General features: G+C 35.5%; 2 protein-coding genes across 4 annotated transcripts; both read right to left on the bottom strand.

Annotated features, from left to right (window-relative positions):
* Positions 1-5,604: 5,604 nt before the first annotated feature.
* LOC101426140 (double-headed protease inhibitor, submandibular gland-like) lies at positions 5,605-10,591 on the bottom strand. Its single transcript, XM_004447102.5, has 6 exons — positions 10,467-10,591; positions 9,897-9,910; positions 9,167-9,288; positions 7,663-7,705; positions 6,280-6,386; positions 5,605-5,799 (listed from the first exon to the last, which is right to left on the bottom strand). Exons 1-6 carry the CDS (start codon positions 10,531-10,533, stop codon positions 5,754-5,756), a joined length of 399 nt encoding a protein of 132 aa, XP_004447159.2. The 5' UTR covers positions 10,534-10,591; the 3' UTR covers positions 5,605-5,753.
* Positions 10,592-22,721: 12,130 nt separating this feature from the next.
* SPINK5 (serine peptidase inhibitor Kazal type 5) lies at positions 22,722-94,892 on the bottom strand. Of its 3 annotated transcripts, XM_071210583.1 has the most exons (32): positions 94,779-94,892; positions 93,538-93,563; positions 89,076-89,203; positions 86,392-86,464; positions 71,601-71,728; positions 69,706-69,769; positions 69,183-69,310; positions 67,617-67,683; positions 64,338-64,465; positions 61,592-61,679; positions 59,860-59,987; positions 57,590-57,671; positions 55,523-55,650; positions 54,804-54,876; positions 54,329-54,456; positions 51,329-51,377; positions 49,725-49,852; positions 48,888-48,951; positions 46,477-46,604; positions 44,786-44,882; positions 43,267-43,394; positions 39,398-39,467; positions 38,249-38,376; positions 38,006-38,084; positions 35,357-35,484; positions 34,505-34,577; positions 33,499-33,626; positions 32,615-32,711; positions 28,140-28,270; positions 25,655-25,745; positions 23,007-23,023; positions 22,722-22,836 (listed from the first exon to the last, which is right to left on the bottom strand). In XM_071210583.1, coding segments are annotated over exons 1-32 (2,961 nt in total). In that variant the 5' UTR covers positions 94,834-94,892; the 3' UTR covers positions 22,722-22,835. The 3 variants fall into 3 exon arrangements, with proteins under 3 accessions (XP_071066684.1, XP_012378794.1, XP_071066685.1); XM_012523340.4 differs by having other exon boundaries at positions 22,722-23,023; XM_071210584.1 differs by lacking the exon at positions 23,007-23,023.
* Between the last annotated feature and the right edge of the window lie 47,778 nt (positions 94,893-142,670).

Genomic DNA, 142,670 nt, shown 5'->3' with positions numbered 1-142,670 from the left:
TCTATGTGAACAAATGCCTAAAGAAATGGCTATCAATCCTTCTGGGGAATAATGTATAAATCTTATTGCCTATTTTTTTCTGTGGTGTTGCACAGTTTTTCTTTGGGTGGTATGGCCCCTCATTCAATTGGTGAGTTCCAAGTCTAAAACCTGACTCAGGTCTGGAAACTGATGAAGGGAATATGCCATTTTATTGAAAGATGGCCCTCAGCTTCCTGATTATCTCTCCTTGATTTCTTCTTCTTGTACTGATTGAGGAGTACCCTCTTGGTTGCGATGATGGTTAGTATTATGTGTTAACTGGGGTAAGCTATAATAATCAGTTATTTAATCAAACACCAATCTAGATGTTGCTATGGAGATATTTTGTAAATATCTATAATCAATTGTCTTTAAATTATGCTAAAAAATGTGCATGGATCTCATCCAGTCTGTTGAAGGCTATCAGTTTACAGGGTAGCTATGAAAAACATTACACACCGGTTGCCTTAACAACAGGAATGCATTGTCTCACAGTTTCAGAGGCTGGAAATCCACAGTCAAAGCATCAGCAAGGCTGTGTTTTCTCCCTGAAGCCTGTCATGTTCTGGTGCTGGCTTGCTTCATCCTTGTGTGTCCTTGGCTTGTATCTCTGTCTCTTGTCACATGACAACATCTTCAGTTTCCTCCTGTGTTTCTCTGATTCCTGCACCTTAATTTCCTCTTACGAGGTCTCTAATAATACAGATTGAAGTCTTCCTGGATTTAGAAGATCTTTTTCACAGATAAGTCTACACCTTCACTGATAATATGAGGGTCCAACAGTGAGCCCCTGACACTAATGACTATGCTTGTGAGCTGATATGCCTGAAATAAGAACAAGGCCTAGAGCAGCATTGTGCCTGGGAATTTCCTCCTGACAGCCTTCATGTTACTCAAATGTGGCCAGTCTCGAAGCCAAACTCAGCATGTAAATGCAATGCCTTCCCCCCAGCGTGGGACATGACACCTGGGGATGAGCCTCCCTGGCACCAAGGGATCACTATCAACTACCAACTGATGATGCAACTGGAAAATGACCTTGAATGGAAGGTTCAATGCGGATCAGCAGAATATCCCTGTCTACATAAAATAACATGACTTTAAAATGCTGTTTGACCTAATGTAAGGGGGAAATGGAAAGGAGAAATGAGTTTATATGGCTACGAGTCTCTTAAAAAAGAGTCTGGAGGCTGTCAGAAGGATTGCCCTTAAGCACAACTGAGCAGAGTCTAAGAGACAGATAAAGTAGATACAACCCCCAGGTATTGGTTCCTTTGAGGGCTAAAGGGACCCATGGGTGCTATGGTCATGGCAGATAGGGTTCACTGCCATGTCAGATGGCCCTTCTTTGGAGCTGTTGTTTATGCATGATGAATCTGGACTCAGATGGGATCTCTCTTCATAAGACTTTCATGCTACTGTGTTGGAGTTGTAGTTGGGGTTGGGGTTTAAGATATATTTAGGGGATCTGAATCTCTGGACTGACAATGTGATAGCCAGGCCCTGAGCCTCAACACACTCCAGCACCTACAATCTGATTTATTGGACTCACCTCACTCAGCTAAGATGGAGTTGAAGAAGGACAACCACCACACCATGGAGCCTAGAGTGCCTATAACTGAAAGCGGGAGGATTGCATCCAATATCCATGTGGAATCTGAGCCTCCTCTTGACATAGAGGTGCAATGGACACAACCAATCCAACGTCCACAGAGAAAAGGTGGCATTGGAGTGGGAAAAGTGGACGTGGTGGCTAATGGGTATGGGGAATGGCAGGAAGAGACGAGATGTGAAGGCGTCTTTGGGACTTGGAGCTGCCCTGGATGGTGCTTCAGGGGCAATCACCGGACATTGTAAATCCTCACAGGGCCCACTGGATGGAATGGGGGAGAGTATGGGCCATGATGTGGACCATTGACCATGAGGTGCAGAGGTGCCCAGAGATGTACTTACCAAATGCAATGGATGTGTCATGATGATGGGAATGAGTGTTGCTGGGGCAGGGGGGAGTGGTGGGGTGGGGGTGGTGGGGTTGAATGGGTCTTCATATATATATTTTTTTAATGTAATATTTTTACAAAATCAATAAAAAAAAAAAAAAAAGATAATATATCTTCAAAAGGTCCTATTTACAAAAGGGGTCACAGCCATAGCAACACAGATTAAGATTAAGAACATGTCTTTTGTTGGGGTGCATAATTCAATCTACCAGAAAACCCTTAAGGACAAATAGGGACAATTCCCAGAGAAGAAGACATTTTGATTCAAGAATACAACAGCAACTAGCTTAGTTTCCAGCCTGGGACCTGCCCTATAGATTTAGAACTTGCCAGCCACCTCAACTGCATGATCCAATTTATTAAAATAACCCTCATATAAAACTTATACTTAATCTCCTATTGGGTCTGTTTCTCTAGAGAACCCTGAATCCTACAGTTTCCCATCCATTTTTCTACTAAGGAAGTTGTACTTAATTAGTTATCTCTATACCTTTCCACAGGACATGCCCCCTCTTGGCTGACATTCTGACCTTGCTGCTCATTATGATAATTTCATCCACCTGACTCCTATCTGTTAAGCACTGCTACACAGACTCTATTGTTTAAGTGCCCTATCATTTGCATTGTTATTAGTGAGCCCCATTCGCCAATTTCATCTTCTACTCTCAGCCCTGGTCCTCAAATGTCTCTGAACTTCTTAGTGATGCTGGTATTCCTCTCACAGCCATATTTCTTAAAGCATTAGTGAGTGCATTAAGTCCTTTTATAGAACAAAGCCATAATGGGTTTTCAGCCTCAATTTTCATACCTGATATTTGCAGACCAATAATTCAGACCAACCCAACCACTGGAAAACAGAAAAGAAAAGAAAAAGAAAAAAGCTTGACAAAATATAGAAGATACCTGAATGAAGATTTTGGGGTATACTAACCAGCAAAGAAACAAAAACAAAACAGTGCCAAGATTTGAAGGAATAAAACCTAGAAAAATTAGCACTCCATTCAATGTTACATTTACCATAATGGCATCTACAAAGGTAAATAATATTGACTGATTTTTCAAAAGTTCAACCAAATCTGAATTGCTGGAGCAAACTTTACTTGGTTATGATGTTGTCCTTTTATTATAATATATTGTCATATTTGATTTGGTTAAATTTTATTTATAATTTTAGCATCCAAATTAATAATGGCTATTTGTCTGTAGTTTTCTTTTATTATAATATTTTTTACTGCTTTTAGCATCAGAATAGCTATAACTTTGTAGAATGAGTTGGAATATATTCCCTCCTCTTCAATTCTCTGGAAGAGTTTCAATAGAATTGATATTATTTCTTTCATAAATGTTTGACAGAATTCACCAATGATGCCATCTATACCTGAATCTTTCTAAGAAGAAAGATTTTAACTACAATTTCAATTTCATTAATAGATATACAACCTTTCAGTTTAAATATTTCTTCTTGACTGAACTTTGTGGTTATTTGTGTTTTAAAAACTTTGTCCATTTTAAGTCATAGAATTCATTGTCTTAAAATTGTTCATAGTATACTCTTAATATCACTCAATATTTTTTGACTCTGTAGTGTTATCTCCTTTTTCATTTCCAATGTTGCTAATTTTTGTCTTCTCTGTTGTTTTCCTGATCATCTTAGCTGGAATCATATTAATTTTATTGTTATTTTCAGAACTAGATTTTGATTTTGTTGATTTTCTTTACTGTTTTCTGCTTTCTATTTTATTGACTTTCAATTTGATCTTCATTATTTACACCCCAACCTCCCCCCCCCCTTTTTTTTTGGTTCACGTTGGATGTAATTTGCTCTTCTTTTTCTAAGCTCAAGGTATAAGCTGAGGTCCATGTTTTGAGACCATTCTTTCCAAGGTAGGCATTTAGTGATATAAATTTTCCGCAAAGTACTTCTTTAAAAGGATTCCACAACTTCTGATTTGTTCTTTTCTTTTGTTTTTAATTAAGTTCAAAATGCTTTCTAATTTCACCTTTGATTTCTTTTGAAATCAAATATTTGGAAATATTTGGGAATTTTCCAGAGATCTTTATGTTTTGGCTTTCTTATTTAATTCTCTTCTGGTCAGAAAAAGTCTTATGACTTGAAACTTTTAAATTTATTGAAACTTATTTTATAGTTCAGAAAATAATCTGAGTTGGTAAATAGTTTGTATGCACTTGTGAAGAATGTGTCTACTGCTGTTTTAGGGTTGATAGTGTTGTTCAAGTCTACTATGCCCTTGCTCATATTTGTCTGTTTGGGCTATCAGTTATGGAGAGAGGGGTATTTAAATTTCCACCTATAATTGTAGATTTTCCTACTTCCCCTCATTTGCAGTTTTATTCATTTATTCATTTATTTGTTTGTTTGCCTTTTGATCTCTTTTTCCCCTACATTTGGATTGGGTATTTTTTATGATTCTATTTTCTATCCTTTGTTAACTTATCAGTTATAACTCTTTGTTTTATTATTTACTGTGGCCTTAAAGTTTATACCATGAATTTTAACTTTAAGGGATATTATACCACTTTACTTTTAATACAAAAATCTTACAATACTATTTATCCCTCCCTGGCTTTTTATACTAATATTGCCATGCATTTTACTTTCACATAAGAAAATAATAATAATAATTAATAACAACAATAAAATGTTGTCACCATAGCTTATTATGTCACTTTCCTTTCTGCTCTTATTAAACCTTCAAAATTCTGGATTTTACTCCTTTTAAAATTGTGTAGTAGTCAACTCTTTACAAATTTATTGCTCTGGCTAGTCTGCAAATTCCTTCATGTCATGGGCTCTTTTCTTTGTCCCTTTGTATCACTTCTACCCATATAATACATTGCCTTATACCTAGTGCTACTAGAAAAAACACAAATCTTTTCTACTGGACAACTGGCAAAAAGTCAATGGCTCTATGCTAAAGAGTTGTACTCTGGACAGATGAACTTATAGGGCATAACCTTGTTCCTACTTTGCAGACTAACTATTAATAAATTATATTATAAATAAAGTCTTGTCTATGGAGCCATTGACAAGAAAAAATTCTGGTCTACCTCTTGATGATCCTTCATATGGCCTCATTTTCCCCAACTCCTTCGAATTTTCCTCAGGCTTTCTTAATGCCATCAACATTTCATCACATTATATTATTTTCTTATCTCTTCATCCCACATGATACCTTCTTTTGCATGTATCCATATGAATAAGTCCTCCAAATATGGTGATTCTTAAAGTACGTTATTCCTATCTCTTCTAAATAGTTCATAGTATTATGGGTTCTCATTCCATTCTCTTCCATAGCTAAATTTCTAATATCACTAATGTAGCTAAAAGTAATGTGAAACTAATGGGCAGTTCCACTGCTGGACCTATTTTTACTTAAAAGGTTAAGCCTTTTTAAAATTGGAATGCTCATGAGCAGATTCTTCTCCTACCAGTGTGTTTAATCAACCAGTTTCCTTCCACCTTAGATAGTTACAGGGAAAATTTTCCCATGTGAGTTGTAGTTTGGGAAAATGAATATAGACTATCCCCTTAAGAGAAAAATCACCATTGCAGAGACACACCTGACAGTATCCTGAAGAGAATCTTTTATTGAAGAATCAAATGCATATGTTTTTACCAAACCATTTATTGCTCCACATTATCCTAGAGAAACTGATTTTCTGAGTAGAATCTTCCAAATGGAACCTGTTGAACTTGAGCATCAAGGAGACTCAGCATGATCCGTAATTTGCCAAAGTAAGTTCACCACGACTCTGCCTACAATAGAAACCATGTTTTAAAAGGCAGGCTTTGGAGAACATAAATGAGAAATTCCATATGCTTAGACTAAGTCAGCCAGATGAGTATATTAGCATGAAGGATGAACAAATAACCCCCAAGTTTTAACACTATGGAAAATTTTTACTTATTGTGGGGTAAAAGCCATTACTAGGCAAAAGAATCTGAAAAATTCCCTTTATCTACCACTTAGTAATGTTATGCTGTTGATTAAAACTCTCATCTTCCTAGTTTATTTTCTTTTACACTTTTGTTCATTTATTTCATTCTTTTTTCTCCCTCCCTTCTTCTTTCCCTTTCTCTTACCCACTCTCTTTATTTCTCTCTGTAAAATATTTTGATTCTCAGCTAATTTTCTGCTTTCACAGGATCATTTCCTAGTTTTTCAGTAGCTAAGGTAGTTTCTGGTTCTGTTGGAGAAGATATTTTGACAAATAATATGTTGAACTCAGCACTTACATAACAGCATTGCAGAACGAACACTTGTTGCTATATACTTTTCCATCAGATCCACAGTGAGGCATGAATTCCATGGTACATACTGGAGAATATTTGGTGCATTCAATCTGCTCTCCCGTCAGAAAACAAGCGAAATCAGTTTCAAGTTTCAAATCATTAATTCATAGAAGACTAACATTTTAAAGGTCCCAAAAGGATCATTTAGTCCATATTCCACATGCAAAAAATATATATATCCTATGATGCTGACATCCTCTGACCATGATGGTTAGAATCTCATCACAGGAAGGGACAGATCAGCACAGGGCCCTCCCTCTCACTCATTCTCTACATCTAAGTGATAAACACTTCCTGGGGATTCTGTCTCATGCTTAATTTCTAAATCAGTCCTCTCCTCCCCATACAGCCATCCACTATATTCAGGCTCTCAATATATCTGGCCTACACAGTTGCAATTGTCTGTTAATTTATTGCCACACCTCCAAGCTTTCCTGATGCTCAATTATCCTTCACACTGATACCAGAGTGATCTTTCAAAATTAAATTCAGATCTTGTTTTCAAAGACTTAATTGGTTCCCCACTAGAGAAAAGCTTCTTCCTCATGCCCTGCTTATCTCTCTAGACTTATCTGCTACTGTCCTCTTCATGCTATACTAACTCCTTGTGAAGCTTAGTGACTGAATTCCCAGAATGTTTCCTGCTCCTATAGGGTGTTGTATCTTTGCTTATGCTGTTTTCCCTATCTTGCATGACCTTACCCGCTTTGTCCATCAGGCCAACTCCTACTCCTCCTTTAAATGTCAGCATAACTACATTTAGCACAGTTTCATGAGGATACGTCTCTCCTTCACCCTTCAGGTTGGCTTAAATATCCCTCCTTAAAGCAAATTACTTTTACTACCACAATCACCATTTATAATCATCTTATATCACATTTCAAACTGTGTTAACATTGTTAATACCTCACACACATAGCTCTTTACCCCTTAATTAATTGTCTCTATAGTTATTCTTGAAATTTGCCATGCTTTTTAAAATAACTTCCTTTATTGTTATGGGAATATCTTTTAGTCCCTAATCTTCCCTTGAAATAATGTTCCTAATATACTAATAATTAGTTGAAGTATTAGAAATTAACCATATTTTTACCCATTTGTCCTAATTAAGGGTCATGAATATGGTCTGTGGGGTGTTCCTATGAGTAAGTAAATTCTTTATACTTCACGTCTTCTATTTAGGCTGATCAGTTGCTTTACTTATAAGTACACACAGTGATAGATAATTTCTTGAAAGTATATTTTAATAGAGTTGTTCTCCATGAAAGTGAGGAATTGTTGTAACATTTTACACTAAGAATAAAGAAAATTGCTACGAATACTTACACATGTGCCATCATGAAGTTTTCTCAGTTGAAGTCCTTTTTCTCTGGAAAAGAAGATTTTATTGAATGCATAATGCAGTTATTTGGGATTTCATAATCTATAGAGTAAATTACAGTCCTACATCATTCTGCATTGTCTGACCTGGACTTAGAATGAGGAGTTCTGGTTAATATACTATTTTGGCTGGCTGAGTGTAAACATCTTTAACAGATATTTTTCAAATACCTATAAGAAGATAAAATCAATACTTAAAGGAGATTGTAAAAATTGCAGAAATAGTCTGAATATTCAGATGAAAATACAGGACATATTACAGTGTGGAATCATTCTGGCATGAAAGAAAAAGAAAACATGCCCAAATTATCTCTTTCACTCATAATCTAAGTGATTTGCTCCTTTCTGAGTACTAGATTCCTGCACTCTCAAAAAGGACATATGATACTATAATTTAAAAGATTTCATCAGTTTTGAATCGGTTATGATTTTATTAGTGTATGACTTTGTATGACCAGAGACACCTCATTTTGAAACAATTGCAGTTACACTTGACTGCCAATGTTCCGAAGGACTGGAAAATAAGAAGAAAAAGGAGGGGGAAGGGTAAGAAGGAAGAAAAGCTTATTTCTATCACTATGCACTCTGCACCAGCTGCTCTCCTAAGATTTGGCATGCTTTATCACAGTCAATCCTCAATGTTATTATAATTTCCATTTAATAGATGAGAAAACTAAAGCTTATAATGGCTTGTGCATTGCCTAATGTTACAAATGTAATAGTAGAGTCTGAATTCCAATCCAGATATGTGATACCATAGCCCATGATTTTAACCTTTAATGATAAAATAGTAAATTTACATTGCTGGAATGGCTGGTAATTACAATTATTTCATTTTAAAACCTCAGAATTTGTTAAAAATTTTAACAATTCCAATTGGATAGTTGGAATTAACATCTCCCCACCACCACCAGCTCTATAAATTCAATATCGGTTCCAACTATCCATTTATATTATCACTCTACTCTTGACTTTTCCAGTTGATTATGAAAAGCAATATGGATTATTTCTGGAGTATGAAGGCTAGATCAGCCTAAATCCAGATCTGTGTGTGCTTTCCCAGTTCTCACTTTTCAAGAAGAAAGATTCACGTAACCTTGGCATATTTACTGCCAGATTCCCAGTTTGCTCAAATGGAATGTGGGCATAAAATTTTCTGAATGTACCTGTTAATGCCCATATAATATGAATGACCATTTGGCTGTGTAGCAAATATATATATATATATATATATATATATATATATATATGTATGTATGTATGTATGTATCCTTAGAGATAAAATTAAACCTTTTTTGTTTTTGTTGTTATTTTAACTAAGCCATTTCCAAGGGTTATTGGAGGAGTATGCCAAAAGGTTGATTTTTATCAAAGTAAATTTAGGAAACCAAGCAGATTTAGGCCACTGTGGGTTTATGATCTAAAAGAAAGGCCCCAAATTGATACTTACTTGTTTTGCATACAAAGCATGCATTCATTGCTATAAGTTTGCTGATCTGTGCCACATATTTGTTTAATCTCCCTTGTGCATGCAATCCTTCCGCCTTTCTGGTTGTATTTGGAGCAGTCCACCTGTAATTGGAACAACAAAAAAATGTTTTTAATTATTTTCTCTCAGTTCCCACAGTCAATCTCATGGCAAGATGGAGAAAAAGGAAGACGAATGGAAAGAAGACTAGCATTTTAAACTTTTCAGCAAACCCATCTAAAGCATTGTCTACAGACCAGTTGCTATGCTACAGAAATGAATGGAACATAACACCTAAGTAGGATGGAAATTAGTTGGTTAAGCAGGGCACGTTAATCTCTATTTTTAAGATTGTAATGAGAGTCCATTGGACTCTTGGAATGTGAAGAATACTCAGAAGAGTTTAAAATGCTGCCTAAAGATAAATATTTACTCTAACTGCTCTTCTCCTTTTGTAGAAAGTTTCCTTTTAACAAACTTAAAGAAAGTAACAACCAGGCAATACAGTGAGGGAACAATTAAGAATTATTTCAGTCTCCGGTGAGCCAGTTGAGCTACTTTCACAACTCCTTTCACACTTCCGGTCTGATTTCATTTTTTGTTATTCTAAAATTTTTTGGTTTCTTTTAGATTTTTATTCATTTTTCTTTTCTCTCTTTAATTTTATTTGATTTTATTTTTATAAAGGTCGCATAAAGTATATTGCACTTACCTCTGTCCCTTTTGCTTGATCACCAAAGGAGAGAGTGTGAGACAAAATTGGAGAAAAGGATTTGGAGAAAGAGAAAATTCCAGTTAGAAGTGTGACATTGTATTTCACTATTTACAGCAAACAAATCCCATTTTCCAATATTCCTAGTCCATCCCCACCCTGAGAGACCATTTCTTCATTCAGGATGAAGACAGAGATGTGTGTACCCTGATATAAATAGGGAGAAAAGCCTTGATCATATGAGAAATGACTGGAAACTCGCAGGGTATCCGGTGGGCATGTTTATGATAAGGATTGGTTTATGGTCCCAATGGTTGTCTCTGAAAGTAGAATTCAGAAAACTGAAGAGTCCTGAATAGGAACTAAGCTGGGCGCTCACAATCCTTTGTTATTCTGCTCTGTCTCTCTTTCTCTCACTGGAGATCTGACCACTCCCTTTTGTTATTCAGGTCAACCCAAATAGACACCTTCTAAGAGCCCTACAGATTTTAACATTCTATAATTTGATGAAAGGTGAATATGTTGCAGCCAACATAAAGGCATGACTATTGGAAAGGAATCTCAACTCACCAAGAGGGGAGGCAGCCCATGTAGTCGCTGCCAGAGCAAGGACAGCAAAAGCAGTGAGGCCCTTCATGGTGCTGTGGAGATGTGCTTCTCTGAGAGAAAAAGCCCAGAGATAAAGAAGTCTGCCAAATATATAGACGCACACACACATACGCACATTAGGCAGGTCTTCCTTATTAGACACTGACCTTTCCAAAAATGACTGGTTGTTTACCCAAGAGAAGGCGTGTATTCCATTTGTCAAGGCAAGCTTCCTTGTTATCTTGGTTTACAAGCAGTTGAAACAGTTACACCCTGGAAGTCTTCTACCAAAAGATATTTGCATCATGACCCTTTGATGTCTTCAGAAAATACAATGCCATGGTTATATTTAAGAACAAATAAAATTACAGGTGTTGCAAGAAGAAATCAACATTTAAATAACAGGCATAAAGGATATTAATATTGCATTACTTCCAGGTCATTTGAAAAAGAAAAATGAGGCAATGGACATGAAACATTTGCTTCATGAGATGCTGGAGCTGAAGAAGTCCCAAACATTAACTTGGGTCTGTGGTTTTCAAGCTCTTGTTGTTTTTGCTTAATTAAGAAATGAGACTTTTTTCCTCCTGAATGTAATTTTATGAGACAAACAGTAAATGAAACAGATTTTTTTAAAGGCATCAAATTGAAGTGCGAGAGTGTTACAGAGTGCCTGCATTTCTACCATACAACCCACACATCCAAAGAAACCTGTTTGAAAACTTCTAATCTAGATCACACAAAAAGGAGAGACCCTGAGGTGGGGAATATTTTACCCCAGCGTACTCAGTGAAACCACACCCCGAGAGTAGTATAAGAATCTTTCAGCTTTGCCACACCTCACACCATGCAACTCTATGTCAAGGTAGGATTTCTGTTCCTGCTTAACAGCTCCTTAACAAGCTCAAGATCTTTGTTTCAAAATGACTTGGCTCCTATTCTAGGACAGTCAAGAGCTGACGTAGATATGCACTGCACAGGAATGCCTAGCAAACCCAGGTGTGGTTCCATTAATAGTAGGCAGGAATGCTAGTCAATAATTCTAGGTGTGTAAAATTATCCATTCCCTTATTTTCTCTAAATAAAATTATTTCTGATTTTGAGCCAATCATCCTGCCTGGATGATAATCAATTTGGTCTAATTCATAATTGGAGATGCACAAAAATCTACGATGTTAAAGAAGCACACAAAAAGTGAAAACAGACCCCCTAACCTCCAATTGTGCTTGCTACCTGCATCCTGATGTTCCAAGACCGTCATAAGTGATTCACTGTACTGATGGTTTCTCTGTGCTTCTATGTTACCCAGGGGACAGAGCAAAATTTGACTGACATGAAAACCCCTGAATCTAAGGTTCAGTAGACACCTTATACAGTCATACGTTCGGGAGTCTCATGCTTCCTCAAGATACTGCCAAGCAACTCTCAGATAGATAGACAGATAGATAGGTAGATAGACAGACAGACAGACAGACAGACAGACAGACAGACAGACAGATAGATAGATAGATAGATAGATAGATAGATAGATAGATAGATAGATAGATAGATAGATAGATGATAGACATATAATTATTGACTTGCAGCTTTCTTTATATATTTTTTATATTAAATCCTTATTGGGCATGTGTTTTCCAAATATTTCCAAATATTTCTCCTTTTGTATATGTTGTCATTTTACTTTCATGTTAAAGTCCTTTGATGCACAAAAGTGTTTAATTTTTATGACATCCCATTTATCTATTTTACCTTTTGTTGCTTGCTCTTTGGGTATGAAGTCTAAGAAACTATTGCCTGACATATGGTCTTGAAGATGTTTCCCTACATTTTCTTTTAGGTGTTTTATAGTTCTGGTTCTTATATTTAAGTCTGATACATTTTGAGTTGATTTTTGTGTATCATGTGTGGCAGGAGTTTACCTTCATTGTTTTGCACATGGCATCCATTTTTCCTAGCACCATTTTTTTAAGAAACTATTCTTTCCCACTGAGTAGACTTGGCACCCTTGTCAAAAATCAGTTGGCCATAAATGGGAAGGTTGATTTCTGTATTCTCAATTTGATGCCATTGGTCTATATGTTGGTCCTTGTGCCATTACCATGTTTTAATTAATATAAGATTTAAGATTGGGAAGTTTGAGTCCTCCAACTTCATTCTTCTTTTTCAAGATGGCTTTAGCTATACAGGGCCCCTTTCCCTTCCATATAAATTTGATAATTGACTTTTCCTTTTCTGCAAAGAAGGCTGCTGGAATTTTGGTCAGGATTCCATTGAATCTGTAAATAGTTTTGGGTAGAATTGACATTGTAATGATGTTTAGTCTTCTAAGTCATAGACATGGAATATTTTCCCATTTATTTAGGTCTCCTGATTTATTTTAGTAATGTCTTGTAGTTTTCTGTGTACAAGCTCCTAACATCCTTAGTTATTCTTGTTTTTAGATATTTTCTTACTTTTAGTTTCTCCTGTAAATGGAATTTTTTCTTGATTTCTTCCTCAGATTGTTCATTACTAGTATACAGAAACACTACTGGCTTTTGCATGATGATCTTGTACCCTACTGCTTTGCTGACTTCATTTCCATTAGCTTTCTTATGGATTTTTCAGGATTTTCTGTATTTATCATCTGCAAACAGCAAAAGTTCCACTTCTTCCATTCCAATTTGGATGCCTTTTATTTCTTCTTCTTGCCTAACTACTTTGGCTAGAACTTCCAGTACAATGTTGAATAACAGTGGTGACAGTGGATATCCTTTTTTTGTTCCTGATCTTAGATGGAAAGCGGTCTTTTACCATTGAGTTTAATGTTACCTTAGTTTTGAATAAGTGCCTTTTATCATATTGAATAAGTGTCCCTCTATACCTAGTAGGAATAGAAGTGTTTTTATCATAAAAGGGTGCTAGGTTTTGTCAAGTGCCTTTTCTGCATCAAGATGGTCATGTTTTATTTCCTTTATTCTGTTAATGTGGTGTATTAAATTTATTGACTTTCTTATGTTGAACCACCCTTGCATACTTGGGATGAGTCCCACTTGATCATCACGTACATTTCTTTTGATGTTGGATTTGGTTTGCTAATGGTTTGTTTAGGATTTTTGCATCTATATTCATAAGGGATAAAAGCCTGTAGTGTTTTTCACTTGTGGTATCTTTATCTGGCTTTGATATGAGGGTGACATTAGTTGAATAGAATGAGTTAGGGAGTGTTCTTTCCTCTTCAATTTTTTGGAAGACTTTGAACAGGGTAGGTGTTAATTCTTGGAATATTTGGTGAAATTCATCTGTGAAACCATCTGTTCACAGATGGTTGGGAAGTTATTGGTTACTGGTGCAAATTCTTTATTAGTTATTGGTTTGTTGATATCTTCTGTTCTTTGAGTCAGTGTAGATAATTTGTGTGTTTCTAGAAATTTGTCCATTTCTAGGTTATCCAATTGGTTGGCATACAGTTTTTCATAATATCCTTTCATAGCCCTTTTCATTTCTGTGGGGCAGTAGTAATGTCCCCTTTTCCATTTCTGAGTTTAGTTATTTGTGTCCTCTCTACTTTTTTCTTTGTCTAGCTAAATGTTTGTTCATTTTATTGATCTTTTCACAGAACCAACTTTAGGTTTTGTTTATTTTCTCAATTGCTTTTTAAAAATTCTCTATCTCATTTATCTCATCTAAAAACTTTATTTCCTTCCTTCTGTTTTTTCTAGATATTCTAGTTTTGAAGTAAGGTCTGTGATTTGAAATCCTACTTCTTTTTTAGTGTAAGCATTTAGAGTTATAAATTTTCCTCTCTGCACTGCCTTTGCTACATCCCATAAGTTATGGTATATTTTATTTTCATTTTAATTCACCTCAAAATATTTCCTAATTTTTCTTGTGATTTCCTCTTTGACCCCTTGGTTAAGAGTACACTGTTTAATTTCCACATATTTGTGGATTTTCCTTTACTACCTCTGTTACTGATTATTAGCTTTATTCCTTTCTGGTTGAAGAATAGACATTGTGTGATTTCAATATTTTTAATTTATTGGGACTTGTTTTGTAACCTAACACATGCTCTATCCTTGAGGGTGATCCATGTGCATTACAGAAGTTTATTTTCCTATTGCTGGGTGAACTGTTCTACTATATACATATCTGCCAGATCCAGCTGGTTTAGAATATTGTTAAAATCTTCTATTTACTTATGGATTTCCTGTCTAGAATTTGAATTTATGTTGTTTGGGGTTTGTTGGGATTCTTGAATGTGTATATTCATGTTTTTCATTAAGTTGACATTTTCTGTCATTTTTTAAAAACCTTCCTTCCTTCCTTCCTTCCTTCCTTCCTTCCTTCCTTCCTTCCTTCCTTCCTTCCTTCCTTCCTTCCTTCCTTCCTTCCTTCCTTCCTTCCCTCCCTCCCTCCCTCTCTCTCTTTCTTTCCTTCTTTCCTCTTAGTGGACTCCCATAATGTGTATATTGGTATGCTTGACAGTGTCCCATTGGTCTCTTAAGACTCTGCTCATTCATTCTTATTCTTTCATCTTTCTGATCTTCAGCCTGAATCATTTCAGTTGTCTTGACTTCAAGTTCACTGATTCTTTCTTAAGCCGTCTCCAATCTGTTGTTGAAATTGTCTAGAGAATTCCTGATTTCAAGTTACTGTGTTCTTCAATGCCAGTATTTCTCTGCAGAGATTCCCAAAGTGTTTATTCATTGTTTTCCTCATATCCATTACTTCTTTCTTTGTGTTTTGCTTTATCTCCTTGACTATATTGAGGATCTTTACTTTAAAGTCTCTGTTTGGTAAGTCTTATTCTCTTTGTTGATAGTTTCTGAATTTCTATCTTATTCCTTTGGATGGGCCATCATTTCCTATGTGTTTGTTTCTCTTGCACTCTTTTGCTGCACACTGTGCATTTTAATATTTTATAGTATTAACTCTGGGACTTAGTCCCTGAGCTGACCCTTATGTTTGTATTCAGGAGTGATATGACTGATATTTTCTTGAATGCCTGGAGCTAAACAAAACAAAAAATCAAAGCAAAAAGCACCTTTTACTGTCTCTGCAAATTGGATGTTCCTTTGTTGATGGTCTCCTTCAGTGCTTAGCCCTCCTATCAAGCAGATAAGCCCAAAGTAAGTGAAAGAGCAGGGTCCACTCTATTTTAACTGAGCCTGAGTGGAGCTGGAGTGAGGGAGCCTACTTCTTCTGGACCTGTACTCTCTAGAGGCCCCGGGAATTCCCAGATTACATTCTGCAGGAGTTTGAAAGAGAACCCCTCAATTTCCTTTCAAACTGACCTCCACCCCTTCCTGGGTGCTTTTTCAAGGGACTTAACGCAAGCATTCCTTTGTCTCAGGCTGTTTCAACTTAATTATTTCTCACAATGTCCCAGCAGTCCCCAAGTGGCTTCTCTGCCCTCAGTACAAACTCTGAGAGAGTGAACCCAAGATAAGTTCCTGATTCGGCCTCTCAGACTTCTACCTAATAAACTGACACTGATATACATGTGCCCCAGTAAGCACACAGGGACCACTCTGCTCTCTCTGTAACAAAGCCAGGGGTCCACAAGGGAGTGCAAGCTGATTCCACCTTGCATTGTGGAGGAAGGGCCAGCAAGGTCTCCATGAGCTTCTTTTATGACTTTTGAAGCTGTGTTTTCTTAACTCAGTCTTAGCCCAGCCCTCAAACTGTTTTCTGTAGACTTGAGGAACATTACTATCTTTAAGATTACTCTGGCACCTTTGCCTGAGTGGGGCTGGAACAATGGCTGCCCTCAGAGCCAGTCTTCACCTACTTGAAGTAGCTGATCAAAGGTAGAGATCTGGAGCGTGGAGGAGGACTATGTCTTTACATCTCGCTCTGCACCAACAACTGTGCCAGAGCTAGAGCTCCAGTCTCCACTGCTGCCCTCCATGAGGTTGGGGGAGGGGGGATGGTAGCCACTGCAGGAAGGATGAAACCCACCAGTGTTTATAGAAATTTACCAACATCCTCCTCCTGCTCCTCCCTGGATGATACCTAGTGTTCCTTAGACTCTGGAGTTTCAAAGTGGTTGATTCAGGTAGTTCCTGCCAGTGAGTCCAGTAGCTGTTTTGGTGGAAGGACTGATTCCTGGGACATCTTATTCTGCCATTTTTCCACAGTCCTCTCCTGAAACAATATTCTTGATCACTGTTAGAACTCAGTCATTTTTATTTCTCTTAAGATTTTAATTCTTTGTCTTTTGGTTCTTTTCCAGAGTAGTCAAGCAACTAAGATTAATTTCTTGCCCATTTTGTATGCTTTCATTCAATTTAATTCAAACGCCCTCTAAGGCAAAAATAAACACATTTTTCTTGCTAGTTTTGTGATAGGAGGGAGAGAAATCTTGAGGGAAACTAGTTAATAGCTTTTAACCTTCCAGGTTTTTTACTGGGGAATTATTTCTTGTTTGACATGTTGACATTACAGTTAGTGTGCCAAAATTCCATGGTTCCTCTAGAATTTTATCTCCTGCTTCCAGGTAAGAGGTTATCTAAGGATAAGCAGTCTCATCAGAAATCCCTCAGTGGAACCTAACATTTGAAGCTGATCCAACTGCCTAGATCTCCTCAGCGTGTACAGGAACAGCCTCTGGGTGGAGAAATTTTGGCATTTCCTTATTGAAGGCTTAATATCTATCTTGTGACTAGAGACTGGAACGTAGGCAAATATTTTTTGTGGACAGAACTTGCCAACAACTTATTTTTTAGGCACCTTGACAATAGCAGTTCTGGCAACTTTCTCACTTGATCCTTTATAAGCAATATCGCCCAGAAATGAATATACGATAACTAAATAATAAAACTTTTCATTTTATTACTGGTCTGTGAATTCCTTTCATATAAGACAAGCCACTGGGAATCTCTTTTTGCTAACCCATCACTATATGTTGAATATATCTGCAAGTGTATGTTCTCCTGCTACACATTCCTAGATTTGGAATTAAAGTATTCCAAAATTAGCAGAAGTGACCATTTTGCAGGTAGTAAAATATTTTCTAGGGTCATTGGATAGAAAATCCATTCATTTTGTCTGAAAGCACCATAAGATACTATTATTTGCAAGAAGAACCTGGAGTTAGAGGGAATTTACAAGACTAGAGGGAGTAATTCAAGGAACATAACACTACAAGCCATTTACTTGAATTTGTTTTTCTGATTTACACTCATTCAGGTAAGCTCAGAAAATCAATTCCCCTCTATGGGCCTCAGGATCCACATATATTCAGTAAATCATCTCTAAGTCTCTTCTAGTTCTGCCAATTTATGATTTTATCAAACTGAAATACCTTTCCCTGATTGAAATCCTTATCAATGACATAGCATTTATTTAGCTGATAAAATTAATTAGTTGAAAATTACTTAACCACAGTACTCACCATTGCATATTTTTCTGTGCTCATGCTGCTCTTTGCATTCCTCTTTACTGGCAGCTCTTGCTAATATTTCTGATAACATCTGATGAGTTTAGCCTTTCTTGAGGGATGGTACATTTTTTAAGTTTACATTTTCATAGCTTGTTCCCAGCCATCAATGCCAGCAATTTTTAATTTGTACCAGGACAGAAATGTAGAATCTCTAAATTCTCTGATAAATAATAGCCCTGCTCTATGTCACTGACCAGAACTAGGAGTCTCTGTCCTACACAGTAGTCCCTTTTTAAACCTTCATCTTAAGGGCGTAAGTTTACTCAACAAATTTTAATGAGCAACTATACTATTCCATACATGGTACTAGGCACTGAGATTACAAATGTGAATATTAGACTGCCCCTTCTTTTAAAGTAGCTACTATACTACTGCTGTTAATATAGGCATAAGGACAAGGTGTTATTGGGAACATAATAAAGCAGTGACCAATTCACATTCGTAGGGGAAAGAGGTGTTGGAAGTCTTCCTGAAAAAAGTTGTCCCTTTTTTTCAAATTTTTTTTCAAAATGAGAAGAAATTATTCAGGAGTTTGGAGGGATGGACATTTTCAGATAGAAAAATGTGAGGAGATGGACCAGAGATATAATGGATTCCTTTTAGAAGAAAAAGAAATATAGGAACAAATATAAAAAATTTACTTAAGCTTAGAAGGAAAGGGGGACAATACAAGAGTTGAGAGTGGAGAGGTGACCCAAGGCCTTGCATGTCAGGAGTTTGCTGTTAATCTAGGGGCCTAGAAAAGCCATTTAAAGGTTTTAAGCATAATACAATCAAATTTGGACCTCGGGTAATTGCTCTGTGTACAGTGGAAAATGGATTGGACAGGACAAGACCAAAGAAGGAACATAAGTTATAAAACTGTTGTAGTCATCCAGGAGAGAGTGACTGATGTCTTAAAGCAAAGAATTTATCAGCTTCAGTGGTTAACTCTAAGGAGGATAAAAGAGAGAGGGGAAGACAATGAGAAAACCTAGATTTCAGGCTTGTGTAGGTATGGTTTATTCTAGTACTGTGTGACTACTTGGCAGGAATTTTCAAAAATTTAAATTTGGGAATTGCAATGAACAGAGCTGTGTTTTGTAAAAGTTACTTTAGGAAATGGGAAGTGCATTAAAGGATAGAAAACTCCATTGAGGAAAATAAAGAGCATCTGAAATTCATAAAAGAATAAAATAAAATAAAATGCAAGGTGTCTAAAGGTTTAAGAACTATGTACAAATCCAGTAAGATTGTACTATGTACAAATACAGTAAGGAGTGTATAGAATATCATCCCTCAAAATAATCCCTGAGTACCTATAAAGTTAATATAGTCAAATAAAAATTCCAACAAGAATGGCAAATATTTAATTTGATTTTTTCCTGGTATCTCTCAACAATTGATATCATTCTCTCTGTTCTCTCTTCACGCTTGAAAAATGATTTATAGTCACTTTTTATGTAGAGAGGACTTTAAATTCGATACTTGGAAAAAAAACGGATTCATGTTCCAGGATGATGTCATGGAAAGAACAGGATATCCTGTTTGCTTCTTTCTTTGAGTAGAACTGATTGAGATACCATCCATTATTTGCTAAGGTCACAGGGAGTGTTATTTGAAGACTGATTAACTTTATTTTCCATAATCTAACTGGATGATAGATAAGACTGGCCCTTCTATATGGCCTTGGCCAATGTCAACAAGAAGGTCACGAAGAATATTAGAAAAAGCATGGGATTAGGGTATAATTGTGACACTTGCTGTGTGTTTTTCCAACTTTTAAGCACATATTAAGTGCTAAGACTCTCAACTTTTATTATTAGAATGCGAAGTGTGGTTGGTGTTTTTGAGTATAGAAAGGAACAATGTGAAGACACCAAATTGCAGAGAAGAAAGATAAGAGACAGCAACCTATCCGTTATTGCATTGGTCTAGACCAGGGATGCCACATTCCACTGGCCAAATCTGACCCACCTCCTGCTTTCATAAATAAAGATTCATAGGAATACAGCCATGGCCCTTATTTATATAATTTAAATCCACTTATTTACACAACAAAAGCATTGAGTAATTATGACAGAATATATGTCCCAGAAAGCCTAATATATTTATTATCTGTCTCTTTACAGAAAAAGTTTGCAGACCCCTAATCTAAACAAATGCTCTCCTTGCTTCTTTCTGAAAAGTTGAGAGACATGAGATTTTAGGTGGGTTTCTTATATGAAAAAACAAGTTTGACAATGATGGATCTCTAAAAACCCATATTCTGAAAATGTAATCTGAAGTATCAGTTATAGAGAAATACATTAAGTCTGTAGGAGTGACCAGGAATGAAAGCATTTTTACTTTCTTCAGTTCCATCCAGGGATATTTGTTACTTCCTGGTTTAGAATTTCAGGACTGGTGTTTGAGGTCTCAGTGAGATGGATCTGGTTTTCATTTGCCTCCCATCCATCATGATATGATCAAAAAAGCAACTCAAATATTAATTTACTTGATATTTAATTCAGCTACTTTGTTGTAACCATTTTGACACAGATGACTTTTTTTTTTTCACCCCTAATTTGTGCCTCCAACAGAAATAAACTTTCAAGCTTTTTTTAAAATGCCAAGTAATGTGTTGAATACATTCCCACTCCTGACTCCCATCTTTGAGCCTCAGTCCATTCTTGACTTCAATCTCCCACCTCACCCCTGACCTTCACTGAATCCTTGGGCCTCTCGCCATTCCCATGTCTCGGCCCACTCTGGACCACCCTATCCTCCACCCCACCCTATTCCCAAGCCACACTCTATCTCTGATGCTTAGGGTGATTGTCAAGGATTGGTTAAGTCTTAAGTGTGGGATGCACTTTTGCAAACATTACTTAATAATAAGGAAAGAAGTGCAAAGGTTTTCTAGCTTGTGCTTTTAAAAAACATTCAAAATTACATATCAAAACACCTACCTCTCAAAAGAGCCTATCTCTTAACCATGAAAAATAGTTTCTAGATTCCCTAGACATGACCAGGAGGGAGATTCTATCTTGTATGTCATAGAATCTCTAAATCCATCCCACACACTTTGAAATTGTCAAAGAAAATAACCCAATGTGTTTTATTCTTTCTGAAATTACTATTTTTTCATGCATGAAAAATGATTTATAAGCCTTCTTTCTTTTTTTTTCTTATGGGTAACATAGAAAGAAAGCAGCATAAGGATAGATTTATTTTCACTTAATTAAAAGGACAAAGAACAAAAATTCCTACTAAATCAGCCTCATGAAAACTCAGTTTTTAAAAAAAGGGCAGAGTGAAAATTCCAAAATTCAATTCCCTAATTCAAGAAGTTTGTCACCCCGGGCATAGTTCTTCTGAATCTGAGAACAATTTAGACCATGAGGGATGCTCTATAAGTTTTTTCTCTTAGGAGTGTGGTCAGTACCAGCCTGGAATCTTCAAGTGAACAAGTTAACTAGGGACTGGCACAGAGTGCTAGTAGCAAGATGTTGAGAATGGCAGAGTTTCATCATGGAGGCAGGAACTTACTTACAAGTTGTTTTGTCCCATCTCTATCAAATGTTTGGATCCCTGATTATATTTCCCACTCCATTAGCTCATGCTAGAGCTTTACTGTCTAAGACAATAGCCTCTAGCCCCATTGTTAAGGGTTGTATTAGGTCCCCCAAAATATATACTGAAGTCCTAGCTCCTGGTATCTATGGATGTGACCTTATTTAGAAATAGAACCTTTACAGATTCAATGAAGTTACTCTGAGATCATTCTGAATTAGGGTGGGTCCTAATTGACTCGGGTCTTTATAAGTAAAAGAAAAGAGACACACAACAGACACAGAGAGGAGAATGCCATGTGAAGACAGAGACACAGGGAGAGGAGGACAGGAGAACACAAAGGCAGAGATGGGAGTTACAGGGCCACAAGCCAAGGAACGCCTGGGACTACCAGAACCTGGGGAAAGGCAAGAAAGGACCCTTCTCTAGAAACTTCAGAGGGAGCATGGTCCTGCTGACAACTTGATTTCTGGCTTCTAGGCTCCAGAATTGTAAGAGAAAAAATGTCTATGGTTTTAAGCTACCATTTTGTGGTACTTTTTTACTGTGGCCCTAGGAAACTGACATAACGTGTAGCTACTGAGCACCTGAAATACAGCTAGTTCAAATTAAGATGTGCTGATTCAATATACATTGAATTCAAAGATTTTGTTAAAAAAAAAAGGTATATTAATTACACTTTGAAGTGCTAGTAGTTTTGATATTTTTGGCTAAATAAAATATATTATTAAAGTTACTTTTACTCATAAGCCTTTCTTTTTTGCTTTTTAAAAATGTAGCTACTGCAAAATTTTGAATTACATGTGTGGCTCACATTATATTTTGTGTTATGGTCATATTTCTCTAAATATTTGCACACATTGGTAATTCTCACATTCTTGATCTTCCTAAGATCTGGGTACAAGGCCTTAATTCAGGAAATTGTGAAGAAGTTTCATGTTTGGAGAGAAGAGATTACTAGTTTGACTCATTGGATGAGGCTTATGTAACTGAGAGACAGTTATGCTAGTCACAGAAATACAGAAATCAGACTGGGGAGCTGGTGTGGTGATGGGTAATTAAGGTGAGGCTGAATTTATGCAGATGTTGGCTGCCTAGGAACCCATATCTCCTCAATTCTCTTCCACACATTGCCAACCTAGGATAGCAAGTGGAATCTAAACAGCAGGAGCGTTCTCTGTCCATCAATGGTCTTAGCAAGACAAGATGGTAGTGTTTATCCAGCTTCTGTAAAAACAAGCTCTATTATCTAGGCAAGGACAAAGAAATCCCAGAAATGATGTTCTGCTGAGTTTATTTTATTGAATAAGCAGTTGGACAGGCAGCATTGTGATCAGGAAGTTTCCAGAGTGCAGACTGGGTGGAGACGTCTTTGCCCTCAGATCACAGAGTCTAGAAGGAAAGAGATGGAAAAGACTGAAAATCAGTGAGTCCATTCCCCCAACAGCTTGGTACTCTTTTCTATGGTAAATAAGATGAGCTCAGAAGAGTTCTTTGTATATACAGACGGTGAAGGTAGGAGATCCAGAATTTGGGTATACTTTTCCCCTCATAGCTCTCACCAGTTCTCACAAGTGTCCTAGAAGAGAAGATGGGTGGATTAAATGCTGGAAACTCAGGGATACTGTGGAGATATGGGCTGTACATCTATAAATGTACTCTAATCAAATAAATTCTTAGATTCTTGAGTTCTGCCAAGGACTCACAATTTAAAAATTTAAAATTTAAATTCATGTTTTATTCAATTTTATTCAACAAGTTTTTATTAAGCACCTAGTATGTATAGCATTTGAGGTAGATACAAAAATGAGCATGGTTTAATTCTGCTCTTGATTACATAAGACACTTATAGTAAAATTAACATTTCATAGATGAAGAAAATAATGTTCAGGAAAGTTTAGTGACTTGCTAAGGCTCACATTGGTCATGACTTGAATTCAAGTCTTTCTATGTCTTCCTTGCCTGACTAATCTATGCATTCTATACTATTAGGATAAACATTAAAAGCTGGGGACAAGGGGTCTCAGCAAGTTTTCTTACATGTAATTATACATGTTCAGCTGATACCATCTGCAACCCAAGCAGCGCTGTCACTGGAAACCCAAACCTCCTTTATAGTTCTCACACCAACTGTTGGGGGTTTCAATTAGCAGCAAAGTTTCAAGCAATGATCTTGGTGAATCCTTGACAATGATTTTCATGAAATTGAGGTGCCATTTATTGGTCTCAGAGATTAACATTGTTATTTTTCTTAATATGTTAATTTCCTTCCAATATAGCAATAGTTTTTTTTTTATTGAGATAATGCTTTGTTCAGAGCCCTTGGTTTTCAGAAACTCCTGTTAACTAAGAGATAGTGGAAGAGTGAAAGAAATGAAGTCAGAAGATCTACCCAGTATCTTAGACCTAATATTGAATAACTTTGATAAATCACACAATGGCTGCTTTCCTATAAAATAGGAAAGATAATGATCACTGTCTTACTCACAGGACTATTGTAAGGAGGCAATAAGAAAATGCACAAAACACTCTAAAGAATTTACATAAATCTTAGTGTTATTCTATCCGAGTTGTATAATAGAAAATACTGCTTATATAGTCAGGACAAGTGTGGATTCCAGGATCCTCAGGCAATTTTTCTAGGAATGTTGTGACCACCTGGGTTTTTATTCTATTCTCCCTTAGAATTCCAGACTCTCTTAGAAACTGTTCCACTCAGGAATAAAGTTCAGACACTAGGTTCCAACGCTAGGATATGCACCATCACACTCATCAGAGTAACGCTGGGCCACGACCAACCTGAAACCCTGCACCTAAGCTCGTACCATGAACCATACGGAGAGAACTGAAATTTCACCCATTCTCTTCACAGTCTAGGGTACCTCTTGTTCTAATGATTTGCTTCACAAATTTATACCATAAATAATTCCTGTCTTTTATAGTTTCTTTTATTCAATGCTAGTTGAAAGAAATTAACCAAAATTAAAGAACTCCTTTACAAAATCCTTCCTGCTAAGCCCTGGCAAGATTCCTCATTATGTGACTGAAATCATCTTATCATTATGACTCTATATCAGGTTCCTCATAAAATATTTTTTGTCAAGGTGCCTACACAGGATGAGAATTACAACAAAGCGTGGTCTACAAAACATGCAAAAGGTTTACTTTGACCATATTCCTATCCTTTCTGTTCTGAAATGCATGAAACTCAGAGGAGTGTAAAGAGGAGTGACAGTATATTCTGTCAATAAAATGGAGAGCAAACCACTAAGAATTTATATGTAATAAGACAGCAAACACATTATGGGGGCTAGAACACAGGTTTAAACTCTCTCATTTTAGAGATACACAAAAACTCAGAGTAGGTAAATTATTTCTCAAGCCCACACAGTAAAGAAAGAGGTCTCACAATTTTATCTAACTTGTCTTCCAGCTGATAGTGTGAAACCAGAAACACCATAGCTAAAAATAGCGATGATTGAAATAGAAGGTATTAGTTATTTGTCAGACACTGTGCCAAATGTTTAAAATTTGATATTTATTGACTATTTTCAGTAGCTCAGTGAGGTCTCTGACTCAGAGGAGTTAAGTGACATGCCAAATGTCTTACGTTTGATCATCAAAAACTGGATTTTGAAGCCAAATTTATATGCTCACAAAATATTTTCTCTTACTTGAAAATTCCTATTTTTTTCAAGTTACATACCCTTTGGCTTGAGGAAGAGATTCCTCAAATACAACTACCAGGGAGAACATCAAGTTCATGCACACCAAAACACCTTTTTAAGGGTTTAAATGAAATAAAACCCCATGTTGGAAGACAGTTCACTACAGCATAAAGTGCAAGATTATGGGATTACGTAGAAATGTTATAAATCCAGCCCTCTCATGTACTACTGACCTCAGTTGGTCTCCATCTCATCTTTTTATTATAGATCATGGATAATAGAACCTACCTGCAAAAGTGTTAGAAGAGTAGAGATATTGCTCATAAAAATCTATTGCCTAGATAACAGTAAACAATTTTTATATATTAACTGCTAGATTATTGTCCCACACATTTCAGTAATTACTTATTTATCTCCTCAATGAAGGTGTGAACAGTTCTAGGTTCACCTGCCCTAGTATCACTTCCATGGCCAGAGAAACAGAAAACAGAAGCAGGACCAACTGGTTCTCACATTATAAATGTCAACAGCAATGTACTTACGGATGTTGGCTTGCTGGGAGATGTTGTTCCCAGCGTGCTGGTCTCCTCACACCTCCCTTCACTGCGGATGTGTATATTAGTTTGGTGTATCCTAAAACAGAACAGTGGAAACTTGAAAGAACACTCAGTTATAATGAGCAAACAACTGAGAACCAATGTAGGTAATGCTGGACATCAGGTCAACATGGAAATTAGGGGTATGCCTAGGATCCTCATCCCGCCTTTTTCCAGTGGGTATCATCCAGGTTCAGTCTCTCTCCTGATATGCTCCTACTTTGGTCCCTAGCCCTGAGCTTGTCACATGCCATTTATTTATATATCCAGAGAATTACTGAATGTTGGAAATTGTGTCCAAAAGCCATTATTTTGCAGATGGGAAAATTGGGTCCCAGAAGGAAGTTTCATTTTACTAAGAATCTATAATGTACTTTGGGAAATATAAAATATAACAAGATGCAGTCATGCAGTTGGAATTTTACAGCTGGAAAGAATCTTTAAGGACATGAGGTTTTTTTTTGTTTTTTTTTTAAATTTTATTTTATTTACTTTGTAATAATATTACATTAAAAATATATATATATGAGGTCCCATTGAACCCTACCTCCCCCACCCCACCTCTCCCCCCCCTCAGCAACACTCCCTCCCATCATCATGACACAGCCATTGCATTTGGCAAGTATATCTCTGGGCACCCCCGCACCCCATGGTCAACGGTTCACACCATGGCCCACACTCTCCCCCATTCCATCCAGTGGGCCCTGTGAGGATTTACAATGAAGGACATGAGTTTTAATACCTCTCTTAAGAAATATTATGGCTCAAGCCTTTATTTGTTTGCCTGTAGTGATGGGAAACTGGTTATCCTCCAAAGCTTCCATTTTGTCTTTGGACATTACTGAAGTTGAAATTGTTTCCCTATAACTTCCTCTAAGACCACAGAACACAGTAATGTTCCCTCTTGCCTGGGATAGCCTGAATCTTCTCTTTTCCACTTTATATATTCCCAGTTCCTTTGGGCAAACAATCCATCCTAAGGTATGCTTTATTAATATCTTTATCATTTGACTTTCAACTTAAAAGTTCCCTTAAGTAGAAGATCACTTGTCATAGATTAACTTAGGTAATGGAAAGCTTGAAGAATTACTGGATGGATAATTTAGGCCCCACATTCACAATAAAGAGGAAGGGAAATAGTTCTGGGCTGAAGATAATAAGGCATATATAGTGATTAGATTCCTGGATAGCTTTATTCATTTCCTGATTAAGGATTTTTTAATTCTTGAAACTATAAGTTCCATGAATGGATTTTAAGTGGTTTATGAACCCACTGATATGCACATAAATTATTAGTTTGCATCATTTATTTTTCTTTCCTGAAAAGAGGTAGCTTTCTTCATATTATAAAAGGTATCTTTAGCTTAAAGTATTTAAGGAACCACTGCTGTAGGTAAATAGTAATGTAACAGGAAGAAAAGAAAATTCTATTTAGACCCAGATGAACAAGATTAAAATTCTGGCTGTTCTACGTCCTAGCTTTATGACTATGAACAAATTACATGAGTTCTGTGAACCTCAGTTTCACCCTCTGTACAATGAAGATGATACCTACTGCACAGCAGGTTAGAAGGATTCCATAAGTGGATGTGAAAGTGCCTTACCTACTATGCCCTAGCTATAGAGGTGAGACCATGTAAAACATCCCCATAGAGACTGAAAGGAGCTGAGAAGTGTGGATAGGAATAAGGAGAAATTATTACCAAAACTAGAGAGCAATTGAGCAAAACAGCAACCACAAAGCTACAACCCAAAATCAACACTGTAACATGAACCCCCGGGACTTAGCTGAAAATAAAATACTCTCATATCTAGCAATTCTTCTCAGTGCTGTGAAGTCAGCTGGTTCAGAGAAGTTTCTACTTCTCAGATAAGAAATTGAGGCTCAGAATGATGTGACAGTACACCCACAGATGTACAGACAGTAAAAATTCTGAGAACAGGCCTCAAGTGTGCCATTTGGTCCAGTGTGCTTTCTTTTGCATGATACTTCCTGCTCCAAGCAGAAGACTTCGAGAGGATGGGAAATCAGCAACTATCATGAATTCATAGGACTGACTCTATATAGCAGTTGCTCTCAACTACTTTTTCTCTGCAATATACAAAATGGATGCATTTTCACACTCTCATGAGTATACACAGGCTTATAGAGATTTTCTGTAATTGTTGTAACCCTAATACTTTTTTCTTTCTCTTCCACTCAGCAAAGAATATAACAAGGTGGATATGCAAATTTGAAAAAGAGATAACCTTATATCTTCTGTATTTTGTATATAAGCATGATCATTCACAAGTCTTGAAATTTAACTGTTAACAATTCATAAATTACTTGCAACATACCTCAAACTGATATCAGAGCACTGCTGGGGGTTAGCATTATTTTTGAGAACTGCTATACTGGAAGAGTTGGTGGTGTAGCTTGTGTACTTACAAATTTTCATGGCAGAGCATGCAGGGATTGTTATATGTCTGTCCATTGTCACCACAGACAGGCTGATAATTCTTTGGGCAAAGGTAGCCAATCCTGGGCCATACTCGGTAGTGTTTGCACATCATAGAATCCTGAGGAAGCAAAAAAACCCCAGACTTGTTCAATGATACTCAAAACCAGGGATGGGCTTGGGAAAACCTCTTTGGTGTCCTCAGTCATTTTCAGATAAATGGTTAGTAGAGGACCTGTAAGATGAGTCGTACAAATTCACATATTTATTTTATGCAATATTAGGTAGTTTTAATCTTCTGTATTTGGTTTCTTTTCACTAGAAAAGATAAGCAACTAAAGAAAGAAACAAGGCAGAACAAGGCAATAAAACAACAGAAACCCCATGCACTATTGGTCAAAGATGAACTGGGGCATGTCCATAGCAAGAAAAAAAGGGTGGTAATTGTGCTAGGAATAATATTCCTTTTTTCAAAAATGAAGGCTCTGGTTAGATACAACCTAAAAAGGAAAGACTCAGTAGCAAACACTAGTTAACTGCATGGGTTTTTGTGTACCATCTCTGCCACTAACTAGGACTGATCTGTCAAATTTCTCTGGGCTTTAATTTTCTCATCTAAAAATGTGAATAATAGTAGCTCTTATTTCATATTGTTGTTTTAGGGGAATAAATCAGATAATGCATTTAAATGCATGTTCACCTGTGTCTGGCACTTACGAAGTGCTCAGTAAATGTTAGTAGTTAATATGTTTTCCATGGTAAAAATATTTTCCATTTACAAGGAACATATTTGTCCTTTGCAGTCTTTTGGAAGTGTGAATTTAATCATAATAACCTTGATTAACAAAAATATGCAGAAAAGTAGGACTAAAAGAAAAAGAACGTAGAGACAAATTTAAAGCAAACAGAAATATGAAGGACTTAAATCCAACAATATTTATAATTACATTAAATATTAATAGACTCAGTACTCCATTTTAGAGACAGTTTGTTGGCATGGAAATAGAAGACTCAACTACATAATTTTTATAAGAAATGTATTTTAAATATAGGAAACTGATAGGTTGAATTAAAAGGATGGAAAATTATACATGCAAACACTGATCATATGAAGATTAGTATGTCTATCAATATCAGACAAAGCTAACTCTAAGAAACATTAGTAGAGATAAAGAGGAGCCTTTCTAATGATAAAGTGATAAATTTATCAATATCAAACTAAACACGTATGTATCTAAATTATAGTTTCAAAATACAAGAGGAAAAAATGGACTGAAAGGAGAAACAGCCAATTTCACAAACAGAATTGAAAATTCTAACATACCTTTTTCAGTAATTGATAGAACAGACAAAAAAAATCAAGATATATATTTGAACGATGATATTAACCAGCTTGACCAAAGCGATATTTATAGAACTCCACATCAAACAACTGCACATGTAATAATTAAATGTTTGAATAAATTTCAAAGAATTGAAGTCAAAAGTGTAAATTCTCTGATCATAAATTATACTAGTAATCAATACGATAACCGAAAATTCCCAAGTATTTAGAAACTAAACAACACACTTTTAAATAACCCATGACTCAGTAATCATAATAGAATTTAGAAATGTTTTGAACCAATGATAATGAAAATACAAACTATCAAATTCCAGTGGTTAAATCAGTGGTTTAAGGGAAAGTTGTAACTTCAAATACATCCATTAGAAAGGAAGAAATTTTAAAATCAATTTTCTATACTTCCATCTTAAGAAGCTAGAAAATGGGAAGCATCCGCCTACCACACGGGAGGTCCGCGGTTCAAACCCTGGGCATCCCTGACTGGTGTGGAGCTGGCCCATGCTCCGTGCTGATGCATGCAAGGAGTACCCTGCCACGCAGGGGTGTCCCCTGCGTAGGGGAGCCCCATGCATGAGGAATGCTCCCCATAAGGAGAGCTGCCCAGTGCAAAAGAACGTGCAGCCTGCCCAAGAATGGTGCTGCACACACGGAGAGCTGACACAACAAGATGACACAACAAAAAGAAACACAGATTCCCAGTGCTGCTGATAAGGATAGAAGTGGTCACAGAACAGACAGCGAATGGACACAGAGAACAGAAAACTGGGGGGGGGGGGGGGGAGAAAAAAAAAAAAGAACCTAGAAAATGATGAGTAAATTAAGTCTAAAGAAAACTGAAGACAATAAAAAGAGAAATTGATGAAATAGGAAACAGAACAAAACCAAAAGTTTGTTGTTTGAAAAGATAAATAAATGCATAAAGTGTTCAAAATATATAAAATAATATGAAGTATTTAATCAAAAAAGGCAATAAAATACAAATTACACCATTAGAAATAAAAATGGACACCACTACATATCCTATCACAACTAAAAGAATAATGTAGAAATATTATCTATATACCAGTAAATTTGACAACACAGGTGAAATTAACAAGTTCATTAAAAATCAATTTCTGAAATAAGACACAAAAAAAGAAATAGAAAATTTAATAGTATTATAACTGAAGATATTCACTTCAAAGGAGTTTGCTTGTTTGTGTGTTTTGCCCAATAATCCATTTAAATGGACTGCTTAAAAATGTGGTGAAGTTCCATGTTTATAGAGATATTCAGGAAGAATTTAGACAAGACCCTTCTATGAATCTCAGGCATAGGAAGTATTAAACCAAGTATATCATTAGTATTCTTCAAGTAGCTGTTACTACAAAATAGAAAACTGCCAATAAAGCATCACAAAGCAGAAGCAGATAGAGGTAACAAAGATGGAACATTTATCTTTTTCTTACATACTATATTAAATCTGTAAACAAATCTTGACTCCACCTTCAAAATAGACCTAGTACCCCACAACACCAATTGAACCTCCATCTATTATCATGTTATTTACAATGTAGCAAAGTTATTCTTTTAAAACATAATTCCGATCACATCACTTCTAGTCTCAAAACCATCAAAAGGTCAAAATTCTTAAAATGGTCTATAAAATCCTCATAACATAGCCTCCCTTTATCTATCTGAATTCATATTTTACAGCTTTCTCCTGAGGTCACTCCATTTCAATTACAGTGGACTTTTTGCTGTTCTGTGGCCCCTTCCTCTTTCTGGAATATTTCTTCTCAGATGTGCATATGAATAAATCCCCTTAAGGCTTTGGTGCAAATATTACCTTCTTAGCTCTTTCCTGTGCAGGCTATTTAAAATTGTATCCTGCACCCTCTATGCTAGCATTTACTAGACTGTTTTCCTGCTTTACATTCTTTTTCTCCTTGGCTTATATTTATTCATATTATCTATTGTCTATGTGTCTTTGTTCCTCCAATATAACATAAATTTCATGAGTCTATGGCTATTGATCCAGCATGCAAAAATAATGCTGGAATTAGTAGACGCTTAATAAATGAATAAATGGATTGCTACAGGACAGAAAAATGTTTAATGAATATCACTTTCTTTTTCAAGAGAACGCTCAGCTCAAAACCAGATTGTGGATTAAGAGGAATTGTGAGGGAGCTTGAGTCTACTGATATTACCCTATTTCTGACCTGGGTGCAGGTGACACAGGTATGATCACTTTGTGAAATTTTATTTAAATATACACTTATGTGCACTTTTTCTATGACTATTATAATATGTTTAAATAAAAGATTTTGTTACTAGTTTTTCTCTATGTTTAAGGATCCTCATACAGTACCTAATTTATTGGAAGTATGTAATTAATATTTATTTCATTTGTACAGCTCATCATTCTAGATGAATTGGGTAAATTATTAGATAAAATTAATGTTTGATACCTTTACTTCTCTTTTTCTGTCATATGCCCAGTTGCTAAAGTCTGCCTTTTAGAGTCCCATCTGAGATTCCATATTTTTTACATCATGCTCTCCTCTCCCTTTTACTCTTTTCCACCCCTCACCTTGCCAAAGGCCTAACAAAGAAATCCGATTAGTTTAATTTGCACTACATACAGTATACATTATTTATGGCCATCAGTCTGCATTTTAGACTGAAAGTTTTTAATTTTTGGTGGAATTTCATAAGTGTTAAGCATGCTAAGCATATTGTTTCAGGTTGCTGGGGAAAGAATTTGTTTGGGATGAGGGAGGGAGGGGTGACCTTTTCGGTGTCCTGATTTTTGCAGAATTGAGGTACCTAACTACTTATTTGAAGGCATATGCAATCAGTCACATTCATTTCACGTGCATTTTTTTTTAAATGTACTAAATTGGCTTGGAGAAGCACTGACAATTTCAAAGAACACAGAATAATGTATTGACAAGTAACCCCAGAACTCTCACAAAGTATGAACTGCACTTAGTCCTCTGGGGACTTGAGGCTACACTGAATCACATTTCCCCAGATTCTTCTTTGGAACTTGGGTTCATAGAAGGCAAGTGTCAAAAGGCCTAAAAGAGCAAGAGAACTAAGTTATTAAGTAGATTTTCAGCTATTTTTTCTTACCAGAAAAGAATTGGTGTGATCTGGGCTGTCTACTTCAGAAATGCTAACATGAGCTGGCTTTTCCTGAATTTTTGCCCTTTCCAATGCTTCTTTTTGACTAGAAATGGAAACAAAACATAATTTAAAATGAAAACCATAAGGATCAGCTTCTTATGCCATTGGGAAGTTAAGCAATCCTAAAAAAACATGATAGAATGATGAAACATTTTATCAGCGCATGACAATATATTAAGAAAAGATCTCATCGTTTAATCACTGTAAGCAAGTTGCCAAAACTCCGTAAGCTTCAATTTCCTAGGACATATAGTGTGTAGTATTAATACTTCCTACCTCAAAAAAAAAAAAGCTGTGAAAATCTACAGGGTTATTGTTTTGTTCATAGTGTTTATCACAACCATCATCATCAAAACTGTCATCATCATTATTGTCATTATCTGTCATGTCCATTGTTTCCCAGTTCTGGGTTATCAGAATACCAAAAGCTTTCTGAAGAAACAGATTTCTTAACCTTGGAGATTCTGATGTAATGTTTGGGAGGTGTAAAAATCTATATTAAAAAAAATCTCTGTTGAGTTGATATCACTCAAGTTGTGGAAAAACGATCTATAACAGTTTCTTGTAATTGTGATTCTGAGAGTTGCAGGTTTTTTGTTTTAACTGACACAGCTAATAAGTATCATGGTTAGAACTTGCATCTGGGTTTCCTGTCTCCAAGGCCATGTTTTTTTCTACTATATCAGTGATGCTCAATTTAATGACCTTGAATCTAAAGACTTATTTCAAGGTCAATGTCCCCATGGACTCAGGAGCACACATATTTTTTCAATCAATAAAAAACGCAGTCCCTCTACCAGTTGAAAGGGAAGTAGAATCCTCTTACTCACATGATAGCTCTGCACAGGTGGCATTTGTTTTTGTAAAACTTGCCATCTGCACCATGCACAGGGTCATTCTCTCGAGTGCAGATGAGCTGGTTGTTCCTCATATACTCGCGAAAGTTCCCGCACTCGTCCTAGAAAATGGAAATGGGGGATTGAAAGTGTTTTTTCTTTCTCTGCCTGGAGGTTTTCTCAAACATCGTTTTAAGGAGTCCTTTCTTGGCTCAGGGCTCCAACTCACTGCACTTAACCTGGTAATGGAGGCCAAGGAACAACCAGCCTGTCTAAGCTTTCCATTCTCTGCTTTCTGCTTAACCTCTCTGCACTGGTCCTGGAAATGTAGGGAAAACATAAACTAAAGCTGGATAGACCTTGTCTACCTCTCGCCTTCCTTCCATCCTTCTTTCCCCCCATTTTCCAAATAGGTGCATGCTTTATCAAAAAGGACAATCTCACATAAATCTAACTCTATAAAAGTGATTACTGCTCTTAAAGGACTGAATGAAGATGTCTTCTTTGTAGTCTTGAAATAGAAAAGGCGGCATCATGCACGCACACTACTGATACTGAGAAAACTACCTGGAGAAACAGAACAAGACATCAAGAAGCTAGAGGAGAGGAATGAGATTAGTTTACATTACCTGAATTATTAAAATCAATGTCCAGAAGCTACCTGAACCCTCATTCACTTTAAAAATCTCAGACATAAGCATGCAGTTGAGGTGGTGAAGAATTTCGCCCTATATTTTTCAATCTATATTTTTCCAAAGAGGAGAGGCTAAAGCAACAATTGACACATATTCTGGAAGAAATCTCCACAAAATCAAGAAAAGCATTAAACCTCAAAGCCAGAAAAAAATGTCTTTATTATGGCCCAAAGGGACAAAATTGACAAAATCAATTTTTCTTTGAAGTAAAAGCTTAGAATTTGTATTATCCAAAAACTAGAGGAGAATGCAATGTTCTGAGGGTAAGATTAATACAGCTACTTTGGAATCTTGTAAGAAATAACCTTTTCATAATTTGAGGGCTTGGTGCTTGATTTTTCTTCACCATTCTTTTTTCTTTCATTAGCTTCTTGCTCGCTGAAGAATAAAAAAGGATAAGGGGGTTTTTCTTTGGTTATTGAATTTTTTTGCTAAGTATTCCTTTAATTCTAAACATTATCAAATTTAATACTATTTCTCATATCAAAACATATCTATAATTGTCCTTTTAAAATTAATCAGTTCTGACTGATATAGTATTTATATAGTTAGATTTGTAGCAATGCTATGAACTTTCATTTATCCAGTTATTACACAGTCATACACAATGATATGATCCTAAAAGGCCATTTTTTTCCTTAATAAAATATAATTACAGCTTTAATATATAAAATTGCCTCATTTCTTGCTTTTACTTTTCTAATTAAATTACAATTAAATTCTACAGTTTTTATTGTTCCCTACATAATTATAGTGCTTCAAAGTTTATAAACAGTTTTACAAATACTATATCCTTGAATTGCCACAAAAACTGTATTTTTTACTTATTTTTCCCACTTTATATGTAGAAGAAACTGAGTCTCTGCAACATGAACTGACCTGTTCCAGGTTACTTGGCTGAAAATCAATGATTTTGCCACTATACAACAGCTGTCACTCTACCCTAGTGGGTCCAGATATGGTTATGCTTCTCATTATCATAACAAAAATTTCTTGTCACAGGGTTTTGGAAACTTAAGTGTCTTCTGCAAAAGTGAGAAGCCACTATTATATTTTTCATGTATGATACCAAGTGTTTTAGAATTTAAAGTAATAGGAACTAGTTCCTGACACACAGGTACAAAATATTAAACTGATCAATAAACCTCTTCACTTACAAGATGTTAAGACACATAGCACACTTGTTGACGTGCATCTTGCCATCTGGGCCTTGAACAGGGTTGTAGTCATTGGTGCAGGTAAACATTCCCCCTCTTGCCAGGTTACGGAATTCATGGCACTGATCCTGACAATATGAGCAAAAACGGTGTCACTACCATATCTGATATTTGCAACTTGAAAACATGATTGGCTGGGTAGATATGAACACATCACATCTGAGGGGAGGAAAAAACTAGAGGAACTATATTGAGGGTGGGATATATTTTAAAGTCGTGTTATTCAATCTCTGCCCAAGAAGCTTGAATCCTCTCAAAAGCATATCTCACACTGAATGTTCTTCCTCAGTGGAATTCCAATACCACCTAAGTCAGCCCATTCCATTTTGGAGAGGTTTTCTATCAGCCTGAGCCCCAAATCTGGATCTCTGAAACTCTACTCATTATTTCACACACAAAGTATCTATTTCAAAAACCTTGCAATGAGCTAAGAAATACTTTTCTGGCCAGACATATGAACATGTAAATCTCTGTTCTTCAATAAGAAAATTTTTAGAAGATTATTACTGATGTATATTATATCCCAAGTACTCTGCTGCATGCTCTGCCTGTCCCTTAATATTGTAAAAATCCCGTATACATTTAGTATTTCCATTTTACAGATGAGAAAAATAAGGCTTTGCAAGATAAAGAATTTAAAATCAATGTTTGATTTATTATTTAAATTGTACTAATAGCCAGGCTATATTGTCTTTTCTTTGCCTTTACATGGCAGATAATAAAGTTCCTACCCATTTATAAGAAGATGGTGCTATAAATTTTTGTTCATGGAAGAACAAGGACCTTAAAAAGGAGCCAGTGGAATTGAGCCCACAGAATCTGTTCTCTGCTGAAGTCTTTGGAGATCTATAGAAGACTGTCTTCAGCTTTCTTTAAGCTTAAGAAGCCAAAGCAGATATATAGGATGATTATATTAGAAAATACTGCCAGTAATCCAGATTGTAGTTTCTATCTTTCTTTAAATTGTGGTAAACATAAACAATTCCAGACTACTTGCACCTGCAGCATTTTAAAAGTTCTCTAGAATCGAATGTCTTCTAACCATCATTTTCAGAAGTGAGAATTTTTTTCCAGGTGCCCACAATACCACTTACACATAGCAAAGATAGCACTGATGTGTCTATATTGTAGCCCTTGGTTTAAGGGGTTAGCCTCAGGCCCTTCTATTTATTACTTGTGTGTAAATCTTCTCTGAGAATTCCTCAAATGTAAAACTGGAACAATGCCACCCACTGCATAGATTTGGGGAAGGATTAAATAGGACAATCTATGTGCTTTGAAATTTATTTTGATTTACATATGTAGATATGACCTTAGATCTTCTTGCTATAAAAAGTCTGGATTTTCTGTGTGTGTGTGTATGTGTGTGTGTGTGTATTGCTTTTCCGTTTAAAATTTCTAAAATAGATACCATGAAATTGAAATTTTACTAAGATTTTAAATAGAACAGATGCCAGTAGAGATAATTTGAAGTTTTATAATAAAGTTGTTTCTCAGAGCCATTTGTATATCAAAATGTGCAACAGAAATTCCCACGATAGTTTTAAATAATGCTAACTACTCTAAGTGATTTATTGAGTTGAGTCAAGTATAGACCTAATGAAAAGTTGCATCATTAATGGGAAATCATTCCTGGGGAAATTTACTGTTTTTCTTTTTTAATTGGAGTCTATAGATGGATTAGAAGAAATTGACTTGCTTCATATATTATGTGTTGGTGTTGTAAAGCTTTGAAAATTATTTACAATGTCCAAATTTGACTGCTAGAAGTCGGTAAAGAACCAGATTAAAAAGTTACCATCCAGAACTCAATTTTTGGTACTTGTTTCCTAATTTGTAATTTTTGGCATCTGTTCATTTGATTATTTGTTTGTTTTAAAGTTTCAGAAAAGAAATTAACTGGATAACAACATAATTTGACAATTATCACTGGTCCTATAATTGTATGGTAAGTGCATCAGAGTTGCTTTTAGGACATTGTATAGCAGATATGATGGTTTGAAGTTGTACATAATCCCAGAAAAGTATATTTTTAAAGTTAATCCATTCCTTAGTGTAAACCTACTGTAAGTAGGACCTTTTGATCAGGTTACTTAAGTTAAGGCCTGGTGCAGGGTGGGCCTTAATCCTTTTACTGAATGAATACAGATAGAGAGAGAGAAAGTAAGCCTGGGAAGCAAGAAGCTGAAAGCAACAAAATCTGGAAGAAAAGGGAGAGAACAGCAGATGCCACGTGGGCCTTGCTACATGACAGAGGAGTCCAGGATTGCTGGCAGCTTGTCTTTTGAGAGAAAGGACCACCTGATGATGCCTTGATTTGGACATGTTTCTCAACCTTGAAACTGCAAAGTTTGTAAGATAACAAATCCCCATTGTTAAAAGTCAACCCATTTTATGTTATCTGCCTGAACAGCTTTAGCAAACTAGAACAGCATGCTCTTTTCTTTGTAAGATCAGGCCATGTTTTTCTCGTTCATCATCACATTTTCAGTGAACAAGACAGGGAAAATGTTTCATAAGTATTTGTTGAATGAATGAACCATATAACCAACCAACCAAATTTAGATATTAGTACATCTAATATAGTACCTGTTTTTCATTTCTTTTTCCTCTAGTGTTTCTCTGGTTTCCCCCCTCTTTCTTTTTGTTTTCAGCTGCTTCCTTTTCCCTGGAAGAAAGGATAGAAAGAAAGTTTTCAACCAAAGTGAGCAAACATCTCCTCAATTACTGGAATACCTACTGAAGAAAAAATGTTATTTTACTCAAACTATGAGAGATAATTGGTACACTTTAAGTAGCAAAATCAAAAGCCCATATTTTAAAAATACATACAGTTTTTCTTTACACATAGCACATTTATTGCCATGTATCTTGCCGTTTGGATCCCGGACAGGGTCATTTTCCCGAGTGCAGATAAGTTTCCCATTTTTCATTTGACCTCTAAACTCATCACACATATCCTGGAAAGAACGGAAGATTATATTGGAAATAGTGGGTTTGCATGGTATTTGATAAGATCTGAAAATCATAAGATTTCAATTCAAAAGCCAGGCAGCCATTTAACCTTGCAGAATAATGACCTCACAAGGATGCCCACATCCTAATTGCCTGGAGCCTGGGGATATGTTACCTTGCATGGGAGGGAGGAATTAAGTTTTCAGATGGAATTAAGGTTACTAATCATCTGATTTTGAGATGGGGAGATTATCCTAGATAATCCCAGTGGCCCCATTGTAATCGCAAGTATCTTTCTTTATACATGAAAAAGTGAGGCAGAAGAATTAGTGTCAGAGTCCTGCCTTATGAGAAAGACTTGACTAACCATTGTTTGCTTTAAGGATGGAGGAAAGCAGTACAAACCAAGAAATGCAGGCAGCCCCTAGAAGCTGGAAAAGGCATCCAACAGATTCTCCTCTAGGGCATTTACAAAGGAACACAGCCCTAATGTCACTTTTATTGTAGCCTATGGACCCATTTAGGATGTCTAACTTCCAGAACTATAAGATGATAAATGTGTATTGTTTTAAACCACACCATTTGCAGTAATTTCTTATAGTAGCAATGGGAAATCAGTGCAGTTGCTGAACCTCATTTTTCCCATCTACCAAATAAGGTTAAAGAGCTTTATTTCACCAGAATGTTGAGAGAATTAAATGAACTACCATTTATAAAAGTGTTCTGTAAAGTGTTAGACTGAAACATTTCCATTTGGCATGAGATATCTATATTGAACTTGGCACCAGTGATATTCACATTAATTATGGCTTCTGACTTTCTAAGGGCAAGATATCCAGTGGTGATACTGGTCCCCTATTTCCCCTCCCCCCCCTTTTTTTTAAGAGGTACTGGGGATTGAACAATGCTTTGTATTTGGGAAGCAAGTACTCAACCACTGAGCTACATCCACTTCCTCCTATTTCCCCATCTTTTATGGTCAAGAATTGACTTACAAAAAGACCGTTCTTTCTAAAACCTACTTACATGTCCTGATGCTGATGAAGTCCCATTTGATCTGAAGCCAGTATTATGTTTTTCCTTTGCTTCTTTTTTCCTAGAGGAGAAAAGAGTCAGCAACCATCTTGTTAACACAAACTCATGTTGGTAGGGGTTAATGATGCTTATAACCCAAGTCCTTTGCAGGGAGTCTCTTTGTATCTCCCCGAGATAGAAAGCCAACTACGTTATTAATACCCCAGGGCATGAAGCTCCTTCACTACAAAGAAGACATTCTATATAGATCATCTCTAGCAATTACAAAGTCCCCTTTATTTGGGCCCAGACTGATCTCCTTATAACTTCTATCCTTTAATCTTATTTCACATACTTAAGACAACTCAGAACAAGCCTGGTAAATCTCTTTCCTCTTCCACGTTTCAGTCCTTCAGCGAGGTAGGGCCAGTTTCCCATCTCCAAGACCATTTCTTCAGTTCCTTTGCCTTTTCACATAAGTTATGGTTTCAACATAAGTTTTCATAGTATGTTTTAATTTTGAACCATCCCATTTTGGTTCCTTGATATGTCATTATCCCATTATAATATTATTTCTTAAAGCGTGGAGCCCAAGCTCAAGGCTGAAAGAAGTAATCTAAAAAGTACCTTAGGATCATGCTTTTTAAAATCCCTTACCTTTCTTGTAAAATATTTATGCCTACGGTTCCTAAATTTTAATGTGCATTAAGAATCAACTGAGGTGCTGCAGGGACAATTACCAGACATTGTAGGTCCTCCCATGGCCCACTGGATGGAATGTGGGAGAATGTGGGCTATGATGTGGACCATTGACCATGAGGTGCAGCGATGCTCAGAGATGTATTCACCAAGTGCAATGAATGTCTCATGATGATGGAGGAGAATGTTGCTATGGGGGGAGTAGCGGGGTGAGGAGGGTGGGGGGTTTATGGGGACCTCATATTTTTTTAATGTAATATTAAAAAAATGAATAAAGACAAAAAAAAAAAAGGTGGAAACAACCCATGCCCGTCAACCAATGAATGGAAAAACAAAATGTGGTGTATACGATTGATGGAATATTATGCAACTACAAGAAGGAATAAAGTGCTGATGCATGCATCAACATGGATGAAACTTGAAAATATTATGTTGAGTTAAACTAGATAGAAACAAAAGGACAAATATTGTATGAACTCACTAATATGAACTGATTGTGATAAGAAAACTCTTAGAGTTAAAAAATCTAGAATATAGTATACCAGGACATAGAATGGGGTAGAGATTGATACTCAATTTGTGCAGAATTTTTAATAGGTTGATTGTAAATGTTTGTGAATGGATGGAAGCAATGGCAGCACATTATTGTGAGTGTAATTAACAGATCCGAATTATGTGTGTGATTGTGGTTGGAAGAGGAAGTTTGTGGTTATGTACGTCACTAGAAAGAAAGCTAGAGGATAAAATATGGGATTGTATAACACAGAGAACCTTTTTTGTGGACAATGACTTTGGTTAATAGTACAAATATAAGAATGTTCTTTGTGAGCTAGAAAAAATGTGCATCACTATTACAAGTTGTTAATAATAAGGTGATGTATAAGAAGATATATCTAAGGCAAACAATGGACTATAGTTAAAAGTAATGTGGTAATCTTCTTTCTTCAGCTTTAACAAAGGTACTAAGTGTCAATGATTGTTAAGTGTCTATGAGGGGGCTATAAGGCGTATGGGTTTTTTCTTTTTGGAGTGATGAATATGCTCTAAAATCGATCATGGTGATGTATGCACAACTCTGTGATTATAATGAGAGACACTGATTGCACATTTTGGATGGATTGTATGGTGTGTGAATATGTAACAATAAAACTTTAAAAAGAGAAAAAAAAAAAGAATCACCTGAGAGCGTGTTAAAAAATAAGATTCACTGTGCATTTCAAGAGTTTGACTTACAAGATCTGGATTGGGTCTTAGTAACATGGTTTTTAACTATATAACACTTTTTTATTAGCATTTTACAATACTGTGGCACATTTGTTACAATTGATGAAGCAATTTTTATAAAAATACTATTAATTATAGTCCATACAGAACCCTAACTATAGGGTTCACTGTTTTTGTTGTACAGTTCCACTGACTTTTAAAAAACAATTTTTATTCTAGTTTTATATATATATATATACAACCTAAAATTTCCTTTTATAACCACATTCAAATATATAATTCAGTGTTATTAATGACATTCACGATGTTGTGCTGCCATTACCACCATCCATTACCAAAACATTTCCATCATCTCAAATAGAAATTCTGTCCATTTGAAACATTAACTCTCTATCCTTATCCCTTATCCCATCCCCTAGTAACCTATATTCTAGATTCTGACTCTATGAGTTTGCTTATTCTAATTATTTCATATCTCTTAGGTCTTACACTATTTGTACTTTTGTGTCTGGCTAATTTCACTCAAAATGATGTCTTCCAGGTTCATCTATGTTGCCACATATAATCAGAGCTTCATTCCTTTTACAGCTGAATAAAATTCCTGTTTATATACCACATTTTGTTACTCGATTCTTCAGTTGATGGACACTTGGGTTGCTTCCATCTTTTGGCACTTGTGAATAATGTCACTATGAACGTTGGTGTGCAAATATCTGAGTAACCTGATTTTTAACAAGTAAGATAGGTAATTCTAATGCAGTTGTTCCAAGTGCTAAACTGAAAATCTCTAATACATTAATTTCTTTTTCAAAATTTCACTTCTTTTTGTACACAAAACAAAGACATATATAGGTATATATAATATAATATGTGCTTTCCCTTTTTGCCACTAATGATAATGCTAATAGTGGCAAGTTACATTCATGATATGCTTATATTGTGCCAGAAATAGTGTGAGGTCTCCTTTATTTGGAATTTGATTCACCTCACTTAACTCTCAGAAGAAATATTAATGACTAGAATGATTATTGTTGCCTTCCCATTATAAATATGATAAGATTGAAGTCTTAAGAAATGAAATAACATGTGTAAAGACATGGAGCTGAAATAGTTACCTGATGCCAAAACCTTCATACTGCCGACCCTGCCATCCTGCTTCTAAGGAAAAATTTTAATAATGTAGAGTAAATACTATACTGGTGCTCAGAAGAATTGGATTCTAGTTTCAAGATGGCACTAACTCCCCAAGAGACCTTGAGTAAACCAATTTCTCATTCTGGCTCTCAGTTTTTCTCATCTCTAACATGCAGCATTTGGATCAGATTTTCTCATATGCTCCTTTTAGGTGACAGGAAGAGAAGGAAGTGAAGTTTGGGCAGAGGCAAGGGGTAAATAGCATTAAATACTTATGAATTAATTGTCATATTTAGGAGCATTGTGACAGGCATCAAGGTCACCTAGAAAACTCTCAATTTATAGATGGAACTAAGAGAGGATATGTTACTTGCCTCCATAAGACAAATTAAAAGTGGCTGTGCTAGATCATAAATCACTCCAATTTCCTACCATTCAACGAAGGAAAATGCACAGATGGGGCAGGCCTGGATTATGTTATATGTGTCCCATGCATAAGATAAGAAACAAGCTCTCTTAAATTCTGCTGGACATCTATCCCGAATGGCCATCACAAAGTCTTCCTCAGATTTTGGCACACATTTTCTAAAGAAAAATGTATCTTGATGGCACTTATAAGTCACAGAATTATGATGGAAAATGGAATAGGAATTAGCCACTTGATCACATACCCTTGCTAGGGCTCAATGGTCCTTCAGAAATGCAAAGGAAAGAAATTGATATTTGAAAATTAGCAAAAATAATAATTTTTATGGAAGGAGTCATAAGCAAATGAGAGAGAGCCATTCACATATCTCTCTCCCAAATTAAAGAGCAATACTTACAGTATTTCTTTACACATGAGACACTTATTGTTGTATGATCTGCCATCAGCCCCACGTACAGGATCACTCTCCCGAGTACAGCTGAGTTTTCCATTTTTCATTTTTTCCCGATACTCAGCACATTGGTCCTGAAAGGAGATAAGGAAGTAGACCTCCTGGGTAGCACAGTCAGTTGCATTCTTATTAAGTCTGATAATAGTTTGAGTGTGAAAAGTTCTTGTCTACCTCCCCTTATAAGAATTATAATATCTAACACTGATACCTGCTGAGAAGGAGGGGCTAGAATTGTCCATATTCAAATCCTAAGAGGTCAGTCATCGTGGCTACTAGTATTTCTTTCAAGTTTCCACACAGAGAAATCATAATGCTGGCTGAGATTTAACAGTGTAGCTCACAGGTCAACAAAAGATAGCCCATAGGCCAATCTGACGTGTTGACTGTTTTTATATAAAAAGTGTTACTGAAACACAGCCTCATTCATTCATTTAGATATTATTTAGGGGTGGTTTCTCACAATGATGGCAGTTGAATCATTGCAACAGAGATCATAGGGCCCACAAAGCCTAAAATATTTACTATCTGTGCCTTTAGAGAAAAAGTTTGCTGACCTCTGCTATAGTTAGAAGGGAAAAAGAAATATTATTGAGAGGAAGCACAAAATTATGTAATGGAAGTGATAAGGCAGATAGGCTTGAGCAAATTTTGAGGAAAATAGGCAAAAAGTTTTAACAGGTTTATTCCTTGAGAGTGAGAACTCAGCCTCTTAAAGCTGAAAAAAAAAAAAGGAAAAACAGAAAGGCCAGACTTTCTCAAGGATAAATATAGGTCAGGTGTCATGTCTGGGAGCAAAGAGATAGTCTTGATATCCCAAGATCATAATAAGAACAGTAAAGTTCCCCAAATCTTATGAAATCGTATTCATACACCCAAGGAGTGGGCTTACATGCAACATTGTCATGGTGACACTTAAAAATGACTCAGTAAATGTGCTAAACACTTGCCTAATTTATTTTATTTTATCCCTCTAAGAGTATTGCTAAATAAAGGAAGCTAGAGTTCATTCAAATTAATTTATCAAGGCTTCACATGTCATAGGATTGTAGGTCAAACCATCTGATTCCAAAGCCTATGCTCTTTTACGATATTTTGGATAGCAGGTTTGGATCAATGGAAAAGATACCTCGAAAATGTGGTTTCTTCCAAGACAAGAGAGAATAATAAAGTAAAATGAAGAACAAGTGATGCTAATGAGACCTATTATTAGAGTGAGGGCTAGAATACTCTGTGAAGAAGGACCAGGAGACTGAAATAAAGTCATTGGGTATAATGAAGACAAAATGAGACCTATAGAGGCTAAATATTGCTGATCTTAACCTTGACCATTAAGGAGATATATTAAGCATCCAAGGATGCTTTCCAACTGAACTCTAAATGTATTCACCTTTACCATAGATGACTTCACAGTCCCATCGTCAGAGAGGAGCCCACTCTGCCTATGGAAATTAGAGGTTATTCTTACCTCACCATTTCCACCACCACTGCCATAGGAGGTATGTCCTGAAGCAATTCTCTGATCTTCATTTTCTTTCCTTTTTCTTTCTTCATCTTCTCTCTGGCTGGAAGTTAGAAAATAGGAGATAAGGAATAATAGATTAGAGAGAACAGAGTACATTTCAATGAGTTTCTCGTCATATGACCAAATTGGATTTGTTCAGGATTCATCAGCATTTATTGAACATCTACTATGTTCAGGTACTCTTCTCTGAAAATAAAAGATGAATTAGGTGGAGTCCTTTTCCTGGAAGACTCTCATTAGAGTAGATGTAGACCAACATGTGCATAACCATGTCCGACACAAGGTGAGCAATTAACTAGCACTTCATAAGTGCTCGCTGGGTGTCTCCAACCAGGCATCTCCAAGTACCTCTTATTCATGAGGTCCAGAATAATTATCTTCTCTTGCCAAATGCATTCTTCCTTCTTGATTTCCTGTCTTTGGTGGGGAAGAAAACTTGAAATCATCTCTAACTACTCCCTCTAGTCCAGGTCATACAGCTGTTGCCACAAAACATTGACTTCAACTTTGCGATGTCTCCCATCATAACCCAACCACCTTCTGTTCTACTCCCCTCTCCCTGCTTACTTCTCACTAGATTACTACTGCCCCCTCCCACCAGGAGCATTCTGAATTTTAGTTCCCTTCCTTCTCTTTTCCTCCTTTTTTACTGCTGATATGAATCTTCCTAAAGGAACAACATTTATGCCACTTACTCTCCCTCCTAAAAAATTTTAGCAGCTTCCCACAACATGTAGAATTTACTTTAAAATCCTTGGCTTTACATTCAAAGCTGGTACAGCTTGTAACTTCTAATTGAAACTAGATGACTTGCTCTTTATTGTGTGTAGCTATAGCTCTGTCAGTTTTAGATCTTCACTTCTTCTCTTCTTCTGTACTCATTCTTTCCACTCATGTCCACATCCTATCCAAATTAAAAAGTCCAGTTCTATTCCCCCATAAAACATTGTTTCCTCCCTGAAATACCGTAATACTTTGTATACATTTTGAATTTACAAATTCCTCCTTTTGATTGGACTATGTCCATGTTTAATCGCTAGTATGATCTCTGAGAAGAGTGTCTCATTCATCTTTGTATAATCATTGTACATGTTGGTGTTCAACAAATGACTTGATCTACTTTAATATTTTAGGTGTTCTTCCCAACTTTGCATAAAGAGCTACCTTCCATTTTCCTAAACATGTGATATGCTCAAAAAACATAGAGGAGTAAGAGTGACAGGAAAATCTGTGTGTTTTCTTCCCAATGGGGAATTCCAGGATAATCCTGAGAAAGGATCTTAACCATCAACATTTAGGGGAAACATTACAAATCCAAGGATGCTTTCCAACTGAACACTAAATGTATTCACTTGACAGCAAAGGACTTAGAATTTTATCCTGGAAGATATTGTGATCTATTGGGTTGCTCTACCCCAGAACTAATAGAGAATGGAATAATCTACTAATATATTATCTATTTCTAGAACTATGAATCTGGGCCTTTTTAAAGAAGAATTCACCTAAAAATGTTTACAATTTATCATTTCATTCTTTTGCAGGTAAGGAAAGGAGGATTGCAATACATATTATCAACTTACTTCTTTCCCTCCCCAACTCTGCCAACCACTGCAAAAGCTTCATTGTTTACTCACAAGACTGCCTTGCACATGGCACACTTGTTGCCATGGGTCTTGCCATCTGGGCCACGCACAGGATCATTTTCTCGTGTGCAAAAAAGACTTCCATTTTGCAAAAGACTACGAAATTCACTGCATGTATCCTAAAAGACGGGGGGAGAAAAGCAAGAACTTGGGTATTTCAATGGAAATTCATTTGTTGACATTCTACAAAGTGCTTCCTGGAAAGAAAAGAAAACGACTGGAAGAATTTTTTCTGGCACTTGCATCATTCAATTTCCACTTAGCTCAAAGGACTTCAAACTACTTTTGTATTTCTTTTTCCTTTATATTCAGCTCCTAAATCCCTACTGAACTTGTAATTACATACAAGCAAGACTCCCTTAATAAACTGGGTTTCTGAAAACTGTTTAGGACAACTAGAAAATTTTATTGGGGGGAAGTGGTTGTGGCTCACTCACTTGGGCTCCTGTCTACCATATGGGAGGCCCTGGGTTCACGACTCCTTGTGAAGGCAGGTTCGTCCACATGCTATGGAGAGCCTACTCAGCAAGGTGATGCAACAACAACAACAACAAAAAAGGCTAAAAGAGAGACAAGCCAAAAAAAAAAAAAAGAACACAGAAGAGCACACAGCAAATGGACACAGAGAGCAGACAGCACACAAAAAGCCACAAGGGAGTGGGGGTGATTTTTATTGGGGGCTAGAACAACTAGATCTTATAATCTAGATAGGATGTGGACCTGAGTGGAAAGAATGAGTAGAGAAGAGGGAAAGAACATATGTGAAAATCTAAAACTGGGCGGCGGACTTGGCCCAGTGGTTGGGGCGTCCGTACACCACATGGGAGGTCTGTGGTTCAAGCTCCAGGCCTCCTTGACCCGTGTGCAGCTGGCCCATACGCGGTGCTGATGAGCGCGGGGAGTGCCCTGCCACGCAGGGGTGTCCCCTGCGTAGGGGAGCCCCACGCGCGGGGAGTGCGCCCCGTGGGGAGAGCCGCCCAGTGCGAAAGAAAGTGCAGCCTGCCCAGGAGTGGCGCCACACACATGGAGAGATGACACAACAAAAAAGAAACACAGATTCCAGAGCCGCCGACAACAACAGAAGCGGACAAAGAAAACGCAGCAAATAGACACAGAGAACAGACAACCGGGGTGGCAGGGCAGAGGGGAAGGGGAGAGAAATTTTAAAAAAAAAAAGAAAATCTAAAACTGAGAAAACTATAGTGACATACAGAAGAGAGCAAGTCATCTAGTTTCAAGTAAGATCCACAATCCTTTCTTGGAGTTTTGTGATGCATATCTTTTATATTATAATGCAGTAAAATAATTCACACATCAAAGAATCAAAGAGGTTCAGTTTTGGATAGACCCACAAATTTCATCAGGTCCGGTCAATCATACCATATCTCAATCCCTTTACATCATACTTGCCAAGAAGCTGGCCAATTTCTGTGGGAATACCTGCAATAATGAGGAATTCATGACCTTCCCAGGTGATTCATTCCAAAATTTCTATAAAGTAGTTCCATAAATTAGCCATAGTACTACTTTCGGGGAACCATAGAATATAACTCTAATGCTTATAGGATTCCTATTCCTAAGGCTTATTTATCTAAATTATCATTAAAAAGTAGAAGAATGTTTCTTCAGACCAGCAAAGTTGAAGTATTTATTTCCCTCAAAGCTAGAGAATATTTTTTTTACTCCACATGAGACCACCAAATATTTATAGAGAGCTTTCTTGTCCTTCCCCCATAGCTCCCTACATTATCTTCTATGAGCTATACAACCCCAGACACTTCAATCATTCTGTATATGACTGACTTCAATACCCTTTCTCATTCTGGATACTTCCTCTTTCTTAAAAAATTGAACATAATGTATTAGGAAGTGTGCTGGATTTAGTGTCAAGAAGCCTGGGTTTGGATTTTATTTTATTTTTCTACTTTTCAACTGTCAGAACTTTGAAATCTGAAGACAAGGGTTCTGATACTGGCATTCTCAATAACTTGGGGAACAATTTCCCCCCCCTCTGGACTTGAAATCTTCTCAGTTTACAAACAGGACAAAAGACTAAACCAGGGGATCTGCATACTATGGCCTATGGGGCAAAATCTGGTCAACCACCTGTTTTTGTAAATAAAGTTTTATTGGAACTCAGCCATATCAGTTCATTTGCATATTATCAATGGCTGCTTTAAAGCTATAACAACAGTTTTGAGTAGTTGCCACAGAGACCATACAGCCACAAAGATTAAAATATTTACTGTCTGGCCCTTTAGGAAAAAGTGTCTCAATTCCCTGGCCTAAAAACCCAGAGTTTTTTCATAGATAGGACCTTCAGTTACTCCATGAGTTATTGTTTCAGAGAAATTGAAAAACCGCCTCCTACCACTGAGGTATCAACCTGCTTGGACATCTACCTTTCCAACTTCTCTTTTAGTTTTTGCTCTGGGTTCAGCTTCTTTTTCTTTTGCTTCTCGTTGGCTGCAAAAGAAGGGGAAAAATAATTCCTAGCACCCAACACAGAAATATTTCATTACTCCTACACTTCTACGAAATTATTTTTGGAGTACAAAGGTAAATATTCTTCTTGTTTCGATTGTTACTTAAAGCATAAGACAAACATGTCATAGCAGACCAGTAAATAAATTTTCATTACTATATTTCATCAGGGTAATATAGGGCATTGCCCTACTCCCTAGAAAAGCAACTAGGATATTTAAAAATATTGACCACTGTGGCTAGAGATATTAATAGATTTCCAATTTGTTATGAAATGATTACATCTTTGTATTATACATGATAGTGACTTATGTATGCAGAGAACAGAAGTTCCAGTCCTTTAAATATCATTAACTCAGGGGAATTTGCCCTCAGCATTTGGTCATCTCTTGATGGTGACTCAAGTACCTTTCAGAACACTGAGATCACTAAAGAGACATGCTCCAATTAGATGGCTTAATAATAGGAAACCCCCTGAATTCAATGCAAACAGTCTTCATTATCTACCTCCCGGAGATTATCATTTATTATCATCTCCTTAACCCACATCTGGCCTCTCTTTGCCTACACTCAGCAGCAGTGGCTGCAGGATTGTCACTAAATGACCATTTCTTAACGTCTTATCAATGTGCTTTTAAAATTAATGATGTAACATGCAACCCACAGCATACATTCTACATGATTATAGGGAATCTGAAACTTGGAGATGATAAATGATAAAGAATCTGGTAGGAGAGATGAGGGTGTCTACTCACAACAAACTTGCACACATGGCACACTTGCTTGCATGTATTTTGCCATCTGGGTCACGGACAGGATCATTCTCCCTGGTACATATGAGCTTTCCATTCCTTACTTGGTTCCGAAATTCACTGCAGAGATCCTGGAAAATGAAGAAAATATTTGCTTGGTGGGGAGTGTTTCTACTCTTCCTGCATCTTTGTCTTTTACAGAGTAAGGAATAAGTATTGGAGAAAAGAGAGAAAGGAAAAAATGGTTAAATAGAGCAGTACATCGATAAACACTTACAAGGCTGCCATCACGGACTCAGAATTGTCCTGGCACTAGAGTGAACTATAAATAATTGTCATCATTGCTCTCCTGAGTGGGCCTAAAATCTAGGTAGGGAAGAAGGCTGACAAAATTGGTAGAGATCAATCAAACATATTTAAGTTTGCATTGTGTTGCATTCCATACTCTATGAAAGCTGGGGGAGATCAAAGATGAGGAAATTCAATAGACCTAGAAAAGAAATCTTTCCGGAGGAGCTGAGAATATTTGCAGAGGTTTTATATGTTTTTAGGAGGCTGAGAAAGAAGAGAAAACATGTGCTTAGACTAAGGACTGAAGTTTTTTGTTCTTTTTTGTTTTGTTTTGGAATTTGTGAAAAGAACAAGATGGATGGGGGAACAAGTATGATCCCTGAAAGAAAGTGACAGCTTTCTGGGAGTGTACTGATAATGTCCAGGGATGAGGAATGAGTATTTGAACCAGGAGAAGAACAGTTGAGTTGGAGAGAAGGAGAAATAGGTTATCACTATTTGAAAAACCTAATACGACTTGGCAACTGACCAAATATCATGGATGAGACAAATTTTCAATTCTAAATTACCAGTAAAAAGATGGTACCAGCTAACATAAACCGTCATTGAAAAAGTGAGTCAATTAAAAGTAGGCTTTTTAACTGGATCAAATTTTCTCAAATAATTAGACTTGTATTTTTGTAACTGCTATTAGGGGTAGAATAAATAAAGGTAAATCGTATATATGGCTATTTCATGAGAGTAATCCAGAGTCAACCCATAGAAAGATTTTGTTCTGCTACTTACAAGGCTATAAAATTATAGAAGTATTGAGGGTAGAGTTTTTTAAAAACTGGAAAATCATAGGATTTAATTATGTGAATTGTTTTTGAAAAAACTAGCACTTCCTCCATTGCTGGGTGGTAATATATAAAATTGTTTTGTAAATTGTACTGATGTGAATTATAAGGATTTTGTGCTGTCTATTTGAAATAGTAGAGGTGTGAATAGCAAAACTTGAAATTAGTAAATTGCACAGTTTGATATTAATAATCCATGCAGAAATCTAAAAGAAGCCAAATATGGAAAATATACCTTACTAAGAGTTAATGCTCCAATTTTTATGAAATTAATTTCAAAATTTTAATAATTATAAAAAACAGTTGGTACTCTGGGAGCTTCTGAATACAACAATTATTTTCAAGTTAAAAGTTTTCTGTGTCAATTTCAGGCATGAAAAATGAGTAGGAAAGCATTTATGCTAAGGAGACCTGTAGTATGCTTTTGTAGAGGAAAAAAATGTCAGGGCATAGCATCGGCATCCCTGAGAAAATTACCTTTCCAGCTTCCCTTTTAGCCTTTGGTCTTGCTCTTTCTCCTTGTTGACTATAAGGAATAGAACAACAACAACAAAAAAAAAGATGAAGAAAAAATGGATCTTAATAAAGGAGATCCTAAACATTCACAGATCATTGATTCACACATGTCATCATTGCTTTGATTATTCCCTAGCAACCTCAAAGAAGCCACCCACAATTTGAGGAGATAATAAACTAAAGTCAAACACCTCATCTCAAGATGAATGGTGTGTAAGAGTAAATCCCTTATTTATAAACTTAGATAACATTATAAATTATAAGAGAATTTATTTAACTTCCCTGCCTCTATACTGCAATAATAATTTCTTATTCACTGATCCTTTTGGATCTGCAATAACTATTTATAAAATGATAGTACATGGTTTCTAGGAGGCAGTACAGCATGGTGGTTAAGCAGAAAGACCCAGTAGCTAAATTGCATAAAGAACAGAAGCAAGTGCGTTAACCTCTTTCTGCCTTGGTTTCCTCACCTTTAAATGGCAGGGAGGGGAGGGGAGGAGAGGTAAGTAGAGCACCTTTCTCATGGTATTTTTGTGAGGATTAAATGAATTGATAAATATATAGCAATAAGAACAATGTCTGGTACATAATAAAGTGACTGACATTGTGACATAATGGATTGATATTATCATTACTGTAAACATTATTGAAAGTTAATCCTGCAGAAATAGACATATGATAGAAAGAGAAGTGAGAGTGATAGTTCTTAGCCATTTTGTATAACTAATAGAGTTGCAAATCAAGTTCAGGGGACTAGAACTAAAGGATAATTAGCTCTATAAAATAAATAATTCAATTATGTTGTATTGACAGAAAATAAATTATTTGTGAAAATATTTGTGTGTTCCAATCAACATAAGATTTTCTCATCAATCAAATTAGAACTTTTTAAAAAAGTATAAAAGACTGTTGTTAATATGTGGTGTAAAGGTGCACAATAAATTAGTTGGGAGAGAATGATTCTTAAGAAAGTCAAAACCCTGGGCTAACATAACCATAAAATTTGAAGTGATAAAACTATTTTTATAGGGAATTTTATATTAATGGGGGAAAATACTGAAATAGCTTAAAAATCATGTGTTTTTTTATATTTCTTTATATAGATGCTGATCTAAATTTTACCATGAGTTTAAGTTGAGTAAAAATCTTAAACGTTTTCTTTCCATATAGGAAATTATCAGAGCAAACAGCAGAGCTGACCACTAGATGGCAGAATAGTTTCTTTGTTGAGAAAGATTCATAGAGGTAAAGAAAAACAGACAGAAACAAGTCTCAAAATAGGTAAACCAACTACCAGAAGTTCATAAAGGCCTTGATAAATTATTGTATCTTGACTACACCATACAGTGAGAAATATATCATTTTATTCATAAGGCACATGTCCTGTGTCAACATTTCCTTCATTCTCAACTTCTCTGGGACTTAGAGCTTTCATCTGTAATTTGTGATAATACAAAACTAGTTTCATATTGTTCTTGTAAAGATTAAATGAGACAAGAGAGCAAAGTTCTTGGCAAGTACCATCATTTGTATGTATTCAGTAAATATTGAGAATAATGATTATATGGAAATTGTTTTGACTTCAATCTAAAAGATTTTTAGTACTTCCATTGCTCAAAAGCTACAAAAGAAATCTGCTGAGTTATATTGCTCTCTGTCAGCCAAGACTGAATAATTGAATCATTTCAGAGATGCTGGGCACATAGAAAATAAATTGGGGTATCCTTTGGGTCAGAGATTAAATTCAGGAAAATCAAAGACTCCTGTTTGAGGACACCTATCATGTCATTTATTCTAATGTCATAATCTAAGGCCCCTACAAATGAGTATCCAACTCCTATGCAACAAAATCTCATTCTGGAAGCAGTATTTCCCTACTGTAGGTATGATGTGATTGTGGGTGAAACAAGTAGTCTGGGAAGATGAATGTTAGTTAGAGAAGAGCTGGAAGATAATATTGGGAATGTATAACAATGATTTTGGTAGTCAGTGAGGATTATAGTTAATATAAATACAGGAATGATCTTCTATTACAAGGTGTTAAGAATATAGTGACATGGGGAAAATGTAGCTAATGTAATTTATAGACTATGGTTAACAACAACATTATAATGTTTTTGTAGCAAAAGCAAAGGTGGTGCTATATTAATTTTAAAGGTAAAAAAGAATATGGGGTTTGGTTTTGTGAGATACAAATACAATGAAGCATTTATTTTATTTTCTTCATTTTTTCTCATTAATAAGGAGACCATGGCTATGTCATTTAACTAGTCTGTGTTCATTTGTGTATCTTTCTGAATACTAGAGGAAAAACAGTTAACAATTGGAATTAGATGAGATGAAAGTGCCTGAAAAAGAACTTTTTTAGGAAGGATGTTTCCATAAGTTGTTGAACTGCCTTTTTCTGTTCTTTTTATTTTTTTGAATTTGAAACAAAGTTATTTAAAATAAAAATAAATAAATAAATAAAGTGTATTTTCAGCTTGAGCCCATAGCTGTCTCTCTATAACTCCCATCCATTTTAATTTTTTCCCCTGACTTCACATAGAATAAGCAGGAAGAAAGACATAAAAACTCATAAAATTTTCCAGGCATCATTCTGGTATTTTACCTGAAAATCTCATCTATTCTATTTCATCCAGATGATAATCTTTCAGAAAACTAAAAACAATTAGTATGATTATCATGGAGTATTCTCTTCTCTGGATGAAAGATCCTGAGTCTCTTCTGAAATGTCCTGGAAGTTATTCTGAGTTCTTTTACCATGGCAATAGTTACCATCTTAAAGTTCTCGACTTTGCTGTTGCTTGTTTGTTTTTTCTGTCCCTTTATATGTGGTGCCCAGAACTGAATGCTACACTGAAGAGGAAAACACATTATTCACCATTGTTTGAAAACTTCCATAGCAGTTCCCTCTCCCCACTCCCTTAGAAGCCCTGTAGACACAACTCTACTCACAGGAAGGCATCACACATGGAGCAAGTGTTGCCATACATTTTCCCATCTTGGCCCTGGATGGGGTCATGCTCTCTAGTGCAAAGAAGCTGTCCATTCCTCATTGATTTGCGGTATTCACTGCACAACTCCTATGAAATCAAAGAAATAAGTTGGAGATGATAAACATAGTTTGGATCAGATTGCAAGAATAATAGCTGAAGAGTTTAGGCTTTTTTTAAAAAAGGAGATTCAACAATGTTTTTATTTTAGAAAGGTTTTTAACTTTGGAGACATGGCTATATTTAAGATTCTGATTAAAGTTATGGAACCTCAACTTAAAAAGTCACATATGCGCATATGAATGTGTACACACATTGTGTAAACACAAACTGTACAGATGTTTCAAACAGTTTAAGGGAATTTATGGATTGCCTGAACACTATCTGTGGATCCCCAGGTCCATACACCCCTGACTTGTAAGACAGTGTTCATTCACCTCAAATGAAGTATTCTCAGATTGTCTTTTATTCCTTGATTCACCTTCCTTCCTTTTCTTTTCTTCCGCTTGGCTAACAGGGAGTGAAAAAAAAAGATATGAGTAAGAACCATAGAATCTCAAGATTGAAAGTGACATCAAATATCATTTAATAATTACAGTTAATATCTATTTTCTTACTATACACTTAAACATGTGTTCATACTATTAATTCTAACAACTGCACTTAGCAGAAACTTTTATTATATTCCACTTGACACATAAGAAAACTGGCTAACAGATAAAATGTATAACTTGCCCAAGGACAGAGAGCTAAGAAGTACAGACTAATGTTTTAAATCTTATTCCAGAAGTAGTTTTCTAAATTTCCAATGTTTGCTAATGTATCATTGATTACTAACTATCTAGCTTTTGCTTTAATTCTGCCAGTGAAATCTCTGCCTATATCATCCATTACAACTGTAGTAGGTCAGCCCATTTTTGAAATTCTCAAAAAGTGAGAAAATTCTTCCTGATATTGAACTTGAATCTGTCTTCCATAAATTTTACCCACTGGACTCACTTTAACATCAGAGATAACATGTAACTCATCCTGTTTTCACATTTATAAACAAAAACTAGTTGCATGTTTAGAGACTGTAACCCTCCCCTTGCCTAAGTTTGCCCAATTCTTAACTAAGGACAAAGTCATCCTTTTTCCCAGATGCAGTCCCACTTACAAGAAAGTCTCACACATGGAGCAAGTGTTGCCATGCATTTTCCCATCTGGGCCCTGGATGGGGTCGTTCTCTCTGGTGCATGGTAATTTTCCATCCCTCACAAACTTGTGATATTCACTACACAGCTCCTGCCAAGAGAGAGAAAGTAAGTTGGATACATATTTCATTGCTACTCAGTTAAGAAGATTAAAATATCTACATTGGCATAACACTAATGTTGAGTCTCTCTATGCCTAGAATTTTAGTTTTGTCTCTTTCACATGGAATTCAACAAAGCTTACCATTTGGTAAAAGATGGGAAAAAATAAGACATAATAGAACATTACATTATAACACAAACAGAAAACAAGCAATCTCCACTATATTCCATGCAGAATAAAATAAATGTACACATATATGTACGGAAAATCTGAGAATTTAGAGGTTGGGACCCTGAAATCCGATTATAGAAACCAGGGAAGATTTCAGGAAGAAAGAATAATTTGGGTGAGAATGTATAGAGTAAATCGGATTTTCCTGGATTAAAAAATTATGGTTTGAACGTAGGGGTGTCCCCACGTAGGGGAGCCCCACGCATAAGGAGTGCACCCGGTAAGGAGAGCCGCCCAGCGCCAAAGAAAGTGCAGCCTGCCCAGGAATGGCGCTGCCCACACTTCCCGTGACGCTGACGACAACAGAAACGGACAAAGAAACAAGACGCAGCAAATAGACACAGAGAACAGACAACCAGGGCAGGGCGGGGAAGGGAGAGAAATAAATAAATAAATAAATCTTTAAAAATATATATATGGTTTAAGAAATAAGCATACAAAATTGTGAGAATAAAATAAGCTGAGAAACACTGGTAGGAAACCACCTGTCACAAACAGAACATGAATTTGTCAATGCAGGTAAAGAGCCAAATAAGAGATAAGGAGACTGAAATTGATCCTACAGTTGATGGTGAACTATTTGAGGGTTTTAAGTGATCTGATTTATATTGAAAACATTATTTTAGCTGTGCTTAAGGGGGAATAACTGGATAAGTATTAGATAGAATCATGCAGGGAAATTAGGAGCCTTTGATTATCTAAGTGATAATCACTGATGCTAGGCTATGGAAATGAATATTGTAGCATTTCAGAGGTGAAATCATACCTTTATTGTAAGATCAAGGTATTTTTATCCCAATTCAGATATGAAATTTCAGAAATACTCCTATGTAGAAAATATACATGCAGTTTCTCTGGAAAGTGGTTAGAAAAAGCTCATAGCTCCTCTTGTTTATGGCAGTACTTATGCTGTTCTTTTCTGAGATGAGAGCATCACAAATGTGTTTGAGGTGACCTGGGCAATGTGGGGAAAGTCATTCTGGAATCTGGGGTTCTTTGCTCATTGGTTCTCTCATGTCCTGCCATGTAGAGTCCAGTCTATTTCAGAGAAACCCGTTTAGATTTGGCCCAGTTCGAGGTCTCCCGGGATGATGAAGCAGTGCTGATGCTTTTTAAAGGTTTATCGTAAATATAGACTAAAGACTCCGAAATTCTTTCCTTAACTCACGAATCTTTCAGAGCCCTCAAATTTACCTTAGTGTCTAGGTAGCCTTTCCTAACACAAGTCCATATTTATCATAGTTGGGGAATTTTTTTCCTGTTTAGATAGTAATTATACTTTATATTCCAAATATATTTTACAGTTTATAAAGTATAGTCATATTATTTATCTCTTAGTTCCTTCCAATAACCCTCTGGAGTAGGAAAGGCAAGGATCACTAGCCCAATTTATCAGAAACTAAGAATGAGAGGAGTTTAACGGCTTGTTCAAGAAAAGACAGTCTCTAAATAATAGAACTAGAACAAGAACTCTGTGCTTCAGACTCCAGATAAGTTATTTATTATACAGCATTTGTCTCTAAAGCAGCAATAATTGATCAGTATATCAATCTCCCATTCTTCTCAGTGGCCTCCCCAGATTAAAGGATTACTATTTTCTGAAGACTTTTATAGAGTAATATTCTAGCTTTTAAGCTTTCTAAGGTGTACTCAAATTATAGTGCCAGGTAGTACCAAGTGGGTGGATTCTACTCACTGCATATGAAGGAGACTTATCAGATTCTCTTTTATGCCTTGCTTCTACTTCAGCTTGTTTCTTTTCTTCAGCTTCTGCTTGACTAAATGCGAGAGAAAACGAGAAAGATCCATTAGGACTGAAAACAGTCAATGACTTCTCCACATATCCACTATTCCATTCTGCTCTCCCTCTTTAGGGAGAAGCAGGCTTGCCCTTTTATCACTTCACATCAGTGAGAAGTAACAAAAGAGCTTCCAGTATTTTAAGATACCATGACCTGCAGTGAGCTTCAGCAGAGTTTCAGTACCTCCTCTCCAGTTTGTTGGACTTAAACCAGTCTGCTGACAGAGAGGTGAGGATGGCCAACCACCACACCATGGAAACGAGAGAGTCTACAATGGCAGGTGGGAGAATCCCATCTTTCAGCCATGTGAGATTGAAACCCTTCTCGATTTTGAGGTGGAGTGGACATCACCATCCCAGGATCTTCAGGATGGAGGAATAAATTATGGATTACAGTGGACTTACTAGTATTCTAGTATACAATTGTTGTGACCCTAGGAATGGAAGAAACTGTATCACTGAAGTGGAGACAGTGGCCACGGGAGTTGCTGAGGGAAGGGAGAGGGAAGAAGAAGAGGAGTGATATAGGGGTATTTTTTTGAACTTGAAGTTGTCCTGCAAGGGCAGATGCAGGACATTAAATACCCTGCCATAATCCACTGAATGGACAGGTAGAGAGTGTAATCTACAATGTAAACTATAATTCATGCTGTGTAGCAATGCTCCAAAATGTATTTATCAAATGCAATGAATGTGCCACACTGATGAAAGAGGTTTTTGACGTGGGAGGAATGGGAGGGGGTGTGGTGAGTGGGGTAAAAGGGAACCTCTTATATTTATTAATGTAACATTTTGTGTAATCTATGTTTCTTTTAAAAAAAGATAATAATGAAAAAAAAAGGAAATTATGTACTACGAAAAGATGATCCATTTGGGGCTGGAAGATCCCTCCTCTCCCTCTGGCTGCAGCCCTATTAGGAAATCAGGTCCTAGTATGATTTAATTAGTAAAATAATACTGGAGGATAATTCACTATTCTGGGGAATCTGAGGGGTTTTAAGCATTATAAAATGATTAGATAAAGAAACATAGTTAGGATGATATCCAAATAAAAAGGTTTCAATTGGAAAAAAAAAAAAAAAGATACCATGACCTCCTTGCAAATAATTTTCTTCCTAGTTTCTGATTAAGATTGGGAGAAATAAGGTAGTACTGGGTTTGGAAAACTTATTTTCTACCATACTTTCTTGCCTTTAGTCAGAAAAGAAACATCATCAATTTCCACCAAGAACCATGGTGACATAATACCTGAGGCTGAAAATGGCCTTACCAAAGCACATCGACACTGTCCCCTTGTTTCACAGAAAAGATGAGAGGCAAAGCAGGCCTTGGCCAAGGTCATAGAGTGAAATATTCTGAGTATAACTAAAAACAATATCTTCCTCAAGTCCAGGGTCTATCCACCACATCCTGCCATTGCTTTCATTTATTAAAGATAAATGTATTGCCTACTCATAACTATTTCATCTAAAGGACAAAATGTGTGGAGGGTAGAAAAATGTAATCATTACCATGCACTGATAACTCAAATGAGCCTAAATTCACTTTATAAAATAGAACTGCATTGTATTCACAGTTAACTATTGGTATTTCAACCATATGTGCTTATCAATCAAAATAGAAAACAATGGATTCTAAGTGCAAGCCAATTACTTAATCTGAGCTCAACCTAGATAAACAGAACTATTGCAAATCTGGAAAACACACTGTCAGTTCTAACTTCTTAAAAATGTCACATTATGTAAAGGACTATTTAGAGTAATTTTTTAGAGGTTTAGGGCCTTTTGATGCATAATTTCCACTCTAAGTGATTTATTTATTAAGTGCTAACTTTGGATCCTAACCCCCATGGATGATAAGATGCTTTTAACCTGCTAAATCAGGTCCACATATGAAGTTTCAGCTGTGAGGAAGTACAAGCTCAGGTTTGTCAGGATGTTCCAGTGCTAAGAAATTAAAGGCCAGCAAAGCCAGACATCTTAGAACAAATAACTCTAGGTACTTGTCTCTGGTCTATTACCAATTTGATTTGTTTAACTTATTCAACTGCATTCCCTATTGGAATGATAGCTTTCCCATTTATGTAACAGGCTGGTTCAACAAGGTTACCTTTAATGGAGCTTCTTTCCTTGATGCTCTAGATTTATATGATTCTCTATACTCACTAGAAGGCTTGACACATGGAGCATAAGTTGCCGTGCATTTTCCCATCTGGACCATAAACAGGATCATTTTCTCTAGTACAGAAAAGTATTCCATTCTTTGCGTGATCCTTATATTCACTGCAGAGTTTCTGAATAATGAAAATGATGCAGTTTACACATAATTCTTTGTTTACAAATTTTAAATGACATTGAAAAAGCAGAACTAAAGATTAATAAATAAAACTTTTAGGATTCAGAATCACCAAAAAAATCATGATTTTTTTACCTTGTAATATTCATCCTTTTAATTATTCAACAAATGTAATAAATTAAAGGTATATAAATATTATTAAATAAATATTATTAAAGGAGTTGTCTCCTTTATCAGCTAAGTGGAAAGGACAAATAATTGTAATATAAAAAATTAAGGGATATAACAGGAATGAATGAAGTGTGTATGGAAATAAAAGAAAGAGTGATTTATGGAATGTTCAAAGAAGAGCTTATATCTGAGTTGTATCTTGAGGATGTGTCCAGGAAAAAGGTGTTCCAAAAGGAATTGTGATATTAAAAGTATAAAGGCATGTAAGAACATGTAAAAATATGTTATTTAAGATGTTCTATAGTGTCTGTGAATATAGAGCCTAAAGAATTCATCTCACAAAGAGGAAGGTTTGAGAAGTGGTCAAAAGGAGACCTTAAAGGTCAGTTAGATTACTAAAAGCTTTGTTTACTTTTGAAAGGAATTTGCCTTTTAATATTATCCAGTGGAAAAATTATAAATACTACAAAGAAGAACATGATCAAATCTTTGGTTTAGAAAGATTATCTAGTTAGATGTGTAGAATATTTGAGTCATTGGAGACTGGGACACTAGCTAAATGGCTATAAGAAGCAAATACATAAATTAATAAATAATACATAAACACAAATATAATTATAGTTGAAAATTAAATATAAAAGAATCAATGGAGTGACATTTGAGAGGTAAAATTAAAATAATTGAGAGAGGAAAAGAATTTTCTACAGAACAAGGCACAGATACACGAAGGCAGAGGATGACCTGTTGAAGTGGGCTACTTTGAGGCACAGAAGGCTGGATAACCATCTGGAAGGAATAAATTAAATAGGAGCTCTGCATGGAGTAAAATGGTTCAAATACCTTCTAGGATGATACCTTAAAACATTGGAATTTCATAATGCAATGTGTTCATAGGAACATCTACTTTATGAGAACATGGAGGATGCATTCAATCTTAAGGATTGAGGAGGAAGGGGGCTAGAAGTATAAAGACAAGGTAAGATGCTAATTCCTCAATATGAAAGAAAACTATTAGGTATCTGAGTTAAGACAGCAGCAGTGGAAAAAGCACATGACTAGTTAAGTGATACTTAGAAAGAGAACATACTAAAATTTTATACTAATAATGCTTTTAAAATTAAAGCCTCCAAAAGTGCTACTACATGTTTGAAGAGGAGTATATGTCACACCTTGAATTCAGATAACATTTTGGTATATTGCCCTCATTTAAAAGTGTGAAGGATTAATTTCCTCCAAATACAGTTTTAATTGTAATGCCATAATTATTCTTCTATGTCTCAAAAACAATAACTATAAATTAGTTTCCAGAACATGCATTACACATGAGGAAAAATTAACCAATATTGAAAATGCATATTAGAATTATGTGCATACACTCACACAAAATAAACATACACACATCATGATTAGATTGATCAAACTAATCCTCACCTCTGTTTCCCTTTTAACTTTAACTTTTTCTTCAGCCTTCCTCAGATTTTCTTCTGCTTTATTTTTTTCTTCTGAAAAACGCCGTTTGCTGGAGAAAGAAAAGTCGGCAAATGAATGGAGATGCTTCACATCTTCATGTTTCAAAATAATCATTTAGGGGCAGATAGAAAAACAGCCTTCAACCTCCTTTCATGCAACTTTTATTAAATTGTACTCTTTACTCTTTCCTCAATGAACAATGGACGAAAGTAGACTTATTCTTCTTCTTCTATAGACTTATTATTATTCTAGCAATGCAAGAACTCTAATCATGGACATAAAGGCAGTGGTCACCAGAGGATCTGAGGGAAGGGAGAAGGAAGAATAGGTGTAATATTGGGGCATTTTTGGGACATTGGACTTGTACTGCATGACAATGCAGTGATGGATACTGGCCATTGTATATTTTGTCATAACCTACAAAATTGTGCAGGACAGTGTGTAAACTATAGTGTAAACTGTAATCCATAGTTAGTAGCAACGCTTCAATATGTGTTTATCAATTGTAACAAATGTCCCACACTGATGAGGGATGTTTGTTAATGGGGGAAAGTGTGAGAGAGGGAGAGAATGGTGCATATGGGAATCACTTATACATTTTTTAATGTAACATTTATGTAATCTAAACCTTCTTTAAAAATAAAACTTTTAAAAATGAATTTTTAAAAATCCCCTTGCATTTTCCCTTAGGGCAGACCATTTCCTTCTGCTGTAATCTTTTTTCTCATAGCACCTTCTTTTAAATCTATCCAGCTTAAAATTTGTCCCTTTAAGATGGCATCCCAGTCCCCAAATAGAAACAAGCTCCACATTTTCCACAGTAATTTCCTACTCGACTATTCTTTGTTTATGGAATAGCTTTCATTCTTCCTTGCAATGTATATAGGTATGTCCATGCCTTATTTTTGCTATTAGTCTTAAGTTTCTACAGAGCAGGGATCTTCATCCATACATTTGTCCAATCATTCATTCAATAATTAGCTAATAGAGTCAGAGAGACAGATAAAGCAGATACAACCCCCAGATATTGGTTCCTTTGAGGGCTAAAGAGACCCATGGGAGTTATGGTCATGGCCGATGGGGTTAACTACCAGGGCAGATGGCCCCTCTTTGGAAATGGTGTTTATGTGTGATGAATCTGGACTCAGATGGGATCTCCCTACATAAGACTTTCATGCTAATGTGCTGGAGGTGCAGTTAATGTTGGGGTTTAAGATATATTTAGGGGATTTGAATCTCTGGACTGACAATGTGATAGCCAGATCCTGAGCCTCAACAGACTCCAGCACCTACAATCTGATTTATTGGACTTACCACACTCAGCTAAGATGGAGTTGAAGAAGGACAACCACCACACCATGGAGCCTAGAGTGATTACAACTGAAAATGGGAGGATTGCATCCAGCATCCAGGTGGAATCTGACCCTCCTCTTGACATAGAGGTGCAATGGACACAACCAATCCAATGTCCACATAGAAGAGGTGGCATTGGATTGGGAAAAGTGGACATAATGGACAAAGGGTATGGGGAAAGGCAGGAAGAGATGAGAGGTGGAGGCGTCTTCGGGACATGGAGCTGCCCTGGATGGTGCTTCAGAGGTAATCACCGGACATTGTAAATCCTCACAGGGCCCACTTGATGGAATAGAGGAGAGTATGGGCCATGATGTGAACCAATGTATATGAGGTGCAGAGGTGCCCAAAGATGTACTTACCAAATCCAATGGATGTGTCATGATGATGGGAACGAGTGTTGTTGGGGGGGGGGGGAGAGGGGGGGTGGGGGGGTGGGGTTGAATGGGACCTCACATATATATTTTTAATGTAATATTATTACAAAGTCAATAAAAAATAAAAAAATTAAAAAAAAAATTAGCTAATGACTATTTTTGTGCCAAGCATAGGGTTGGGCCCTGAACATACAGTGGTATACCATGTGAACACATACGCTGACTTCTTTGAAGTTATATCCTAGTAGAGGAGACTGATAGTCAGCAAACAGTCATAAAATAATCGTATAATGACAACCTTGATAATAATTATGAAAGAAAATTAAAGATCATAAGGATTGGGTTTAGAATAGTGACTTTAGAAGGTCTTATAAAAGGAAGGATAATCTTAACATGCAACCTACAAGGAGGAAGCATTGCTGGACAAAGCTAAGAAGAAGAACTGGTAGAGGGACCAGCATATAGGAAAGATCTTATAGTGCTCAAGGACCTGAAAGAAAGTAAAAGTAAGTATGTTGAGACCTTATCTTTAGATATCATTTATATATGGTGGAACTTGCCCTTCTCCCAATGATAGATGTTCCAAATGAAAAGAGTAACCTAACTAACATCTGAATATGAATTTCCTAAAATATCCCATCAATTCTGTCACAATGGGGTAATTACTAAAGAAAAAATAACCAGTCTTTGTACCTACTTTTATCCCTATTTTGTACTATGATTTCATACAAAAGATCCCAAAGGACATGGGAAAATGTTAAGAAGTATTTTGTAAGCTAGCTAGCCTTCCAACTGGAAAATAAAACCACTCTGTATTTAATGTTTTCTTACTAGAAGACATCATTTGTGGAAGGCATAAAACTGTTCAAATAGATCTCAATATCAAAAACTTCCCCCAATATTATTCTTACCCATCATTCCAGCTGATCTCCACTTCTACCATTTGAGACATTGTGAAAAATTACATTTATACTCACAAAATGTGTGCACACAGGGCACATTTGTTGCCATGCATCTTGCCATCGGGGCCACGGACTGGGTCATTCTCCCGTGTACAAAAAAGCCTCCCACTCCTCACTTGATTCTCGTATTCCTTGCAAAAATCCTTTGAAAAGACACAAATAATTCATTTTGTACTTTTCTACTCTTTAATCCAGAAACTTTACATGGTAGATTTATTGTCATTCTGTCAGGTCTAGAAAGCATTGATAAAAAACATAGAGCAAATTAATGAGAATTGATTAGTAATTACACAATCAACTTACTTGGTACCTATACCTGCTATGTGTTATATTTATTAAGAGGTAAAATACCTTAAAGAATAAGACTGAGGATTTGCTAAAACTAGATAATTGTTGTTCTGTTCTAAATTCATGGGCAAAATAATCTTTTATGAGGTTCCAACAAAGACATGACAAAATGTGTAAACAAGACAAAAAAAGTTTTTGCCCATGAGCAGAAGATGGAATTTGTGAGATAAGATGTTTAAAAGCTATTTGACATGAATCAGGTCAAGAACAATCTAACCTAGTTTTCAGGGGAAAAGGAATTAACATGGTATGCAACAACATTATGCTTACTTTTGTCCACTTTCTCTGTGGCTCTGTGGATCATGTTTCTGTACTCTGCCTCTTTATTGATATTGGTATTATAGCTGAAAACATCAGAAAGAGGGAATCTAATTTTCCTTCACTCCCTACCCTAGTGAGAAAGACCAGTGAGCCTAGTATTTATTTAGAAAACTTAGAAAGGCTGTGACTTCAGCAAAAATTCAACAGAGGCTTGTTGTCCCCAGGTTTCCTGACGCTTTAGCCTTACTTCCAGGTTTCTCTCTGTTTTGAAATTTCTAATATCTGATAAGGGTTTTATTTATCAAAAAATAAATAAATATATACTTCCAATTACTCTAGGCTTAGGGATATCTGCCAATAAACATACTCTGTGACAACATAAATTATAATAATATAATCTCCAAAAATTCCTTTTCTATAACCTTCTTTTCAGCTGTGTTACTCTGTTCTTCTCATTTCAGCTAAAGAAACATGAGCCTAAGGAGCAGGAGTTGGAGTCAGGAAAGCAGGGCAGCTAGGTTGTGGTTCTAATTTACCACGAGACTGTAGCAAAATCCCATGAACTTTGGGACATCAGTCTCCCTGTTTGCCACACCAGCGACCCCAGTCTACAACCCAGCCAGTGCCAATGGGTCTCCTCGCTGGGATAACAGCCAAAACCCCAACCCTCTGTTCCTGAAGACAGAACGTGCATTACAACACGTACAGGTATCCTCCCCAAGACCCCCTCCCAACAGAGTAAAAGTCAATACCTTTCCTCTGTCCTCGTTAATACCGGGCCCCTATGCTATTTAAAGGCCAGCCCAAATCAGTCAGATGGGCTAAAGGTTCTCTTCAGATCCCCGCCATGCCGGGGATCTAATAAATTTCTCTGCCTGAACCTTGATCTGTCTCCTAGCCGCACTGAACCGAAATCTAACACTCACCAACTACATATACAATGAAGTTCCTGGAATAGATGTACTTTAGAACTTTTTCTAGATCTATAATTATCTTATTTAAAAAGTCACATTTCATTAGGATACTTTAAAAGAGAATCTTAATGGCCTCCTAATAAGAAGGTTTTGGGTTTTAGAAGAGTAATGGGTGTGCCCCAAACTTCCCCATGGCAACAATCTAGGAACATGGGCACAGAAGACAGGCACCCAATAATCGCAACATGGTAATAAAATTAATGCTCAATGATTCCCATAAGAGAAACAATGACAGTTTCAGGTTATAAGTTATGATTCATTCATAAAGAAACACTTGTGAGCAATCCACTAACAAGTTAATTATGGGACAGATATTGAGCCATCACTGTAAAGCAGTCCTATTGAATACAGTCACGTCCAATGATCCCACCAAAACCCCAGCCACACCGAAGAAAAGTGGAATAAAGCCAAGACCTGATGAAAAACAAAGGAAAAGAACTCGGTATTTATGGAATAGTAAAATGCTGAATAACACAAGATGAACCAAAGATTAAGGCAGAAACTTACCACTACAAAAAAAAAATTGCTTTTTAGATCCTTCATGAGTGTTGAACAAATTATAGACAATTGTGATTGCTGCTTTTTTCTTAAACTCTGAATACCCTATTTCAGGTGGGAACTTTACTTTATTGAGTATCATTATGAAGTAGAAGGTCCGTCCTTGACTATCAAAAATGAGACTTTTTCTCCCTTTGGGAAAACACATGTCTCACAGTTCATAAAAATAGCATACTTGTATTAGCACAAAAGCATGAAGGACATAGAATCACAATCCATCGGGAAGGTAAAATTGAGATCATCTATCCAACCCCTTTACTTTGCTGACAAGAAAACTGAGGCCCAGAGAATAGATTACTTATTTGTTTATATACACCCAGAGCATAATGGGAATAAGACTAAAACTCAGGTGTTTTGACTTACAAACAAAAAACTAGGCATTTAACAAAGCAGCCATGCATCACTTTCATTGACAGTAGGTTTTAATAACCATGGTGATTTAAGAAATCCAGGCAGCATTACTAATCAAGTTTATTCAATTAACAAAAGGAGTAATTTTTTTATAATGGGTTGAAATTTGAAAATATTAAATAACTTGGAAAAAATGATTATGAGTAGTTTTAAAGCCATAATCTCAATATTTGTTTGAGATTTTCATTTCATCAGAAGCAAGACTTTTATAAATGTGTCACAGAGTATAATGACTTTAATGCAAAAGTGAATAACTTCAATCTACGACAAAAGAATTATACATAAAATGTGTCAGTGGATATACTGTTTAAAAGATTCCGGAATTACTTTTTAAAATTATTCCTGTCTAATTTATATTATGTGGCAAGTTTTTTTCCCTTAATTTAGGCAAAGCAAAATGAATTTATATTAAGTCAGAAAATCAGTAGAACTTAAGTAGAATTTAGTTTGCATAAACTTTCTCTTACACAACCTTTTTACTTTTTCCTCTTTTTTTGTAAGCAAGGTGGGTAAATTAATTACATGTTTTGAGATTTCGATGGAAAATTCTGTTTTAACTTAATGATTAATATACCAGGAACAATCATCTTGGGGAATTTTGAAATTAAGGGAAAAAACAACATAGTACAGAATAATGACACAATTGCATTACACTACTTCAGTATATCAGGTAAACATTTATTAATAGATATGGTCACCAAAATTGACAAAAGATTCAAACTTCTGTTGGTGAATCATTTACCTTTTCAGCATTTCTTCGAATTCTGGTTCCACCTTCTTGCATGGCCTTTTCTTCAGTTTCTTTTAAACTGTTAAGAAAAGCAAATAGTTGGTCGGTTTATGGTCCAATCATATTTTCAATATCCGGTTCTATGTTAAGCACTTTCCTATCCTTTGCCATGACTTGTCTAAACCAATCCACTTACAAGAGACAAGCAATCCCCTCTCTTCAATGTCTGAGCCAGCAAAATTGCCAAAGATAAGGAAGGCTGTGAAACTGACTCACTGACAGTCAATCAGTAGCTTTGTCTATAAAATTAAATGGGTGTAACGCTATGATTGACAAACCAAAGATTAACAGGAAAATTCCCTTTAACAGGCAGAACTGAAAGCTTCAAAACAATGTGTTGACAAGGATGAAACCACACAGAACATTTGAGGAAGTACCGTCCACACCCTTACGTATAGTTTTGTACCTTGTAAAGTATTTGTTTGCCTTTGGGTAAAAGCATGGACATTAATAAAACTTTTATTGAATTATGCTTCAGAGCTTCCAAGCCTTTTCATATCTAGTATCTAATTGTTGCCTAATCCTAGAGATAAGGTTCTGCAGAGGAAGAAACCACAAGAGACAGGGGGGCCAATTTCTCTTTTTCACGTAGTACATGAAAATAAAGAGAAAACCACAGAATTAGGGCAGGTTTGAACACTAAAAGCACATGTCTACTAGATAAGAAAGAGGAAATCAAGCTGATTTCCTGTCCAGAAGCCACCTATAATCACTGTTTTGTGAGCCTAATAGGACATGCTCTTGAACTTTTTAAAAGACAGTTGTGAAATTTACTAATCTGTTAAATCTTTCTCTGTCCTGATTTTAAAACTCCAATGATTTAAACTGAGTATTTTAAAGCTTGTTGACAAACAGATTAGAGAGTCATCTTGTTTAACAGCCAGACTATGAAAGGCTCATTGGATCTTATTCACATCTGGGTCTCAGTGTCTAAAGAAGTTCGAGGAACGCAGGAGATGAGAGATGGAGGCGTCTTTGGGACAGGGAAAGACTTTTGAGTGAAAGAATAACCCAATAGCTCTTCCTTTTCATAACATTCCACTTTTCATACTTACAATGAATCCAGCCATATGGCATTATTTTTAATTAGATCCCTTCAGTATTTAAAAGTCTTGAGTTTAATAACATAATCACTTTATCATTCATTTTGAGAAGCTTCAGTAGATGATATGAAGTAAAAGAAAGGATGCTCTGTCATAGTTTGTAACACTATTTTCACAACAATACAAGGTGATGGTGGTAGGTAATGTATGGGAGCCCTGTGTGACAACATGCATGTTTGCTTCATAAGTTCACAACTTTACCATACACTTATTGTTTATGGATGTTCATGTATGAATGATATACATCAGTAAAACAATGAAATGAACCACTCTAGGAGTAAGGTTTGCTCCACATTACGAAGGCAGAGGATTGCTTGCTTCAAAGAAAAGGGCTCTCGTTCTTCAGAGTAGTTCTCAGGACAGGAGCCCATGGCATCGTCATGGGCTTCACCTGCTTAGGAATGCTGGTACTTACAACAATTCAGCACACATCGCACACTTATTGCCATGTGTCCTCCCATCGGGACCAAGAACCGGATCATTTTCCCTTGTGCATCCAAGTCTTCCATCTTTCACATAGGGCCGAAAAGCACTGCATAGATCCTGAGGAACAGGGAAAGGAACTTGAAATTCACCATTTTAATTGTAATACTTAGTTGAAGTTCTCCTATCAGCAAGAGGCAGTGCTGGGGCTTCACCTCAGGTTTAATGACTAAAATTCAGTGCCTTATTACTATACATCCAGCTTCCTTTTGATTTTTATTTTTTTCATTTGTGTTCAAAAGAAAGCAGAAATAGAGCTGAAAGATCTATCAAAGTAACCTGATCCATTTTCAGGAGTCACCAATTGTTTCTTGGTATAAACACGCAGTATTCCATTTCAAGCCAGCAAGAATTACTTTCTTCTGAACACTCTGCCCAGGAAGGGCGAGGCCAGCTTCTGCTCTCTGTTTGATGTCAGCCCGCCCTGTTTCCCAGCAGCTGACTTTTGCCCTCACCTCTTTTGAATTGCTGTTCTCACATTCCCCTTCACTTTTTACGTCAACATGGGACCCGGTCTTCCTGGAATCAAAAGAAGTAGCAGTTTAAAATCACACATCGTCCCACCATACAAATCTAACTTCATTTGATTTTCTTTGCTCCTGACAACAGTCTCGCATTGCATTCTTTTCTTTACTTATTCTTTCTAATGAGAGACTATGTCTATAACTTGGAGTCAAAGAAACGGAATCACCTTGATGGGTTGTGAAGATTGAAAACTATAAGTATCTTTTCCAAAAATCTCTTTTTTCCTCAATCTACGGGAGTCTGCTATAGAATTGTGGGAAAAGGGTAAGGCTCATAACTAGTCATTAGATGTGCACCAGGAACCTTTGTTGTTGTTACTGCTGCTGTTGTTTTAAATTAAAAAATTCAAATTTGTATACTTTAGCATCCTACTATACAACTCTTCATTTGGGGTATGCTGACTAGCATTTTATTTTTCATGAAGAATACATCAAGTCCTGATAATTTTGTTTCCTTTAGCAGAGCTTTAAAGTATATCTCAAAACAGAAAACCAAAAATGTAAGATACACTCCCTATATTCTAAAAATAAAGTAGCTTATATTCAATGACAAATACAATTAAAAAAATAAGGAAAACAAGTAAGTACTTAAAAGTGACTAGATAAAAGTTATATCAAAAGATACCGGCTGAGGGAATTATAAAATTTTAATTCAAATGTTATTGCAGAGCCTTCTAACAGCCAGAATTAAGAAGAAAACACAATGGATAATGAACCCTATTGTCAGTGAAAACAATTATACCAGAAATTAGGGGAGAGAAGCTTTCTTCTGGCCCAGACATTCAGAGAATTTATCACAAGATTCCCCACATAAGACTAGTGAGAATCAAATGTACAGTGTGCTCATAGAAATGTAAGAAAATTTATATGAAATAAAAACCTACATGTTCTTCCTATATATGTCTATTCTTGTTTTCTGTTTCTGTATAGTGACTCAGTGAGAGATGAAGGCATAATTTTAGAGTAATTCTGAATACACAGTCATGTGAGGGATCAGAGTGATTTAATTCAGTTATATTTTGGTGATAACACTTATCACAAGTTGAGATAAAGCTTGAAGAACTATGAAGAATTAATATTCATTTTATCCCTTAGTAGCATTCTCAAACACTGGTTATTATATTTGCAAAAACTGAACAGCAGACAAAACAAGATTGAGGTCATGGGCCAGAACCAGCAAAGCAGGTATGCCATCTTGCTTAGTTGAATGTAAACAATAGTCAAGCATAACAGTGAGGGTGGAGAAAGAACAAAATGGGGACAAAATATAGGACAATGAGATACTTTAGCAAAGCACCAAATAGGTTGATTGGAAGAAGCTCAGTACTGAAAGTCTCAATTGTCTACTCTAATATAAATTCCTGAGCACTTAATAAACATCATTTAATGATTAAATCATTCCCGGTGGGGAAAAAAGATATACTCCCAGATAGATAGATATAGATAGATAGATAGATAGATAGATAGATAGATAGATAGATAGATAGATAGATAAAAAGATAGATGTGTGTATGTATATATGTATATATGTGTAGGTATATATATGATGTGTATGTGTGTGTGTAGATACATATATCTTTCCTCTCCTCTTCACAGACAAAGGAAAGCATCTGATAAATCACACATCAGTGCTTTGAAAAATATAAAGTGTTACCCTAATTATATAGATTTTTTTTCTTACCAATAGTTAAAGAACTTACAGTATTAGTTTATCTATAGCTAACTCATAAAGTGGATTGTTATCTTAAAGACTGTAGGAAAACATGTGTCATGTAATTGTAAATAGAACATGCTATAGGGAGAAAGCTGCTTCAGAAAATACTCACGCATTCTCTGCACACAGGGCACATCTGTTGCTGTATGTTTTGCCATCTGTGCCACAAACAGGTGCATTATCAAAGGTACAGATAAAATCCCCATCTTTTTCTCCCTTAATGAAATCATTACAGTTCAGCTGCAACAGATATAATCAAGGAACATCAAAAATGAGAAATGAAATAATCCTCAGGTACATAAACATTAATAGAACACAGTTCAAAGAAAAGAAGATATAATTTTATTTCAGAAGAAAGGATTTCAGCCACTTTGTCGGCTGGATGATCTAGGCCAAATGCCCTCTCTGAAACTTAATATACTGTTTGCCCATCAAATCCTGTCTGCCTTTTCCACAGAGTGGTAGTGAAGTCAAATAGATAACAGATATGAAAGCACTCTGTAAACTATTAAGCTGTATACTATATAAGCTGTAATAAAATTTCTGTTATAGATTAGAGTTAAGAGCACGACTGTTGTGTTCAAAATTCAAATCACCATTTACTACCTACGTGATTTAGGTGAGTTACTTAAACTCTCTCTGCTTTAGATTCCTCATTTGCAAAATGAGCATCATATTACCAACTCCCAGGATCATAAGGAGATTTAAATGTGTTAACATTTGCACACCACTTAGAACAGTGCCTGGTACATCATAGCTATTTCTTGTTATTGTCGCTGTTGTGTTGGTTTTGTTTTTCTGTATTTTTAAAGAAGCTTTAGATTACATAAATGTTACATCAAAAATACAGGTGATTCCCATAACCCACCTTGTCCTCCCCCTCCCACTATTTCCCCCATTAACAATCAAGCAAAGAAAGCTAAACATCTTTTAGGGATGATGGAAGAAATCTCAAAATCTCTGTTCTAATAATATGACATATACTTAGGAACAAACTTGTAAGGTGAGAAAAAAAAAAAAAAAACCTGTACCAGGAAATAACTAAACACCAGCATTCAAATATCAGATCTGCCACCTACCACTTTACCTCTCTGAACCACACTTTCCTAATATGCAAAATGGGAATTCACACCACATCTATGATACAGACTTGTATGGACCAAATGAATACTTATGAAGCATTTTTGATCATTCAAATATGATATTATTCTTTAATTTGCAACTCATTATTGTGACAAAAGATAGCAATAAGGCAGATATAACTTGAATTTACCTTCTATCTAAAACAAAAGAATAAAACTGGAGATTATTTTCATGATATAACATTGCAAAATAAATTTTGTGGCATATCATCATAAGAAAATATTTTAATAATAGATATGTAACAGTTGTTAGAAATTATACTGCACTATTCATGCTATATGTTAGGAAGAAGTTAAAAATAGAGTGAAAACAGAAGTAACGGCCATATGGCAATGAATGTTATTTCATTCATTCATTCATTCCTTAATTTTCACATTTTCTAGGCTCCACGCATTCTACTAGACTCTGGGATTTCCACAATGAAAAATAGGAACTGCATAATGCTCTAAAGAGCTTAAATTTCAATGGAAAGAGACAGACAATAAATACTATCACTTTAGATTATGGGAAGTGCTATAAAAAGAGCAAACTGAGCAAAAAGGTAGTCGCTAGAATAGTGGCTCTTTTAAAGTGGAAAGACAGGTGACATTTGAGGTAAGATGAGATTAACTAGCAGGAGCCAATCATCAAAGATATGAGGGCAGAGTATTCTAGGCACAGAGAACTGAGATTGCAATGGATTTGCAGTAGCAACTAGATTGTCCTGTTCAAGGGTTAGAAAGAAAGTGTAGCTGGAGTATAAGGAACAAGCAGGAGACCTGCTGGTTTTCTCTTAAAAATAATTTCTTATGAACTACATAAGTTTAAGGAAATTATGAATCAAATTAATTAACTCAGGGCAATCACTGTTATTCCCATTTACAAGAAAATCAACAGCAGCACACCAGGTCACAGGTGTTGGCAGTGTAATGACAGGGCAGACGTAACGCCCAGCTGGTAGGTGATGAGTATAGGTGTGAGCGTTTACTACTCCTGCTCCTCACCCTCCAAACTCCAGAGGCTAGTGGCTTATACCCACAAAGGACACCTTTTCCTAATTTGACAATTTCCGGGTCTTACAGATGATTTCCTGATCTGGTAGAGTGGTAGCAAACTGGAGTGGGCAATACCAGTTCCAGAACCTTCAGCTCTGGGTCTTACCCCCTCTCGCATCCTTACACTCACAAGGAGGGGCACCTACTGAAACCTGGCAGCCTTAAACATTATCTAATAGACTTTTCCAGGAAAAAAATAACCAAAGCCATTATGGAAACTTTTAGATAAACTACCTGGATGTCTGAGGAGTAACCAACAAAATAAAAACAGCAAACTGAGAAACATTCATCAAATGAAACAGAATTATTGGAACATGCAGGACAATAGTTGTTGAAAAGTCTATGATCTAGAAAGATAAGGTATTTTCAATAAGAATCAGGAAAATAAGTTTTAAAGGAAAAACAATGAAAGTGTAAATACTGAAATGGAAATAAATAAAATACTATAAGGAATAAAAGTAGGATGGATAAAATATCTAAGAAATTTATGAACCAGAATTTCAGCTCAGAGGACTCTCCTAGAAGGCAATAAGAAGAAAATAAAAAATTAAATAGGAAAGTTAGAGGATACAAAGGATAGAAATCCCCAAAAGGAGGGAAACTATATAAAAAGAAATATTTGAAGAAATAGGAAAATAAATCCTATGATTAATAAAAAATGAAAGATAAAAGAGAAATGTCCATAACATTTCATAGCAAAATTCTAGTCACTAACAACTTGTGAAGGTTTGGAGGGTAAGGGGGTAACAAAATCAACTGAGAGCAGACTAAAATTCTCACATTGTAGAGGAGGAGATTTAGATGGTCAACAGATATAGATATTAGTAATAGTGCTAAATAATTATAAATATGGATATTTGGCTAAGGGTGGCCATAATATGAACAAAAATAGATATGTAACATTTAAATCATTGTCAAAAAAAGCTGGAAGGAAGAAAGCAATTTAAAAATAAGTTTTAATAATAAGTCTACTTTGGGCTTAATGGAAAAACTTGTAACATAGTTATAAAGACAATGGTCACCAGTGGTTCTGAGAAGAGTGAGAGGGAAGAATAGGTGTAACATGGGAAATTTGGGGGACACTGAAATTGTTCTGCATAATATTGAAACGACAGATACAGGCCATTAAATATTTTGTCAAAACCTATAAAATTGTGTGGTGCAAAGTATAAATCATAATGTAAACTATAGATCATGGTTGGTAGCAATGCTTCAATAAGTGTTCACCAATTGTAACAAAATGATGTGACAAACTGTACCACACTAATGAAAGTTGCCGTTAATGGGGGAAAGTGGGAAAGTGTGGGAGGGGGAGGGGTGGCTTACATGGGAATCTCTTATATTTTCAATGTAACATTTATGTAAACTAAAGCTTCTTTTAAAATGAAGGGGAAAAACAGTGTTATTACTGAAAAAAAAGTTTTAAAAATTCAAGTGCATTAGCTGAAAATATGAAAAGAAGGGAGAACCAGGTCATACTATAAATAATAATAAATGTAAATAGGTTAAACTCACAAATTAAAAGAATTTTTACTGGATTTTTAAAATACATTATCAAACATTATATTGAAAACAAAAAATAAATTAAATTAAAGGGTACACAAATTTAAAAACAATAGGATAAGAAAAGACATATGCTCGGCTAAATATGAATAAGGAAAGAGCAGGAGTACCAATGTAAACACTTGAAGAAATAGAATTTGTTCCAAAATATATCCTAAATGACAAAGAGTAGAGCAGGTGTAGCTCAGCAGTTGAGTGCCTGCTTTGCATGTATGAAGTCCTGGGTTCAATCCCCAGAACCTCCTAAAAAAAACCTAAGTGACAGGTGACAAAGAAGGACATTTTGTAATATGAAAAGAAGAAAACATGAAGATATAATAACCATGAGCATACATGGGCTTGTAATAATACAAGTCCTAAATATGCTAAACAATCACAAACAGAATGTAATAGAATTATATAAATTAAAAACTTAAAAATAAGTTAATATATCAATAACTTAAATACACAGATCTCTCAGAAAATTATGTATCAATGGGGAAAGATATAATCTGTTTGTACAATAAAATTAAGAATCTTAAACCATCAGATCTATATAGAAAAATTAAGAAATGTTTAGAACAAATGAGTTAGCCATTTATATCTTCAAATGTAGTCGTCAGAAAACTTAAAAAGTTAAACATTACAGAATTAAGTATTTTTATTCAATTCACTTTACAGTGAATAATAGAGCAAACATAAACAGAAAATAATGGCATAGGAAACCAAAACAACAGAGAAGATTAACAAAAAGCTGGCTCTTTAAAAATAATACTGCGTTGCTGGTTGTAGAGATACAAGAGAAAAAGAGGGTGAAAACAAAAAGTAAAAAAGTATAAGTAATAGTGGGGAACAACTGTATAAACATTGAAATATGAAAGTGTGTTTTGAGTATTTATATGCTAATAAACTTGAAAACTTATTCAAAATGGAGATAGGCCTAGAAAAAAGAATGAAATATGAAAATTGGCATAAACCCAAAAGAAAGTTTCAAGAAAAAGAAAACATATTAAATAATAATAATTTGTACTTACCAAAATTGAAGAAGCATATAAGCTGAACAGTTTTTGAAACAATTTTATTAAGCTATAACTTACATACCATAAAATTCACTAATTTTCAGTGAACAATTCATATGTATTTTAGTAAATTTAGAAAGTTATACAACCATCACTACAACTCAGTTTTAGAATATTTCCATCATCTTAAGAAGTAATTATGCCTCCTAGCTCCAGCCTGATTTGATTTCTGAGTCTTTAAATTTGACTTTTCTGGATATTTTATATATATGGGGGATCAGGCAATATTGAATCATTTTTTGTGTCTTTGTTTACTTTGCATAATGTTTTTGAGGTTCATCTAGGTTGTAAGATCTATTAGTAGTACATTTGTTTGTATTCCATTGTATAAATATACCTCATTTTGCTTATCCACTCATCAGTTGATGGGCATTTGGATCATTTCCAATTTGGGGCTATTAAGAAGAGCTGCTATGAATATTAGCATGCTTCTCTTTGAGCTGGCATATATTTTTATTTCACTGGGGTAGATTCCTAGGACTGAATTTACTGGGTCACATTGTATAAGTTTATGTTTAACTTTTTAAGAAACTGCCAAATGTCTTTCAAAGTGGCTACACCCCTTTACAATCAACCAGCAATTTGTGAGGTATCCAGTGTCTCTACATCCTTGAAGGCATGTGGTATTTTCTGTCTTTATGATTATAGACATTTTAGTGGGTATATAGTGATCTTTCATTATGATTTTATTTTGCAATTCCCTAAATAATAATGATGTTTAGCATCTTTTCATGTGCCTATTAGCCATTTATATATCTTTAGTGAAATGTCTATTTTTATTGAGCTGTTTGTTTATAATTAAGTTGTAAGAGATTCTTAGATATTCTCGACACAAGTTCTTTCTCATCCATATTATTTGCAAATATTTCCCCCAGCCTGTGGCTTGCCATTTCATTCTCTTAATGATATAATTTGAGGTGCAAAAGTTTTCATTTTGATGAAATAAAATTTATTAATTTTGTTTTCATGTATCATGCTTATGGTTTCATATCTAAACTCTTTTCAGAGCCAAAATTCACGAAGATTTTCCTTTTGTTTTACTTTAGAAGTTTCATAATTTGAGCTCTTACATTTAAGACTATAAAGTATTTTGAGTTAAATTTTATGTATGATTTAAGGTAAAGATTTAAGTTCAATTTCTTGCTTGTGGTATTTATTTTTCCTAAAATTAAAGTATCTCGGGAAGAGGATTTGGCCCAATGGATAAGGCGTCCGCCTACCACTTGGGAGGTCCAGGGTTCAAACCCAGGGACTCCTGACCCATGTGATGAGCTGTGCTCATGCATGCAAGGAGTGCCATGCCACGAAGGGGTGTCTCCCATGTAGGGGAGCCCCACACACAAGAAGTGCGCCCCGTAAGGAGAGCTGCCCAATGCGGAAAAAGTGCAGCCTGCCCAGGAATGATGCCACACACATAGAGAGCTGAAGCAGCAAGATGATACAACAAAAAGAAACACAGATTCCAGGTGCTGCTGACAAGAATACAAGCAGACACAGAAGAACACACAGCAAATGGACACAGAGAGTAGACAACTGAGGGGGGGCGGGGAAGGGGAGAGAAATAAATTTTAAAAATAAAAAATAAAAAGTAAAGTATCTTGACATTTTGATCCTATATTAAATGACTAGACGTGTAAGGAATCACAATTCCTCTCAGTATATATATATGCATGCCTTGCACCAAAAACATGTTGCCTTGGTCACTGTTGCTTTACAGTTTAAGTTTTCAAGTTAGGTATTGTTAACTGTTTCAAAATTTCTATTTCAATTTGTCAATTTCTGAATTTCCCCAAAAAAGTCCACCAGGATTTTTATAGAAAACATGATGAATTTATAGGTTAATTTTGGGAGAATTTCCATTTAACAATAGTGAGCCTTCCAATCTATATACATGGGATATACCAGCATTTATTTAGATATTTCATTTTACTCAGCAACATTTTGTATTTTCCAGTGTACAAGTTTTGTACTTATTTTGTTAAATTTGTTCCTACATAGTTTATTTTTTATGCTAATATGAATGCAATTAATAATTTAATTTTTGGATTATCCATTGCTAGTATATAGAAAGACAACTGAGTTTGTATATTGATCTTGTATACTATAGCCATGCTAAACTTGTTTATTAATTCCAGTAGCTTTTTTTAAGGAGGCATGCTTAAGAATTTCTACAATAATATCATGTTTCTGCAATTAAAGACAGTTGCTTCCTTTCCAAATTGGATGTCTTTAATTAATAAATTCAAATAAAAATTCAACTGATTAATTTTACCTTATTACACTGGTTAGAATCTCCAGTTCAATGCTGAATTATAGTGAAAGCAAATATCTTTACTTTCCTCCAAATCTTAGAGACAAAGTATTCAATCTTTCAGCATTAATTATGATGTTATCTGTAAATTTTTGTGGAGACCAAGTTTTCTTCATTGCTAGTTTATTGAGAGTTCTTGTCATGAATGAGTGTTCTGAGTTTGCCAAGTGCTCCTTCTATAGCTATTGAGGTGATAATGTGGCTTTCTCCTTTATTTTTTTTATAGTATTATTATACTAAAAGATTTTCTGTTGTTCAACCAACCTGCCAATCCCGGGAAAATTCCCACTTGGTCATGGTTTTATCACTTTTACATATTGTAAATTTGGTTTGCTATGTTATTAAAGTCATTCATAGCTTTGTTACACAGACTATTTTTCAGTAGTTTTCTGCTCTTGTTATATCTTTATCTTGGATTTTTATCAGAATAATACTGGCTTCATAGAATGAGCTATGGAGTGTCACCTCCTCCTCTATTGCTTGAATGAAACTGCAAAGGACTGGTATTATTTCTCCTTTCAATATTTGATGGAAATCACCAATGAAGTCACCTGGGAGTGGACTTTTCTTTGATTACTAACTCAATTTTGCTGTTTGCTATAGGTCTATTTTTTGTTGTTTGCTATAGGTCTATTTTGATTTTCTGTTTCTTCTTAGTTCAGTTTTTGTAATTTGTATCTTCATGAGAATTTGTCCATTTAATTTAAATTGTCTAATTCTTGGCATAAGGTTTTCATACTAGTCCCTAATAATCCCTGTAATTTCTCTAGGGCATGCAGTGGTATTCCTATTTCATTCCTGATTTTGGTCATTTCTGTCTTCTCTCTTTTTTCTTGGTCAATATAAGCAAAGGTTGTCAATTTTGTTGGTCCTTTCAATGAACCAACTTTCAGTTTCATTAATTTCTCTCTTTTTTTAATGCTTTGCATTCTATTGATTTTTACAATAACCTTTACTATATCTTTCTTCTGCTTCTTTTGGGTTTAGCTTTCTCTACTTTTCCTAAGTATCTTAAAGTGGAAGTTTGTTGATTTCGGAGCTTTCTTTTCTGATATAGGCATTTAAAGCTCTAGACACGATTTTGCTGCACCCATAAATATTTATATGTTGTGGTTTTTTTTCTCTTAGCTAAAACTATTTTCTAATTTCTCTCATGATTTCTTCTTTGACCCATCAGTTATTTAGAAGTGTGTTGCATAATTTTCAAATATGTTCCGATTTCTGAACCTTCAATGTCTTGTTTATTAACAATTCAATTAAGTTGTAGGCAATGAACTATTTTGGAGAATTTTAATTATTGTAAATTTATTGAGATATGTTTCATGTCCCAATATATAGTCTATCCTGAAGAATGTACCATATGTGTTTGAAAAAAATATGTATTTCATAATCATTACAGAGTATTTTCTATATTTCAGTTTAGGTCAAACTAGTTGATAGTGTTATATCTTTGATGGTATTTTTTAGCTTTCTATCAATTATTGAGAATAAAGTTTTGAAATATCCAATTATTATTCTTTAACTTATGGCATATTTTGCTTCGTGTATTTTGAACCTATGCTAATAAATGCATATACATTTATAATTGTTAATTCTCTTGATATATAATTATTATGAAATGCCCCTATTTGTCTCTAATAACATTCTTGTCTTAGTGTCATTTTATCTGATATTAAAATAGCCCCTCTATCTCCTAATGTTATACTTGGTGTGATATCTCTTTCATTGTTTCAATCTTTTTCTGTCTTTGAATCTAAGATGTGTCTATTGGAAACAGCTTATATGTAGTTGCTTTCCTACGCAGCCTGACAATTATTGCCTTTTGATTGAGATGTTTAAACCATTCACATTTACATAATTATTGCTATGGTTCTTGCCTTTTTTTGAATCTCTATTCCTTTCTTACTATTTTCTTTAGGGTTAAGTATTTTCTGTGCCCTTTTAATTCTTCTGTTGATATATATATAGATAGTGTGTGGTACATGTGTCATTTTCTAGTGGTTACTTTAGTAATTACAATATGCTTCTTAATTTACCGCAATCTACTTGAGATTAATACTTAATTCTGGTAAAATATATAATCTTTCTTCTAATAAAGCTCCATTCCCTCTATCCTTTCTATGTGCAAATGTCATACATACCATATCTATAAACCCATAAAGCAGAATTATAATGTTTGCTTTCTACAATATTGCATGCACCATGAAGTAGGTTGGGAGACAATTAGAAAATTATATTTGGAGAGTGCCTCATCTTAATCACATATTTACTATTTCTGATGCTTTCCATATCTTTATATTGGTACAAGTTATCAAATGGTCATTTCTGTTCACCTTAAGAACTTCCTTTAATACTCTTACAAGGCAGGTTTGTTAGCAGTGAATTCTCCCAGATTTTATTGATGTGAAAATGTATTTATTTTGCCTTAATTTTTGAAGGACAGTTTTTGTGGATATAGAATCTTGGTCACCAGTGCTGTTTTTATTTTTTAATCTCTCAGTATTTCAAACATGTCACTCCACTATTTAAAATACATTATGTTAGATGAGAAGCCAGCCTTTAATTGTTACCTGTCAGGATGTGTCATTTTCTCTTGAGACTTTAAAATTTTTCACTATCTTTTGATTTCAACATTTGCATCATGATATGCTTAGGTACAGGCTACTATATATTTATCCTACTTGGAGTTTGTTAAACTTCTTGGATATGAAGATTATTTTTTTCACCAAATTTGGGATATTTAAGGCTATTATTTATTTCAATATTTTTATATCTTCCTCTTTCTCTTGTGTTTCTAGAATTCCTATGATACATCTGTTTAAATGCTTGTTGTTGTCAGAGTCTCTTAAAACTGTTCATTTTTCTTCAGTTTCTTTTCTCTCTGCACTTCAACTGGTAACTTTTATTAAACTTTATATAAGCTTGATGATTACTTTTTATGCAATCTAAAATCTGCTGCTGAGTCTTTGTACTGAATTTTTCATTTGTCATTGTACTCTTCAACTCCAGAATTTCCATCTGGTTCTTTTCATATTTCTAGCTCCTAATTGAGAATCTCTATTGATTCATCGTTATTACAATTTCCTTTAGTTCTTCAAACAGGGTTTTCTTTACTACTTTGAACGGAGTTTTTTAATAGCTGCTTTGAAGCCTTGTCTGTTAAATCTAGTATCTGGGGACACTTAGAAACAATTTCCATTGACTTTTTTCCTGAGTGTGAGTCACACATTCATGTTACCCTGCATATCTCCTGTTATATTTTCTGCTGAAAACTGGACTTTTTAGATAATACATTTCAGCAACTCTGGATTCTGATTTTCCCCTAAATATTATTTTTGTTGCTTTATTTATTTGTTTCTTTTTAGTAACTTGCCTGTGATAAATCTGTGAAATCTTCCTCTCCCATGATGCACAGCTACTCATGGGTGCACTAAGGAAATTTTTATTATAATTATTTTAACCCTGTCTTTGTAGGTTTCTTCCCTTGTGTCTGTGTAGCTTAGTGGTCAGGCAATGATTGGAAATAATTTGTTCTTAAATGTCTTGAGCCAATAAGGCTTCCATCTTCTGCAGATGGATTCAAAATTAATGCTATTTTTAAATCTACCACAGCATTTGCTATCCATTGGGATTTTCTTTGTCTGCTAAATGCATGCACGTAGCCACAATCACCCAGGAGTGTGTTAACTGCTTGGGAGCTCTTTGGTCTACTGCCCATGTTTGATGCCTTAGCCAGAAATACGTTTGCCCTATGATTGCCACCTCAGCCGAATAGTCATCCTCCAACATCCTTCTACTGAAAACAGCTCTGAGCTTGTTTTTTACCCACAACTGCAAATCAGGTGAACCCACTTAAACTGTGGCCCTAGAGCTACCAATCCTCACAGCCTGTCAAGGTTTGGCAGAACTCCACACCAACTGAGCTGAGAGGTGAGGTGGGAGTAGCAGCTCTAGGAAAGAATGCAACAGACTCTCTTTGAGCTTATTTGAAGTTCAGCATAAATAATTCTCAGATTTGCACACATTTTTGGTTTATTTCTAAAGTGCTAAAATGGTTAATTTTTTCATTTTTATCTACTTTTATAGTTGATTTTTGGAGAGAGGATTTGCTGACCTGCTCACTCACCTGTAGCCAGAACTCCCATGCCTTAGGGTTATTTAATATTGAGTCCCAAGCCAAATAAAAATAATTAAGAAAAATATGGAGTCATTTTGTTTATGACAGTTGCAAAATTTCTAAATAAAATGTTAACTATATATTTTTATCAAGTATGATTTACCCTAAGAAACAAAAATGGGTTTAAACTAGAAAATCTGTCAAGAAATTTATTACATTAATAGACTAAAAGAAAAATCAGATGATTATTTCAACAGTTACAGAGAAAATATTTGATAATGATCTACAGATATTAAGCAAATTTATAGGAAGGAGCTCCCTAAACTTGCTAAAGTCTATAGACAAAACACCTATAGTAAATAATATACTTAATATAATTGAGATGCATTCCTTTTAATATAGGGGGAGAGAAGGTACGGAGATATTCATTATCATCCCTACTGTTTAACCCTTGAGCTCCAGATCCTTGCAAGTGATATAAGGAAAGAAAAATAAATAAAGGAACAGCTAGTATGGAAGGGGTATTATAAAACTTCTTTTATGTATAGATGATATAATCAACTACCTAGAAGAAAATAATATAATCAACAATCAGAATTAACAGAAGAAATCAGCAAAGTTGTTCAATATAAAATCAAACTGCAGAAATGGATAGAATTTGTCTACACCAAAAGTAACTAAATAGAAATATATATTCAAAATAGCAATAAAGGTATAAATTTTCTAGATTCAAAAATTATTAAGAATCTCCATGTATAGTTCATAAAGTACATAGAAATTATATGAATTAATAAGCTCCTGAGTTGGATATGTTAATATTATAAAAAGTTAATTCTACCTAAATTTATTTATAAATTTGTTGTATCTCAATCCAGATGGGTTCCTAAATTCAGGTTGGATTTTTGCAAACTCAGTAATCTTTTTATTTTTAATATATATGTATGGAAAATATGTATCTTTGTATAGGCAAGTCAAATTTGAAAAGGTAAACTAGGAGGTGGGACTTGCCTTACTAGTTATTGAAGTGATCAGTCAATTTGAACAAGATATAGAACTCAGATACACACACACAAATTAATATTCTATAAAACTGGCAACCTAAATCAATGAGAATCATTAAAAGAATCAATCTATAAATTAAAAAATAAAAGTCTTACACAAACCAAATATGTTAGAGACCATAAATTCTGAAGGACTGGAAAGAACTGAAAAGGGTCAAATTTGGGATATATTTTGGAGACAGTACCACCAAGATGAGTTGACAGAGAGGATTTTAGAGCTTGGAGGTAAAAGAATGCACACTAATGAAGAAGAAAATGATGATGCAAAAGAGAAAGGATATCACCTAGGAGGAAATCTCGAACAGATAAAGCACCTTATTCTGAGAGGGGGTAGCAGTGTTAATTTTTGTCAGGAGAAATCTAAGCAAAGAAAGTGAATAAATTTTTCTCTTTTATAGTGGAGAGAACAATAAAAAGAACAAAAACATAGGGTAATTGTACAAATTCATTCAAACGCAGACAACTAAAAATCTAGATAGAAATTACTTGAAAGACACATGAACAATTTAACTGCCTTCATTTTTAGGTGAATTATTTTTTAGGTAGGAAAACATATTACTCCTAAGAACTGTATCTAGTGATGAAAATTATAACTCAGACATAAAATGTTACCATAAAGGTGTAATGTTTTTAAATTCTGTGATTTTATTTCTTAAAAATCCCATTTTGAGTAAAATTCGATGTCAAGATATGGACATATTGTAAAATAGAACATTTGTTAGGATTGAGATATGTGTGTGATTTATTTTCTGTTTAGTGTTTGTATTTTATAGCGGTTTTTGTTTGTTTGCTTGTGAGGTGCTGGGGCTGGGGATCAAACGCGGGACCTTGTATGTGGGAAGGCAGCACTCAACCACTGGGCCATATCAGCTCCCTCTATTTTATAGTTTTTAATACCACTAATATATCAGTTTTTCATGAAGAAGACGAAGAGAAGGCGAATGGATCATAAAGAGAAAATCTCTGTCCGAATGTAGCAAATAAAGGCAGATTTGAAAGGTGAATAAAGCTTTCTGGCTTCCATACATTTTGTAGAGCACAAAAGAATGTCCCTGTTGCTACAGATAAAATGTTTGCAGTAATTGACCATTTGAGTGGTGACTGTGGTTATAAGATATATTGTTTTAAAAGTAAGATTGGGGAAGCAGACTTGGCCCAAAGGATAGGGCATCCGCCTACCATATGGGAGATCCCTGGTTCGAACCCTGGGCCTCCTTGACCCGTGTGGAGCTGGCCCATGCGCAGTGCTGATGCACACAAGGAGTGCCCTGCCACGCAGGCGTGTCCCTTGGGTAGGGGAGCCCCATGTGCAAGGAGTGCGCCCCATAAGGAGAGCCGCCCAGGGTGAAAGAAAGTGCAGCCTGCCCAAGAATGGTGCTGCATACACGGAGAGCTGACACAGCAAGATGATGCAACGAAAAGAAACACAGATTCCCTGTGCCACTGATAAGTATAGAAGCGGTCACAGAAGAACATACAGCGAATGGACACAGAGAGCAGACAACTGGGGAGAGGGGAAGAGGAGAGAAATAAAAAAATTTTTTAAATCTTAAAAAAAAAAAAAGTAAGAGTGGTTGAGCCCAGGCAAATAATTTTGTTGACCTGGATTATTGCTAACACTGAGGTTCTCAGGCATTGTTGAGAAACACTGTCAAGGAAGATGGTAGCTTGGTTAGACTGGGGATACTATAAGTAATTTGGGTGTGCTCTGCCTTGACTGATCATTTTAATTGCATGTCAGGGTCAAGAGAGGAGGAAAAGAAAGATATTCGGGAAGAAGCCTTATACGAAACCTGCAGTAATGGTTGTTGTAGTCAGGATACCTGATTATAGCCCCAGCTTTGTAAGTAACCTATAGTAAGACATTGCAGACCCAAAATTTCTGCCAATCTGGCCATTATTTTCTCATTATAAAGTGAAGTGGTTGTATAATGGACTAAATTAATATACTTTCTCTCTTTCCTCTTATTTTTTACTTTTTGTCACAGAATATTTTACTCCAATGAAATATTAGCCTGAATCTCAAATTGCAAAATAGATATAAATATATGGATAATGATAAACAACTCTTTACTGAAAGTAGGAATCAAAAAAGGGCAGAAGATTGGGAATAAATGAATCAAATATCTGCTAACATATTAAACACCATGGCCAACTTTTTAAACTTAGTTTCTCACATGGCACATGTAAGAAGTTTTCCATTTCACAGATGAAAAAATGGAGACCCAGAAGTGGGTAAATTGTCTAGCTGATACAGACAGTACATAAGGACTCTGAGATGTGAACTTAGTCCTGCAGTCTCAGGAATACTGTTGTTGGAGGTAAGACAGGGAACAGGAATGAGAAATGGCTGGGGGAATGAACATTGCACCAGTTTATCCACCTCTCAGCATCTCTCAGTGCCCAAAGCCTTTTTGGAGAGTTGGTTCATGGGTTGGGCAGATGGACAACCAACTTGTAACAGATATTTAGCCCATCCCTGACTAAGCCATGTTCCCTCCCTTCTAAGTAGTTAGCCTCACAACAGGTAAGACCTAGTAATTAGGAAATAGCCCTAAATAGAGTCAAGCATCATCTCTAAAGTAAACATGACAGGCTCACTCCAAATATTCTCACCTTTGCTGGGACAGTGGCCCTGGTAGCTCTTGCTAAATACCTTGCCCTTTTCTGTGATTTTGCTTCATTTTCCCTGGAAGAGAATAAGGAATAGCATAGCTTAGACATGTTTGCCCCAAATTTAGAGATAATGACTTAAATAGTAAATGCAATTTTGTCCTGTGTAAGAGCTGTATAGTGCAGTCCTCAGTCCAAAGTGGAATGTCACAACTGGAGGTGGATCCAGAAATGAACATAGTGCCACAAATCTCTCCACAGTGCTGAAAAAGATCTCAAACATGACTTTATTGGAGGAAAATTTCCTCAAGGCAAAAATCTCTACCTTTAACTGCATAACAAACTACTTCCCTTGAATACTTCCAACAGCCAGTTTGTCAATAAGTCTGAATGACATCTGTTTAATTGCTGGGCTTCTCTGTTTGAGAGACCATATTTACACTGACCAAAAATCTGCCTCTCTGCATTAGTTGTAGTTCTACTCTCTAGAGACGTACAAAGCAAATTAATATCCACACAGAAGTGATTCAGCAATTTCAGGGTACTTTCATGCTTCATGTAATCCCCTCCTTTTCAGGGCTACAAAATCAAGTTTACTCTGCTATCATTTACGTAGGTAACAAAACTAATAATTGAGTGAATGACTGTCAAATAATAAACTGTCATATATTTTAAGACATTTTTATTTTTGTTGAATTATTTTCTGCAAATTTATTATACACATATTTCAGCCTCCTATCAAAAACACCCTATGGAAAAAGAAAGAAACTTTATCATAAATAATATACTTGCTGATTTATAGTCAGCTTTCAAGAGAGTAAGAAATAATTATTCACATTGCCCTGAGCATCCCCCCACCCTAAATCTTGCCTTGCCTTCCTTCACCTTCCCATAGTTTCTTCTTTAGAAACAACACAAGTGATTAAAGCTTCATTATTCCAATATTATTGAATATGTCAAATTAAACCTCCTGAAACATACCGAATGGCGTTTAAGAAGCCAATTATAACATAATTATCTTAAATGGGTAAGCATAGTATTGGCTCAGTACCAGTGCTGAAGTGTTGTTGATGGTTAGAAATTGAGGATTACTTCCCTGTTCAAAACCAATTAGAACACTTCAGTTTGGGGATTTATAATTGACAACGTAAGCCTTCTTCCCCATTTGAGGTGTCATTGGAGAGAAAGAAATCAAATTAAAATGCTTTGGATAGATAAGGGTAAATGATCCTTTCCATAATCCTAATTCTTTCTGAGCTACAGGGAGCTGGGAGCTATAATCTACTCTTTTGTAGAACCTCGGGTGCATAAGGGTTTTGTTCTCTCTTTCTGGTTGTTTTTCGTTCATTTCTGAGTGGACCAGAGGCAAAAACCATGAGGATTTTGTTTTCCTGAGTATGGAGCTGTTGCTGATTTGCTCCTTTTGCTCCCTTTGTGTGCTCAATTTCGACAAACTGTAAAGGAAATCTCTTTTGTTTGTGAAGAGCAAGGTGTCATACCTTCATTTCTGAGAAGTGAGTGTATTAATCATGTATCCCAGGAATTCAGTTGTTTTAGAAGACACATCATGCTAAACATGAATTGGTTTGTGGTGAAAGACCATTAGGATAATAAGATGCCTATAGTTAAACAACTTTTTTTTTTTTTTAAGGTTAGATTGCCTCAGGTTCAGGGAAACAAAATCTTGAACACAATCAACTATCAACTTAAATATTTTATAAGGACCTGCCTCAAAGGAGAAAACATGGTAGTAGACTAGGTAGAGAAAAAAGATGTTTCATTTTTAAAATTGAATCTACCATTAGCAAAAGATAAAAGTAAGAAGAAACTATTCCTATGTCACCAAATACTATCTGCCCATTTGTTCTTATACAATATTTTGGTCAAAATGGGAGTCAGTTCCCTTTTCCAATTTGCAGAAACTCTTTCAATATGCACCTATCTATTCATGCTTATGTTCACAAACTGTATTTTTCAAGTTTGAATTTTTTTTAATTTTTTCATTGTGTTTTTATGGCATTTTTCAGGTCACTCTGCTTTAGTAACAAAGGTAATTGTTTTCAAATAATTTGTCTTCACCTTTTCTTGTATTAATACATAGTGATTCAGAATGAGAGAAAAGTTCATTATTTCTATCATATTTCCAATCTTTATTGGTGCTCATTTGAGGAAATAAATGTTGAAGTATTTTTTAAAAAGATTATGTCTTATCCCAAATGTCTAAAGGAACTGGCAGTTTACAGATTCAAGATGTATTCTGCTTAAATCCTTCTGCTAGTTTGCTGCCACAGGACAGACAGGCATCAGTCCTAAGGGGCTCTTCTCCAGGTCTTAACAGGCCCAAGGAAACTGACTTTCTATCTGAAATTCTTTTTACCCAGAGCCAGAAAGCTGAAAGTGAACCTACATCCTCAAAAGACTATAGAAGACTATCAAAGATGATAATACTGAGTCCTATGGAATACTTAGAGAATACCACTTGATTATTAAAATCTTTCCAGTATGTTGGCAATTATCCAACTTTATCTGATGGGAGGTGTCAGAATGATCTGTTAAGTATTTATATTCAACCTTTTAAGTTAAAAAAACACATTTGAAAGGGGGGTGGAGAATACATTTACTGTTTCAGAGAGCAGCTGTTAAGTCAAATACTTGAAATACTTGAAAGAAAGAGGGCCTTGACTCACAAGATCAATTTGCACGTGACACATTTGTTGATGAGCATTATTTCATCTGGGCTTTGAAAAAGATTTTTAGTCTTTGGACAGAACAATTTTCCATTTTTCATCAATGCCCGAAATTCACTGCAGGTTTCCTGAAGAAAAGACAAAACATATTGTGCTATTTAAATCTCATCCAAGCAAGGTTCTGTCTTCTAAGTTCTTCTTTCAGCAATGTTATTTGATGATCACCACCTGTGTTGATATAGAAGTCATTCATGCCATTGAGTGACACAAAAACATAAAAATAATGACTTGGCCTGTCTATTAGAGATTGCACATTACCTAATAAGCATTAATTTAAACCAATTAGTGAAAAGGTAAGAACATGAGACTTGAATTCAAAAGGCCTGAGTTGGTCTCCCAGAATTCTCATTTACAAGTTGTATAGCCTTAGCAAACTAACCTCACAAAGGCTCAGTTACCTTAGCCATAGAAATAGGGAATATAAATACAAACATTTCATAGGTTCTGTGAGGATTATTACTGTAAGTATGTAAAGCCCTCGGAAATTGCCTGGTACATATTAGATGTTCAAGAAACAGATTCTCCTCTTCCTCCTCTTTTATTATTATTGTCATTTTTGTTGCTATCGTCACTATTAACATTATTATTGGAAAATGCTAAGATGACACATGTAAAGTACCTAGTCTAGCACATGGGCTAACAGCAAATGCTGTGGAAATATGAAAGGGTTGCTGGAGGACTGAAATAAAGTATGTAAACATTGGAAACTGTAACGTGCCTCTGTCAACACTTTCCAACAGATGTACTGGAAGATACCATCTCCTAGAAATTTTGACAGTTGTTAAATTTAAAAAAAGGATTCCTTGATTAGATATGTTTGGAAATCATATTTCTACCAGGCCTAATGAATGGCTACCAGCAGCCAGCATTTGAACAAAACAAGCATGGTTCCTTGAAACTGGAGTTTAATGAGGGTAGCCTGGCTCCTTAAATGAAAAAGACTCAGATCTTGTGATTAATCATATGCCTTACGAAAGAGGCAGATTTACTGTACAGTTAATGAAGCTTAGGTCTCAGGGCCATTCATTGTCATATCCCACCTCCAAGGTTCCAAGAAAGGCCCACCCATTTTACACTGGCATGTTTGTGTTCTTTTCCCACCACCATGAACACCACCGTGTCCACGGAATCAAACCTTGTGACCTGTGGAAGCACTGTGCATTTCCCCAAAACCTGTAATACCTTTCTCTCTTTTTCTCTCATTCATTTACTCACTTGTTCATTCTTTTCTATTTTTGTTTTTTGATGCATTCTCCTAAAAGGTTTACTATCCTGTGGGACATCATTCAAGACATGCTGTGCTATATACTTGGTTTGGATTTATATATGTAAATGCCAATGACAGCACTGTACCAAGTTTAGGGGAAAAAGTGGAAGCCATTTAGCCTTCGGAATATTGGAAGTGATAGGAAAGAAGACAGTGGACTAGATCTTTGAAAGTGAGGATTCTTTCTTTTCATTCATTTTTTCATTTGATATTATTATGTCAGTATATTCATCAAATGCCGTCCATAAACCATTCATTCTTTTTCTATGGGCTTAGAATAATAATATACTTGCACAGCTTAGTAAAATACTGATTTAAAATGTTATAGTCCCTATTTGTTTAGAAAATGCAGTAGGTCTTTATAACAAGCTTTTGAAATCTAGATTTTTTGGTGTCTTAGTTGTTTGGATTTTGGGAAAAAAATCCTGCTTCGTGATGCTTTTATCAGAAAACAAAACAATAAAACGTAGTCTGTGCCAACTCTAACCAGCAGTATAACCTCTTCTAAAAGACTGATTATAAAATTCTATTCAGCCTACTATATCATTATAATAGTCACCCAGTAAGTCAACAAACACTTGTTAGGAGATTACAATGTTCCCAGTACTCTACTAGATGTTGCAGATACAGTAGATAAGCAAACAGAAGGGCCCTTTACTGAATGGTGCTTACCCTAATGGATAACGATGTTCATAAACTGTCCTCGTAAACAGGGTAGGCAATTGGTAGCACTCACAGAATGATTAATGGTGAAGAAGAATAACTAAGTGATACCGAGACCATCCCTTAGAAATTTTGCTTACTTAATATTTCTAAAGTTCTTCTCACCACCCAGTGATCTCATCTGAGGACCACTCTAGTGATTTCTGACAACTGGGTCTCATGAACTCTGTGTGGTATCTGATTATTTGGTTTTCTATGCCAAGTGCAGGCTGCTGTTTAGCTTGCCAAATATAACCAAAAATTGTACAAAGTGTAGATAAAAAGACTATCGCAGAATCAGAGAAGAGGCTTTAGTACCAGTACATCTTTTTGAGGGAGATCTTAGAGAGTTTGAGAACAAAGACTCATGATGGGAATGAAATGAAGCTCTAAATAATTTTGTTAATTGAAAAAGCATAGCATCTATCAGAGTAATTCCTGAATTAGATTTTTCCAGTGTCACAATCAGATGAGAACTTGATTCCTAAAAGGATTCACAAATTGAGGCCCAGAGACAAGGCTAAGAAATTTCCTCATTGCTTAACAAGATTAACTAAGATGGGACTCAGGTATTTTTCTATGTTGTGAAATTCTCAAATTTACTGTCTCAGAAAACAGGAGAAGACCTTAAAAGATTGAAAGCAGGAGTTGTTTTTTTCCTCTGGGGAAGATAGAATATCCTCCCAGTTACCATATAGAGAAGAGTTGAAATAGGATATTTAAACTAAAAAGTCACCTTGGGGTAGGGAGTTGACTTTGTAGCAACTGCTTACTTTTAAACTTCCAGCCCCTGGCTTGCTTTTGGTTTTGTTTTGTTTTGTTGTTGTTCCCATCCTCACCCATCCTACACACACACATTCAAATGTCTCTGAAACACTGAAACCAAGTTCTTCTGTTTCCCTCACTTGCGGTCTTCCAGTGTCCCTCCCCAGACATCATAAGAGTATCCCAGGAATTGGCAGTACACCATTTCAGTGTTAGAGCAGGAGCAAATTTGCTTTGGGCTTCGTAACAACCTTTCTATGAGGACAAATTTATGTATATGTTAAAGACCCTTGCAAATGACTGCATTGTTTTTCCACACTGTGTTGGCTCAAGTTTATACATGTTATTCAGCACAGCTTTTAGGGTTCCAAAAAGAAAACACCATGCTAAAACTTAAAAAATAGCAAAAGTTCCAAAATCATAAGAAAGACTAAATCAATAGTTTTCATTTCTGACAAAATACCCAAAGACTATCATCAGAAAGGTTTACAGAAAATAATTACTTCTTTATGTTCTTCCTTCTTATTCCAATATAAGAAATAGCTAAGTTCATGTTTTGATAGTAGGGATTTTTAAAAATTGCTACAATAAACTTTAGCAAGAGATTATTTTAATCATGGCTCTAAGAGTTTTGATATAGAAAAGTTTTTGTTTTATTATCCTTTTAATGTTTATGGCCTTGGAGTGATATAACAAATATTTGATCATATCTAGCCCTATTTTAAGTGCTGAATTAATGGTGTGCATAATGTGTGTATGTGTGCATATATGCATATATTTATAGTTGGTCCTTTATCTTGAGTCTTTCAAATACATGGAAAATATAAGTTCCAAAGAAAATGATTCTTTTGTTTCTCCAAGAAACCTGTAAGAGTTGGTAAAGCACCACCCTGGCTCAGGGACTCTGCAGTTGCCAGTGTTTCAACCTTGTCTGCATTAAGTTCCAAATTCTGCACAGTTCACTCCCTCGACACCTTTAGATTGTTGTTCTAATGCCATCTTATAGTAAGAACTTTCCTGACTATCCTGATGAGAACTAATACCATCTCCATCTCCAGCAATTCCCATCCTCCATCCTGCTTTATTTTTTTCTTTGCACTAATGACTATTTAATATATTATATCTTCTGGTAGTTTACTTATTGTCTTTTTTCTTCCACTACAGTGTAAATTCCATGAGGGCAGGGATTTTGTTTATTTTGTTTACTTAGAATTTCCCCAGCATCTAGAATGGTGTCTGGCAAAGAATGGATGCTCAATGAATATTTACTGAATCAAATATATTCACTGACCCAAAGAAACAAACAGTCCCTTTTTGCCTTATGATTACCAGAAAACTTATTTCAACTTTCTAATTGTGTTTTACTTGTTCAGCTGTTAAGCTGAGCTTAATAATTCACCATTTGATTTCCCTTATTTGTTTATGGAATTTAAAAGACTTCTTTGGGGTGACGGGTTGCTTCTTGCAGTCATTCAATATCAATAGTGCATTGTGTGTGTCTGTGACTCAGGCCTTGATTCATAAAAGCCTGTTACTGTGTTTTTCACCAAAGCTATTAGTATCTATCAGTATAACGTCTGTAACATTGATATGAAATGCATTGGCCACAGCCATTTTTCTTAGGGAACCTTGGAATAGAATCAATGAACAGAAAAAAGCAGGACTAACCTGATTTTTATCCTCACTGGCACCATCTGGGACAAAAATATAGAAACCAGAGTTAAAGTAATATGAAATATTTAATAAATTAAGCAAATAATTCACTCATTGCAGTCTTTCCACTGCTTTAATAGCAACATATTGTAAAACCACAAATTATTTTTGACCACTTTAAAATTTTCCAAGGTAAATAAAATGAAGGCACTACTTTAAGAGATCAGTATATTCACTCACAGAAGTCCAGTCATTCATAAAGTTCCAATTACTTTGGAAATAATACTCATCTGCTTTCTGACACTTCTAAACATTTAGTTTCCAAAAGTTCCTTTCAGAGTAATGCACAGCAGATCCTTTTTAAAATTATAACATAATGCACATATTTACCAACTGAAAAAAGTTAATATGAATAATATCAATTATAATATAATTAATAGAGTATGAAGGTTATAGCATATACACATGAAATTCAGCTTTCTGAATTCTGGTGATACTGTCTCCTCATTACAGTGACAAAAATTAGGGATCTGCTAAAAGTTAAGAAAAGTTAAAGTCACAAGGCTATTATACCATCTCATTAACAGGCTTTAAACTTACACTTTGTTTTAGGAAAGTGGGCATTATTTATGTATAATGATCTTACTGACTCTCCATTTCTAAATTTCCCTTTAAAAAATGTAAATGTTCCAGAGCAAGATCAGTCAAAGGAATCTGCGTTCTCCTGAAAATCAAATAGAAAATGTAGAAGCCTACCTTCTAGCACCCACTAATTCCCTCACCCTTTAGAAGAAACATTTCCAATCCATTAGGACTTAAAATCACAAAAATAAAATATACTAGAAGGTTCCACTGTTTAAAAATAAGATCAGATTAGTGTTGAATTTGTTTTTTAAATATTTATATATAAATTATTAAAATGATATTACTCACTTAAAATTCAAAATATATATCATGTATATATGCAATATGAATTTATATGCTTGGGGAGGGGAAGATGAAGAACCTATTAGCTTTTTATAACTAACATAGAATTCATGGAAGGATTTCCCATGGATAAAAATTTAGATTATCTGAAGCTTTTTGCCATTTCTGTAGTTAGAAACCTACATATATAATTCTTCAGAACACTGTATCTAGCAGGATATTTAAGGATTTTATATGCATACATATATATTTTCTTTTTCAAGGACAAGTCTCTTCTCTCTAGCTTGAGATGCATGGCAAGAGGCGTAGATTACATGCAAATTGCTCACCTTGTATGAGGCAAAAAGCCAGAGTCAGAAGCATTGGCACTGTGGCTATCTTCATGGTGAAGATGACATAAGTCGGTTACCAGGCTGCTCTGAGCATTGCTCAGCTGGTTCTTCGAGACTGAACCCGTGGAAATGCATCTTACTTTTATATATACTGGTACACCCAGCTGACACCCACACTGACAGGCCAACATTATAAAACCAGTTGTTCAAGATCCTATTAATCTTAATATCCTTTAGGATGGTGTCAGAGTGGTAGATTTTAACAGATGATGTCTATTTCTAAAACAACGATGTGTTTGTTACTGTAATGTGATACCTTCCCCAGAAGGCAATAGATTAGCTCCAAGACCCTACTCAAAGTTAAATACCCCATATTCCTGTATGAGAACTGAATTCTTCAGCAAACATCAGACACACTACCTAGTAGACAAACATGTTTCTAACTGGTCTTCATTCATCTGTGGGAGGAGAGGAGAAAAGAAGATAGCTTGGTCATCCTACCACTCAGGTAAAGATTTAAAGATTTCCACATCTGGAGAAAGCTGCTTATTTACTATAAGACCTAGGATTCTTGTTGCTTCTTTCTACAGATGTTTCAAAGTATCTAAATTCAATGTCACAGATTGATTCATGAGTTAGAGTTGATGACCCTAAGAGATAACCTAGCAAAAATCCAACATTCATGGGAAAACAGAAACTTAGGGAAGGAGCAAAGACTTTTCCTAAGAGTACACAGTTTAGGTGGATGAGGCAGAGCTGACACTTGAAAGCAATATAAGTTCAGCATTCTTTCCACTCCGACACATTAGGAAAAGGAGAAACTATGTGAAATCAAAGATTGTATGTAACAAAATATTTTTTAAAATTTTCAGTCTCAATAATTTTTAAGTCATAATCTTCTACTCTAATCAAACACCACAATGCTGAAAGAATTAGAGACTCAAGATGTAACTTTCCATAAGCCATCACTCTACAAATGACTGTTTTAAAAATTTGGCTCAGTTTTCCCATAAATTAAGTTTACCCCTGCGTTGCCTTATTATTTAATTTCTCAAGAAGGAAAAATGAAATAAATTACTTTTAAATATTTTAAAATATAAATTTAAATTTTTCTAGAGAAAGTTCTCTTCTTCCGTTATGTAAGTAATGTCTTTTGTCTCCAGTTAATTTTATTCTTCCTGCTTAAGAAAGCAGCTGAAGAATTATGTAAAGAGGACTGAAGCCAGAGGCAGATGGTTTGGTTTCAGTATTTCTTAGGGTCTCCATATCCATAGAAGGACAGTTTGGGGCCCTAAGGGTTTTGCCAGAAAACTGACCTAATTTGACCAATTTTAAGTTCATGTCAATATTCTCAAAACCATCAAAGCCAGAGTATTCCCTTTTCTTTTTTTCCATGAAATAATTTATTTCCTACAAAATTACAATCATTGGTTCCAAGTTCTGCTTTATATAACAAGTCTATTAGCTTTGGCACTTTCCTGTGATCCTGTAAAATTGGTGACCATGGAGAGCAGTTTCAAATTGCATTACTGTTATAGATTGGAAAATTAAAGTTCATCATAGGTTAATGGAAAGAGAATGGGACTAGGAGTCAAGAAATCTGTTTCTGTTTCTGTCTTTGCAACTATATCATGTAATGAAAATGAACTTGCCATTGGATATATGGGGATCTAGTTCCAAATCTTGACTCACCAGTTACTACTTCCATTGCCTTGGGAAAGTCATTTATTTGCTCCAAGCCTCAGTTTCCTAATATGTAAAATAGAAATAATGATATTTATATTGTACAAGTGTGGTAAGGCACATACTATTGACCTCAGCAGTAGATTTAAGTTTCCTTCCCATAGAATAATTGCTTACCCTCACTACACTCTGTAGTAAAATTAAAGAGTAAAGATATATGTTCTCTTTTTCAGTTTGTAATTGTTTTCTAATGCACAATGTCTAAAAGTAAGTCAACACACCAGCTGTTTAAAACTTGCCAAAGTCATTCTAGATTTCAATCATTGTCAATTCCTTGTCTCTCTCTGTAAAAGCTTCTTCTAAATATTAACATACCAATACTTATTTTTAGTCTTTTTTTCTGTCCTGTCAGACCTTATGGAGTGTATCCTAACTGCACACTCAGTTATTGGTAGTAGGAATGTTTAATACCTTATAATAGAACTGATGGCTGTGTAATATGCTCTAATGACCCCAAATCTAGCCCAAATGGATAATATTCTTAGCAGTGGAAGTGGTGCTAGGGTGCAACAAAAGAACCAAAAGATAATTGTTTCTGTAAAGAATTTCTGCTATGAGGAAAGTTTGAAGGAGTTGGTTTCCTACTGTCTGGAATAGAGCTCCTCACTGACAGTCACCATTCCCCTTCGGAAATGACAAATAAGGAGGCTGCAACTGATCACCTCTTCCAAGAGGAGAAGACAGACAAAAGAAAATTCAATGAGCATCCCCAGTATTGGATGCACCAGTCAGCTGGCTCACGTCATTGGCACTTTGTCTGTACTTCATTTCAGGAATGTTGCAGATCCAGAGGTGATTCATCATATACTCTGTTAATCATTCCTTAGTTCTGTAAAACAACAGAATTTAAATTGTAAAGAATGGGATTGAGGTTTTGAAGAATTTGAGATTTCACTGAAAGATAAGCTAGAAAAGTATCAATCTCAAGTCCCAAATTCTGTCTTTTGTTTTAGCTCTTTCAGTTATTCATCAAATATACAGACTTCTCTTTCCTGACATTAAAGTGCATGGGACTAGGTAATAGAAAAGAATAAACTTTACAATTCTACATATGCATCAAGTGGCCTAGTACCTGAACTCACATGAAGGATATTGACACAGAACGGATGAGAAAATTATCAGATAAACAATTTTTGTAGCCTAGTAATATTATTGAGGACCAAGATTATTTCCAAAATCCAAAGTCATCAGGTCTTTTTTCAAATCTTCCCTTTATCTATGTAGAGAGATCCTTGAGTATATTAATAGTATAATAAATAACAATTGTCCTTTCAGATTAAATTGCTCTCTGTACCTTTCAAGCAATCTGCCATGCATTAGCTCTCTTGATTTCTTTATGCAATGCTGTGAGGTGTCAAAGTAGATGTCATTATCCTTTCCTTGCCTGCCAAAAGTGGTACCATTCAAGAAACCCAGAGTCAGAATTAGGTTGGATGGTATTTCCAGCCTTGCCATGTTCTCACCTTTTACACCCTTAACTTCTCTGAATACAGGTGGCTACCTCACAGCCTTTCACGAGTCTGAAAGAGAATCCAGATGCTCTAGTGCTTTAAACCAGGTACAGCATTCTATTGATGTTATCAGAAGAATAGTGACATACCTAAAATCACATGATAGGTAAAAAGCAAAGCAATTACAAGAATCTACATTTAAACATTATTCTGGGATCCTAACTTTCCTCATGCTAATATGGTTCTTTCCTGGAATTCCCTGCTCTCACACACTCACAGACACACACATACACACACGTATGCACATATACCATACACCCATACATCCATAAGCACTTGGGTAAAAACAGGTGTGATATGATTATGACTGAAAAGTATGTATCTTAATAGATTTTTTAAAAGTATTTATTTTTATATTCTCTATTTTTGACTCCTTTTTCTATAATTCACATTTTTGTCCCATCAATTCAGCACATCAATTTCCTCTTCGAAGGATACTAATTGGAAAACAGACTTTACCTACCTTGGCATTTTGAAATGTTCCATTAACAGCTAAATTCATTCCATCCCTGAGAAGTCTTCTCTATTTTTGCTGGAAGGACTCAGAAAATAGAGATAAGCATCTCATTGTATCTATGAATATAAAGGAATGGGCATTGCTTTGATCACTGAGTGTACAGACTCTGCTATTTATAGCTACAGGTGTTCTTATTAGATTAGGATTAAGAAAACAGGAAAGTTTCAGTGTCTTATTTTTAACTGTGTTGGGTTATATCTGGTGCTTGAATACAAGATTCAGATCCTCCCTATATCAGATGTCACTTGAACTATTGTCCCAAATTGTCTCATCCCTTGAAAATTTAGTACATTCTAAAGTCTCCTAGGATTTATACTGACTCAGTTTTCTATAAACTGAAGTTTATGGAGATACAGACCTTCAAAAAAAAGGCATAATGGATTAATTCTGAAGTAACTCAGAGGAGCTGAATTTTGGCAAAATACCATGGCATATTTTATAAATTAAATACATATACACGTATGAATATATAAAAAACAGTAAATGAGAATAAAACTGTTAGATTTATAAGAAAAAATAGGGAAATATGATCAGAGTATCTTCATAAAAGGATTTGCAAAGAAATATATAATTTTCTAACATTTATTGTGCAGTTAGTGACAAGCACTATCCTGTTACCCTATGCAATTTTTTCCCCAGAAAATCTAAGGAGTATGTATCATTCTATTATATATTTTTTACAGATAAAGAAATTGAGACTTAAAATGAATCTATAGCTTTCCCAAGTCCATACAGCCTGTAAGCAGTGGCATCTGCAAATGAATAGAGTCAATGAAAATAAAGGCAAACTCCAAAGACTGCACTCTTAAACAGCACACCTGGAACTTACTTATCTCAAACACTCAGAATACTTATTGATATAGCCTCATTCACACTGCATATAAAAATATGAGCACTTTTAAACAGTCAGAATTCAGTCTTGTGTAGGATGCTCTCCCTTTAAGCAAGCATTATATTAAAATTATGAACTTCTAAAGTAGAAAAAGTAGGAAAAAACCGGATGTTAATAACCTTTCAGGATGGAAATCACATTCTGCATTTGTTATTCCCATGTTGCTTTCCTTGTACAGACTTACCTGTCCTATGCCAGAAGGCCCTTGACTGATGTAGTCAGATGTCCTCCAATATTATGTATAACAGAGCTAGATTAATTCCAGGCTTTCCCTGCTTTCCCCCAAAATTATCCACTCAAAAATTTCCTTCAATGAACCATGTTCCTTCTCACTACTAAGAATCTGCCCGTTGCATCTTCCTCTTTGTGGAAAGTCCTTTTTCTTATTCTCCGCCTGGCTATCTCTTTCTTCTATTAGAGCTCACGGTAGAGTTCGCCATTCCTGGGACTCTTTGCTGACCCCTGCCAAAGAAAAAATTATACTGACAAAGTTAAACAGGTAAGGGTTATTTGGAATAAAGCAGTGGGCTAGTGAAAAAGTAGTGGAGTGATGGATGGGTGAATGATTCTGAGTTTGCTATTAGGGCCCTTTGCTTCAGAATTTTCCTTTTGCTCTGTTTAGGCCAGCTGGATCTTGTAAGTGTCAGGGGAGAAGAGGATAAGGGATTCCCTCCTCTGGTGCTTGTTAGGCTCCAAGATAGTGTGAGGGTTGAAGGGAGAGGAAGGTCAGGGACCTGGATTCAGGAAGAAGCCTGTTTAAAGTTTAGTCAAGCTAAGGGGAAGTTAAGGCATCTCAGCCATCCCTCAGAGTGCCTTTCTCTAGAACCCCACAGCATCCAACACCTGTTTCTACACAAAGCCCTTACTACACTGTCTTACACAATTGTCAGTTGACTTGTCTTTCTCATTAGATAAATGGACTTTTTGAATGAATTAATAAATTAATCAGTAAAAAAATCAGTTGAATGGTGCTTTATAATTCACAGCAAACTTCCACAATTATTTTATTTGACCTTAATTGCTCTAGGAAAGGATAGCTTAAAAGGAAGGTAAAGACAGAGAAAGGTTTATTGTCTCAAACCATACCACATGGCTCCTAAGGTTTAAGTTGAGATTCATATCTATTTCTTAAAAATAGAAAATTTCATTAAATTAAGTAACAAGTTAAATAACTAACTTTGTAATACCACAAACTTGATTCATTAGTTAGAAAAAAGCAAGAGGGTAATGAGCAATAGATATGAAATCAGGGACTTCTCAACATGGGACCAAATACTGAAATGTAACTGAAAAAGTTCTAAGTCCAAAGTTAGGAAGGTGTTACAGTATTTCATATAGACTCCATAAAATTCGCCATAAGTGTACAGCAAATATTTACCAAATGCCTCCCATGTGCAGGCATCTGTGTTAGAGCCCAAGGTTAAACCTGTGAACAAAAAAGATACAGTTTCTGAACTCTAAGGGATTAGAATCTAATGGAACAAACCACTCTGCAATTAAATCTGTGAAAGTGCTATTTCAAAGATACTTACATGGGGAAGGGGTGCAGATCAGTGATTGAGCACCTGCTTTGCATGTACGAGGTCTCAGGTTCAATATCCCTGGTACCTTCTAAAATAATAAAAATAATAATATGTCCACGGAAGAAATTTTCACATAGATTTGACGCATAGAAGGGAATGAGGGAAGGGTTTTCTGACGAAATTAGGCTTGATTCTAAAATGTGAACTGGAATTAACTAGAGAAACCAGTTAAAGGAAAGAAAACAGCACACCATACATGTTTAAGGAAGCATTGCACTATAAGAAACTGAAGTAAAACCAGAGTGGCTACAGCAAGAATTGGAAGAGGAATAAATGAACTGTGACTGGAGAAGTAGGCAGGGGGATTTATAAGCCATGGTAAGGATGACTTTTTATTGATCCTGAGAACAATTTAAAGCCATAATTAGACAAACCTTTTTGTTACAATGTGGAACGTGGATAATCCTGCTGGAAATTCTTGGGATCCGTGCTTAAACTCAAATATATCTTTACAATCTACTAGTAGGTTTTTGTTTTTTTCCTGGACCACTAAGGAAACTTAAGTTCAACCCTTAAAATGGCAGAGAAGTAATTCATGTAAGCCAACCATTGCAGGAGAGCAGGGGAGCAATATATAGAACATATTAAAAATTTAGTTGATGTTTAAAGCCTCATCTATCTAAAAAATTCAGCTAACAGAACAAATCATTCCTTAAATATTTGGGAGAAACAAAGGTTTGCTCTGGTAATTTCTTTCATCTGACATATTTAGTTTCCACCAGATCACTACTTACCTAACACTATTTGTGTGTGGGGAGATATGAAATTAAAATTGCATTTTCCAAGCCAGTTAATGTGATTAGAAAATAAATGTCCATAACTTATGGCTTCTTGTTCAAAAATATTAAAATTGCTTTCTGGAGAAAATGTCAATTAAGCAGTTTTAAAGTAAGGATGTGATGCAATATTATCACGTGGGATATGTCATTCAAAATAAAAAATCAACAATAAAGACAAAATAACTTCTGTCTTGAAATTTAATTTCATTTATATAAATCGAACTTTTAGAGATGAAAATTATGTCTGAGATGAAAACAGGATATGACTAACAATATATTAGATATTGTAGAGGAAAAGATTATTGAACTTGAAGAATCCAATAGAAATTACTCAAAATAAAACAAAGAGAGAATGAAAATTAAAAGATAAGAGCATTGGTGAACTGTGAAACAAATTATATATCCTAACATAAGTGAAATTGGAGATCCTCAAAGTGAGTGTAGGAATATAGAAAAAACATCTGATGTAATAATAACTAAATTTTTTTCAAATTGTATACCCAAACCTCAAAGAAGCTCAATGAACCACAAGCACAAGATTGGTGAAGAAAAATACACCAAGATACATCATAATCAAAGTTACTAAAAGCAGTGATAAAGAGAAAATCTTAAGTGCAGCCAGGGAAAGGAAAGCCGTGTTATATATGGAGGAATATAAAATTAAGGTAATGTAAGATTTCTCTTCAGAAGTAATGCAAGCAAGGAGACAGTGAAGCAACATCTTTAAATTACAGAAAAAAACTGTCATCCTAGAACCCTATGCTCAGTGGAAAATATATTTTTAAAATAAAGGTAAGAAAAAAATTTTCAGATATTCTAAAGTTGAAAGAATTCATCATTAGCAGATGGACAGTAGAAGAAATATTAAAGGTAGTTCTTTTTTTTTAAAGATTTATCTATTTGTTTATTTCTCTCCCCTTCCACCCCCCACCCCAGTTGTCTGCGCTCTGTGTCCATTCACTGTGTTCTTCTGTGACGGCTTCTATCCTTATCAGCGGCACCGGGAATCTGTGTTTCTTTTTGTTGCGCCATCTTGTTGTGTCAGCTCTCCGTGTGTGCGGTGCCATACTTGGGCAGGCTGCACTTTCTTTCCTGCTGGGCAGTTCTCCTTATGGGACGCACTCCTTGAGTGTGGAGCTCCCCTATGCGGGGGACACCCCTGCATGGCACGGCACTCCTTGTGCACATCAGCACTGCGCATGGGCCAGCTCCACACGGGGCAAGGAGGCCTGGGGTTTCCGGGTTTGGACTGCGGACCTCCCATGTGGTAGGCGGACGCCCTATCCATTGGGCCAAGTCTGCTTCCCTAAGGGAAGTTCTTTAGGCAAAAGAAAAAACATGCCAGACTGAAATATGGATCCACACAAAGGAAAGAAAATTACTAGAAAGGGTAACTAACTGTGTAAATATACAGAATTTTTCTTATTATTTAAATCTATTTAAAAATATAACATGTTTAAACAATCATAATAACAATGTATTGTGGTGTTTATAAAATATGTATACATAAAGTGTATAACAATAGCAAAAGGCCATAGGAGATAAATGGAGGTATACTATTTCAAGGTTCTTACACTCTTTTAAAGTGGTATAATATCATTTAAAGGTAGACTGTGATATCTTAAAGATGCATACTATAGGCCATTATGCAACCACTACAATAACCAGAGTTACAGCTAGTAAGCTAGCAAATGAGATACAGTGGAATCATTAAAATACTGATTCATCCAAAAAAAGGCAGAAAGGAGGAAAAGAAGAATAAAAATAGCTTGAACGAAAGAAAATAAATAACAAGATGGTAGGCTTAAATCTAACTGCATAAATAATCTACATTATATATAAGTGATCTAAACACTCCATTTAAAAGACAAAGATTGTCAGATTAGGTTAAAGAAAAAAAAAGCAAGACCCAACTAACTGTTGTCTGCAAGAAAGACATTTTAAATGTAAAAACAGATTAAAAGTTAAAACACAAATGCTACTAACATTAATCAAAACAAAGATTGAGTAGCTATATTAATATCAGGCAAAGTAAATTTCAGATCAAAGAATATTACCAGGGATAAGGAGAATTATTTCACAGTGATAAAAGGCATCAGTTCATCAAGAGAACATTTCAATCCTAAACATGTACATACCTAAAAATGAGAAGTAGCCAAGAGCTGTATAATTTGAATGAAAGAATATTTTCCATTGTTTATTCTTTTAGATGAAAACAAAACTTTCTCAGAATATATATATAAATCATAGTGTCTGTTTATAATCCATTACAAAACAGATTTGTTACACTTTAGCATGTTGAATACTTGGGAGTTTGTTGAGATGTTTTTATAGTCAAGCAGAAAAAAATAATTTTACTTTATGCAATCTATGAAAGCAAACCTGGTTCTGATAAAAGATAAGGGCAGTTTTAACTTTTTTTTTTTTTTTTTTTGCAATTATGTCCTCTCTAACAATGATATTTTTCCATAATAAAACAGGTGGTTGCTTTGAGAGATTGTGTTTTATGTATCTGGGTAACACAGGATCCATAAATGACAATTAGGGATCCTATATATAATATGCCACTATCTTGACCTGGGAGAAGATAAGTGGATTTTAAATACTATATAGAAATTAACTGAAAACAGTAAAGATGAAAAGGGTACAGAGTTAAGAAAATTTTCAACTTAGAGATTTGAATTAAGTATTTTTCTTTTATCCTGATTAAGAAGGAAATTATTGCCAATTAAAAACAACAAATCAATACCAATTTGTAAATTCTGGTTGAATTTTATTCATTAAAAGCTTAATAAACCTAGGTGCTGAAAGTTCAGGAATTAAAAATATAAAGATTACTCTGCCCTAAAGAATCTTGCAACATAATAGGAGAGTTAATACTTCTGAAAAGGAATAATTCAATAGATCATTGTAAGCATTATAAAAGAAGGACAGATGATGTAGGAATGATATATTACTTCTATTTGGGGAGATAAGCTATAACTTTTTCAGAAGATGTAGCCTTTGAATTTTGTCTTGAGGATTAGGATGTTTGGAAATGTGGGTAAGGGAATACAGCTGATAATTCAACAGAAGAACAGCATAAACAAAGTTCCAGGAGCAAAATAATGTGGTGACTCCATGAAATAATGTATAATTTCTTTGACTACAGTGAATATAAAAGAAGGCAAAAAGTGGGAAATGATTTTAGAAGAGTAGCATGGGGCCAAAAAACTCACAAAAATGAATTCCAAGATAAAAAGTTTGAATATTCAATTTAAAACTTCAAAAATAGAAATTTTCAGGCCCAGATGATTTCACTGGAGAATTAAACATTTTTTAAAAATTAACAAATTTTACAAAATTTCTTCCTGAACACAGAAAAGGAGGAAATATTGACAATTTCTATTATAAAGCTATTATTATCCTGACACTAAAGCCAGACAAAGTCAGTACAAAAAAATGAAAACTACAGACCAATGTCCCGTATGAATATTGATGGAGACATCCTTAAAAAAAATATTAGCAAATAGAATTCATCATATATAAAAATAATTGCACACAATGGCCAAGTGGGGTTTATTGCAGGGATACAAGGCAAGTTCAATATTCAAAAATCAATCAATGTAATCAATTATATTAACAGGCTAAAAGGAAAAATCACATGACCATATCAATTGATGCAAAAAGGGCATTTGTAAAATTCAATACTAATGAAGGACTTAAAAATCTTTTAGGAACATAATAATAGAGGAGAATATCCTCAATGTGATAAGAAGCATCTACAATACACCTATCGATAACATCATAATAATGATCACAGACTGAAAGCTACCCACACCTCAACATTGAGAACAAAGCATGGATATCCATCTCACCACTCTTATTCAACATAATACTGAAAGTTCTAGCTACTTCAATAAGACAAAAGGAAGGAAGGGAGGGAGGAAGGAAGGAAGAGAAAATGCATTCAGGTCATACTAGAAGAAGTAAAACTTTTCCTCTTTGCAGATGACATGATTGCCTAAATAGACAATTTCAAGGAATCTACCAAAAGAAAAAACATAGTAAGTGTATTTGGTAAGATTATAGGATATAAGATCAACATATAAAAATCAATTGTATTTCCTATTTCTGCATACTGGCAATGAATACATGGACATTGAAATTTAAAATAAAATACCATTTATCCGCTTAAAAAATGTAACTCCTAAGTATAAATCTAACAGAACATGATAAGACTTGTATGCTGAAAACTATAAAACACTGATGTAAGAACTGAAGACAGATCAGAAGACTCATCAAAGTAAAGATGGCAAAGTAAAGACAGACAAGTTGATATACAGGTTTAATATAATTTCTATCAAAATCCCAGCAAGATTGTAGATAATAGGCAAGATTTTTCTAAAATTTATACAGAAAGGTAAAGTAATTAGAATAGCTGAAACAACTTAGAAAAAAGAAGAAAATGGCAAGATTCAGTCTATCCAATTTCAAGACTTATAAAGCTACAGCAATCAAGCCTGTGTGATGTTGGCCAAGGGAAAGAGACACAGATCATCAGAAAGAAATAGAGATCTCAGAACTACACCCAAACAAATATGTTCAATTGATTTTTTTTACGTGTAGTTTGTCTTTTTTTTTTTTAAGATTTATTATTTGTTTACCACCACCACCCCCCCCCCCCCCGCCTTTGAGGGTTGTTTTGCTGTCTGTTCTCTATGTCCATTTGCTGTGTGTTCTGTGCCTGCTTGTCTCCCTTTTGTCGTGTCATCTTGTTGCATCAGCTCTCTGCACCGTGTGGGCTGTCAGCTCTCCATGGGTGCAGGCCGGCTTGCCCTCACAAGGAAGCCCTGGGAAACAAACCCAGGGCCTCCCATATGGCAGACGGGAGCCCGTCAATTGTGCCACAGCCACTTCCCCCAATTTGATTTTTGCTGAAATAAAGCTCTGGAAGAAAACAACGTTTTCAACAAATTAGTGCTGGGGTAATTGTGCATCCACAATTAAGAAAAAATGAATCTTGACCCCACTTGTATACAAAACTTAAAACTATAAAACTTTAAAAAGAGAAAAACAGGAGAATGTCTTTGATGTCTAGGTAATGCAAAGTACCTAGACTTGATGCATAAAAGGAGAAAAGTGATAAATTGTCCTTTGCTCTGTGAAAGACTCTATTAACAGGGAAAAAAAGACAAGCCCCAACTATATGTTGTCTACATAAAAACCTACTTTAAATATAAAGACAAAGCTAAGTTAAAAATAAAGGTGTGGAGAAAGATATACCATGTTAAAACTAATTAAAAGAAAGCTGGAATAGCTATATTAATTTCACACAAAGCAGATACCAGAAGAAGGAAAATAATCATGGATAAATAGGAACCCTACCTGATGATAAACGGGTCAATTGTCCAAGAAGACAAAACAGTCCTTCACATGTGTGTGCCTAACAGCAGTGTCAAAATTTGTGAGCAAAGTGATAGAACTGCAATAAATAGAGAAATTCTCTGTTATAATTGGATTATTCTCCCGTTTCAGTAACTGATAGATAAAGCAGGCAGAAAGTCTTTAAGACAACAAAACCATCAATCAACTTGACCTAACTGATGTTGAGAAAATACTTCAACAACATTCTTCTCAAGCTTGCATGGAATATTATCCAAGAGATGTCAGACTTACCTGTTCAAAGAAACTGTGTAAAGAGTATATGGGACCTATCTATACTATCTTTGCAAATTCCTGTGCATCCATAATTATTTGGAAAAAAATTTTTTAAGTAGATTAAAAAATCTTATGTACTTTCTGTAAAGTTAACCATACGCTTACCATATGATGCAACAATTTCCTTCCTAGGTAAGAAAATGATACAAAATGAAATGAAAACATATGTCTACACAAACCTTGTAGGAGATTATTTATAGCAATTTTATTCGTGATTGCCCAAAACTGAAAACAACCCAAATGTACATCAACTGACAAATGGATAAACAAGCTGTGGTACATCCATACAGCAGAATTCTATTCGAGCATAAAAATAAATGAACTACTGTACAATACAGATGAACTTCAAAACCATTGTGCTAAGTAAAAGAAGCCAGGTGCACAAACTCTTACATGCTTTATGATTCTATTTATATTATATAATTCAAATGACAAAATTAAAGGGACAGAAATCACATCCATGGTTGCTGAAACTGGAGATCAGTGTAGGGAATTTACTACAAAGGTGAACAGGGAAACTCTTGGGGGTGATACAACCACCTATATCTTGTTAGTGCTCCTATTTTCACAAGTGTATATACTTCTCAAAACGCATGTAACTGCATACCTAAAATTGTGAATTTTACCTTTGCAAAGTTTACCTCACTATACCAGCCTTTAAGAAAAATTTCATACTCAATGCCACACTATTTGAAAAAAAAATCTATATCTTTATGTATTAAGGGAGAAAGATAGAGATACATAAAACCTCCTAGCAATAGTGTTCTCTGACTAGTGGAATTACTTAAAGATTCATTTTTTTTATTTTAATTTTTTTGGCTAGTAAGTTCTTTACATAAAGTGTTATTTTTAAGAACAATAAAAAAATTATTAACAAAGTGATCAGATATTTTTAGGCCTATATAATAGGACACTAAAAGCCACCCAGCTCTCCTCTTTAGTTTACATATAGACGACATTAGAACTAAGGCACTCAGAGTGACTTTTCCTGATTATCTTCCACTTAAAAATAAGCTATACAACTCTCAATGCCCCTAGCCTCTGAGCTATATGATACAAGTGCAAATATCTTTATTTACTTTGTGGGGGTGGGTAGTGTTTTTCCATCCTTCCAAAACTCTTACTCTTTAGTATACTACAAAATAAAGTACTTAAGGATTTTCCTGGACCTGCATGTGTGTCCAGACAGTGCCTTGACAGGGGCAACCTGCAATGTAGAAGACAAGCCAGTTTGGGGGGAGTTCATGTGCCATGCTAGGGCATCTGATCTCAAATGAATCATAAGAGTATCATCTAGCTGATAGGATTGTTGGGCAAATTGAGATGAATGTGTGAAAATTCTGAATCAACTATTATTGTTGGCAATAGTTCAAATCATACATAATGAAGCCTACTTGAGAACCAGAAACGATTATAGCTCAGAGGTGAAATGTCGGGCTTTGGATTAATTCTGCCTAGGTTCAAATTCTGGCTTAGCTTCTTAACTGTGTGACCATGGGCAATTAGTACCTAAACTCTCTGTCTCGATTTCTTCACCATTAGACTGACAACGTAATAATTGTTGCCATGAGGATTAAATACGTTAATACATCGAAAGCATTTAGATGGTACCAGTCACATGGTGACTGCACAATGTTAGCTGCTATTAAAAGTGTCTTAGTTCTTGTTTAGAGTGTGGCTTATCGTTAGCCTGCTGATTACAATGAATTAGTCCCCACATCTGGGCTTAGAAAGTGCTGAGTAACTTTATGGGAAATGAGAAAATCTAGTGCCTCATTTCAGAGATACAAACTAACAGCCTCCAGAGCTAGAGGAGTCATTTCCTCATTAGTGCCCCTTGCTTTGGCAGGTTATTGTACTCCAGATAGTAAAGCAGGAATTGGGTTACCTTCGTTAATGAACAATGGCCATACATGGCTGACAGACTGACAAGTCTATTTAAGATATGAAAAAGTGACACCTCCCAAATAGATAAAAAAATAAAATACGTGGCGAACTTGGCCCCATGGTTAGGGCGTCCGTCTACCACATGGGAGGTCCGCGGTTCAAACCCCGGGCCTTCTTGACCCGTGTGGAGCTGGCCCATGCGCAGTGCTGATGCACGCAAGGAGTGCCCTGCCACGCAGGGGTGTCCCCCGCATAGGGGAGCCCCACGTGCAAGGAGTGCTCCCTGTAAGGAGAGCCGCCCAGCTCGAAAGAAAGTGCAGCCTGCCCAGGAACGGTACTGCACTCACGGAGAGCTGACACAACAAGATGATGTAACAAAAAGAAACAGATTCCCGTGCCGCTGACAACAACGGAAGCGGAGACACAGCAAATAGACACAGAGAACAGACAACCGGGGTGGGGGGGGGAAGGGGAGAGAAATAAATAAATAAATAAATAAATAAATAAATAAATAAATAAATAAATAAAGTAAAGATCTAATTCTAAACTCTTGAATGTTCAAACTTCTTTCCTTAAAAGACAGGAAATGTCTTATCATCCATCTTGGGAGTGGGGGGTGGGGAATCAGTCCATCTTTTACCTCTCACTCCCTAGCAAGGTCATAAGTGTAGTCAAAAGGATATTTGATGTGGAACTAGAAGATCTGTTCTAATTCCAGCCCTCATTTTTAACAGAAGTGAGACTAGGAACAAAGATTAAATTTCTAAATTATTCGCAAGGTGAGGAACATTAGCACATGAACAAAGGGGTAGAAAGAAGGTAGACCAATTAAATTCTACTAATTAAGCATATCTGTGAGTATAATGAAAAAATTGCTTTTGGAGACAACAGTACCTGGAACATGGTAGAATTCAATACATATTGAATTAATTGATGGCCCCCTTAACCAGAACATCCCACCATTAAGTTACTTAGGAAACACACAGTTGTGAAAAATAATTTAAAAACATGACGTTTGGAGTGAAAAACTGGGCCCCTCTACTTGTCTGTATGATTTTAGACATGTTTATTTATCTTTCTAGGCCCACCCCTAGTAATAAGTTAAAAATAATAATGCCAACTGCATATCAGTTTTGTCATGAAGATATCATTAAACAATGTAAATGGAAGTGCTCTGTAAGCTACAAAGTGTTAGGTAAAAGGTAGCCACTGTCCCTGCTGTTTCAAGACCTGGATTGATCTATATTGCTAGGATGTGCCTCAAGCTGTCTCAGCTTCCACCTTTATTACATGTGCTCACAAGTCTAGCTCATTATGTCTCAAAAGTTTGAAATTTAAAAAAAAAAAAAACAGAGAGAGAGGGAAAACTGAGAGTTTTCTTTTTTTGTCCCTAAATTAACTAATATCTATAATTTTTAATTAAAGTGAGTCCTTGTAAAATACAAGGTATTGTCATCTGGGTGTGGTTGCAGTGTAAGATGCCTCTGCTGTGAGGGTGCCTCTGCTGTGACTGGTGGCACAAGGCCAAATCTACTGTGGGTGTGGAACATCCAGAATAAAAGTATCACTCCACCCTGTTGTCAGGTTGCCTAATGAGCTGGTTTGCTATGAAGCTAAACTGGAAAACAACTATTGGGAGTCAGAGTAATCTCTCATCTTAAGAGTTGTGATGCAATGGTAAGACGGCAGCCTACTTATGGCGGAAATGCTGATTAACTTCTGGTGTCAGTTTCCTGGGAAGAAAGGTAAGTGGAGATACCTGGGTTCTGTGATTCCCGGAAAAATTCACCCTGATCCCTTGCCCATAGCCCAATTAGCTTAGAATTCTGAGTTTATCCAAGAGTGCTTCCATAGCCCAAACTGCTTAGTTCCAGCCTACTCTGCAGAAAATAAGCAAAAAAAGAGTACCATCATCTGATGTCTGCTGATCACACCTCCTTCCTCTAGTTTTAGTGGAATTAAACAGTGAGAGGAGAGTGTATATAGGGATGAACCCAGTGAGAAAAAGAAACAAGAAAAAGGGCAAACCTGCCAGGTAAAGTCCTGACAAGAGAACACACTTGACTTCTTGAGTGTATAGTCTTTGAGAGAGTTCGATACCCAAAGAACCAGATGTAAATTTATGAATAGTCACCAATTTATCATAGACTTTGAGCTGGCTTCAGTATATTTAAATATGTCTAGTATATTCAAATACCTTTATTATCAATAAGGTCTGAGAAGGGGAATTAATGTATTCAAAGACAAATAGCTAGAAAGTGGCAGAACTGGAACAGATTACAGTTCATACTCCTAGACCAGTGTGCTTTCCCTAAACCACAACCTCTTTTTCAATCACCCAATCATGCTTGATTTGGGGATTGACTATTGATTTCAGCACCTTGCATTGGAGGAAACAAACCCAAACATTTCCTAAACAGCATGTTAGAGAATGGGTTTGATCTCTAGTTTTCATTTTTATAAATTTTACTCTATATCATTGGTTCTCAACCAGGGGCAAATTTGCCCCTAGACGCACATTTGGCAATTGTCTGGAGACATTGTTATTGTCACAAACGGGGAGGTTCTACAGGCACCTGGTGAATAGCTGCAAGGAATACTGCTGAACATCATGCAATGCACATGACAGCCCCCACAACAAATAATTATCCAGCCCAAAATATCAATAGAGAGGTTCGGAAGTCTTGCTCTATACTTATTAACCAGAATTAGCTTCAAAGCTTCATTAATTCTTTTTTTTTTATTATTATTAGAGAGTAGATTCTGAAACAAAGGAATCTTCTGTGATCCTTACAGGGGATATAGGCCCTAATCAGAAAAACAAATCACAGTTGTGTTTTAATGATCTATTGGATAGATGGGCCAGTCTCCCATCTGTATCAGTCAGGGTCCTCAAGAGATAGAGATAGAGATAGACTTTAATGATTGACATGATTGTGGGTGTAGGGCTGGCATGTCCAAACCCCACAGCACATGTGGGAACTCAGGCAAGATATTTATGTTAGAGTCTTAAGGTAGAATTTCTTCTCTGGGAAACCTCAGGTTTTGCTCTTATGGCCTTCAAATTATTGGATGAGGCTCACCCACATTATGGAGGGTAACCTTTACTTAAAGTTAACTGACTGAAGATGTTAATCATAGCTACAAAATATCTTCACAGCCACATCTAGACTAGTGTTTGACTAAACAATTGGGCACAACAGCCTAGCCAAGTTGACACACAAAATTAACCATCACACCATCCCTGATTTAAAAATCAAATACTCACTGTACTGAATAAAGAATGCATGAACAAATCTTGAATTCATAAATAACCAATTTTGTCTCAAAATATGGTCACTTTCATAAGAAGATGGATGGGGAATACAGGGCACTTTACCTTGACCGTCTATCACTCTCCATATTTTCCAATCATTCTTCCATCTAACATGTTTAAGGCAAAAACTCTGAGATCTAACTTTCAGAGATGTTCTTTGAGTGGCTTTAATTCTTGCTGAAATTTTGCCTCTCAGGCACTGACACTTGGTCCCATTTTAAAGCTTTATCTGTATTTCTGACACCTGTCACTGTTATAGTCATGGGTCTATCTTAAATTTGAGTTCCCAAAGTCTTCTCTTCAAACTATCTCTCTACTTTCTGTTTAGAACTTTTCTAGGTTCCTTTTTTCCTTCCTCTGGACTAGCTATGTTCCTGTCTTTGCTATATCTAATTCAATGCTTAAACAATAAAATTAATTCAAAGTAATTATAATATATATAATAAATAAAATGAGGTTTGTTTTCAAGAAGACATGAGAGGACCAGAATGGCTCACCTAGTTCCTCCTTCATCACAAGTGCAGGGACCATAACTTTTTTAATCATCAGTGTATATCTAGCACACTGGCATTACATGCAAAGAAGTATATACATATTTATCGATCAAAATGAAAGACAGAAAAGCATAAAAAGTTTGAAAATCACAATAATACCCAAATGTGGATACTTTCTCCTTGCTACATTTCCCCCTATATTTCAAATTCTCTGATGTATGCTGCATCTAGTATTAGCTGAATATTCCTTATGTAATGAAGAATCTTATCTTTCCCTACTAAACACATTATTAAGATTTACTACCCCTTTCAGCATTTTAAAAATCCATTTCTCATTTTCCATTATCTCTATCAGAAAGATTTATTCATTCATGTATTCACTGAGTCATTACTGAACATGAATTTCAAAATTCTTTGGAAATTACTAAAGATTAATCAACTATATGCCTTGCCTCCAAGTACCTTACAATCTAATAGGGTAGAAAAACATATCTTGAAATAAAAAGTGACGGTTGGCAAAGGATCAAATTTTCATGGAAGTTTGGATTGGGAAAATTTACTACCAGCTGAGAGATCAAGATAAGATTTATAAGACAGAAAAAAATGGAAAAGAACCTTGAGAGGTAAAAGATTTAGATACCCAGATATGGAGGTGAGGCTTTAAAAAAGGGCATATGCAGCAAAAGTAATATCATAGAGTTTGATTAACAAAAAAATTCATCAAAACAGTGAATAATAATAATAATACTGTTAGAAAGAAGTCGGATCCAAAATGTGAGCATCCAACATCTGGATAATGGGTCTCATCTGGCTTTCTTTCTCATGGATTTTTTTTTTTTACCTGACATTTTATAATATATCTAGTCTTTATAAGAAATTTAGCATCCTTGCCTAATGTTTATTTACTTATTTTTACATTTCTCTCCCCTCCCACCTGCCTGCCTTCTGGGTCCACCTGCTGCATGTTCCTCTGTGCCCACTTGCATTATTGTCAGCGGCAACGGTAATCTGTGTCTCTTTTTTTGTATCATCTTGCTATGTCAGCTCTGTGTGTGTGTGGCGCCACTCCTGGGCAGGCTACACTTTTTTCATACACGGTGGCTCTCCCCCCTGGGTGCACTCCTTGCACGTGGGGATCCCCTGTGCAGGGGACATGCCTGCATGGCAGGGCACTCCTTCCATGCGTCAGCACTGCGCATGGGCCAGCTCACCACATGGGTCAGGAGGCCCTGGGTTTGAACCCTGGTCCTCCCCTATGGTAGGCAGACACTCCATCAGTTGAGCCAAATCCACTTCCCCCTAATGTTTATTAAAAGAAATATCTTGGTTAATTATACTGCTTTGAATATTTACTGGGCATGGTTAAATTTTGGTGTAATAAATTAAAGGGAAATCTGATATAAATTATACCTGATATAAGAATACAATCAGTGGAAACAGTTAAAAAAATTATAAGGAAACATTTTTTTAAAACATAGTCAAAGTTAGCACAAATGACATTTTAAACTGTCACTGCATAAGCAATTTTACTGGTAATGAGCCAAAACTAAATGAATAGTATTTTGAAAAAATATATATCAAAATTATTTAAAAAGAATGCTGCAGGCTTGTGATTTTTAAATATACCTATGTATCTCTATTTATTAGCTATCTCTCTTTCTTTCTATCTAAATAGCAAGATGCTGATAACCCAATTACTAATAGTGTTTTTCTTGAGGAACACAATAAAAATTGGTATTGTTCAGAAAAATTGTTTTGACACAGCTCTTCCTTAATGATGCTAATCACCACATTGTTCATACCTGATACAGGAAACACACTCGAACTGTAATTCCAGAGACACAGACTATTCTAAGTTTTGTTACCAATTACAAATCATTTAGCTTTGAACAGCTGCATTTTTTTCTCAGGATTTGAAGGATACTTTATTTATATCATGTTGGGAATATACTAAATGACTTCTAATTTAAAATAATGACAATAATATTAATTTTGTCTTTTGCAATGCCTGACATTTCCATGGGAAATCATCCCTACCCTGTCCCACACCCCATATTTTTCAGGAGAAAAGCAGCTCTATGATGTTTTGCTTAGCGTGCTCTCCAAGCATTTGGAGGTATGAGCACTACTTGGACTAGGTTGGACACATTGTTCAAGGGCAGTAAATCCACAGGCTCACCTGTGCAGACGTATAGCAAAACAAATTTTGCTTAATAGGGGCAAAGGATAGTATTTTAGCTATACAATCTCTAGTACTGGACTTTGAGTAGAGAGAATCACCAAACTGGTCATTGAAAAAGAAAAAGATAGCAGAATCCAGGAGAGTGGTGGAGTCAGGAAAAGTAGTGAAAGAGTTAGGAAGAAAATCTTTAATTCCCAGGATTGAACTATTTCATGAAATATGGAATTCAAAATTGTAAAATTTCTGAACACAAAAGCATATATATAGCAGCCCATCTTGCTGTCCCTTGATGACTGCACAATAATTTTCATGCAATAAAATCTTAATGAAAAAAAATTCTGGTACATCTGCCTTTTTGGTCCTCTAAATACATTCTCAATCTACCTATTGAATCATTTATTTGTGCTCTTTTTGTCCTTTAACCAATACCTTTCCATGTTTCCCCTGGGACCTACTTTTCTCATGCTATCTTCACATTATGTTCCCATTATTAGAAGTAGCTTGAGTAAAACTTCCTCCCTTTAGAACCCAGGGCGCTAACAAAACATGTTTTTTATTTGTCATCTAAATTAGTGTTCAAAATAAACCTATGAAGTATAATTTTCCCCCATTTTAAGATTAGAAACTGAGACTCAGAGGGGTGAAATTTCCTACTGGAAACTACAAAACCAGAACGACATAGAAATACTTCAAACCCAAGAACATGTGACCACAAAGGGCATGTTATTGTACTCCCTTCCAGTTGTAAAGTCCTTCTAACTGGAAACAATTTTGTGGTTTATTTCAGAATGTGTTCTATCCTTAATTCTAGGATAATAAGACTACTTCACATGTGGGAGATAGATGAGAAAAATAATGTCATACCCATATTATAGAAGAAGAAACTACCCCAATCTGGAGACAGTACAAAGCAAACTAGGGCAGAGGAAAGGGCATATGCTTTAGAGCCTGCCTCCTCCCCTTACCAGGTGTATGAATTTTGGCAGATCACTGATAGGGAAGAAGAAATACTGGCATTGTTTGTGGAGAACATTGTGAGGATTAAAGGTAAATGAAATTTAGCCCAATATTTGGCAAGTAAATAGTGTTCAATAAATGTTCATTCTCTTCCCCTTCCATCCAATATTCCCTTTCACCTCTTTTTTAAGAATTAAATCACATTGTCTTTAAGATCCATCAAATTCTCCAAGGTCAAATTATTTCATGCATTGCATGAGGTATGATTCACCATATAGGATTTCCTTAGATTAAAAGAATGTCATTTTATCCATGACTAATCATGTCTATTTATGCTCACTTACCAACTTATTTCCACTCCACCTTGTTCTAAAAGACATTTGAGGCAGACGACTCAAGTCTTAAGTCAAATTGCTGAGATATAAACAGTGACATAAACATTATGGAACTCATCCTTTTAGCAGTCTTCCAAGGAAATAAATAGAGTAAAGGAAAGAAGTGCTGAGGTGCATTATCTGGAAACCATTTGGAATTGAATACCGATTTCATCATTTAAAAACCTAGATTCTAGAAAAATTACCTTCTCTGAGCCTCCGTTTTCACATCAGTGAAAAGATAGAGCAGGTCCAATAGAACCCTAATCTTCTTTCCAATTTTATGATGCAATGTTTATATGAAAGCATCGATAGGAGAATCTTCCCACTCTCCTAAAATTGAGGAAGAACAGAGCTTTATCCACTATAAGAAGTCTTCTCTGTCTACTTGGCTTCAGGGAGCACTCCCTCCTCTTACCTCCTCTAACACACATATCAACTAGATCACCCATTTGACACTAATTATTTTAATGATTATATTATGAGTTGTTTTCTCTTTACATAGCTGTATATCTAACGGATAGAGTCAATGCCTCATATATTTTGTAAGCACATTACCTGATAGAGAATCTGAAGACAGTAAATGTTTACTGATAAGAGGAATTTTCATCTTTTATGCTCTTAAAATGTAAAAATGTATCTGGAAAGTGGATGTTCCATGGTTAAGGCAGAACAATTTCTGTTATAAATGCTGATCTCAGATGTTAGAAAGCTTTCACCTTAATTATGTGACTCCTCCAATGGCACAGGGAAGAAAATGTTTTTATTCTTGTTTCACAGTGAAGCAAAGTAGCTCCAAAGAGGTCCGCTTCAAGGTAAAATTTCTAGTTAATGTCATGGTCAAGGCTAAGTCATACATAGTCTAACTCTAGACATAGATTTCTTTTTCCTCATAATTATCTATATGAGTGAATTAGGTACTCCTCAATATCTACTGTGTCATCTCAGCCCATTTAAATCCCCTCTACCTCTCAGGACCCAATTACTTAATTCTCAGTTGTTAAGTAATTCACTCCCCCAAACACGTAACAAAACAATTCTTAACCATATACCAAACTCACTAAAAAATTATGAGCTTAAGCATTTCAACATTCTGTCAGAAATTCACAGAACTTCATAGTATGCCACAGGTGGCTTATTTAAGGGAAAAAAAGGAAAATGCTAGCCAAAAACTTGTGAGTTCTTAGTGCCCCTCATGTGAAATAAGATCAATTTGGCTATTCTTTCTAGTGCTGTCCCATTACCCAGCCTCCACCCATTTCAAATGCAGCACTGAGTTGCCTGATCTACATTCCTAAAGCATTTTACAAGCAGGGTAGCATGGCAAAGGAAGAATGTGGACCTTGAAATTAAACAGATTAGGATCTGAGTCCTGGATTTAGCATATACTAGTTGTGAAACTATCAACAAATTACTTAAAATTTGTGAGCCTTGGATGAGATTATGTACTCATAGTGTTACTGTGTAGATTAATTAGATAATATTTGAAAATTCTGAAGCTGTAGTAAGTACACAATAAATGGTAAGTCTTATTAGTTCCTTTAAAAATTAATCTTACCTTGTGACTTCCATCCATAAAATTCTTCAATGAGTTCTCCTTGCCTCAAAATTAAGATATACTTCCTCATTTCTGCTTTTCAAAGTTCACATAATTTGGCTACTAGTAATGTATTTAAATATATGTCACGCTATGTGAGTCCTGAAATTCTTGACACCATCGTAGCTTATGAATATGCCATCTTCTTCTATTTGCCAATGTAGAAAGTGCAAAAATTTTAAAGTTAGACACAGGAAAGCTGGGTTTGAAGCTAGGCTCTGCCACTTAAGATTCAAGAGGCCTTATGGATTCCACTTCATCTAGCTCCATTCGTAAAAAGGTGAAAGTAATGTGAAGATTGTCAATAATATCTACAGCTCTTGTAACTCAGGGCCTGGCACATAGTAGGAACTCAGTAATTGGTATCAATGATGATAATAAGGATGATGGCTTACTGGCTATTTAGGCAGAGAAGCAGAGAGTAGAGAAAGTTCTCTGTCTTTCAAAACTTCAACCAGGTCACACATTCTCAACTAAATCAGAACCAAATTATTCAGCTCCCATGTATTTTTCCTTAAGCACTAGAGCACTTGCTATCTGAACCACAAATGCTATCTTATGCTGTTTTTCTTGCTATAAATAAAATATGCACCAACTGGATGTCGTATAGATTGTTACAAAACATTATAGTAAACTATAATGATTTGAAGCACAGATTCTGGAAATAACTTGCCTAGCTTTCCATCTTCTACTAATAATGTGAATGTGGGCAAGTTAATTACCTCTCCTTGCCTCAGTTTACACCTAGGTAAATTCTGGATAGTAGTATCTATGTCATCATTAAATAATTAAATGAGTTAATAATGTCTGAAGTAGTTAGAACTCTTGCTAGCAATCATAGCAATGAGTATTAATTATGATTATTTTATTCCCTATTCTCTCTGAAAACCCTGCTCACAATTGCTTCCCAAAGTATTTAGTAATAGAGGTCAAACAGAGGGTTCTTGGTACCTATTGACTGGAAATTGTATTTAATTCAATTCACAAGGCTTAAAAAGAAAGATACTGACAGTGATAGGAAAGTCTGTGGAAACCAAAATTGCTTATACACCATCATGGCAAGGTGAATTGGTTCAGTCTTTCTAAGGAGCAATCTAAAAGGCTCATAAATATTTTAAATGGGCATATCACTAATCCTGAAATTCAACTTCTTTATGCTAATCAAATAACAGAACAAGAGAGCTAACTTGCACATCTCTGCAGAGTACTCTATGAAAGAAATCAGCAGCAGCAAGCACGAGAGATTAAACATCCACCAAAAGAAAAAATGGTTAAGAACAGCATGACATATCCACAATGCCGCTATTTATACTTGAGCTTATCGATCCTTCAGTTCCAATTCTCCATTAATATAGCTTATCTCAGTAAATGTCTCCAGCTTCAACTCAATTTCTCAAGTCAAATCCTCAGATTATTATCTTATTTCTCTCTAGGTAATCTATCAGTAAGTCCTATCAATTCTTCCTCCATAGTATACTCTGAATTCCTCCACGGCTATCAGCTAAACCAAGTTATTACCATACCCCATATGGACTGCTGCTCTAGATTCTTAATCAGTTTCCTGGTGTCCATTTCGACCTCCATGCCAATCAATTATTCAGAGTATCCTGGGATATCTTCTAAAAAATATAAATCAGATCAATTAAACAACCTTCTTAAAGCTTTCTAATTATACCCCTTCCAGTTTCACATGTGAATTAGAGCCAAATCCCCAACTGTGGCCTATAAAGTGCTAATGAATCTGTCCAATCTCAACCTGAAGTATTATTTCTTCCCCTAATATATTATTTTATATCACCATCAGTCCTGTTCTTATTCCTCCGACATAGCAAGCCCATTCCCACCTTAGCATCTTATACTAGCATATTTCCTTTCTGCTGGAAAGTCCCTCCCTTGTTTTATGAGTGACTAGCTCCTTCTTATCATATAGAGCTCAACTCAAATATTTTTTTTCAGGGACATTTTCTTTACAACCAAATCTAAAGTAGATGTTCTGTCTATCTCATGCCCAAGTTCAGTTTCTTTCTATCACATGGTTTATTTCATTTTCTTCATAGAAAAATCACTATCTGGAGTCTTTTAATTAATCTATTTACTTCTTCACTTATTTGTCTCTCCCATCAGAGAATAAGCTCCATAAGAGTAATGACCTCCCCTCACATTACTCTATGGAAATCCATTTATTACCAATATCATTATCATTGTCATCACTGTTAGTGCCATTATTTGGTTGTCAGACTTGAGAATTTCCACTTGTTGTACCCTATTTTTTTTAGGAAAAAAACATTCCTTAAGTAGGTATCATAAGCCATAATATTACTTCTTTCATTCCTCTTTTCTTATATTCCCATTTAAAAAATAGTAAAACCATTAATATATTGCTGATGGTTTTCTACTCTTAACATATCACATTCCTAATCCTCTTCTCATAAATTATCATTTCAATATAGCAATAAGATTTGAAATCTCAGAAGACTGATTAAAAATAAATTTTAGCATTAGTATTTTACTGTGTGTCAACCAATTAACATATCTTATCTCATTTAAAGGTCTGCAACAATTTGCAGAGGTATGGTATCATAATATCCATTTTGTGAATATAATATTTATTGTGAAATAATATTTATTGACTGATTGTCCAGGCACCATTAAAAGTGTTTTTCTTGCATTAACTAACTTTTATAACAACCTCTTTTACAGATCAGGATGCCAAGGGGCAGAGAAGTTAATTAACTTGCCTGATATTTTACAGATTGTTCATGGCAATATTGGGATTCAAACCCATCTGACAGCAGTTGCCATTTGCTTAATTTCTATACTATATTGCTTTTCCAGATGAGGAAATTTCCTTTGGGAGGATTTGAAGCATTTGAACAAGATTTGAATAAAAATCACATACTCCACACCATTAAACTACTTCCCTTTATTGCAGAAAGATTTTGTGCACAGTCAAGATCACCAGCATTTTACAACTACAGAGTTGATACAACCCAGGTCTCCCATCCCTCAGCCTCTTCTCATTCTTGTCTAACTCTCCCACCCCATTCTCTATTGCAAGTGTCCCTGTTCAAAGGATTGATTAAAAATCCTGTAGCTGTTAACTACTCACCAACAGGACTGGCATAGAAAGGGAACTTCAGTGAAAACTGCAGTTGTGGGATCACCAGCTAACAGGCCTTGTGGTGAAGCAACCACAGTGCTATTGGCAGGGCTCACCTTCTAGGCGCTCTGAGCTCTTTGCAAGCTTCATCTGAGTTCTGTCCTTCTTAACAACCCTATGAGATAACTGCCATTAACTCCATTTCCAGGTGAGGAGACAGAATCAGAGAGGTTAAATGACTTACCCAAAGTCACTAAGATAGAAGTGAAGCCCCAGGATTTAATGAGTCTTCCTGACTCCATGAAATATCCTTAAACACTACCTGTGTGGATTTCCAAACAAAATTAGGAGGGGACTTGGAGTTAGGTATTTTAAGCCTGTTTATCTTTAAGCCTGTCTAAATTGTGATATGTGCTATTCAACTTAACATGTCACAAAGGAAGAATGCTGCACGTGGGAGGACTCTGAATTTAGTGAGGGCATCCAGAGGTAGAACACTGTTTCTGTCCTTACATAAGGCAGGTATATAAAATGTTCCCTGTCCAGACATGCAACACAAATGCTCTCACTGGATTACACATTCACAGTTGCCATTCCCAATGTTGTTGCGGTGCCATAGCAACTGATTCAGGTCAGAATTCCTGCATTTTAATTCTTGAAAAACAGTAGAAAGAATGTATCACATAATGTTAGAACTCAAAAAGTCCTTAGAGTTCATCTAGCGCAACCCCTTTCCTTATATAGATTAAGACGCTGAAGTCCTACTGACGTTAACACTAGGTAGCCACCTGGATGAATCTCAGAAACATGTGGAGTGGAAAAGCCAGGCACAAAAGACCTTATAGTGCATACATTTTTTATATAAAGTTCCAGGCAAATAAAACAAATCCGTGGGGATAGACATCCAAATAGAGGTAACCTCTGGGGTTGGAGGTGGGTGGGTATTAAATATAAAAGGTCACAAGAAAATCTTTTGAGACAGTAGAAAAGTTCTATACTTTCATCTGGATGGTGGATACACAGGCATGGGTGCATACATAAAAATGCATCAAACTATATGCTTAATATTTGCAAATTTTAGTATATGTATATCATATCTAAAAAGAAAAGAAAAGAACTGCCTATAAATAAAGATGGCTGGCTAACTCTCACCTCTCATTGAGAATACCCAGAGTCTGGCTTATGGTACATTTAGAATCACATTTACAGTTACAGATAAGGAAAACTTAGATACAGAGCAGGGCAGAAATTTACTCAAGATCTTGTGATAAGGAAAGAACTAGCTTAAAAACAGCTGGCATTATAAATGAGTTTTGATTGTGACCCCTCTAGTATAATGGAAAAATCATAGTAGAAAGATTTAAATATTTGTATGCAAGACTTAGCTCTAGTAATTTATTGTAAAAATTACTTTGTCTGGCATGGGAGATGTTCAATTGATTTGAAGGGGATGAATGAATAATTGAGTAAAGTATGAGAAAAATTTAACCTCTCTGAATTTAGATATAATAAAAATGAAAATATGTTATATATTCCAAATCAGTGCCCCTCAAAATGTATTCCAAACATATAGATATATTTGTACTATTTTGTAAAAATCTTTTATGGTCTAATATTGTTTTCAGTATTGTTTTAAACAAATTAAATAACTCTTTTTGACTGTAGGACTTCCTTCAAGTGCCAAGTGCATGTGAATTTCCTAGAGGGAAATAAACTATGCAGCATTATCCAAAATCATTTGACCACTGAACTCTCTTTAGCTTGGAATATTTATTGAAATCTCACATAACAAAAATATCTTATAGAACTGTTTGAAAACTCTGCTCTAAAATTCCAGTTATTCTTACTGATCCGATAACCATAAGTCACTGATGTCTCATCCTTTGTTAGAATTGGGCTGTATATAGGACTCTAGAAGTGTAATTTGCATATTGTAACAATAAATACAAAATCATTAATTTATAAAAAGCTTTTGTTGAGGAACGCAAACACTGTTTATCTCAGTGATCTTCCCAACATTTTCATGTTATAAATAAAGGGAAGGGTGGAATGGGTGTTGCTTAGTGGTTGAGTGCTTATTTCGCATTTATGAGGTCCTAAAAAAAAATTAAATTAAATTAAAAAAGCAAAGTCATAATTAAGTAGAAGAAAGGAGTCATACCTTTTTTTTTCTTTTTTTAAATATATTTTTATTACAGAAGTGAACTTATAAACAATCATACATATCTGTAGAATTCCCCTACAACAGCCCTTCACCAACACACCATACCATTGTTGTGGAACATTTGTTACCACTTATGAGATAATATCATCAGACTATCACCACTAACTATAGTCCATCACATATGTTTGGCATATTTTTCACATATCCCTCTATTATTAACCCAGTACATCTTTGGCATTGAAGGGAAGAAATGAAGCTCATCCAAGGATACATGGAATAAAACTTAATGAAATGAGATGAGAGTCCACATTTACCAACTGCCAAACTCAAATTTAAATTGTATTTATTATTAATAACTTTAAAAGATGTGATACCCTAAAGAAAAAATATTTAAATATATCTGGGAGTTTATTACCTGTGAAGAATTAAAATATATGACCACAATGGTACAAAGGATGGAAGAGAAGAAATGAAAGAATACTATTATAAGGTTCTTACACAAAAGTAAAGTGGTATAATGTTTAATAATAAACTGTAAAATTAACAATGTATATTAAAAACCTTATGGTAAAAATAAACGTTTTTAAAAAGAAATACAACTGACTTGTCAATAGTGGAAGTAAGTAGAATCATAAAAAAATACTCAACCCAAAGATGGCAAGAAAAAAGGGAAACAAAGACATAGAAGGAAAAATTTTAAAAAATATATAGTAAGACTGTATATCCAGTATTATCAATTTTCAAAATCTGTAAATGATCCAGATACCCCAGTTAAAAGACAGGTATAGTCAGATTAGTTTAGAAAGGGAAAGTCCAACTATAAATTATCTACAGAAAACCCACATTAAACAAAAAATAGATTTGGTATAAAGGGATGGACATATATGTATATATATCATAAAAACATCAATCAAAAGAAAGCTGAAGTAGCTTTATTAATACATGACAAAATAAATTTCTGAGAAAGGAATATTATCAAAGATACAGAGGGACATTACACCAAAAAAAAAGATATCAATTCGTCAAGAAGCTATGATAATGTTAAATATGTATGTACATAACAACAGTGTGAATAACATTGGAAAGGATAAAAATGTGGGTAAATATAAATGAATATTGACTGTACAAAATAACAAGTGTGGAATTTGAAAAATATGTGTTAGATTAAAATACTTGGCAACAATACCACAGAAGTTGGGAAAATGATAAACAGATTTAATAATTTTAAAATATTAGCAATTTGAGGGATCTATTAAAAGTACTAATGTAGAATAAAAGGCAATAAGCTTTAATCTCTAGAGAAATCACTAAGAGAAGGGTAAAAAATATTGTATAACTAAAAAGTTGTTAGAAGAGAAAATAGAAAAATAAAATTTTAATTAATACAAAAAAAGAAAAAAGGAGGGAAAAAGGAATATAAAAAACAGAACATTCAATTAAAAGTAAATGATAAGATTGTAGATATAGCCCTAAATTCTATCAATAATTAGAATACATGCAAATTGACTAAATACTTCAAGTAACCCATAAAGATATTGATACAAGATAAAAATTCACTATGCTTACAAAAGATACACTTTAAATAAAAGGCAAGCAGAAAGTAAAGACTGGAAAAAATATAATACTAACATTAAGCAAATTAGAACCAGTGAACCTACTTTAACATTAAATAAATTAGACTTTAAGGCATGAAAGAATACTGGAAATTCAATAAATTGAAACTTTTCATAATATGCTCTCTGAAAACTAAAGATTTAAGGTTCAATCTAGGGAAGTGGATATGGCTCAACGGACAGAGCTTCCACCTACCATATAGAAGATCCAGGGTTCAATACTCAGGACCTCCTGGCCTGTGTGGCAAGTGACCCACAAGGAGTGCTGCCACGCACAAGAAGTATTGCCCTGCACAGGGGTGCCCCCCACACAAGGAGTGGCCTCCACACAAGGAGTGCAGCCCTGCACAGGAAAGTATAGTGCCCTAGAGTGGTGCCACCCACATGGGGAGCTAATGCAGCAAAATGACGCAACAAAAAGAGACACATAGAAGAGATAATATGAAATGCAGCGAACTAGGAGCTCATTTGGAGCAAGAGAATGATCACCTCTCTCCCACTCCAGAAGGTCCCAGGACGGGTTCCTGAAGTCACCTAATGAGTACTTAAGAACACACAGTGACTGCACACAGAGAACAGACAAGGGGGGGCAGGGAGGTGGGGAATAAAAGAAAAAAAGAAACCAATAAAAAAAAAAAGATTCAATCTAACATAATAGATAATTAGATAAAAACAACTCTCTGGGAATTTAAAAAAAGAATATTTCTAAATAATATATGAGGGAAGCGGACTTGGCCCAGTGGTTAGGGCGTCTGTCTACCACATGGGAGGTCTGCAGTTCAACCCCGGGGCCTCCTTGACCCGTGTGGAGCTGGCCCATGCACAGTGCTGATGCGCACAAGGAGTGTCGTGCCACGCAGGGATGTCCCCCGCATAGGGGAGTCCCACACACAAGGAGTGTACCCTGTAAGGAGAGCCGCCCAGCGCGAAAGTTCAGCCTGCCCAGGAATGGTGCCACACACACAGAGAGCTGACACAGCAAGATGACGCAACAAAAGAAACACAATGTGGAAAACAAATTATATAAATTTGCTTCTTAAGAAGTTAGAAAAAGAATAGCAAATCAATCCTAAAGAAAGTGGAAGGAAAGGATAAATAAATAGAAATAAAAGAGAAATCAATGAAATAGAAAATAATAGAGAATATCAGAAAAGTCAAATTATGGTTATTTGTTACATTTTTAAAATGATAAACTAGGAAAACCTAGGAAAGAAGAAAGGGAAAACTTGTATGCTGATGCCAGGAAAGAAAAAGAAATCTCACTACAGATCATGCGGGCATTGACAGGATAATGAGAGATTATGAATAACTTAATGCCAGTCAATTTAAAATTTAGTAGATATGGACATATTCCTTGAAGCACATAGTTTACCAAACCCCAAACCAGAAAAAATAGAAAATCTCAGTTGTCCTGTAGCTACTAAGGAAATTTAACATATAATTTAAAACTTTCTTTTTTTACACATGAATTTTTCACACATGAACAAACATAAGCAAAAAATGTGTAGTAAAATTGTGAACTTACAAAGAAAACATGATAGTCATCATGCAGACCTACCATACATCTCCCACCAACACCACCTTGCATTGTTGTGAAACAAGTGTAACAAAGTGTGGAAGAGCATTGTCAAAATATTACTACTACCTATAGCCATATCTTACTATGGTGTATTTCTCCCCAATCCACCCAATTATTTACACCCTGTATTAGTATTATATATTTATTATAGTTTTCCACAAAGCAAATTTTAATCCCAGCTGTCTTCACGTGTGAATTCTTCCAAATGTTTAAGGAAGAAATTATACTAAGCTTTAAATTTTTTTACAGAACAGAAAAATAAGGGGCCACTTTCAAACACAGGAAAAAAATCTAAGCAGAATATTAACAAATAGAATCCAGCAATATAAAAACAAGGTAATATACCCAGACCAAGTGGAATGCTTTTTAGAAATGCACTGTTAAAAATCTCAACATAATTCATCAATTTAATACAGAATTAAGAAAAAAACTATACGTAAATGTAGAAATATTAATAAAATTCAATATCTGTTTATGATTTTTAAAAATCCCACCAAAGTAAGAATGAGGACAGGTCTTCCTGAATAAAATAATACATATCTACCAAAAAATGCTCTTAGAGATAACATAATATTTAGAGGTAAAATATTAGCATTTGTCTCTTAAGTTCAGAGATTATAAAAGGATATCAACTGTGTGGAAACTATAATGTGGACCATTGACCATGTGGTGCAGCAGTGCTCAGAGATGTAGTCACCAAGGCAATGAATGTCCCATGATGATGGAGGAGGTTGTTGTTATGGGAGGAGTGGGGTGAGGGGGTGGGGGGTATATGGGGATCTCATATTTTTTGAAAGTAACATTAAAAATATAAATAAAGACAATATATGAAGGATATCAACTATTACCACTTATTTTCATTATTATAAAGAATGTTCCAGTCTGTTAAATTGTCAGGAAAATTAAAATAAGATTTCAATGTTTGGAAAAGGGTATGCAAAACAGTTTTTTCTCACAAATGAAAGATTGTGAAATCAAAAGAAGATAAAGCAAACTTTTATATTTAATAAGCTTATTTAGTAGGGCAAATTTTCAATATAGAAAAGTCTATTGTATTTCTATAAACTATCTTAAAAATAAAATGAATGAAAAAGCAATTTACAATTGTATTTTTAGAAAATCAATGAGGAATAAATGCTATGAAAATTGTACAAAATCTCTGTACTGCAAGCTATAAAACAATGCTGGGAAAATTAAAGAGCTAAATAAATGGAGACGTTCACCATGCTCATGGATTTACAAACTCAATATCCACAATATCATTTCTTCCAAAACTGATCTATAAATACAATACAATCCCAATGAAAAATTCTAGCAATTTTTTATCTCAACTGACGATTGAATCCAAAGTTTTGAATCCAAAGTTTATAGAGAAATTCAAATAACCTTGAATACCAAGGACAATGTTGAAAAAGAATAAATTTGGAGGAGTTACACTAAAAATTCCAAGATTTATGATAAAGCCCTAGTAATTAAGACAGTATGGATTTAGTATAATGTAGAAGAGAGAAGGGAAAAGAGTAGAGACACCAGAAGTAGATCACAAATAGTTACTTTGTTTAGGAAAAAGCACCATGGCAATTCAGTAGCAAGAGTGTGGTCTTTTCAATAAATTATGCTGAAGCAATTAGATATCCATATGGAAAAAATTGGACCTTCATCCCATATGCAAAAATGTATTTGAGCTAGATCATAGACTAAATTTGAAATCTAAAGTAATTAATCTTCTGGAAGAAAACATGAGAATATCTTCCATAACCCTGGAATTTTAATGTAACACAAAAAAAGGACAAACAACAAAAGACAAGATCAAAAAATTGAACTTTATTAAAATGAAAAACTGTGTTTGTCAAAAGATAACATTATTAAGAAAGTAAATAAATAAGATACATACTGAGAAAAGAAACCTGTAATATAGAAGTTTTGACTTATCTGATATATTCAAGATACATATTAAACAATTACAAACTAATAAGAAATAGACAAGGCAACTAATAAATGGTGAAAGGACTTGAACAATACTTCTAAAAAAGAGGATATCAAAGTGACCAATATGCATATCAAAAAGTACCAAGCATTATAGCTAATCAGATCAAGCAAATTAAATGTAAAAGATATCCTTACCTTGAAATGTTATCATCTATATCCCCAATGTAACAGAATTAGACTCATAATTTCCCTACACAGGATTATTCTACCCTTTTATAAACCTACAATTAGCACTATCCTCTTTAAATATATGTCCTAGAGACTTAAATCTTTGGTGTGTTCATATGCTAGTTGAGCCCCGAATCTCAGCAGAGTTGTGGGCAAACTTACCTTCCAGTGCATCAGACTCACCCAGGACAACTAACAAAATGATGATGATGTCGCTATATGCCATTCCCTAGTAAGGGACCATGAAATTATATTGGGCTTCAAATTTCGGGGAGTTCTGGATCACAGAGTGTTTCAACAATGGCAATGGAGGGATACTGGTATGGGATACCAATGACAGGTGATATATGGCTGACAGGGAGCTGTACAGAACATATGTCCAGGGTGCATGGTAATGTTTGGATATACTCATAGTGGCAACAATTAAAAACCACAGTAGGGGGGGTACTGGGTTTCTGGCCAGTGGTGCTCTGTCGTGGTCCCTAGGGGAGCAGCGACAGTCTCCCAGGTACAGTGGCGGGGACCGGGAGGGAGTGAGGGTTCAACAGTGAGCCCCTGATGCTAATGACTATGCTTGTGAGCTGATAAACCCAAAATAAGAACAAGGCCTAGAACAACTTTGTGCCTGGGAATTTCCTCCTGTCAGCCTTCATGTTACTCAAATGTGGCCAGTCTCGAAGCCAAACTCAGCATGTAAATGCAATGCCTTCCCCCCAGCGTGGGACATGACACCCGGGGATGAGCCTCCCTGGCAACGAGGGACCACTATCAACTACCAACTGATGATGCAACTGGAAAATGACCTTATACGGAAGGTTCAATGCGGATCAGCAGAATATCCATGTCTACATAAAATACCATGACTTTAAAATGCTGTTTGACCTAAAGTAAGGGGGAAATGGAAAGGAGAAATGAGTTTATATGGCTACGAGTTTCTAAAAAAGAGTCTGGAGGCTGGCAGAAGGTTTGCCCTCATGCACAACTGAGCAGAGTCAGAGAGACAGATAAAGCAGATACAACCCCCAGATATTGGTTCCTTTGAGGGCTAAAGAGACCCACGGGAGTTATGGTCATGGCCGATGGGGTTAACTACCAGGGCAGATGGCCCCTCTTTGGAAATGGTGTTTATGTGTGATGAATCTGGACTCAGATGGGATCTCCCTTCATAAGACTTTCATGCCAATGTGCTGGAGGTGCAGTTAATGTTGGGGTTTAAGATATATTTAGGGGATTTGAATCTCTGGACTGACAATGTGATAGCCAGATCCTGAGCCTCAACAGACTCCAGCACCTACAATCTGATTTATTGGACTTACCACACTCAGCTAAGATGGAGTTGAAGAAGGACAACCACCACACCATGGAGCCTAGAGTGATTACAACTGAAAATGGGAGGATTGCATCCAGCATCCAGGTGGAATCTGACCCTCCTCTTGACATAGAGGTGCAATGGACACAACCAATCCAATGTCCACATAGAAGAGGTGGCATTGGAATGGGAAAAGTGGACATAGTGGACAAAGGGTATGGGGAAAGGCAGGAAGAGATGAGAGGTGGAGGCGTCTTTGGGACATGGAGCTGCCCTGGATGGTACTTCAGAGGCAATCACCGGACATTGTAAATCCTCACAGGGCCCACTGGATGGAATGGAGGAGAGTATGGGCTATGATGTGAACCAATGTATATGAGGTGCCGAGGTGCCCAAAGATGTACTTACCAAATCCAATGGATGTGTCATGATGATGGGAACGAGTGTTGTTGGGGGGGGGGGAGAGGGGGGGGTGGGGGGATGGGGTTGAATGGGACCTCACATATATATTTTTAATGTAATATTATTACAAAGTCAATAAAAAATAAAAAAATTAAAAAAAAAATCACAAAAAAAAAAAATGATGATGATGGGCAAACCCATCTCAAAAAATAAAGAGTATCTACAACTGCATGCAAAACAGTTCCTTCTGTCTGCCTCTTAAAATTTAATGCCCCTTTCAATATGAAACAGACTGGGCATCACCATCCCCAAATCCTCAAGACAAGAATGAACAAACTTAAGCAGGGAATGCAACCATGGACCAAATTAGACTTGCTATTATTCTAGTAATGGCAGTACTTGTAACATTGATATAAAGATTGTGGCTACCAGAGGTTCTATGGGGAGGGGGAGGAAAGAATAGGTGGAACTTAAGGTATTTTAGGGCACTGGAATTGTTCTGCATGATATTGCAATGATGGATACAGACGATTATACATTTTGCCAAATCCTATAAAATTGTATGCTCAAAAGTGCAAACCATAATGTTAGCTGTAGACTTTGGTTAGTAGCAATGCTTTAATATTTGTTCATCAAGTGTAACAAAAGTACCACAATGATGCAAGATGTTATTAATAAGGGAAAATGTGGAAGGCAGGGAGAGAGTATATGGGAATCCCCTATACTTTTGATATAATTTTTTTGTAAGATAAAACTTCTCTATCAATAAAGTTTATTATATGAGAAAAAAAAGGACAATATATCATTACACCCCCACCAGAAAAGGTAAAATTAGGAGGGCTGACAACATCAAGTGTTGAGAACATATTGAGCAACTTCAACTCTCATACATTTCTGACTCAACCACTCTGGAGAACTATTTGGCAATATTTCCTAAAGCTAAACATATGCCTACCCTATGACCCAGACATTAAACTCCTACTTACAAAATCAAGAGAATGAATGTATATGTACACTAAAATACATGTACGAGAATCTTCATAGCAGCTTTGATCATAATAGCTCCAAACTGGAAAAACCCAAATGTTCAACAGTAAGAGGGATAAATAAATGATGGTATTTTCAAACAAGGCAATAACTAAACAACAATAAATAGCAACAAGTCACTGATACACACAACAAAATAAAAAACTTCAAAAGCGAAGTCATAAAGAAGTCAGACACAAATATGAATAAACAATATTATTCCACTTATCTGAAGTTCAAGAATAAATTAAAAATAATATGTGATAGCAGAAATCAGAATTCTTGTTACTTCTGGGAGATGGATGGTATTGACTGAAAGCTAATCCAAGGGAACTTCTATAGACACATATGTACATATATATACCTATACACATAAATATTCATCTATACATACACGTATATATGTATGTACATATATTCATGGAACTGTTCATTTATGATTTGTGCACCTTATTGTATATAAATTATAACACAAAATTTTTATGTACAACCAAAAAATATATAACTAGACAAAAGCTCAACTACTTATACATTTTTAAAAAGAAGCTACAGACCATAGTTAATAGTAATATTTTGTTGATATTCTTTCATAATCTGTAACAAATGTTCTACAACATTGCAAGGTTTTAGTGGAAGGGTATGAGAATTCTGCACAACATGATGATTGTTTTGTAAGCTCACAACTTCTCTAATTAAAAAAATATGTATTTAAAAAAGATTCTAGGGAAGTGGACTGGGCCCAATGGATAGGGTGTCCGCCTACCACATGGGAGGTCCACGGTTCAAACCCCCAGCCTCCTTGACTCGTGTGGAGCTGGCCCATGTGCAGTGCTGATGCACGCAAGGAGTGCTATGCCATGCAGAGGTGTCCCCCGTGTAGGGGAGGCCCACATGCAAGGAGTGCGCCCTGTAAGGAGAGCCACCTAGTGCGAAAGAAAGTGCAGCCTGCCCAGGAATGGCGCCGCACACACGGAGAGCTGACACAAGATGACCCAACAAAAAGAAACATAGATTCCTGGTGCCGCTGATAAGGATAGAAGTGGTTACAGAAGAACACACAGCGAATTGACACAGAGAGCAGACAACTGGGGGGCGGGGGAGGGTAGGGAAGAGAAATAAATAAATCTTAAAAAAAAAAAAAGAATTCTAAATAATGCACTGTTCAAGTAAGAAATCCAAATAAAAAGTAGACAATATTTTCACTAAATGGCAAAAGAATCGATTGCTTGCGGATGCAGGTAACAAGAAATTTAAAGGAAATATATAGCTTTAAACATATATATATATATTTTTTAAAGATTTATTTTATTTGCTCACTGTCTGCTCTTTGTGTTCATTCGCTGTGCATTCTTCTGTGTCTGGCTTGTCTCCCTTTGTTGAGTCATCTTGCTGTGCCAGCTCTCCGTGAGCATGGGCCAGCTTGCCTTCACAAGGATGCCCTGGGAATTGAACCCAGGGCCTCCCATACAGTAGATGGGAGCCCAATCACTTGAGCCCCATCTTCTTCCCTAAACATATTTATTTTTTTAAAGAATGAAGACAAGAACTCAATGACCTAAGCTTCCATCCCAAAAAGCTAGAAAATGAACAGCAAATAAATCCTAAAGATACCAAAAGGAAAGGAATACTAATGATAGGAATATAAATCAATGAAAATAGAAACTGAGTGTCCAGTAGAGAAAAGAACAAAGGCAAATGTTGGTTCTTCAAGAAATTTAATAAAATGGATAAACCCCTTGCAAAACTCATCAGGAGCAAAAGGGGCCAAATTCCACAATTCTCAATGTCAGAGATTAAATATTTAATAAATACTTTATGGACAGCTAAAAATTATAATGAACAGCTAAATGCTACCAAATTTACAATTTGAATAATTGAAAAAGTTTCCTTGAAAACACAAACATGAAACATAAAACATGAAAGAACAATAAATAATAAATCTATATAGTCTGATATAAATATTAAGGAAATTGAATCTATTATAAAACTACAAAGGAAAAGCCTGGCCCCTGATTAACAGTGAATTCTTCCAAACATTTAATGATTAAATAACACCAAATCTTGAAAAAAAATCTAAAAAACACAATGAAAAATGGAAACAATCTCTCATTCTTTTTATGAAACCATTTAACATTGATTCCAAAACTAACAAAGACATTAAAAGGAAAATTAGGGACCAATCTCTTCCATGCACAAAGATGCAAAAATCCTTAGCAAAGTCACAAAAAAAGAATTACTTTAAATATATGGTACATAAAATCTAAGTGGGTTTCTCCAAGTATGCAATGGTAGTATAATAATCAAAATAAATCAGTTATTTTCTTATTAATACAGCCGTATGATAATTCAGATATTAGCAGAAAAAGCTTTTGAGTAAATTCAATACCCATTCACGTTAAAAATTCTTAGCAAATTAGAAATAGAAATAGACTTTCTTAGTCTGAGAAAGAACACGGGGAGTAAATTGAAGCAAATATTATTCTCAATGGTGAAATAATAAAACTATCCCCAGGAATAGGGTATAAAGCAAAGATTTCTACTATTACCACTTATCTCCATTACTGCTCTGGTGGTCCTAGAAAATGTAAGAAAGCAAGAAAAAGAAATAATGGTAATAGAAACAGAAAAGAAAAAAATCTCATTATTCATAGATGATACGATTGTGCAGAAAATCCACAGACTCTATGAATAAACAAAGAGGTGCATATGTGAATATAGGAGTATTGCTGGACACAAGGCCATTAAGAAAACCAACTGTTGATCTATAAACCAGCAATAAACAAACAGAAATGGGCTTTCAATATAATGCCATTTATAATAGCCTCAGAAACATTAAAATTTTAGGAATAAATATAATGAAAAATGTGTAAAACCTCTGCACTAAAAATGATGAAGCAGTATTTGAAAGAAATTAAAGCCTGAAACAAATGGAGAAATACAATATTCTCATGGATGAAAAGTTTCAATATTGTAAAGAGTTCAAGTCTCCCCAAAATTAAAGTATAAATTCAATGTAATAGCATTCAATATCCTAGCAAGCTATTTTGTAGAAAGTAGCTGAATTTTTCTTATAAATGTTAAGATGAAAGGAGAGGTGGAGTGATCTTGAATAAGAAAAGCTAGATGACTGATTCTACCAGATACCAAGACCAATTTTAAAGCTTAAATAATTAAGACAACATAGTAAAGAAAATGACCAACAGAACAAAGTTGAGCCCAGAAACTGATCCACACACAATCCCCTGATTTATGAAAAAGGCAGTATTACATCACATTAGTTGTATTGGGGAGAAAAAGGTCATTTTAATACCGAGTGCTAAAACAATTGGCTGTGCAAATATATATATAGGTATATAGTCCATACTGCATGCAAAAAAAAAAATCCATATTGCAGAGCAAAATGTGAAAGACAAAATAATAATTTAAGGAAAATATCTTCACGATATTAAAGTCTTATAAAAATTATAACCAAAGCTTTTAAAAATTTATAAATGACCATCTCTTAAAATTAAGAACTTCAGATCATTAAAGCACCTTTAAGAGAATGCAAATTTGATCAACAGGGTGAGGAAAGATACTTGCAATGTGTTTATTCATCAAAAGACTCATTCATACTCTTATAAATCAGTAAGAAAAATACAGACAACCCAATTTTTTAAAAAAGCAAAATTTGTAGACATATCACAAAAGAGGATATACAGTTGATCAATAAACATGAGAAAGTATTAATAGTATTAGGCATAAGAAAAATGCAAAGTAAAAATCACATTGAAGATAGAATCTACTGTATGGTAAGGATGTGGAACAACCCCCACATGCAGAGAGTGTGCCCTGCAAGGAGAGCTGCCCCACACAAAAAAAGCACAGCCTGCCCAGGAATGTTGCCGTACACACAGAGAGCTGACGCAGCAAGATGACACAACAAAATGAGACTCAGATTCCGGGTGCCACTGACAAGAATGCAAGCAGATACAGAAGAACACACAGAGAATGGACACAGAGAGCAGACAATGGGAGGTAGGGGGAAGGGGGGAGAAAAAAAATCTTAAAACAAAATACATGTATTAGAATATCTACAGCTGTATTATTTATAACATCTAAAAGCTAGAAACTAACCAAATATACATTAGCTATAGAATGGATAAATAAATTGTGGTATATTCATACAGTGGAATGGTCTACAACTATAAGCACCAGTTAGTATGAATGCAAATTGAAAATAATTCTAGCTCTCTCACGAGATTGGAATGAGGACCAAAAATGTGTATATGGAAGCATTTTGAAAACTGTACCATATAAATATTTCCTGTTGCTTGAGAGAGTTTATATTTATCAGGAAGAAGACAGAAAAACCACCTGACTGAGATATTTTTGGAGCTATCAAAAATTTGAGTGGGAAGGAAGCAGGTGGGACTCTCAGGTGGAATGTAGATGAGAATTTTCTGATATGTTATCTGGAGGAAGGAAAGGCTTACCAGACACAGTGGAAAATAAGCTCAACTGAGGTAAAAGAGTAAAGAGCAAAGAAGGTTTTTGGAAAGATGAAGACTCCCACACCTACTGGTAATAAACCTGACTCATACACAGTCAGCTTGGCTATGTGTAACAGAGAATTGGCTAAATGAATGGGGTCAGCACATTTTATGAGTATGATGGTAGTGGAAATAATTTTAAAGAAAGTGATCTCAACAAGCCAAAATCTCAGAGAATGAGTTCTTCAATATTGTCAAGATTTCTGAATAACTGAGGATTTACCCTCTACATGCCATAGGAATTATCTATATCAAAAGGGAAAAATATATTTAAAATCTCTATAGAAACACCTTGCCTCCCAGAATAAAAATTATTCCACATAGTTGAATCTATCCTTGGAATCTGTAATAAAATAGTTATACTCTAGATTTTATCGAGGCATAGGGGGTTGTTTCCCCCTGCAATTTTATCCCCAAGTTGATGAGTTCTTTGATTTCTGTAAGTTTTCTTTATTGAATTTTCTACGTAGCAATCTATATTCATAGCCATACCCTGGCCCTCATCATTACAAGGAAATCTTCCACCCTCAAGTTGCAAAACTCATGTTCCCCTTTCTGATCATATTGCCCCCTCCATGTTTCCCATTCTTTAACTCCCACTCATTTTGTTCCTCACCTTAATCACCATCAAAGTCCCTTTTCTCCTTCCCAGTCTCTCTGGCTAAAAACCTCCTCAGAGATTTTCTCTCTCTTTATTCCAACATAAATCCAATGGTCAATCATACCAGGAACTAGCTCACTTCAGTACCAGATGATCTTAAAATTTTACCTATTCTCTTTGTAAAATTCCAACCTTTCCAAAAAAAAAAAAGATGTCAGCTATTTTCATGTGGGAGCACAAATTATATTTAAGAAAATGGGATGTGGATTTGAGCAAGCCTTGCCATTTACTATGTTTGTGACCTGAGACCAGTTATTTAACTTATTTATGTCTCAGTTTTCTGGTCTATAAATTAGAGATAATTTTTAAATTTACATTATAGGATTATTGTGAAATAATGCATGCAATGTACTTAGCACAACAGGCACTATTTGGAAAAAAATAAATGGAATCTGCTATTTTTTTTCATAACACTAAATTGTCATTGCATTCCCCTCCGTCCCCAGATTACTGAACACTGCTGGAAGGCTACATAAATCAGACTTGACTGGCCTCCCCTGGCCCCATAAAAATTCATCATTATGCCTTATTTCATTCACTCACTTCCTTTCTCATTTCCATAACACCTCTTTCAAGCTTTCACTTCTCTGCTCATGTCTGGCACCTTATCCAAGCATTGTTACTCCCTCCAAAACAATCCTTACATTGCTTAGGCTATGCATTCCTTTCTTCCCCCTTGTAGAATTTTTCACAATTTTAGTTTAAAAATTTACTTGTAACATTATATGCCTGATAACTTTTTTCTTCTTTAGATGATAGCCTTATGGGTGCAGGAACCAAGTATGTCGCATATTCATTGTTGTGTCCCCAGTACTGAGCATAAACTTGTGAAAAATCAAACACAAAATGAGTGTTTGCTAAATGAAATTAACCTCCTTAATTTCACAGAAGGCCAATAATCTCACTCAATGTTTCCTCTTTTCATTTCAAAAGATAAATAGTCAAACTTTCCCTTTTTCCATTTTTCCTCAGGGGAAGGGTGACTGAAAATCTCCATAGCTAACTCCACCTAAGGATGTACTGTACTCCCACATCTTCAATGGCATTGCTTTATCAAATTTCCTTATAGCATTTTTACCACAAACAGGACGTTTTTCTCTTACCTCACAAACATGCTTTATCTTTCTCTAACTTGCTACCTCACTTCTCCCTGCCTCCCATTTTGCCAAGCTCCTCTAAAGGGGAGTGTCTACTTAAGGCTTTTACTTCCTTTCCTCTTATACATTCATTTACCACTCACCAAATCTAATTCAATTTTTCTCCCGCAACTTGACTGAAAATCACTGGGCATCACCTATTTAAATACTTTTTTCATCTTTTTTTTATTTCTCATCAAGATGTGACATGATTACTATGCTTTCCTCTGAACTCTCTTTTTCTTGTATTTCAGTAGCACTACTCTCTTCAGTTATGTGTCTACCACATGGAATATTCTTTTTTAATCTCATTTACTTCTTTTCCTTCCTTTCTTTCCTTGCCTATTCCTTAAAACAGGTATGTCTCACAGTTTAATTTCTGACCCATTCAGCTTCAACTCTGTGATTAACCCGAAATCTTTACTCCCATCTCAACCTCTTTCCTGACCCAAACTTCTCTCTGCCAGTTATTACTCGCAAATCCAAAAAATGAACTCTTTCTTTCTCATACCCATTCCTTCCTCCCCCTCTTACATTCCCAGTCCTCAAAGCTGACCCTCTCACAGTTACAAATATTGAAGTTTATTACATTCAACTTTAACATCTCCTTATCTAATCACATCTCATCAATTCTATCCAAAAAATCCCAAATCTATGCTTGTCTTCTTGAATTCATTGCTAATACTTCCATGCTCACTTACTTGCTTGTATTCATTCAAAATAGAACATTTGACTTTCCTCACCCAAACATGTTCCCTCTCAGTCTGTCCTATTACAAAAATCATGACTTATCTACCAACTGATGATGTCAAGCACATAGGAGTTGTCCTTGATTTCTCCACTTTCCTCAACCTCCACTTGCAATCCATTATCTATTTTTGAATTTCCACCTTCTAAGCATCACTAACCAATGTGACACTTCTGTCCATCTCTATTAACATTAATCAGGCTATCAATGTAGCTCATCAAAATTTTAAAATCCTAAATAAGCTGTCCTACTTTCACTAGTAATCCTCACCTCACTCTCAATGCATTCTCTATACAACAGCCAGATTACCTTTTCTAAAAACCAAAACAACAACAATAATAATAGCAAACACATAAAATACAGCCAATATACTAGGTACTATTCAAGTGTTTTATACATATTAATTAATTTAATCTTCACAACAGCCTTATGAGGTCTGAGGCTCAGATAACGTAAGTAGGCTGCTCAAAGTCAAAGAGCTAAACAAAGTCACATCTTGTTTCTCCCACTTTAGCAACCATCCAGCAGATTCCTGATGCATTTATAATTAAACACAAATTGCTTCCTGTGGCCTACAATGCTGTGCATAATCTCATCCTTGCCTTGCTTTTCTGCTTCATCAGGTGCTATTCTCACCAATGGCCACTTGGCTCTAATAGCACGATCTTTCTGTTTTGAATATCAAATTCAAAATTCGTATCAAATTCTTTTCTATATCAGAAACTCTGTTCCTGTTAATTCCTTTGCCTGGAAATCTTTCTCCACATGATTCTTCCCATATCTTACTTCTTATCTCAACCTGCATGTCTCAGATTAAATGTCACTGTTTTCCTGAAAAACTTACTAAGTAAAGGCCTTCATTGTATTCTATAAAAGCATCATTTGAATTTCCTTCATGGCATTTATCAAAGCTGTAATTATTTTGTTTACTTATTGTTTACATGTTAACTCCCTCTTTTCCCATACTTTATAATTTGTACAAGGTCAATGATCACGCCTTTCTTCTCATCTTTGCCGTTTTAGCATTTGTTATAGTGTCTAGAACAAGGGATATGCTCAACAATATTTGTTGAATCATTTATTTGATAATTCACATTTTCAATACCTACATTAATTCTTACTTTGTAATAATTCTTAGAATACAAAAATAACTAATTTTTGTATTTTCAAGAATTTATAGTCATGTAGAAAGGGAGAAAAACAGCTAATTATAAAATTACATGAGACATACTATAAAAAAGCATGTGTGAGAACAGTTCATTCTTTCTAAGGAAACATGGAAGGTTTGTAGAGAAACTGACCTTGGGATTAGATCAGAGGTTCTCAACAGGGTGTAATTTTGCCACCCAGGGGCATTTGGCAGAATCTGAAGATACCTTTGATTGTTAGAATTGGGGGGGTGGGTGCAGTTGGCATTAAGTGGATAGAGACAGCCTACGTTGTAAATAGCTTACAATGTACAGTATTGCTAGCTCCCCACAATAAAGAGTTACTGGTTCAAAATTTCAATGGTAGAAGAAAAGAATGAAAACAAACAAGCAAAACTTTTAATAGTGCCAAGATTGAGAAAACCTGAATTAGAGGTTAAAAGATTAATGAGGATTTCCCACCAGCTGGATGACCATAGTAGCTCTTGTCTTCCTGCAAATGTCCACTAGCTTTCTAAAATATAAATCTGTTTATATCAAACACAGTTCAATTTTTTTTTCTGATAAAATTATGAAAGAAATGTATTGAACAATTACTAAATGCAAGGATTTCGGTGAGATTCACAGCAATCTTGTGATGAAAATATTATTGTCCTCATTTTCCTGAGGAGGAAAGTTTAAGATAAGGTAATTAGAGAAAAGCATTGGGTATATGGGAATTCTCTATAGTTTCTATGTGACTTTTCTGTAACCTAAAGTTTCTTTAAAGATAAAAAGAAAAATATTAAGACCCTGGTGGAACATCCAGAAGAAATCATCACTGTACTTACAAAATAACAGATCTTGCAATGATGAAAGACAATGTGTAAACATTTTTTATTTTATTTCAATTTTTTAATTTATTTTTGTATTTTATTTGTTATTTTTAAAATTACTATTATTTCATTTTCTTATTAATTTTACTTGATCTTTTTTGCTTCATTTTTGGAGAGGTTTGGATTACAGAAGTGTCACAACTGTGGTAAGAGAGGATCACTGGTGCAAGGTGTCAGTGATGGGGGGATGTGTGGGGAGGGGTTCACCTGAGGCATGCCACTAAGACATATGAATATGTTCAAGTGTTCATAAGGCATTGTCTCTGTGGGTGGAGACCCACACAATAACTGAAAGAATATTGAATTCCCATCCTGAGGATTCCTGATCCATTCTCAAATTGAATGGCAAGAATCCTCCTAGTATATGGGCAGTGCCTAGTGAAGGAAGACAGACCATTACACCAGGTCACCTGATGCTGATAAGTGTACTTATGAACCTTTTCTTGTGAAATTGAAATGAAGCCTAGTATTATATATTGCCTAGAAGTTACCTCATGAAAGCCTCTCTCTTACTTGAATGTGGCCTTGTTCTAAGCCAAACTTAGCATATAAACTATAAATGCACTTTCATTATCTCCCCCCTGCCCTCTGTGGGACATGACTCCTGGGGATGAGCCTTCCTGGCACTGAAGGATTATTACCAAGCATCAACTAGCAGTGCATTTGGAAGAAGACCTTGACCAAAAGGGAGAAATATTAAACACAAATGAGTTTTATGGGTAAGAGATTTTAAAGTGGGTTAGAAGGTATTTCCAGAGGTTATACTTATGTATGTCTCAGAAGGAACTCAGTGACTGCCACAGTAAGCAGTGCCTCAAACAGTCGGTCTCCTAAAGGCTCTAGAGACATCTAGACACTATAAGCAGGGCAGACAAGCTCTGAAATTTGGCACCCTGTCAGTGAACCTTACTTTGGAATGTATGCTCCCCAGTGTAACAGAATTAGATTCATTTGTAGCTTCTCTACATATGGCTCTTCTGCCCTTTTTATTTGAACCTTTAATTAACACTATACTCATTAAAAGTATGTACCAGAGGTTAACTACCAGGGCAGATGGCCCCTCTTTGGAAATGGTGTTTATGTGTGATGAATCTGGACTCAGATGGGATCTCCCTTCATAAGACTTTCATGCTAATGTGCTGGAGGTGCAGTTAATGTTGGGGTTTAAGATATATTTAGGGGATTTGAATCTCTGGACTGACAATGTGATAGCCAGATCCTGAGCCTCAACAGACTCCAGCACCTACAATCTGATTTATTGGACTTACCACACTCAGCTAAGATGGAGGTGAAGAAGGACAACCACCACACCATGGAGCCTAGAGTGATTACAACTGAAAATGGGAGGATTGCATCCAGCATCCAGGTGGAATCTGAGCCTCCTCTTGACATAAAGGTGCAATGGACACAACCAATCCAGTGTCCACATAGAAGAGGTGGCATTGGATTGGGAAAAGTGGACATAATGGACAAAGGGTATGGGGAAAGGCAGGAAGAGATGAGAGGTGGAGGCGTCTTCGGGACATGGAGCTGCCCTGGATGGTGCTTCAGAGGTAATCACCGGACATTGTAAATCCTCACAGGGCCTACATGATGGAATAGAGGAGAGTATGGGCCATGATGTGAACCAATGTATATGAGGTGCAGAGGTGCCCAAAGATGTACTTACCAAATCCAATGGATGTGTCATGATGATGGGAACGAGTGTTGTTGGGGGGGGGGGAGAGGGGGGGTGGGGGGGTGGGGTTGAATGGGACCTCACATATATATTTTTAATGTAATATTATTACAAAGTCAATAAAAAATAAAAAAAATTAAAAAAAATAAAAAATAAAAAATAAAAGTATGTACCAGATACTTAAATCTTTGGTCTGTTCATGCATCAGTTGGAATCTGAATCTCAGTAG

The sequence above is a fragment of the Dasypus novemcinctus genome, chromosome 2, assembly GCF_030445035.2.
Source record: "Dasypus novemcinctus isolate mDasNov1 chromosome 2, mDasNov1.1.hap2, whole genome shotgun sequence".
NCBI lineage: Eukaryota > Metazoa > Chordata > Mammalia > Cingulata > Dasypodidae > Dasypus > Dasypus novemcinctus.
Note: the sequence above shows the minus strand (reverse complement) of the source record. Positions and strands in the feature narration are given on the sequence as shown.

Excerpts from the sequence above, each read along its gene's own strand:
- LOC101426140 (XM_004447102.5), bottom strand. The coding sequence starts at position 10,533 with ATGAAGGGCCTCACTGCTTTTGCTGTCCTTGCTCTGGCAGCGACTACA. Across the intron at positions 7,706-9,166 it reads ATGCTTTGTATGCAAAACAA|AGAAAAAGGACTTCAACTGA; the intron begins GTAAGTATCAAT and ends CTTCTTTTCCAG. Across the intron at positions 6,387-7,662 it reads AACTTCATGATGGCACATGT|ATTGAATGCACCAAATATTC; the intron begins GTAAGTATTCGT and ends ACGGGAGAGCAG.
- SPINK5 (XM_012523340.4), bottom strand. The coding sequence starts at position 94,833 with ATGAAGATAGCCACAGTGCCAATGCTTCTGACTCTGGCTTTTTGCCTC. Across the intron at positions 69,770-71,600 it reads GCCCTGTGTGCAGAGAATGC|GAAGACCGGGTCCCATGTTG; the intron begins GTGAGTATTTTC and ends TTTTGATTCCAG. Across the intron at positions 57,672-59,859 it reads TCCATGTGTCAAGCCTTCTA|TCAAGCAGAAGCTGAAGAAA; the intron begins GTGAGTATAGAG and ends TCTCGCATTTAG.